Below are 138146 nucleotides of genomic sequence, written 5' to 3'. Positions count from 1 at the left end.
ATCATAAGCCACACATGTGCCATGTTTTATAAAACTGTGCAGAAGAAAAAACTAGCCACAATTGATTATGTCTTTTGTTGGGACAAATTTCCAGAGCTATGAGCAGAAATACATTATCTGGCACTGAATACTTTTCTCCATGAATGGACTCATCTCTTTGCTTAGACCAGGAGTCAGGGTCAGCAAACTATTCTTAAAGAGCCAGATATTCTATGTTATGCAAGTTGAGTGGCACAATCAAGGATAGTATGTATGTACTTACATAACCACCCAACATGTGACCATTTCAAAATGCAAAACCATTCTAAGTTCAGGGCCAGGAAGAAAGGAGACCGTGGCTGCTTCTGAACCACTGACCAGAACTTACTAAGTTTCTGGTCTATAATCTTAATGGTGCTATGTTTAAAATGTTTAGTTTTGATTATAAAATTAACTAATATGTTATTTTGTTTTAATTTTCATGTAGTACTTTTCAAAACCAAATAACAAAATGTAGTCATAATAGTGTTGCCTAAGAGCTTTGGAAAAGACACAAGTGAGTTAACACAGTGTTTAGTACTATGGACGACCATGCTACCCACCTCACAACTTACACACAGCTCCGTCAGCAATCATTATTATTATTATTCTAACTTAACAGTTTTTCCAAATATGTGAATTTCATTGTTTAAACCTGAGCAGAATGAAATGTATTGTGGTTTTGAGGCTTTGTATTTGCTTATGTTTTTGGTTTGGTTTAGAGTTTCTAAGCTGGCCGATCCTGGCACAAATATCTTAACTGAGAAGCAACCCTCTTTTCATCCTCGTCCCCGGATTCACAGAGTTCCTGTTGACAGAATTAAGTATCTTCACTCAAGGATCTTCTCAGTGCACCCTAGGCAGATGATCAAACAAAACACTGGAGTAAGCATCCTATTTCAGATACATGAAAAAAAAATGTGGTTTAATTAATGGAATCATGCTATCATTCCATCAAAAGCTGGGTAGGCAAGGCATAGTGGTATACACCTCTAATCCCAGCACTCAGAAGGCACAGGCTGATGAATCTCTGTGAGTTCAAGGCCAGCCTGGTCTTCATAGTGAGTTCCAGGAACAGCCAAGGCTACACAGAGAAACCCTGTCTCAAAAACTAAAAATAAAAAAGAGCTGAGTTTAGTAATACATGCCTGTAATCCCAGTGCTTGAGAGACTGAAGCAGGAAGATTATGAGCTCATGGCCATCCTTGGCTACCTGTATAGATCCTGTGTCAATCAAATAAGATAAACTATGGGTCTGTCAGGCTTCAGCAATATTACACAGCCTGCTCCAGTTCAAAGGCAGAAGTGTTCTAGGGTTACTATTGCTGTGATGAAATGCCACGAGCAGGGCAACTCTTATAAAAGAAATCATTTAACCGGAGTAGCAGCTGAGAGCTTACATCCTGATCTCTATGCAGGAGGTGGAGCGGAAGGGGGGTGGAGGAAGAGGGAGAGAGGGGCGGCTAGGCCCGGTGTGTGCTTTTGACACAATGCTTCTGATAAGGCCACATTTGTAATCCTGCCTAAGCAATCCGCCAACTGGGAACCAAACATTCAAATATGTGAACCTATGGAGGCCATTCTCATTTAAACCACTGCAAGGGGTAATTAACCCAGTAGAAAAACAGTATCCATGGGCTAGAGAGGTGGCTCAGTGGTTAAGAGCACTGTCTGCTCCTCCAAAGGACCCCCGGGGTTCAATTCCCAGCACCCATATGGCAGCTCACAACTGTCTGTAATGCCAATTCCAAGGGATCTGACACCTTCACATTAATGCACATGAAATAAAATTAAATAAGTTATTAAAAAAAAAAAAAAAAAGAAGAGAAAAAGTATCCAAAACACCCTAGCAGGGGTCAGGCCATTAAGAGATTGAGAGAACTACTTGGCCAGAATACATAATCTTTGTGCTGTAAAGTAGGACATATATTGTACCATGCAGAATTTAAATTTCAAAAAATGTATTTATAATCCCAGCTTGTGGGAGGATGACAGAGAAGGATTCTAAGTTTGAGATTATCCTGGATTTCCTAGAAAAACCTTGTGTAAAAAAAAAAAAAAAGTATATATGTGTGTGTGTGTGTGTGTGTGTGTGTGTGTGTATGTGTGTGTTTTCTTGTGAAATACATGAGAAATCTATGATGTGTTTTTAATATTGGAAATATTTTTTTTTTTTTTAGTTTTTGAAACAGGGTTTCTCTTTGTAGCCCTGGTTGTCCTGGAACTCACTCTGTAGACTGGACTGGCCTGGAACTCACAGAAGTCTGCCTGCCTCTGCCTCCTGAGTGCTGTGGGCTGCCACCACCCAGCTTGAAATACATTTTATAAAGAAATTTTACTTAGCTCTCAATAGTATTGGCATAAGACAAAATTATTATGGGTTAGAGATTGATTTCCTTGTTTCACAATCTTGAGCCACTTGGTAAAGGGGAAGTTCTCATCCATAAAGCTAGGACATGTCCGGGGGTTTTTTGGATCAGCCGTCTATCTCTGAAAATCCTTAGCAAGGCATTGTCTGGTACCATGTGGTCATGGTGTGCATGGTGTGGTCAGGGGAAGGCACCTCCCGTGAGAGGGTTTCTCTCTGGAGCCCTGGCTGTCCTGGAATTCTGTAGACCAGGCTGGTCTTGAACTCACAGAGGTCTACCTGACTCTGTCTCTCGAGTGTGGGGATTAAAGGCGTGCACCACTACTGCCTGGCTCCTGTGAGCTTCATATAAAGCACTTCTATGTCTGCCTTCTGATGGGTTAGAACAGATCTTGGGAAATGATGACGGTACGTGTCCATCACACCAAGGGTAGAAAACTCAAATAACACTTGGTAGAGACCTCCACTGGCTTGTTGGTATTTGTGACCAGGAATGCCAGATTTAAACCTGACCTCGAGGCCTCCTTCCACAAGGGCTCCTAGGCAAAGGGCTGTGTATTTAAGTACTGGAACGTAGGTCTTTCACAGATCCTCAGTCATGCTGCCTCCCAGAGAAGCCACGTGAGCCTTGCAGCACTGACCAGGCGACTTTCCACTCCAAGCCCAGGGTGAGCTCCTTGCGCCCCTGGGCAGATAACTGTATATTGTGATTTTGACTATCATGTCCTTCAGGACATGCTTATGGTTCCCCCTATTTATAAAAATTATCTGAGCAGAAGTGGAACATGTGAGTTAAAGGTTACTTTGAAATTAAGTTATGTTCATCTAGAGAATTTTTGTTTTTTTTGAGATAAGTTTCACTATGGAGGCCTTGGCTGGCCTGGAACTCACTGTGCAAACCAGTCTGGCCTCAAACTCTCAGAGATTCTTCTGCCTCGGCCACCTGACTTCTGGAATTAAAGTTGTGTGTCACCTGCGAGAATTTTTAAAAGATTTATTTACTTTTTATGTGTATAAGTGTTGGCATGTGTGTCTGTGCGCCGAATGTGTACCCAGGGTACATGGAAGTCAGAAGGCGTCGGATCCTCTGGAACTGGAGTTAGATGCTTGTGAGCCACCATGTGGGTGCTGGGAACTGAACTTGGTTCCTCTGGAAGAGCAGACAGTGCTATTAACTAATGAGCCATCTCTGCAGCCACCCAAGAATTTTTTTTTTTAAAGTTGGAACAAATGAAAAATCCACCAGTGGTGCCATTTCTTCTATACTCTTATCAAATTTAAATTCTTACAAGTCTTGAAGGCAGAAAAAAATGTTATCGTTTATATTTGGTGTCTGAAGTTCCTTTGGTTCTACACTCCAGAAGTGTTCCAATGAACACTTCCTCCTCCTGCTGGTTAGCACGATGACATCACAAGGCTTCTTAACCTGAAGCAAATTCTGGACACCGTTGAGAAGTGGGGTGTAAAGTGGAGGACTGTGAGCAGGCAAGAGCAGGGGCCATGTTAGTGCTTCTGGCTTTGCCACTATGTTGAAGCCACGCCTACCTTCTTCTTCCTTAACTGTAGTTCTGTCTTCTCTGCCACTATGTTGATGCCACACCTACCTTCTTCTTCCTTAACTGTAGTTCTGTCTTCTCTGCCAACAATTCTACGCCATGCTCCTGAAAAAGGCCATGTTCTCTTGGCGCAACTGGATACTGGTGTTACTTGTACAGATTGTGTTGCCTCTGGTGATCATCATGTTAAGCCTCACTTTTTTCAACTACAAATTAAAGAGAGTGGAAAACATACCGTTGGAGCTAACTTTAAAAACATACGGGCAGACTATTGTTCCATATTTTGTTTCTGCGAATTCCCACTTAGATCCTTCACTCACAGATAAATTTGCAGAGATGCTTCTGGCTGCAGGACAGATTCCTTTGAATATTCAAGGTAAGTGCCAGGATAAGGGGGCTGAGCTGGAAGTGGGCCTGTCTTTCTTTGCAGGGAAGCTGTGTCTTTCTGGACCACATCATGCCCTCTAAGTCAGACTGAACAACTGGAAGCCTCAGAAAAGTGCCATTTAGACTCTAGATGACAGGAAGTAGATGGCTTCTAGAGATGAGGCCATATGTGTCTCCCTAGAGGTTATGGTGTCCCCATGTCACTGCGGCACACCCTTGAAGGGGATGGTTAGACCCCAGAACCTTCCTCTTCCTTTCCCATATCCTGTCCACAAGGAGTCTAGTTCGTACTTCCCCATCCCCCTTTCATGACACTCCACCACAGGCCCAATGCAACAGGGCTGACTGACCATCAACTGAGCTATTAGCTAAAACAAACCTTTTTTCTTTATAAATTGATTATCTCAGGTATTTGTTACAGTGACAGAAAGCTGGCTTAATATATTATGCTTATAAAGCTTCAGTTTCTTCGTACATCAAATTGGGAGAACCCTGTTGTGTAGTATCTTTGGAACAATTTATCATGAACATATTATATAGTTGGTGTCCAGTCTATAATGTCATTGTTAATTTTTTTAGAAGACTAAAGGTCTTTTTTTTTTTTCAGCTTTAAAGGTTCTAAAAGTATAAGTAGATTGTATACGTAGATTGTATACAGGTAGATTGTAATAGACATATCTCAGCTTTGGAGGATCAGAGGAAGCCCATGGCAAGACCCTGCCACCTGAATAGGAATTGCCTGGTATAAAGGAAAGATAATCAAAGGCATTCCAAACAATACAAGGAACTGCAAGCCTAAGGGACTCTAAGATCATAGGTATAATGAGAATTCGAAAACATGAGACCAAGAGTCTGGATAGTGATTAAATAAAATAGTTTCCTCTTACTTTGTTACCCTGCAACAAAAAAGAAAGTAGAGGTTTATTCTGGCACATGGGCTGAGTTGAGAAGTTCAAGAATGAAGTATCTTCTATTTGCTTCTGAGAAGAGCTTCATGTTGTATGTTGTAACGTGCTGGACAGGAGGAAGGGATTTCATGAAAGAAGAAGCCAAATCCGCTGTCATAATAACTCGGTTACCATAACAAACCACCTCCAAAGAGAATTGACTTGCTCCCACTAGTGCCGCAATAACCCTTACGGATGAAGCATCCCTGCCCACAAAGTCATCCACGTCAAAGTTCTCAGCACCTTTCCGTGCTATTATACTGGGGACTGACTTTGTATATATGGCATCCAAGCCATAACACAGAAAATGACTTCTAAACGAGGCATCATGGCATGTGCTTTTAATCTCAGCACTCATTAGGCAAAGACAGGCCAGTCTCTGTGAGTTTAAAGCCAGCCTGGTCTATACAGTGAGTTCCAGGACAGCCTGGGCTACATAGCAAGACCCCGTCTCAAAAACACATGACTAAAACAAAACATAAAGTGAATATATCCATGTGGCTTTGCCCGGAGGTCAGAGTCACTGCAAGTTGGCAGGCAGGAGTATGCTGTTATTAGGTGTGTCCTTTCACACCACATATGCAGAGACTGTATGTGGGTCGCCTCTTCCCCGGAGGGCTGTTGGCCACCAGCCCACGAGGACAGGAGGAACAGAGGCACGCCACAGGGCTCAGAAGGCTGTGAACACAACGTTATAGCCTCTGGGAACCACTTCAGAAAGATAGCCCAGCTTTGTTTGGGGTAAACAAAGACTTCATGGTGCTTGGGGAGTGGGGGGGGGGGTCACAGGATAGGTGTACATAATTGGTTAAGGCTAGGAAATTTAGTGACAGTTGATTTGCATTTGGAAGCACACACCTATCTTATGAACCGGAACACAATACCTAATTATACTATAGGTGCAGGGAGGGGAGAGCTAGCAGAGAACTATGCCAAAGGCCATCTGTGCCTAAAGACATTCCCCAGATAAGGTCAAGCAGAGAGTCAGAGGCCCTGCTGCAGAAAGGGAATCCACCATCGCGCCGAGCTCAGAAAGGCTATCTAGAAACCTCAAACATCAGGGTCCTCCAACAACTGTATAGAAGGTGAACAGTTTTGTTTGGGACCACATGGTCCCAGAAGACAATGGGGCGAGACCTGGTTGATGTGGTAGGAAGGAAAGAAGTAGCTGGAATCAAAAGGACTTAAGAGATGGAGGTTTGGAAATCAGCTGGAACTCAATAGAGACCAGGGCAGGAAGAAGCCAGCTCTTGGATATGTGTAAGTTAGTGATGGGTACCCCAAAGGAGCAGAAGATGAGGGAGGCCCATGATGAGTGCACTGTGTGCCATTGGACCCGGTGTGATATTTGCTCAGCAATTCTCACTGCCTAGTGTGCCTTTGCCTTCCTTTCTAGAACCTGTTGAGGGCTTCCTACTACAAAAGGCAAAAGAGGCTCCTGAAGACTTTGACAAGCGCTATGTGATGGCAGCTTCATTTGAAGGGGGGAAGAACCACACTACAGTGAAGGCACTGTTCAACAACCAGGCATACCATTCCCCCGGCCTGGCTTTGACCCTGGTGGACAATATTCTCTTCAAGTTGCTTTCTGGTGCCAATGCTTCCATCACCACAACCAACCATCCTCAGCCTCTGACAGCCAAAGAGCAATCAGAGAGTATCTTGTACCAGTATGTGACACTTCCCCCCTCCCAACTCCAGGCTTACATGTCTGTGGGTCTTCTTGCTTTTCCACCTATTTCTTTCTTTGTCTCATTTTAATTTCAAGTGATTGTGTTGGAAGAAGGCTGCTATTCACAGTTGCCCCGTGTTCTGTCTTTTATAGGGGCCCCAAAGGCCACTACCTTGTCATCAACCTTCTCTTTGGGATAGCTTTCCTGACAAGCTCTTTCTCCATCCTGGCAGTCATCGAGAGGAGCATTAAGTCTAAGACCATCCAGTTTTTAAGCGGAGTCAGTGTGGTTGCTTTCTGGCTCTCTGCTCTGCTATGGGATCTCATCTCTTTCCTCATTCCCACTCTGCTGCTAGTGGTGAGTACCGGTGTGATGTAGCTTCCTGCAGACCATGAGCTCCCCTTACAGCCCCGTCTGCAGAACCAGAACCAGCTGGGAAGTTTAACTAGTAGGTAGCTCAGGCCTGACTGGAATGGTGGATGGATAGGAAAGCTCTCTCATCACAAACCCCAGGGGCAAGTTCATTTAGCTTTGATATCTTCCGGCACAGGGTGCCTTGCTCTGGGGGGGTTATGTAGCACCCACAGAGCTGCTGCATCAAGTCAATGAGAGACGGTTTTGGTTTTGGATATTATTCAGAAGTAGATAATCAGAGCACAGGGGTTGAAGTATTTGGTTGTGATTGAATACTCAGGGTTCCCTGAGTATTTTGTGCAGAGTTGGTCATTTCCTGCTTTGTTCTCTCTCTCTCTCTCTGCCTGTGTGTTGGGGAGGAGTGGTTTCTTTCTTTCTTTCTTTCTTTCTTTTTTTTTCTTTCTATTTTTTTTTTGGTTTCTCTGTGTAGCCCTGGCTGTCCTGGACTTACTTTGCAGACCAGGCTGGCCTCGAACTCACAGAGATCCGCTTGCCTCTGCCTCCCTGAGTGCTGGGATTAAAGGCGTGCGCCACCGCGACCAGCTTGCTCTGTGTGTTTAATATGCATCTCTTCATCCTTTATTGTATTGCACTGTTACTGATAATCAGAGTTTGCTCATTAGTTAATGCTTGTGAGGCGTAGTTTACACCTTGCTTTAAACCCTGAGACCATGGGGAAGTGAGCCGGCTCAGTGAGTAATGGTGCTCACTCACAGGCCTTATGCCCTGGGCACAAGATGGCAGGAAGAACCAACTCCAAAGAGCTATCCTCTGTCCACACACACCCCTGGCACACAAGCAGTGCCTCCACTCAGACAAATACATACAATAATTAACGCTGAAATCACTGTATTGTTAGCACTTAGGATGACCTCTTACTGACTTTTTCAAAATTTTCCCTTTCTTAAGTTGGTGTTCCTGTGGTATAAGGAGGAAGCTTTTGCACACCCTGAGAGTGTCCCGGCGGTGATCTCCATAATGATGCTCTATGGCTGGGCTGTCATCCCTCTCATCTACATAGTCAGCTTCTCTTTTAAGACTCCCGGTAGCGCATGTGTTAAGCTTGTGGTAATGCTCACCTTCTTGAGCATCAGCCCCTTTGTGCTTGTCACGGTCACAAGTGATAAAGGTGAGATCACACCTATGTTTTGAATAAAGCACTCTTCTCTCTTGTAGCAGCCACAGCAGTTAACACCCACAAAAATGTGTGTCTGCCAAAGGCCCAAGAGGGAATGTTCTAGCTGCTATGGGCTGAAGGTTTCCAACTGGAGTGTGCCAGATACGTGGATGGACAAACAGTGCAAGCACACTCACTCGGTAGATTATTGCTCAGCTGGAAAAAGGAACAATGTTCAGCTAAAAAAGTTTGCTGTATCCTATGTGAAGTCCATGAACAGACAAAATGAACCCTGGAAACAGAATCAGAAAAAGGATTTGCCTCTGGGTTGGGAGTGTGGGCTAGGAAGAGCTGACCAAAGGGGAATGCAGAGATGTTTGTGAACTGGGCACTAATTTACATGGACTTACGTACTTACTAATCATTGTCCAGCTGTGGTCTAAGAATTTCACTAAAATGCAGTGTTCTTTAATTAAAAAAATAAGTAAATAGTCAGATTGGAGGAAGCATTCTTCTTAAGTAAAAGAAACTAAGATTGAGTCATTAATTTACAGCACACACACTTGAAACTGACAGTTTCATGTTTATGCTCCCGTCTCTGGTCAGGGTTGGACAGAAGGGCTGATAGGCTGCCTCTGCATTCCTCTTTTTATTAGAACTTACTGTATGTGTGTGTGTGTGCACATATGTGGGGTCACATGTCGGAAAGAAGGCATCAGGTCCTCGGCAACTGTGGTGACAAGTGGTTTGTGAGCTATCAGACATTGTTGATGGGAACCAAACTCCAGTCCTCTGTAAAAGCACAAGGTTCTTAATTGCTGACCATCAATCCAGAGCCTTCATTTGTGCCTCCCAACTCCTTCAGATTGACTTTACTTCCCTTCCTCTTTTTCCTTTGTGTTTAAAAGTAATTTTTTATTTGGGGGCTTGGTGAGATGGGACAGCAGCTAAGAACTCTGGCTGCTCTTCAAGAGAACCCAGGTTTTATTTTCAGCACCCACACGGTGGCTCACAGATGTCAGACCCCCTCCAGTCTGAGGGGGTCTAATGCCCTCTTCTAGCCTCCAGGGGCACTGCATACACATGATATACAGACATACATGCAGGCAAAACATTCATATACGTAATTTTTCATCAAGAAAAATTATTTTATGTGTGTCTTTGCCTGAATGACTATATGTACATCACTGACATGCCTGGTGTCCACAGAGGACAGAAAGGATGTCAGATCCCTTGGAACTGGCGTCACAGTGCTGTGAGCTGCCATGTAGGTGCTGGGAACTAACTCGAGATCACCTGTAAAAGCAGCAAGTGCTCTTAACAACCGAGCCAGCTCTCCAGTCCTTCTCCTTACGCTTCACTTGACATTTGATTTACAAGTTCCCTTTTCTTTTATTTGGGGAATTGTCCTCTCACCCAAGGGACCCTTATTGACAGTTTAAGTCTCTATAAACTATGGAGGAAGGGATTGCATACTCTTTGTCTGACTTCAAGATGACACTCCCAGAGCTGGTGATGTGGTAGAATGCTTGATTAGCATGAGTGAGGCCCTAGGTTCAAGACTAGTATGGGGAGGGAGGGGATTGGGGAACAAAACACCTCAGTAACTCCAACACTGGCTCCCACGCCCTGTTCTTTCTGGCTCAGCTAACCTCCAACCCACACTCCTCCACCTTTTCACCTCTGTTCGCTCAGCCCTGCTCCCTCTGATGTTCTCAGACACAGTGTGCTCTTTAGTTTTACCTGCAAGAACAGGGTAATTGAAGTAGAGAGACAGATTCCAGGAACTAACCAAAGTACTCAAATCCTAGAGGTTGGATGAATAGAGGGGAAGTCAGCACAAGCAGTCAGGAAACCATGGTGCTGGTCTGGAGACCTGAGACTGGGATGGTCCAGACTATAGAAGTGAGTCAGGTGAGATGTTGAAGTGTGCACTTTCCCTCATGCAAGTAAATTTGGTGCTTTCTGTTCTCTTCGCAGAGCTTGGCTATGCAAAAATCTCAGACCTCTTGGATCATATATTCCTAATACTTCCCGGACATTGCCTGGGAATGGCTTTTTCCAACTTGTACTACAACTTTGAACTTAGAAAGTTTTGCACTGCTAAGAGCTTGGATGATATTGACTGCAATGATGTTTGTAAGTTCTGTAAATAAAATTTGCTGATAATATTTTATCCTGATATGATTTACGTAATATTATTTGGCCTTTCTTTGTTTTCCCTATGTTTTTGAGACATGATTTCTCTGTGTACCTTGGCTGTCTTGGAACTCGATCTGTAGGCCAGGCTAGCCTAGAACTCAGAGATTCTTCTGCCTCTGCCTCCCAACTGCTGGATTAAAGGCATGTACCACCACCTGGTTTAATTTGGTCTTTTTGAGACAAAGATCTCACTTTGTATCCCTGACTGTTCAGGAATTTACTTTTTATACCAGGCTAGCCTTGAACTTGCAAAGATTTACCTAGTTACAGGTCTGTGCTACCCTGTCAAAATGTAATTCATTGCAACCCTTTTATATGAAGTGACATGGTATTTTCATATAAGCTGTGCATATTAGCACATTCTCTGTCTCTGTCTGTCTTTGTGTGTGTGTGTGTGTGTGTGTGTCGCTTAGGATCTAATACAGAGCCTTGAGCATATTAGACAAGTGTTCTACCACAGAGCTATGCCCTAGTCTGCTAACTCATACTTTAAATTATCTCTAGATTTCTTAAAACACATAATACAGTGTAAATGCTATGTAAATACTAGTTACACTATATTTTAAAATGACAGATAAAACTATAGCTATTTAGTACAGATACAGTTTTTATTTTCTGAAAAATTTTCACATTGTTTGAAGCCAACAATAGGTTCAACGTTGCAGAACCTATGAATACAGAGAGATAACTATACTGTACCATTTATAAGGGACCCAGGAAGACAGTAACACACAGACCAACAGGAGACTAGTTAACAAACTGTTGAACACCTGTACAGTAGAAAATGACACAATTATCAAAATGTTATTTCATCTGTATATTTCATGTGGTCACTGTCTGTTATATATTATTAAATGAAAAAAGTACATTGGAGAAGTTAATACATAATTTTATTCCATTTTCATTTTAAAAGATAGTGTCTGGGCCAATGATATGATTCAGTGGATAAAGGTGTTTGTTGCCAAGCCTGATGACCTAAGTTTGAACCCTTGGACTCACTTGGTAGAAGAAGAGGATGAATTTTCACAAATTGTCTAATCTCCAAATGTGCCCACCCTTTGGGTTTACACACATAAAAAACAAATAAATAAATAAGTGTGATATTAAAAATTAAGGGCTAAGCTAGGCATGGTGGTATACACCTTTGATAGCGGCACTCAGGGAGGCAGAGGCAAGTGGATTGCTGTGAGTTCAAGGCCAGCCTGGTCTACAAAGTAAATCCAGGACAGCCAAGGCTACACAGAGAAACCCTGTCTTGAAAAACAAACAACAACAACAAAAAAAACTAAGGGCTGGAGAGATGGCCTAGCTCAGTAGTAATTTGACTAAAATGCATGATGCCCTGAGTTGGAGCACCTATACTACGTAATCAAAATTAAAAGTATGAAAGAATTATGTACAACACTATGCAATCATTACAATGTTTAAGGAAATGGAAAAGTACTCTCACTGCTTATGTCATTCCCTTTTATTTTTCCCAAATGAGCATATATCTATTGTATAATTTTAAAATACACATCCTTACAAAAATTTAAGACGGATCAGATGAAAAAGAGAACAGAGCCCTTGCCAGTGGGCTTTGTTTGGCGTGATTCTGCAGTGCTGGATGGAACCTCAGGGTCTCCTGAATGCTGACCAAGTGTTTTCCCACTGAGTTGACCCCCAGTCTCCTCCTGAGGTGTTTCTACATGAGTGGTCAGTTCAGCTTCAGGCGGACTGATGATTGAAAGGACAATCAAACATATAAGTATTTTGGGTTTTAGATAAATGTCATATAAACAAGAAAAAAATCTTGTCTTGTTATTAATGTTTTTTTGGGTTTTTTTTGCCACAACATGCTAAGCATACTTTACCACTGAGCTACTTTTTCAAGCTCTCGTATTTTTAATTGACAAACATTATATGTATTTATACACTCAATCTTTTATGGTGTTCCTGTGTATTTTCATGTTATGTGTGTGGGTGTTTTGCCTGCATGTATGTCTGTGTGATCCCCTGAAACTGGAGTCACAGACAGTTGTGAACTGCCGTGTGGGTTCTGAAAATTGAACCAGGGTCCTATGCAGGAGTGACCAGTGCTCTTATCCACTGAGCCATCTCTCCAGGTCCCTTGTTGTTTTTTGAAAATAATGGTTTTTTTTAAAGGAAATTTTATGTCTACTTTATTAATTAATATATGGGGAACAAAAAGAAGAACACAAACTTATAAATTGAAACAGTAATGGTTTGGGTATCATAATTGGACACAAAATAATAATAATATTTGGTCAGTGCAGGAAAAAAATAACAAGGACTTAAATGTTTTCTAAAACCTAAAAAGAAACATGCTAATGAGAATATTTACATTGAACTAAGTAAAAATCCAGGACATAATTTTGATTGTTTACCGCCATCTTCTTAGCATTTAATATAATACATGATATATGGTCTGTAGCCAAGAAATATTTTTGAATGGGTGGTAAGATTATTTCCACTCTGAACTTTTTTCCTAGTTATCTGTTTGACCTGTTTGCTTCCTGTGGCAAATCACAAAGCATAATCTTAGAGCATAAGGAGATTAAACTGTGTAATATAAAACTCTTGGTAAATAGCAGATGGAAATTAGGCTGTCTGAGACATGTAACAGATATATGGAGCTTTTCAAAAATTATAAATTATTAAAAAAAGAATTCATATACTTCCATTTCCCTTCCATAATGACTCATATGAAATTACTAATCAGAAGCTGTCTCTGGCATGAACTCAGTGACAGGCTCTTTGATCACCTCCCTCTGGGGGGGGGGGGTGCAGCCTTGCCAGGCCACAGAGGAAGACAATACAGCCAGTCCTGATGAGACCTGATAGGCTAGGGTCAGATAGAAGGGGAGGAGGACCTCCCCTATCAGTGAACTAGGGGAGGGGCATAGGGGGAGAAGAGAGAAGGGAGGGTGGGATTGGGAGGAGACAAGGGAGGGGACCACAGCTGGGATACAAAGTGAATAAAATGTAATAAATAATAATAATAATTTAAAAATAAAGAAAGAATCTATAAGCTAAGATCAAATCTTATGAAGACACCAATTTTAACATATAAAAATAATGTTTTTATTTTTTGAGAATTTCATAAAATATTTTTATCTTATTCTTTCCCCTCCCCCAGCTCCTTCCAGATCTTTCCCTCTCTCCCCACCTATCTAACTTTAAGTTCTTTCTCTTTAAAACAAACAAACAAAAAACAAGCATAGAGTCCAGATTGTGTTGGCTGATTATTTCTGAGCATGGAGCCTGCCCAGATGTGTAGTTGATATACCCAGTGTTGTTCCATTGAAGAAAACTCATTTTTCTTCTAGAAGTTATCAGTCTCAAATAGCTTCCTGGTTAGGGGTGGAACTTCCTGTCTGCTTCTCCTCCTCTGTGTTGGGATTTTGTCTGCTTGAGCTTGTGCAGGTCTTGTTCGTGCTGTCACAGCCTGTTCCCTGTTGTGTCTGGAAAATGCAGTTTTCTTGACATCATCCACCACCTCTAGCTCTTATGATCTTCTTGCCTCTTCTTTTGCATGGATCACTGAGCATGGAGGAGATGTGTAATGTAAACATTTCATTTAAGGCTGAGTATTCCAAAGCCTTTTTTTTTTTTTTTAATTCTTAAGATTTATTGTCAAGTATATGAGGATTTTGCATGCATGTATATATGCATAGCTCATGTGTGTCCCATGCCCTCAGAGGTCAGAAGAGAACATCAGACTCCCTAAAACTAGAGTTACTGATGATTCTAACTCATTCGATGGGTGCTGGATTCAAACCCAGTTCCTCTGCTAGAGTAGCAAGCATTCTTAACCAGTGAGCCATCTCTCCAGCCCCCCAAAGTCTTTTATGCTATGTAATAGTCTCTGCAGAGACTGTTTCTCTTTGCAAGCATGCAGAGAGTGAGACTCCATGCTAATTATCACCTACTGCAGAAGAACCTTCTCTGATGAGGGTTGAGCAATGCATTGATCTATGTGCATAACAATGTGTCATTAGGAGTCATTTGATTGCTACATTCATTTAGCAGAAGAGTAGTAGTAGGTTTTCTCCTAGGGCTTATGACATCATTTAGTGTCAAGTTTTTGGATGCTCTTTTGTTTGTGTGTTTTTGTTTTGTTGTTTTTTAAGACAAGAGTCTCATATATGTCACAGGATGTCCTTGAACTGCTACACAGTCCAGACTGGGCTCACGTTTATGGCAGTTCTCCCATCTAGGTACTGTGATTGCAGGTGTGACCCACCATGCTCTGCTACTTGCAGTGTTTTTATACAGCATTAGTTGAAGCAAGGAAAAGTACTCTTGCTTACCATTTGCTAGGATGTGGCCATAGCACTGATAACAATGATGTTTCTTTTAGTAATATTTGATACTTATGGGAATTTACTTGCCATATGTATAGATGAGTAATACCTTTGAAAATCCCCAAAGAAAAAATTTTGAAAATAAAAAAGGTGTGCTAACATCTGTTTATTTCATATTAGCAGAAGGATATGTAGTGCAAAAGAACACCTATGCCTGGGAATCTCTCGGCATAGGGAAGTACCTGACAACCCTGGCCATCTTGGGACCTGTGTACATCACCCTGCTTTTCCTCATTGAAGCCAATGCATTTGGCGTCCTGAAATCCAGGCTTTCTGGCTTCCCTGGGAAGAAAAAAACAGTGAGTAAATTGGGGTTAATGTAGTGAGAATTTTGGTTTATTTAAAAAACAGAAATAAGCCAAGGTTACACAGAGAAACCTTGTCATGAAAATAAAAAAAAAAACAACAACAACAAGAAAAAACAAAAACAAACTTCACAGAAATATTATAAGAATATGTTTTTTTGTTTTAATCCCAGTTGCGGGTATACATACGGGACTGCTTCACAGAGCTGGGTATGATTTGCCTCATGCTCTAGCAGAGGCATGATTTTGATGTTTGGAATTCTGGGGACTTATCAGAGGGTATATAACTATGAGAGCCCTGAGAGGTATGGGGGGTGTTGTTGGTCAAGGTTTGTTAAGTAACCATTCACAAAGAAACAACAAGAAGAAATTAGACATCCTGGAGGTGAACATCAAACTTGCCCCAGGGAACTCCGCACCCCTAATCAACAGGAAGTAGTCTAACGATAACATCTTCCCCCTTTCCAACCTCTGGCTTTATTCAGGGATAGCTTTCCTTTTTTTTCTGTCTTTTTTTTTTCTTGATTATCTCATATTAGGGGCTGAAAGGGTGGAAGAAAAGTGGTGGAAAAGGGTGGAAGAAAGAAGAACCTATAACGTATCAAATGCCAGTTACAGGCTAAGTCACATAACCTGTCAAAGCCTGGCTCTAAGCTACCTTCCTGTGTTCTTTAGCTACTTTGATTTTCCAAAACAGAGGCCATTCAGCCATCTGTTTATAATCTCAAGGCAGAGAGGTGACATCCCATTTTTAGGGACCCCAGAGGAGGAGACTCTGACTCAGCCCCTGAGACCCTGGTCCACATACTGGTCACCTGGTGAGGTGTAAGGGCCAGCTCCTCAGCTGAGAAGGAACAAGACCCTGGCTTGCTAGAACAAAATTCACCTTATGAAACACCTCTGCAGTCAACCATGAGCAGACTAGAGAAGGTCTGTCCTGTTAGCTCATGGAGGCCAAGGTCTCAAGAGAAAACTGGAGGAGATAGGCTTTTGTTACATTTTGATATTCCTGGCCTGTAAATTTGTTTTCTTCAAAAGTGATGCTTTGTGATTTGCCTGCCTGCCTGGTCGGGTTTAGATACTTAGACTGCTCCTGAGATTGCAGTGGTACTGTGTACTTGGGCACTGTGCCCAATTGTAGTACCTTCAGTGCGTACCAGAGGCCCCATTCCTTCTGACTCTGCTCAGGCTCTACCTTCTACCTTCAAAAACAGTTGGCATTTCTACCCTTGGTAATGTAGGAAATAATCCTCGATACAACAGAGCATGAAGATGACGATGTATTAGATGAGGAAGAAACCATCAAGTTTTATTTGGATTCATTACTAAAGAAAACGTCACTCATTGTCAAAGGCGTGTCAAAGGTAAAGTTAGACGCTACTTTGCTCTTTTATCTGTTTGTTTGATTTGAGACAGGGCCCTACTATGTGGCTGGCATAGACCTTGATTTCATGATCCTCCTACCTCTGCCTCCTGAACACTCTAGTTGCCAGTATATGCCATGTGTCTTAGGGTTTCTATTGCTGTGAAGAGACACCATGACCACAGCAACTCTTATGAAGAAAAACATTTAATTGGGCCTGGCTTACAGTTTCAGAGGTTCAGTCCATTATCATCATGGCAGGAAACATGGCATTGTGCAGAGAGATGTGGTGCTGAAGAAGAAGCTGAGAGTTCTGCATCTTGATCCACAGGCAGCAGCAGGAGACTGTGTGCCACAATGGGTGTAACTTGAGCGTCGGAGACCACAAAGCCCAGCCCCACAGTGACACGCTAACTCCAACAAGGCCTCACCTATTCCAACAAGGCCATACCTCTAATAGTAGCACTCCTTATGGCCAAGCATTCAAACATATGAGTCTATGGGGGCCAATCCTTTTCACACCCCCACATGCTGCTTGGCTCTTATCATTGGCTTTAAAAAGCCAAGACTACTTTTCTTGTGGACATTATTTACACAGAGTCTGCCTTCTGATGGACTTGTGGCCTGTGTACAGTGGCAGATGGGCTTCCAGGAAGACAGACTTAGTGAGGTTTTTCTGCTTGAGAATGAAGCTCACCTGAGTTCCTTTTTACACCCAGAGACAGAGACTATTATAGCTCTCCAGCCTCTTCTGTAATCACCTGGAGAAGAGAGCCTGAGATAGGAGGGAATGAGAACCATGCTTGCTAAAAAACCCGAGAAAAAAATGGCAGGACATAATTGGCTTGACCTCTCCTGTATCCAACAGCATCTGTGGAGATTCCAAGTGAGATAGGGGCTCTGGAAGCTAAGTGGAGCCTCCCAAGTTTCTCTGAGATTCTTAGGAAGAATTCTGAAAGATTTTTCAAACACTCATGTATTTTGTAGAATCCCCCTCTCCCCCCAAGTTTGTCTGTCATGTTTCCCTTCAGTTTCTGGTGGTTAAGGGAAACAAACAACATCGGAGAGTTTTATGTGCTCAGGGACAAAGAGAAACTTCTTTACTCCAAGAAGTAAGTTCACCGTGGGCAGGGGACGTAGGAAGGAAACTCAGAGGCCTTGTGGAGCAGTCACTGGAAGGAAGGAGGAGGTGGTCTGGGTGATGAGAGGCTGCTGGGTCAGGTGTGCAGCGGCTGCTGACTGCCTTCCTCCTGTCTGCATTTCTGTCCTGTGTCTCTCAGGTATATAATGAGAAGGTGCCCCAGCTGGCTGTGAACAATGTGTCCTTCATGGTCAAAGAGAAAGAATGCTTTGGCATTCTCGGCCTCAACGGAGCTGGGAAGACTTCCATTTTCAGCATGCTGGTAGGGGAGCAGCCGATCACTGCAGGGGATGTCTTTATCAAGGGTTTCAACAACAAGTCTCACCTGGCCAAGGTGGGTGTAGCCTGGAACAGAGCTTGGGGACTGATAACAGGATTCAGGGGCACGAAGCTTGGAACTTGGTCTCTAAAAAGCCCAGGTGTCCATTTCATTTGCAGTCCCCAAATCTAAATATGCATTACAGATGCTTCTCTGCACAGCCGGTCAGAGGCCTAGCTTCTCACACACCACTGTCTGTCAAGTGCCTACAGGAACCAGAAACACAGTGAGCCCCACGGTGTCTCCACCCACCCCCTTTGTCATTACTCCTCCTCCTTCCGTCCTTCCTTAGCCATGAGAGGAATACACATCCGCCTGCCATTCAAGGTACCATCCAAGTAGTCCAGTTGGCAGCCATGGTCCGTGGAGACTCCCACCAAAAACCCCTCAGATCTGTTCTCTTGAACCCATTTCTATGATAGTCTGTATCTTCCTTATTTCTCTGTAGAACTTGGTAGTGCTGGCCTTTTCCAACTTCAAGCCTAAGCCTTCTTTTGCTTATCCTATAGCTTCCCTCTCTCTATCACTAACAATTCTTCCTCATACTTGTTTAGTAATCTTTTGTTTTGTTTCGAGACAGGGTCTCATGATGTAGCCCAGGCTGACCTTTGTGATCCCAAGCATTGGGATTATAGGCACGTGCCAGCATACCTGGCTCCTTGGGGAGATCTTTATCTGTTCCCGGTAGTTGCAGTGTTCCTAAGCGCTGTGCACACATCCCACTGTCCTCATAGTCTGTCCCTGCTAGGTCCCCAGCACCGTCCACTCGCTGATGCTTCCCAAGTAGCCGCATATCCACACCAGTTCTAGCCCCGTGTGTCAAGTTGTAGAACTCAGCTTCCACAATTGTGCAGGCCAATCCCCATGATCTCTTTTATATGTCTATACATACATTGTATATGAAAGTGTACAGTGAGAAGATTTTTGTTTGGTTTGGTTGGTTACTTGTTTGTTTGTTTGTTTTTGAGACAGTGCCTCACTACATAGCCCTGACCAACCATGAACTTAGGCAGTTGCAGATGTCCTTCTGCCTCTGTCTCCTAGTTCTGGGATTTAAAAATATATGCCAGCACACCTGGCAGTGAAAAATGCTTAATATGTTTGTGGTTGAAGCCTAAAAGGAAGGAATACAAAATAATATTTGAAGCTCATAGCTAAAGTTTATCTAACATTGTAAAAGACTATAAAAAGATTATAAATAAATGAATCCCTGCTAACCCTAAACAGGGATGAATAAAAAAGAAATTATCTCTAAGGAACACTGTTACAGTAAAACTTCTGTAAACCAAACATGAAAAAGAAAATCTAGGTAACCCATCAATAAAAGGTGGTTTGCCCAAACAGGAACAATGTTTAGGTTGCAGAAGCAAGAGGCCAGAGAACAACACCAGTGTAGGAAATAGCCCATCATAGAGGGGTGACACATTGCATCTTCAAGAACCAATTCTTCGTTTCATTGTGTCTTTGTAAATTTTTTTTCATTTCTGTTTCGGCCCCGAGTTTGGTTATTTGTTCCAATCTTACTCTAGCTGGGTGTTGTTTGTGCTTGCCTTTTGAACGTGGCATTAAATTGCCAATGTGAGAGCACTTAGTTCCTGATGTAAGCACTGAATATTGCAAATGTTCCTCTCTGCACTGCCTTCACTGTGTTCGGTAGACTAGGGTCTGCTGTGTCTTCACTTTCATTCTATTCTAGGAAGTTTTTAGTTTCCTTCTTGATTTCCTCCTTGACACATTTTCATTTGTATGTGTTGTTTAGTTTCCATAACTGTGTGTTTCTTGCCATTTCTATTGTTGTTGGTGTTCATTCCTTTGTAGCCAAATAAAATGCAAGCTGTCATTTCAATATTCTCATATTTACTGAGTCTCTTTGTGTCCTATTATGTGGTCAGTTTTGGAGAGAGTTTATGGGCTTCTGAGAAGGTAAATGTGTTTGGTTCTTTTTAGTTATGATATTATCTGACTCCAGAGTTTCTCTACTTAGTTTATCCGTATGACCTGTCTGTGGGTGTATGTGCAGTACTGAAATCATCCACCATCACTGCATTAGGGTCTACCTGTAGTTTTAGATTTAATGCTGTTTCTTTATTACCTCTTCTGACTTGTTTTGGTACAAAGTTTTAGTGGCTTTTTTTTTTTTTTGACAGGGTTTCTCTGTGTAGCCCTGGCTATGATGGAGCTTACCCTGTAGACCAGGCTGGTCTCAAACTCAAAGATGCCTCAGCCTCCTGAGTGCTGGGATTAAAGGTGTGTGCCACCAGCCCCTGGCCAGAGATTCTTTTCTGGCCCTGTTTGGTGTTTCTGTAGTCCTCCTGCAGTTTGATAGGTATTTCTTTAATTAGACTTGGGAAATTTTCTTTTATGATTTTGTTGAAATTTTTTCTGTGCCCACAAATCATTTTTATCTGAAAACTTTTAAAATCTTTATCAGACATTCTGCCTATTTTTATAGGCAGAGAAATCTCCAGTAGGCTGAATGAGAAATCTCCCAGTAGGCTCAAGTATTTGAAAGCTTAGTCCCTAATTAGTGGCACTGTCTGAGAAATCTATATAACCTTTAGGAAATACATTCTTCCTGGAAGAAATGCATCTTGGGAGCAGGCTTTGAGAGTTTATAGCCTTCCTCACTTCCAGTTCACTCTCTGCTTGTGTCTGTGGTTGATGTGATTGCTCTGCATCCTGCTCTATCTGTCTGATGCCATTCCTTCCTCACCATTAAGAACATTTCCTCTGGAATCATAAGATGAAATAAACTCTTTCTTCCATGAGTCATTTTTGGTCTTAGTATTCTATCACAGTGACAGAAAGTATCTTTGAGTTGAGTTATGATCTTTTTAAAATTAATCAATATTTATCTTTATGCATGGGGGTTTTGCCTGCATGCATATCTGTGGACCTCATGCATGCCTGGTGCCCAAGGGAGTCAGAAGAGGGCATTGGGTCCCCTAGGACAGAGTTGCAGACAGTTAGAAGTTGTTGTGTGCTATTGGGAATGAAGTCTGGTCCTCAGGAAGAGCAGCCAAGGCTCTCAATCACCAAACCACCTCTGCAACTCCAGGATATGATCTTTTTGAAGAGTCAAGCTGCCTTCCTTTTTCATCTTTCCTGCATTTCTGTGTTGCAAATTGTTCATCTGTCAGTTTGGACATCGCTTCTAGATTTTGGACAGGGGGAGAGGGGTCTTATTGAACAGCCTACACTTGAAGGACGAGTCCTGAGTAATATGAGGCAAAGGGAAAATGATATTTTGGAAGCAGATTCTGGGTCCCCTCCCCCTAACTAGGAAACTTTGGCTGAGACTGTTTTCAGTTTGCTCATTTTCTCCGTGACAACATAGCTTTCCCAGTATCCTTTCACCTCTTTCAAAGATTGCTGAAGCATTTCCTTTATTTCTCTTCAAGATGAAGTCTATTATTCGGACCCTCACTCATAAACTCTCCAAAGTAGAATCTCCACAGAAATCAGTGCTTCTAGCAGGAAAATATATTCCATAGTTGTTGAGTTGTTCGGTGGTCTGCAGAGACAAGTCCAAAAGATCAGACCCTGTGCCCTTGTGGATTTTACTTCTAGGAGCTCTGTCGGGTTCACACAGCAAATAGGAGCAAATCTTTGTTCTCCCCATAGAGAAAAAGAAAAGAAACCTTCTTGAAACATAAGAGAAAAATTCTCTTGTTTTTATTAATATTTTTGAGGTCCTTTTGCCTCTACCTCTCCAATGCCAGGATGACAGCTGTGTGCCACCATACCCAGCTCAGTCTTTATTACTGTTTTTATTTGGTACACAAGTAATTGGTTTCACTGTGAAAAGTATATATATGTATATGTATATCTATACTTTTATTTTTATTGGTTTTTATTTTCTCCCTTGCCCTCTCTCATCCCCTTCTTCCATATAAACAGCCCTTTTTATGGTTTTATCATGTATATTCATCTATTTTTGTTTTGGGTGGGTTGGTTGGTTAGTTTGGTTTGGTTTTTTGAGACAACGTTTCTCTGTGTAGCCTTGGACTAGCTTTGTAGATCAGGCTGTCCTCAAACTCTCAGCGATCTGCCTGCCTCTGCCTCCCTAAGTGCTGTGTTAAAGATGTGCACCACCACGCCCAGCTTATCCCACTACCTTTGAACCCTCCGTTAGCCTCCTTTCTGCCCACTCACAGTGTCCAGTCTTTCACATCACTCCCTCATGGATGTTGGATGATTGATAGATAGCACTGAATAATATGGTAGATTCAAACCCACATATACTAATACCCACAGTGAACAAAAAGAGACTCTGGCTGGATGTGGTGGCACACACTTACAGTCCCAACACTAGGAGGCACAGGCTTAAGATCTCCACAAGTTCTAATCAGTCTGGTCAACAAAGCAAGTTATAGACCAGCCGGGGCTACCAAGTCTCAAAAATAAACAAATAAAAAAACAGCACTGGGGAGATGGCTTAGCTGTTAAGAGTCCTTGCTGCTCTCGGAGAGGACCCCTTTAGCTCCTAGCACCCACATGGAAGCTCACAACCACCTGTAACTCCAGTTCCACTGGAATCAGCTCTTTACCGGCCTTCACAGGCACCTGCATGCATGTGGTACACATACACACACCCAGGCAGAGACGTAGGCAGGAAAAATGTGAATCTAGGTATGGAGAGACGGCTCTGCAGTTGAGAGCACTAGATGTTCTTCCGCAGGACCCAGGTTCATTCCCAGCGCCTCCATGGTGGTTCAGAGACACCTAAAACTCCACTGGCTTCTGCAGGCACCGCACCCATGTGGTGCACAGACATAACGTAGAAGAGTAATAGCAGGTAGTGGTGGTGCACGCCTGTGATCCCAGCACTCAGGAGGCAGAGGCAGGTGGATCTCTGGGAGTTTGAGTCCAGCCTGGTCTACAGAGCAAGTTCCAGGACAGCCTAGGTTACACAGAGAAACCCTGTCTTGAAAAACCAATAAATAAATAAATAACCTCCCCAAACCAAAAAACAAACATTTCAAATTTTAAATAATATAAATAAATATTAAAGAAAAAAACATTTTTAAGGGCTGGAGAGATAGATGGCTCAGTGGTTAAGAGTACTGGCTGCTCTTCCAGAGGTCCTGAGTTCATTTCCCAGCAACCACATAGTGGCTCCCAACCATCTATAATGAGATCTGATGCCCTCTTCTGGCCTGCAGGTGTACATACTGGTAGAACATTGTATACATAATAAATAAATCTTAAAATTTTTTAAATAAATAGATAACAAATTATGTAAATTAAAAGGTTAATTACTTCTTTCAATTAAATGATTAAAGTAATCATAGAAGATAATAAAAATGTTAAGCATTTGAGGGACTCCATACAACTGAAAAAATATCTACAAGAGTATTCATAGAAACATTACTCATAGTAGCCAAAATGGAAACAACCTAAATGTCCATCAACTGACAAATAAGCATGAGAGTTTAGAAAGCAGTACAGTATTTATTAGCCATAAAAGGAAATGGAGCTGTTCTGGTTTCACCTCTGTTGCTGTAATAAATACCCTGACAAAAAGCAGCTTGTGGGAGGAAGTTCCCAGCACGGGCTTGGCCTGGTACTGTGTGTCTGTGGTCGAGCACTCAGGAGGAGGTTCGTGAGTTCAAGACTAATCCGGGTCACATAGTAAATTCCAGGACAGTTTAGACTAAACAATGAGACCTGTCTCCAAACAAGCAAGCACTTAACAAATTAAAAGTAAAAGAAATATTAAGGTAAATTGGGGGCTGGAGTGATGGCTCAGCGGGTAAGAGTACTGTCTGCTCTTCTAGAGGTCCTGAGTTCAATTCCCAGCAACCACATGGTGGCTCACAACCGTCTACACTGGGAACTGATGCCCTCTTCTGGCATGTAGGTATAAATGCAGATAGAGCACTCATAGACGTAAAATAAATAAATAAAACCTTAAAAATATAAATTGGAAAAGGCAGTCCACCCAAGCCTCTATACTTAATTGTGGAATGTCTGACAATCCCATTCATCCAATTGTCTTTCTTCCCGGCAGTTGCCTCAGATCTGCAGACATCTGTCTTCCAGTTCACCTGGAACTGATCCCCTTGGTGTGGGAGGCCTCCGCAGACATTCTTTCTCTTGACAGACACCCGGGTCTGGTGGCTTTATTGGCCTGTCCCCATCACCTCCGTCCCTGGGGCAGCCTCAGCCTCTGTGTGGGATGGAGGAAAGCAACGCTGGTTATTTTTCAAAAATTGTATCACCTGATTTTAACGTCTATGACAGGAGAGTGAACACAGGCACCAATCAGTGTGGCGACCTCTACGTTTATTAACAAAACACAGAGGCAACTCAAATATGCCTAAACATCCCCAACTTATTTATTTTCTAGGGGCAAACTAAGAAAGCTCCCCGGCCTTACCCACCCCTGCTGAACTCTTTGCTATCAAAAGATTCTGGGGGAGGGCAAGTTTTCTGCTGAGTACTATTAGTGAGCCCAGCAAGTTCCAATGCATAATTCTAAACCCATGTTTACACAGACAGCCTTGGTTAAACTCTGTGTGTCGCAAAACAAAACAAAAGGCCTGAATGTGAGAAGCTGGAGTTGACAGCAGTCAGGGAAGTCAAGGGTAGGAGTAATTAGACTGCATTGTATACACATATGGAATTATCAAAGAGCAAATTTAATTAATTTTAAAATAATTTGGAAATATTTTCTGGAAGCCGGGCACAGTGGCGCCTGCCTGTAATCCCAGCACTCAAGAAGCAGAGGCAGGCAGATCTCTGTGAGTTCAAGGCCAGCCTGGTCTACAAAGTGAGTCCAGGATAGCAAAGGCTACACAGAGGAAACCCTGTCTCAAAACAAAACAAAATAAACAAATAAATAAAAAAAAACACCAAACAAACTGAAAGCCATTTTTTTGGGTATGTAGCAGCTAAACTGAGTTAGGAATAGGGCTGTATGTGGCAACACAGGAAGATCTATAGAATGTAACATCCAGCAGCTAGAAGAGCACATTAAACAATGATAAACATGGAATAATGTCATTTGACAAACATCATACACACAGTCTTGTTCTGGGAGAACATGTCTGTGTAGGACCCTGAATTAGCACAGAACCCTGCATACCCATCAGACCCTGCCACTGGCAGGGACTCCAATGACCTTTATGTAAACATTCCATATAGAAAATCTATTTACAGATTACATATATAAAAGAAAATATGTCTAAAGGGGAAACGCTAGGGCCAGTGAGATAGTTCAGTGTGTAAAGGCACTTGCTGCAAAAGCCTGAGTTTCATCTCCAAAACCCATCTGAAGGTGTAAGGAAGCAGGCAGCTCTACAATGTTGTCCTCTGGTCTCCAGTTATGAACCCTGGCATGCACGCACCCATTCCCCCCTCTACACATACACACATTGTATGATAATGACGATGATGATGATAATGATGATGAAGAAAATTTAATTTAAAAAAAAAAAAAGGAAAAATAGTCGGACGCTGTGGTGCACCTCTGTAACCCCAGCACAAGATTTTTCTGACTCTTACAATGGGGGTGGATTGCTTCTGTTTTCAGGATATGTGGGCAGGAGAAGGAAACAAGCCACACTCTTCTTCCTCCATCCTTTAGAAGCCTATTCACCAACAACACCATCAGCAAGGGCTATAACCTAAGATGTAGCTGGCATTTGCTATTTTGTGGGTTCTTCTTTCTTCTACCCTTCTCCACCCGTTTTCTTCCACTCTTTCAAACCCCTAATACTAAATAAAAAAATAATAGCGAGGAAAGGGAGCAACATTCCTGTTAGACTATTTCCTATTGACTAGGGGCATCAAGTTCCTTGGGGTGATTTTGATCTTCACCATCAGGATATCTAATTTCTTCTTGTTGTTTTCTCTTTGTGCACAGCTACTTAACAAACCTCCACAAACAGCAACCAACAATCAACCAGCAACCCACCCCACCTCTGAGGCCCTAGCATTTATGTATACTCTGAAAAGTCCTCAGAATTCCACACATCACACAATTGCAGAAACGATCTCCAGTGACAAAAATCACATCCCTGCTAGAGCACAAGGCAAACCACAGTCACCTGCGATTAAAATGAAAACATAGTCCCATAACACTTCTGCGTTTTCTTAAAGATACCAAAATTACAGAATTCTCACTCCCCAGTCATCCCACTGATGGCTCCCTCATGCTGCATGGCTGTTCCTATAGTAGAGCTGAACTGAGACACAGGCCAAGGCAAAGGGAGAGTCCAGGAACTGCCGAGTTGGAGATATGGGGAAACCACAGACAACGGAGCTTCACTCTGGTGTGTCTTCATCTTGGGCTGTTGTAACTCAGGTGCGGCAGTGGATTGGCTTCTGTCCTGAATTTGATGCCCTGCTGAACTTCATGACAGGAAGAGAGATGCTTGTCATGTATGCCCGTATCCGGGGCATCCCTGAGCGACACATTAAAGCCTGTGTAGACCAGGTCCTTGAGGACTTACTCATGCGCTTGTACGCAGACAAGCTAGTAAAGACGTATAGGTGAGCTCTGGGTATCCCTCACCCTTCCCACCTCCGTTTGCAAGATAATCCCAGTCCTTCTCAGTACCTGGCAGTGCAGGCATGGAAGATCCCTGCCATCCATGCTACTGGAGATGGGGGTGGAGAGAGCTGTCCTCTATCCCAAGACAGAGGCAGGCTTTGTGGCTGAGAACAAATATATGTTATCATGTGAGATTATAACAACGAGGTAGATCTTCGTGTCTGCTGCTTCTTGTCAAGCTTTATATTTTGGGTAGGGTAGGTTTTCATATTAAACCCATAGTTACCTCATCCTGATATGTCTCCCAAAGAGTCTGAGGTAGTTTGTCACTGTTGCCAGCAAACCCTAACTCAGATTAGATTAATCAAAGCAAGCTACTGAGAGCCCAAATTCATAGACTCTCCTCCCCTCAGGTTGTACCCTGTGCCATTGTAGATAGGTGCCTGTCAGTACTCCATCTTTGGAAAGTGAAGAGAGGCCTCTGACTCTGTTTGAATGGATTCAGATAGAGTCCTTGCTCCTCCTCCAATCTGTTGGCTTTAGTCTTAGGCAGCTTTTCATATTTCCTTGCCTATTTTGAGGATCAAACAAATTTATATTTAAAAAGATTAGAATGGAAGCTTGCACCCAGTAAATACTATGTGAGTTTAATGGGAGCTGGAAAGATGGCTCAGCAGTTAAGAGTGCTTACTGCTCTCCCAGAGGAACAAGTTTTAGCTCCCAGCACCCCAGAAAGCAGCTCACAACCACTTGTAACTCCAGTTTCTAGATGCTCTGATACCCTCTGGCCTCTATGAGTACCCCCATGCAGGCACAGACACATACACATAAACTTACAAATAAAATAAGAAAATAAATAAATAAAGCCAGTGTGGTACTGTGCACCTGTAATCCCAGTGCTTCTTGAGAGGCCGTGTTGGGAGGATGGAGAATTCAAGGCCAGCTTGGATTCTGCAGCAAGCATCTTGGGAAAAACAGCTGACTAAAATGGCCCTATACCCTTACTCTCAGATGGTGGTGCTCTGCCCCAGCATTCACAGAGGCTCTTGAATCTCATGACCACATGCTCAACCTGGGCATCTAGGGCTGTTTAGACCCTCAGTGGAAAAACCAAGTCACAGTTCAACCTGAGTGAAGATGGCGAGGTTGTTTTGTGAAGCAGCTCAGAGAAGGGAGGAGCTGGGTGCTGAACAAGTAGACGTCAGCACGGGAGATTACAATTACGTTCTCCATGTTCTCACCTTTGTCCCGTCCACCCCCAGCGGTGGTAACAAGCGCAAGCTGAGCACCGGCATTGCCCTCATCGGAGAGCCAGCAGTCATCTTCCTGGATGAACCATCCACTGGCATGGACCCCGTGGCCCGGCGCCTACTCTGGGACACTGTAGCCCAGGCCCGTGAGTCTGGCAAGGCCATTGTCATCACCTCCCACAGGTAGAGCTTGGCCCTCTGGGTCAGTGGAAGACCCAGAATGGGTGGCTGGGGTGGGGCCAGGTGAGAAGATATGGCAGCACCTAACACAGAGTCTGCCAGGACATTTCCCAGGCTCTGCATGTGGTACACTCAGCGTGGGGGACCAGGAATGTCCCGGTCTGGGCAGATACCCTCCTCTCTGCACAAGCCTTTGACATTGAGGGTGGGCATCAGCCTCCTGTCTCAGGCCTCTACCTTTTCCGCAGTATGGAGGAGTGTGAAGCCTTATGTACCCGGCTGGCCATCATGGTACAGGGCCAGTTCAAGTGCCTGGGCAGCCCGCAACACCTCAAGAACAATTTTGGCAGCGGCTACTCCCTGCAGGCCAAGGTCCAGAAGGAATGGCAACAGGAGGTGCTAAAGAAGTTTAAGGCATTTGTGGATCTGACCTTCCTGGGTGAGTGATGGTGCTGGATGGGGCCCAGGCTCCACCTGCCTGGACCTGTTAGCTGCTACACAAGACTGTCCCTATGGATTCTGTGTGCTCAGGCTGCCCTTTCTATAGCCTCTCAGTCCATCCTTAACAGAAACACTATCTGTTTTGTACAGGCAGCACTTTGGAAGATGAGCACCAAGGCCTGGTTCAATACCATCTGCCTGGCCGAAACCTCAGCTGGTCACAGGTGAGTGCTCCTCGCATTTCAGCCACTCTCTAAAGACAGCATTCACGTGTCCTCAGCTAACACCATGGAAGTATGTGTGTAAAAGTCACAAAGCATAATGTACGAGCTGGGAGGAGCCTCAGAGGTTAGCTCCTCCCATCCCCAGATTTCAGAGAACAGGGAGCAGGCCTAGAGAGGAGCCACATGCCCAGGGTCCCCTAGCAAGCCAGAGATGGAGCTGGAAACCTGCCTTCCCGGCACCATTCCTACCACAAGAGCAGACAGCTGAGTCCCACAGTGTTGACTCCTCTGGAGGTGCGCCGCAGCAGCTGAGACCAGAATTTTGTCACAAGCTCTCAGAGGGCGGCCTTCTCTGCACTTTCCCCGCACCACCTGTCCCTGTGTACGCCACATCACCCAGGGGTGGACTTATCTGCAGCAGCTGGTGTCCCTTTTCTACAGGTGTTTGGCATTATGGAACAAGCCAAGAAGGATTACATGTTGGAAGACTACACCATCAACCAGGTCTCTCTGGAGGACATCTTCCTGAGCTTCACCCGCAGCAAGTTCTCCATTAGAGCAACATTCCAGCAAGGGCAAGCTGTCCTATCCAGCTTATCACCCTCTCATGCCAAGCCTATCGCAGTTCAGCCTCCCATGCCTCCTCCCTCTCCACTTTCCTCAGAGCCTGTCCTTCTGTAATAAAGATCCTAAGCATGTTCAGAGGCCTGTCTCTCTTGAGTGATGATTCTAAATCTCATCAGGCTGACAAGTGAGAGTTACCATCACACCTGCCATGGCTGCAAGGATAGCCCGCAGCCCAGTAAGCTAAAAACAGGGATCACCTCAAATTGCATTCATAGGGTGAAGTGGCACAAGTGGTAAGGAGGCCTGGCACAGAACACGGGTGCATGTCAGTGGAACTGCATGCCTCAGAGTTCCATCAGATGGCAGTGGCTCATCAAGGCTGGCTGTAGGAACTTAGTGAGCTAGGAGAGATCACTACAGGAGAGCACATGGAAGAACTGAGAAGTAGATGCCACATTTGAGTACTCTGGAATTAACATTACTTTGGCCAAGTCAAGCTTTCTGGAGAAAAACCAGAAACTGTGAGATTGGGTGGGGTGTATATTTATTCTCCAACTCCAGCCCATCTCCTAAATGATGTTATAGTTACCCCTTGGGGTGGGGGGAATTATACAGTTATATTGAAGGCCCATTAAAGGAAAGCTATCACCAAGCTGAGTGCAGTGGCACATGCCTATAATCCCAGCACTCAGGAGGCAGAGGTGGGTGTATCTCTGTGAGTTCAAGGCAGGCCTGGCCTACAGAGTGAGTCCGAGGACAGCCGAAGGTTACACAGAGAAACCCTGTCTTGAGAAAGAAAGAAAGAAAAAGAAAGAAAGAAAGAAAGAAAGAGAGAGAAAGAAAGAAAGAGAGAAAGAAAGAAGAGAAAGAAAGAAAGAAAAAAAGAAAAAGAAAAAGAAATTATCTCTGAGTGGAAACATGCCATTGTCTCTGTTATGATATCAAATTACACGTGCTGCTACAGATTTATTGAGCCATGGCGGGGGGGGGGGAGCGTAGAAGAAAGAGACAACACAGAGTAGGGAGGGAAACATTCAGAAAGAACAGGGAGAGAGGAGACTAGAGAGAGATGATGGACGAGGTGGGGGCAGAGTGGGGGTGGGGTGGGGGAGGGGTGGCACAGGCAATGACACAGGACAGAGGTGACAGAATACCCTAAGGGCCCCTAAGGGCAGGCCAGGTGAATTGCCTGCACTACAACATAACGGTCTCCTTCCTAAAGAGTTAATTCTGCCCAGGGCACCGTGGCACAGACCTTCAACCCCAGCCCAGCACTTGGGAGGCAGAGGTAGGCTGATCTTTAAATTTGAGGCCAGCCTGGTCTACAGAGCAAGTTCCAGGACAGCCAGAGCTACACAGAGAAACCCTGTCTCAAAACAAAACAAAAGTTAATTCAATTAGACAAGGGTAGGTCGCCTGTGTTGGGATTCAGACCCGGGACAAGCAGCTGAGGTGCCTATTTAATACACCAAATCGGACCTGGCCTCCAGGTTCTCCCAGCACCCCTCAGTCCCTACTGAACTTTCCAGCCCAGGGCCTGGGCTTCCTCTCCCCGAGAGGCTCTTCACTATGTAATCCAGACATTCTGGCTCTCCCTCCTCTCCCCTCTCTCTCTGTGCTTGAGCTTTCTCTTTCTGCCCTCTGCTTATCTGTCTCCCTCAGCATGATGACTTCCCTGGCCCAGTTCCTTAGGACAGGTGAACCCACCCAAGAGCTGCCCCCAATAAACCCACCTTTATATACTTTGTCTTGAATTGGCCGATTTCATCGGTGGAGAATACCTATCAACCTGACCAAGTTGCAACCACCCAGGCAGGCATGGTGCTAGAGCAGCACCTGAGAGCTTATGTCAGATCCATAACCATAAGGCAGAAAGAGAGGTAACTGGAATGGTGTGTCTTTTGAGACCCCAAAGCCCACCTCCAGTGACACACCTCTTTCAACAAGGCCACACCTCCTAATCCTTACCAAAAAGTTCCACCAAATGGAGACCGAGCTTTCAAACATGAGATTGTGGGGGCCATTCTCATTCAAACCACCATGGGAGGAATAATTATTTCTTTAGTGAGATAACAAACTTTTCTTCCTCAGACTATCAGCCCTCTGTGAAGGGCTTAGAGAATCACAGGCATGCAACTTTGTAAGCTAGCTTGATGTTCTCAATCAGAAAAGTATAACCTTTCCTTTTCCCGTCTCTTTTGTAAGCATGCTTTCCCTAACACTTTGCACCTCCTCACGTTGCCCAAGCCCCACGACTCCACTTTTTGCCCCACAGCTGCTTCCTGTGACGTGGATGCCTGCTTTCTGTAGCTTTCTGTCTTGCCTTCTCCGCCTCCCTCCTCTGGGCAGCTTCAGATGTTTACAGCTCGCCTGCTCTGCAGCTTTTCTCTTAAACTGTAATACAATTGTTTGGGAGCTTCAGAAAGAAGACTTAAGGGAAGCACCGCTGTTCCTCACACACCCCGGACCTGCAGGAACAGCCTGGACCTCAAGAGAAGTGCAGGGTCAAGGGAGATGCCAGCACTCAGAGCACAGAGGCTACAGAGACAAAGAGCCCGCACCCAGCCCTCCTCCGTGCATCACTAAGCAGAGTCTGCAAGAGCCAGGGGATCTGAGACGCTCACCTCTTGATTCAGTGCAGACATGCCAGCAATTCATTTCCTAAGCATACTTTCTTCTGTCTTACAATTATTTAATCTCCGCCGTGGCATATATGTCATGATGTCTTTTCTTTCATTTGTATATGGCTCAGTTAGAATTTGAGATTGTTCTATATGTTTTGTTTTGTTTTTTCCACTCAGCCTCTTTACTATCCTTTTTTTGCCCTAACAGGTTTTCTCTACATAGCCCTGGCTCTCCTGAACTATGTTACCCAGGCTGGCCTCAAATTCACAGGATCTGCCTGCCTCTGCCTCTGGCTCCCTTGACGGCTTTTACGATACTTCTACCCACATCTCCTATACTTTCTTAATTCTATGTCTTTCAGCCTTTTCCTTTCATTGTTTTTACTTTTTAATTGTATATTTCTTTTTTTTTTTAAAGATCTATTTATTTATGTATACAGTGTTCTGCCTGCATGTACTCCTGCATGACAGAAGAGGGCACCTGATCTCATTATAGATGATTGTGAACCACCATGTGGTTGCTGGGAATTGAACTCAGGACCTGAGGAAGAACAGACAGTGCCCTTAACCTCTGAGCCATCTCTCCAGCTCTAATGGTAACTTTCTATAGCTTTAATAGTCCCTACAATCTGTGGACTCTAACAATATTCCAACTTCCCCTCCCAGATACTTTACTAACTCAATTTTTTTTTATCTTTTCAAAATCAACCTAATATCCACCCCCTATCCTCACCCACCACACATCCTTCCTTCTTCTAATCTTACTAAAATACCATCCATACAATCCTAGGTGGTTAATGCTCCAGTCACTATTGAAATCCCAAGGGGCATTGCTGTTAATGAGCTCACTGCGCACTTGCACCGTGCTGGTTTCCTCTGGCTGTGTTTGCGCTCACACTTACTCTTCTGCTCAGAGAATAATGTAGAGATTACACCAGGCACTCCGAGCCACTGGACTAATGAACTGATTTCTTAGTTTCCACCACATCAGAGACTCTGGAACAGGGCAAATGTTTCCAGTGGAGGAGTAGAAGTGATATTTTAAAAAGCAACAAAATAACCCCTGCTGCAGAAACACCAGTGCGGTAGCACACTAAACATGAAGAAACAACAGCAACATAACTCATCTCCAGACTACTAATCCTGCACTAATGGCGTCCAGTAATGGTATTCTTTGAACATATAGTTCAAAGAAATCAAAGAAGACAATAAGCTCACAGAGGTCTAGCAAAATGGTTCAGCGCATAGAAAAGTTACCTGAATTGGATCCATGGATCGAGCCCACATGGTAGAAACATAGAACCAATTCTTGAACGTTACACTCTGGCTTCCATGCGCTATGGTGTGCACACACTTGCCCTCACATACATACGTTGCAATGCACGTACACACATCATCATCATTTTTAAAGAAAGAAAATATGCTCCTGACTGGGAACACAAACAGATTAACGACATAAAGTGGTACACGTTATCAATTAGGAATTCAATAAGAAAAAATACTGAAAAGAATCTGAAATGCTGGGAATAAAAACATAAGTCAAATAAAAAGCTCTCTGAAGAAAATTAACTAAGTAAATGTTAGCTAGTTGTTTTTTTTTTTTTGTTTTTTTTTTTTTTTGTCAACTTGATACAAGCTGGGGTTACCTGGGAAGAGAAACCTCAAATGAAAAAAAATGTCTCCATCAACGTCTGCCTGGTACTTTCTGAATTAGAGGTTGCTGTGGGAGGGCCCACCTGCTGTGGGTCATGTCACCCTAGGCACCGACAGCCCTGGCAGTGTAAGAAAGCAGGCTGAGCAAGCTACGGAGAACAAGCCAAGAGGCAGCATCCACCGTGGTCCCGACTTTAGTTCCTGCTCCAGCTTCCTGCTTGAGCTTCATCCCTGACTTCCTTCATGATGGACTGTAACCCGTAAGGCAAGTAAACAAATCCTTTCCTTCTCAAGTTGCTTTTGGTCATAGTCTTTACCACAGCAATAGAAAGCAAACTCAGATGATACATAATGCCCCCTCCTCTAGAAGCTCTGTGGAAACTCATTCCTACAACAGGTCAAAGAGAGGACAAAATATCTGAACTTGAAAACAAGGTCAGATCCAACAAGATCAAAAATACTAATGATGGTGTGAGTAGGAATTCCAGGATACAATTGTAAAATTGTGAAAAAATTTTACAACAATGAAGGAAGGATAAGAGTCTCATTCTTAGGGCACCGAAAACATTTTCAAAAGGATCATAATAAAATTTCTCAGAGGTACAGAAAGGCATTTAAGACACCAACCCAGCAGGAGCTCCCTACCCAAGCAAAGAACCTCCCTTCATCATATTAAAACAGTAAATACAGTGCAAAGAAAGCATACTGAGAGCAGTAAGATAGAAATACCAAAACACATAAAGGCAAGCCCATCATAGTTTTCATAGTTAACAGCAGACTCACTGCCATACATACTGGAGTTCACTGCATGAAATAAGACTCAGTCTGCAATGTGAATTTTCAGCACAGGAGGCTGGGGACCCAAAGAGCATGCAAGAAATGCTAAGGATCCAGAATGCCTCTGACACTGAGCTTTTATTAGGAATAACTAATATGACAATCATAATACAAAAAAATCATTAAACCATGTTTACAAAGAATAGAATGTTTTGCTTAAAAGATCACCAGGGAGAACAAAGACAAAAAAAAGACAAGGAAGTACGGCTAGAAAAACATGAGGACCTGCAAGTCCACGTGTCTTAAGAAAGAGCACGTTTCCGGACCCTGAGGCAGAAAGTTGTAGAACCTTTGCCTCTGACTTAGTGTGTCAAGGGTCTGAGTGCTCTTAGTCACAGAATGTTTTTCTTTCTCAGGCAAGGCTATTGGCAATGACCTACAACTAAAACTCTAAAACACAGGAAGGCCGGAAAGGATGTATATCAAATTCTGAAAGACATGAACAGATAATCCAGACCCACCTCTGCTCAGCAAAGCGATCTGCCACAGTTGAAGGAAAAACAAAAACTTTCCTTGGTAGAAAATGTGCTAAAGGAATTTATGATCATTAAAGCCATTACAAAGGTATGTGAAGGAATTCTTAGGCTGCAGAGAAAAAAAAATCATAAGGCTGCAAGAAAGAATGAACTGGGGCTGGAAAAATGACTCAGCAGTTAAGAGCCCCTGTTCTTGCAGAAGACCTGGTTTTGGTTCCCATCACCGACATGGTGGCTCACAACTATCCATAATCCAGTTCCAGGGATTTGACTCTCTTCTGATCTCTGAGGGCACCAGGCATACATGTTCAGAGACATACACATAGACCAAGTACTCATACACATGAAAATAAAAGAAAATATTATTAAAAGAAATAAACCATTGCCGGGCATGGTGGCCTGCGCCTTTAATCCCAGCACTCAAGGAGGCAGAGGCAGGGCCAGGGTAGTGGGTGAATTCTATGCTCTTCTTACACTAATTGAAAGCTCATCTTGAACTATCTGGCCTAAACGACATCATAAAGAAAACGGACTTGACAGACTTCTTCAGAACATTCAAGCAGTGCAGAACAGACATTCTTCTCAGCAGCCTTCTCTAAAAGGGGTCACGTACTAAGCAACAAAGCAAGTCTTACCAGATGCAGGAGAGCTGAAACGCTTGTGTTTTCTCTGAGCAAGACTACTACAGTGAAACAAGACTACAACAGAGAGACCCTAAACACACACAGACTCAGGGAGACTAAATGACGCACTACTGTGTGAGTCCTTGACAAAACCAAGAATTTAAAAATTCTTAGAACTGGATGAGGATGGAAACACAACATGTGAAAATTATGTGATACAATGAGAGTAGAGGGAAGTTTATAGCTCTGAGTGCCTGCGTTAAGATACCGGAGAGGGGGCTTAGTGCTTAAGAACACCCTCCTGGTTAAAGCCCCCCCCCGTATCTGGTTCGCCCCCAGCTGAGCGGCTGTTGACAGTTAATGGCTGCTGGGGGAAGAGGGTGTAGCCAGACATGAGAGTAGGAGAGGGGTCTATTGGGAAGAAGGTGCTCCAGGAGGAGCAGGGAGGGAGTTAGGAGTGGAGTGGAGGGGGTAAACCTGTGTATAAACATTTTTAAAGACTCGGTGGTGTGGTGGCTAACACAGCCCCAGTCATTACCCTATCCAATGCTGGTTCTGTGCCTGGAGGTCTGTATGCTCCTTGTCATTTCATTATACTACACAGAGGCTCAGTTTCAAGGACCACGTGTCCTGGACCCACAACAGTAGAAGGTCACAACATGTCCATGTCCTTGACAAGATAGTCAGCAGGGCTGAGGAGACCGCCCCATCTCTTGTCTGACTCCTCCGGCATCAAGTATAGTATCCACTATACTTCCTCCCAGATCCACCATGCCACTGTACCCTGAGGTCCGAGGGGCATAAGGCTGTCTGCTTTCTGCAGAATGACGGGTAGATGCACAGGTGCAGCTAGACCCCTCTGGTAAGGAAGATGAAGCTAGGAACGGGAGAAAATGGGTGACTTTGGACTAGGCCTGGAGCGGGCTCCCCGTGTAATGGCACGCCGAATTCTCAGTCCAACCCTGGACCACTGCTGTGATGATGCTCTCTTTCCAAAGGTGGGAGGGGAGAACCTATTGATACATTTGCTAACGTAAGTCACCGTTTCCAGTACTTAACTGTTGAGATGGGTGGGCAATATTTCTTCTTCTCCCTGTCTCCGGAAATGTCAAGGGTGGACAACTATGTGACTTCCATCACCCTGGGAGGTGGACACCCTTATGGTCTCATTTCTCAGGTCTGTAAACTGAGACCTAGAGATAATTCAGCTTCTCAGTGTTCTATGCCAGGATTAAACTCTGGCAGAATTCCCAGAGCAGGATCCCCAACTAGTAACAGGAGCAATGGTGGCTTCAGAAATCTTGATAGACCTCTTAACTCTCTTCAGAGAGTTAAGGTCTTGACTAAGTGACACAATCACGTTTAGTTTGAGGGTTGAATTTCTAACACCCTCCTAAAAAAAAAAAAACAAAACAAAACAAAAAAACAAACGAAAGAAAAAGTAATGTAGATTCTTGGGCCTTATCTTAGTTATCTTTTTGTTGTGGTGGTAAGACACCATGACCAAGACTATTTATTTATTTATTTTGGTTTTTTGAGACAGGGTTTCTCTGTGTAGCTCTGGCTGTCCTGGACTTGCTTTTTAGACCAGGCTGGCCTCGAGCTCACAGAGATTGTCCTGCCCCTGATTCCCTCAGTGCTGGGATTACAGGTGTGAGCCACCATGACTGGCTCCAAGACAATTTATAAAAGAAAGTGTTTAATTTGGGGCTTAGAGTCCATCTCGGTGGGGAGCAGGCAGCAGGCAGCCATGGTATGGCACAGGAGCAGCAGTTGAACACTGACTGACATCTTCATCCGTAAGCATGAAACAGAGAGAGCAAACTGGGAATGTCAGGAGCTTTTGCAACCTCAAAGCCCACTCCCAGTGACACACCTCCTCCAAGACCCGTCTCCTAACCCTCCCCAGAGAGTTCCACCAACTGGGGGCAAAATAGTCACACATGAGACTTTGGAGGCCATTCTCATTTAAATCACCACAGCTCACGAAAGCTCTGCTGAGTCGGCAGCTAGCGGCCTCTGGATTGGGGCCCAATCAGGCTATGGTGATACTAGCACTGTCTCAGGGGATCAGACACATCCTTGGCTAAGACAGTCGCTGTGGCCATGTTCCCGGAAGGGTGTATCTGTGTACACCTGTCATGTGGAGAATGTCTTCTTTCCCGAGAAGTAGTCTCCCAGAGAGCCTGTCTGTGGAAGTCGCCCTGAATTCAGATGATCTTTCTCAGCCATGCTTACCTTTCTCACACTCCCTTACCCACAACGGCAACACCAGGTTGCCGCATTAGATGGCTTCTTGATCTTTTTTCAGGTGACTGTTCTGTAGAACTCCACAATACTTTTTGGTCCTTCATAATGGGAAACTTCCTGGGCTTTACATCACTTGGTGTTTCCCTCAGCCTCCTCTGTCTCTAATGGGTGAGGTCCTTCGGGGCCCCGCAATGCTTGCCTTCGCATACTTCTCCTCCTATAGCCTGCCATGCTTGAGTCTTTCCTCATCCACCCCCAGGCCTGCAGCTGGTATTTTATTAAGCCAAGAGCAATCCTTGAGGGGCTCTAGCTCTCTCTCTTGCTAAACCATCCAATTCCTAATGCTAGTCCCCAAGGCCTAGTCCCTTATTTGGCCACTGACTCGTTCCTGAGACTGATCACTGAGGTCCAACAATCAAAACACAAGGTCCAGGTATCCAAATTCAGCCTTTTGACTAACCTAATTGAAATACCCAATCGGAATTTACTAACACATCCTAGCTCACTCCAACACAGAACTCCCCTTTTTTCCTTTGGCGGGGTGAGGGAGGGACAGGTTTCTCTTCATAGCCTTGGCTGTCCTGGACTCATTTTGTAGACCAGGCTGGCCTTGAACTCACAGCAGTCCACTTGCCTCTGCCTCATAGAGTGCTGGGATTACAGGTGTGCGCCACTGTGCTTAGTTCCCTTTTTCATTTAGTTATTGATTGATTGGTTGACTGATTTTTCGAGACAGGGTTTCTCTGTGTAGCCCTAGTGGTCGTGGAATTGTGTAGATCAGGCTAGCCCCTGAACTCAGAGGACCATCTACCTCTGCCTCCTGAGTGCTGGGATTGAAGGTGTGCCCTCTTTTTCCCTCTTAAAATTAACACTTACCCAGCTATTTGCTGCAGTTTCTGCCCAGCTCAGATCCAGCCACTTCGCCTCGCTTAATAAAGGATCTTTTTGTGTTTGGTTTGTGCTTGGAAATTGGTGTTTGGGTGTGCGGTCTGTGCCTAATCTGGTACCCCACAGTACACTGGACCCTTTAATCCTCAGCTCCCAAGAGCTGGCTCTTCCTGAGTTCTCTCATCCCTCAAAACTCAGTGGGGAATGGGTATACCTCATACTCTGTAGGTGTAGCCCTTAGTGTAGGTTACCCCTAGGGGTTCAAAATTCACTACAGTGGGACCAGGAGGCAAAGCCATGCCATGATCAGATCTACAGCCAGGAGAACATCTGGTTGGCCAGATGAAGGGGTGCATGACTGTACTCCAGCCTTAAGGGAGCTGAAGCAGGACAGACCTCAAGTTGTAGGTCAGCCTGGGCTACATAGGGTGTTCTAGTTTGCTTTCTATTGCTGTAACAAACAACAACCAAAAGTAATTTATTTGCCTTGCACTTCTAGGTCACACGATCACGGAACAGTGTTTGCTGGCTTGCTCCTTTGCTTGTCCCCTGGCTGGTGCTCAGACAGCTTTCTTTTATAGCCTAGGCCTGCCTGCCATAGGTGCCAACAAGGTAGCGAGAGGCTGAACCCTCTCACCCAATCATCAGTCGCACCAGTCCCTCACCAACATGGCTGCAAACCAGTCTGACCTGGGCAATCCCACAACTCAGTCCCCCTCAGATGCTTCTAAGCAGCTGTCAGGTTGGCAGCTGACACTGGGATCCCCTTAATGAAAACCATCAAAAACTGCCTGGGAATAAATAAGAGAAACTGAGGATACAACGAACAAGGTAGAGTAACCAGGGGGCCAGTGATCTTGTTACAGATTCGGATGTGATTGACAGCGGGCTTGCTCTTTGTTAGATTTCGTTTCGTATTTGTTGTTGTTTGTTTGTTTGTTATGCCTTCCAGGTGCTACTGAAAGCAGGGGCTTCAGCCCCGGGGAAAAGGTAACAAAGTAATAAAGTTCTAAAAGAGAAAGGCAAAAAAGTAACAAAATAAGAAACAGTGCTCCATTCCTGAAAAGAGACAGGAGCCGGGTGAGGATTCCGCAGGTGAATCAGCAGGGAAGGGAGCAGAGCCCAGGTCCTGCCCTGGGGTTCGCTCATATTCTGTGCTGTCACCAGCCATCCCCTCTTTACTTCCGCAGACCGACCAGGGGTCTTGACAGCCAGCTTCCTGCACCGGACAGGTACCCCACCGTGAGCAAGCACGCGGGCTGCTGGAAAAGCACGACGGCTGACCTAAGCTGTGTGGAGAAGAGAAAGCTGGGCCGATTCCCCACCCTCCAGAGACAACTTTTCTTCCCTCGAGGAGGCGGGACAGGACGCTGCTCACTGCCAGGGCACGAGGGAACAGACGGCTCAGCGGAACGTGCTGTGGCTACCTGGCGCGGTGCGAACCCCGAATCGCAGGGAGCCCGTGGTTACAGGTGGCACCGTGGGCACACCCACGGCCGGTTCCCCGAGGGTCCGCGGAGCCCGCGGGGAGGAGCGTGGCCCCGGCTCCGGGCGGGCTTTCAGGGGTAGCCCGCCCGCGCCAGCTGAGTTTGGCCCCGGTCCCCCGCCCAGCGGAGAAGGCGGGTCGGCCCAGGGGTAAGCCAATAGACAGCCAGCGTTTGAATTTGCGTCCTGGTGTACCCAATCCCGGGCGCGCAGAGCCTGCGGGGCGGGAGAGGCTGGTGATCCAGGGGGCGTACCCCCGCGGTCCTACCAGTAGAAGCTCCGGGCGCGTTTGAAAACGGGGCGGGGGTGGGGACGGCGCCTGCGTGTGGCTCTCCGCGCACTTGCCCCAGGCGCGGGCGCGCTCGCCAGCGGTCCAGGGCGGCAGTCCTGTGAGCTCGGCGATGGGGAGCGGCGGCGGTGAGTGGCCGGCGGGAGCCGGGCGGGTGATGGGTCCTGAGGAGCCCCGGCCAGGGGGGGGGGGGCTGGGTCCGGGAGGGCGCGTCGTGGCCCCCGAAGCACGGTGCAGGCGCGGAGACCCCGACCCGCGAGCCGGTCCGCGCGGTTTAAATGCCCGCCCGGCGCCTTCGCCTGTCCCCTTACCCCGGGCGATTGTGGTTATCTGCCCGGCAAACTACGGTTTTATTTATTTCTCCGGGAGGTCGAGAGCGATCCACAAGATCTAGACTGATTTCACGTCCTGTCCGGGCTCTCGCGATCCGCTCGATTCCCCGAGTGTCGCTTCCGCAGCTCCGGTCTGCGGACGCCCCAGGGTCTGTCCCAGGAAAGGTCGCACGACCTGGGGGTACGATTTTACCGGTTAAAGTGGTTCAGCCCTTCCAGTTGTCTGTTCTAGGGCAGGTGAATCCGGAAACTTATAAATATACGTATAAGGTTTGTCAGTTATAGCTCCGGGTATGCATTTGCCTTTTGCAGTCCGTACTCAGGTCAAGAGTTTGGGAGTGGGCAAAATCTAGAGACCTCCTGGTGGAAAGGTTTACCAAGGCCCGGGGAACAGCCGCTTGGCCTCAGTGTGAGGAGGAAGAATGTGTGGAAAGATGGGCACATTTATAGGTTCCTGAAAGAGGTGGCGGGGGGGGGGGGGGGCTTCTGAAATAAAGGAAAAAGTCATCGGCACTGAATGAAGAGTGCATTGGCGAAGCAAACGTTGGAACTCACTGTGGAGAGGGAAGAACGCTTATCTGCAGAGCCGGACAGGGCCCAGTCACTGTGTGTATCTAGATCGGCGGGTCTCAACTTGTAGGTCGGTGGCCTCTCCTTGGGGGGGTCGAATGGTTTTCATAGGGGTCGCATGTCAGACATCTGCATCTCAGATATTCGCATTAAAATTAATTGCAGTAGTAAAATCACAGTTGTGAAGTCGCAGCGAAATAATTTTGTGACTGGGGGTCACCACAGCATGAGGAACTGTGTTAAAGGGTCGAGCGTTAGGAAGGTTGAGAACCGCTGACCCAGATCCTACCTTTAGATCCTTACTATAAGCTGAGTGTAGCAGACCCCTGGGTTTGGGCACTGGGCAGCTCTGGCCGTCTGCCAAGCTGAGACCTTCTTGGGGACTGCCCCACTAATTTGACTTCCCAGTCTATGCTGTTGAAGTTCCTCGGTCCATACTGAACATTATGCTTTTTAGACACACATGCAAATATAAGCAAAGTGAGCTGGGCACGGTGTCTAACACTTAAAATGAAGAGCTTGGGAGGTAGAGGCAGGGGGGACCAGGAGTTCAAGGGCAGCCTCAGCTAAAAGAGTGAATTTGAGACCAGCCTGGGCCACAGAGGACCCCATCTTAAGAAACAAAAAAAGAATCTGGGCAGTGGTGATGCATGCCTTTAATCCCAGCACTCAGGGGGGCCATCCTGGTCTACACAGAAAAACCCTGTCTCACAAAAACCAAAAATGACATCCAAGGGACCTTGTTCTTGTTAACTGGTTATGAGCTAGCCACCACTGCTGAGCCATATCTCGACCCCCAAAATTCAACTCAAGGAAAACATTCATCAGTGTTGGCTGCTTCCCCCCCCCCTTTTTTTGGTTGTCGTGTGGATCCCAGATCAGAAAGTTTCTATGTTATGTGATACTCTGCATGAATATTTGTTGGGTATTGAAGGAGTGGTGCTATCTTAAGTAATTCATATAGCACGCTTTGATTTTAGGGCCTGTCCCTGTGTGAATGGAGCATAATGGCTATTCAATCATCTTTAGACCTTTTCATCTCACCAAGCTTGTGGGTTTTTCTTCTCCTTAAGTGATCCATTGTAGGTGTGCCAAGTGCTTCTGTTATCCCACCAAGAGAAGAGTCAAAAGAAGACCCCGGAACTTAACCATCCTGAGCCTCCCAGAAGATGTGCTCTTCCATATCCTCAAGTGGCTTTCCGTTGGGGACATCCTTGCTGTCCGAGCCGTAAGTCGCCATAGGAAACCACACCAGTCCTGCTCCCCTGGTTAAACTGTAAAGATCCCAGGTTCCTTAAATGTCAGTATAAAACTCTGACTCAAAAGGAAAGCAGAGGAAAGGGGTGGTTTTAAGATTTTTATTTTATTTTCTTTTATGCGTGAGAGCGTTTTGCCCGCATGTCTGTGTGTCTCATGTGCCTGCAGAGGCCAGAAGAGGGTGTCTGATCCCCAGGGACTGGAGTTACAGAAGGTTGTCAGCTGCTTTGTGGGTGCTGGGAATTGAACCCAGGTCCTCTGGATGAACAGCCAGTGCTTTAACCACTGAGATATCTTTCCAGGCCCAAAAGTGGTGTGATTGATTGATTGACTGATCTTGAACTCCTGCTCCTCTAACCTCTGCCTCTGGAGTGTCGGGATTACCAACATGTACTGCTTTCCCTGGGTCTTCTGGGGAAGTGATGGTGTCTCACTCAGCTCAGCATGGTCCAAAAGTGCCTTTGCAGCCAAGGATGACCTTGAACTTGTGGTCCCCCTGCTTCTACCTCGAGTGCTGGGATTACAGGCCTTCAGCATCATGCCTTTTAAACAAGGGTAATAGTATTGATAGGTGTTTGAAGGTGTTTCAGTTACAGGGACTACATACTGAGATTTGACACAGCTCATTGCCATGTTTACCTCAAGAGAGAAAAGCCCCCTTTATGGCAGGAAAACTGTATCTCAAGACCACAGTGGGCTGGAGCGGTGCTGAGCCGCTAAAGAACACTGCTCTTCCCAAGGGACCAGGGTTCAGTTCCCAGCACCCACGTGAGGCTGAGAGCCATCCGTAACTCCAGTTCCAGGGGATCAGGTAGCTCTTCTGGTCTCCTCAGGCACCAGGCATACACATAGGGTACATATACCTTCATGCAGGCAGAAATATCCCCATGCATATAAAATTAAAATTAAAAAAAAGATCATGAACTGGACACAGTGACTCATGCCTGGAACCTCAGCAAAAGAAAGAACCAGCTCCTAAAGTTGTCCCCTGAAGGCTGTGGCACAGGTATTCCATAACTATACACACATACAACGTAACATAACACACACATAAAGGGGAGTAAGGTAGTGCTGATAAGAATTTTTAAGATGCAGAAGTGGAGCTGGGCTGCGCAGGACCTCATACCAGCACTCGGATGAGGACCTCTGCTGCTTTGCGGCTAGCCTAGTCTACGTTACAAGTTCTAGGACAGCCAGGACTACAAAGAGACCTCTGTCTCCAAAAAAAAAAAAAAAAAGACATTTCAGGGTTTTTTTTTGTTTTGATTTTAGAAATTCTGTTTTAAGACAGAATGTATTTATCAATTAAAATGTGTATAATCTCATTTTATGTGTCTGAGTGTTTTGCCTGCACGTACATATTTGTAGCACATACCCGCCTCCTGCCCAGGGTCGGTATCCACTGGGCCCCTCTGGAGCTTGAGTTAGGAATGACGCTGAACCACCATGTAGGTGCCAAGAACTGAACCCCGGTCCTAACCACTGAGCCATCTCTCCTGTCCCTTCATTTGTGGATTTTTAGTTTTATGAATGAAACTGGAGTCAAGGGCAGATTTTAAGAACCAAATATTCTGAGGCTACAATCTCAGGAGATATCAGTTTGTACTTACATCCTGAGGAGTAATGTCAGGGAGGTGCAGGAAGCCTGCGTGCGTGAGAGGTCAGTGACCGTGTTTGTGTTAGAGCAGAGAACTTTGCAGCACAGTCGTGTCGGCAACAGCATGCATGGTGCGTGTTTATGTGTTGTGTGCTCAGATCCAGTCCTGAAGTGAAGTGTTCGCAACATGTCAGAAACAGCTTAGTTCAATTACTTTTAGGTTTTTGCTTGTTCAGAAATCTTTTACTATTGTTTTTTTGCATCCCCGTGTGCAGCTTTGTGACCCACAATTTAAGTTGTGCTGTAGGCAACATAGTGAGACTATCTTTAAAAAAAAAAAAAAGGCAGAATAAAATAAACAAACAAACAAACAAAAAAAAACTCTTTTTAAGAAAAATCCCTCTAACCTGCAATGCCAGAATGAACTTGAGTTATTTTGTAGCCCTAGTTTCACTTTGATTTGTCCTAGAGTATACAGTGAATTGGCTAAAAAAAAAAAAAAAAAAAAAAAAACAGGCAAAGAATCTATTGTATGATTCCTATAGTCATGTTCATTGTTGTCCCAACACACCTGTAGAAGCATAGGGGCCTAAATTCCAACTACAGTGGAAACTGTAGATTTAAAATGTTGACCTGTGTTTTATCTGCCTGGGATTGATTTCCTTCTTTCTTTCTTTCTTTCTTTCTTTCCTTTCTTTCTTTCTTTCTTTCTTTCTTTCTTTCTTTCTTTCTTTCTTTCTTTCTCTCCTTCCTTCCTTCTCTCTCTCTCTCTCTCTCTCTCTCTCTTTCTTTCCCTTTTGGTCAAGACAGGGTTTCTCTGTGTAGCCTTGGCACTCTCTAGACCTGGCTGGATCTGCCTTTCTCTGCTTCCCAAGTGCTGGGATTAAAAGTGTGTAGCACTACATAGCACAAGACAGATTTCTGTCCTGGTTGGCCCCAATCCATTTCTTCAGTTCTTTGCAAAGATGCCCTCTTTTCTCCCCACCCCCACCCATCTTTTCCTCCTTCCCTTGCTCTCTGTCTTCCTTTGACAGAGAAGCTGTGCTCTGCCCTGGCTGGCCCGCCTGCCTCTGCCTGCCTCTGCCTCCTCTGAGTGCTGGGGTGAAAGGTGTACACCACATGCCAGGTTCACCTCTTTCTTAACCTTGTGCGTGTTCTTTCCTCTGGCGCCATTGTTTATCCTCGATCAGAACTAGAGAGAACGTCTTTTCTGGCTTCTGTTCTCTCTACAAAGCAGTCTTATTTTTATATGTAGAAACTCTTGTCTATTTTGTTTCTTACCATGCTGAGATTGGTATGTGTGTCCCTTTCAAGAGCCTCCAGGAGCATGGATGTGGGAAGTCCCTCAGTAACTCACACGTGGCTTTCATGGCTCTGCAGGTACACTCCCATCTCAAGTACCTGGTGGACAACCATGCCAGTGTATGGGCATCTGCCAGCTTCCAAGAGCTGTGGCCTTCTCCGCAGAACCTGAAGCTCTTTGAAAGGTACGCCTGTGCTCTGAGTGACGCTTTGATCTCCTGCCTTCGGTGGCCTTCGGGTGCTGGCTACTGTCCCTGCACCTGATTCGGGACCTGTTTTCCTGTTGCTCTCATCCCCCAAAAGAGACCCCAAACTGGAGAACCCACCTACTGAATCACACTGCTCCCAGCAGGCCCTGTCATTGTCTGTCCTCTGTGCCTGCCCTACTTCCAGAGGGTCCCACTTGGGTTGTGACGATTCCTGATTCACTCAGCTGTGAGTCACCTCCCATGGAAGCTGTATTCAGCTTTCTTTTCCTTTATTCAGAACTGAGTAATTTCAGACCTGTTATATTTTAGTCAACGGATGACTCATCCCTTCACTGTAGTCGTGACCGAGAGGACTAGAGAGAGCAGACCTATAGTCTGTGACCCCCAGTGCCAGTGGCCAGGTCCACTGTCTGAGACTGCTAATGGCTCCAGAGCATGCCCTTGGGCCACGGGGCTGACCTTGAGCCCTCTCTTACCACAACGGAGAAACTAACTCCGCACAGAATTTCCCTCGTGAGCGTTTATTCCCCAGGCCCTTATTCCCTGGGGCTGCTGGGGAAGTCCAAGCACATAACTCCAGTTGCAGGATGCCATGCTTCTGGATAAAACTTACGCCTTTCTTTTTTTGTTTTAAAGATGTACTTATTTTTACGCATGTGTGTGTGAGTGCTTGTATGTGTGTATTTGCACTTCTTGTCTGCAGTGCCCAGAGAAGCCAGAAGAGGAACTGGAGTTAAAGGGAGAACTTGCTGGGCTTTAGTGCAGTCATATTTCTACAAACTTAACACTGTCCAACTTAGATCATTTTTATCAGCCTAAAAAGAAATCTTGTACTATTTAGCAAGCTTTGCCCTGCAACCCCAGAAGCCCTGAGCAGTCCGTTATCTATTTTCTGTCTCTGGATTTGCCAGGTGTAGACATCACAGACTACTTGACCTTCTGCCACTGGCAAACGGTTGTCAGGGTCCATTCACACTGTAGCATGAAATCAATAAACGGTATTTGTTTACATCTCAGTCAGGAAATAAGGATTTCCTCTTCAAGTGCTGTGGTGCCACGGAACCTTATGGTGTAAAGTCATGTGGTGTTTTATGCTCTTGCTGCCTTAGGGCTGCCGAAAAGGGAAATTTTGAAGCTGCTGTGAAGTTGGGGATCGCCTACCTCTACAATGAAGGCTGTAAGTCCCTGTGTGTTGGCACTTGAGATAAGCACAAGCCTTTAGCCCTTCTGTGCTTCAAGCAGTCATTTTTGCTGATGGTTGGCCCTATGTCTGCCCTGGATGCTTGGTCCTAAGAAAGTCACATCTTTTCCTAAGTTGGGTCAGCAAAGGATGACTGAGCAAAGCCTTATAATGGGGGCTACTCAGGCAGATCGGCCTGTCTCTAGGTATCCTCTCTGTTCTTCAATCCTGGGAACACCAAGCCCTATGCATGGACAGAGATAGCTTCTTTCCTTGGCCATCCTATGGAGCTGGAAAAAAAATCATCATGCTTCATGTCGCAGGGGATCAGGGCCCAGGCAGCTATGGCTTCATGTGGCAACAGCTTGCCTAGAGCCTGAATCCTTTGGCCTCAAGGCCAGCTGCTCTTTAAAGGATTCCCGAGGAGTGAGCCTCAGCTGTGCTGTCACAGTCTGCAAAATGTGTAACATTTAGAGTCTAGAATACCATTTCCTGCAATGGAAAGATCTGTCTTGCTAATAGTCCCTGTCCTTCGCCGGCTGGCAGGACTGTTAGGGCTAAGAGAGCCTATGAGCAGCTTGCTCTTCCAGACTGAGAACTGAGACCCTGATCCTACCTTCCTGTCAGCTGGCCATTCCCAGAAGTCATTCGTGTGCCTACACTATGCAAAGTTTATGGTTGTTGGTTTTTTGTTTGTTTCTGATTTTCTTAGGGTAGTGCATGTGTTTTGTCCTGTTTCTCCCACAGTATCTGTGGCTGATGAGGCCTGTGCAGAAGTGAATGGCCTGAAGGCCTCTCGCTTCTTCAGTATGGCTGAGAGATTGAATGTGGGCTCTGAGCCCTTCATCTGGCTCTTCATCCGCCCACCATGGTCAGTGTCGGGAAGCTGCTGCAAGGCCGTGGTCCATGACAGCCTCAGGGCGGAGTGTCAGTTACAAAGAGTAAGTCATGGCAAGGCCCAGCTAGAGTCCCAGAATGGAGGGAAACCTGAGGTAGATTCAAGGTGCTATGTAAAGTCAAGAAGTGAACGTGCACAAAATACAAGATTAGCTCAGCGGTAGGGCTTTCACCCCACATTCTAGAAGCCCTGGGTTCTATCTATGCCTAAAGAGAGGGGGAATGCAGATGGGGGAGAAAATCTTACATCTTAGGGCCTGGGATGAGGACAAAGATCTTGGAGAACATGGTGGTAGCTGGAAACCAAAGATTTAGACAGAATAAAACCGCCATAGCGGAAAACTGAAATCGGGGAGTGGAAGGGAGAGTTCTGTCTGCCGAGAATTACACTTGTCTTTTTTTTTTTTTAAGACTCATAAAGCTTCCATACTTCACTGTTTGGGAAGAGTGCTGAATCTTTTTGAGGTAAGTTCTTCTCTGTGCTTAGACTTTGCCTTGTTTGCCCTTTCAGTGGCTTAGATCCACAGAGTACTTGAAAAGCCACAAAAGGGAGTAGCTGAGGTCAGTACAAAGCCAGCCCTGCCCTGAGGTGGTCTTTGGCTGAGAGATTGGGCTCCACCCACACTGCCTTTGAGAGAGGCACACAGGACCCAGGAAATATGAGCCCAGGATGTGCTGGTCCGTGGCTTGGCTCTCCTGTGGGTGGGCCTGGCAGCATTTTTACCTCTCACAGAGGCTCTTGACAGACAGGCTTTGTGATCTGGGGTCGTTTTGCAGCTTTAGGGTAGGCAGTAGCTTCCAGTGAGCACAACAAAAGGATGTGGAAGAAAAGCCGGGCAGGTGAACACCGAGCCACCAGTTCCACTGCCCATGATGTTTAAGGAGTTTCCTGTGCCATCCGTGCAGGCCTGTGTATCCCGGAGCCGCCCCCGAGCTCACGGAAAAGCAGAGCCCGAGGCCATGCTCCCTGGTGGCTAGTTGACGAGCACCTCATGCTTAGCGGCATCACTTCTGCTCTGATGTGGCTAATCCATGTAACTGCCCTGAGCGTGTCTGCTCAGAGGTGTGGAAGTGGGCGAGGTGGCTGATGGGGCTGTGCTTGGGCTTACTCTAGGATGAAGAGAAGAAGAAGCAGGCTCGTAACCTTTTTGAGGAGGCTGCTCGCCAGGGATGCTTGGCCAGTTCATACCTCCTTTGGGAAAGCGACAGGAAGACGGATGTAAGCACTGCCTAGTCTGGCGTGGGATAGACCATACGGCCGGTTCTTGTGGCTCCGGGTTGAAACTTGGTTAACAAAAGGGAGGATTCTTTCTTAGATGCTGGGTTTCGGGGCTTTGGGTGCTTCTGAGTAGTGAGCTACTATTTAACATCACTCCCGAAAGTCTGCCATTATTGGGGGTAAAGATTGTGGAAGCCGGGGCAGTGGGAGAAGACGGTTAGAGACCTGTGGGGCCGGTTCTGCGTTCCTCTCAGGAGTAAGGGTAACTTTCTCTTGTTGACAGACGTCTGATCCTGGACGATGCCTCCACAGCTTCCGGAAACTCAGGGACTACGCTGCCAAAGGCTGCTGGGAAGCGCAGGTGACGTAAGATCTGGATTCTTTCCTTTCAGCCTTGGGCCAGGACTGCCCAGGCTCTGAACAGAAACTTGGGGAAGCAGTAAGATGAGTCCAGGCCTGGAGCTGAGTCCTTTGGTTTTGTTTTAATTTTATATTTATTTCTCTGTGTGTGCTTGTCTGTATGTGTACCATGTGCATGCAATGCCTGTGGAGGCCAGAAGGGGGCATTGAGTCTCCTGGAACTGGAGTTACAGGCAGTTGTGAACCACCTGATGTAGGTGCTGGGAATTGAACCTGGGTCATCCGTGAGAGCAGAGAGCCATCTCCAGCCCCTGGAGCTCAGTCCTGAGTGTATAAGAGGACCCCAGAAATGCTTTGTGTTCACCCATCTCCACCCTTGTCTATTTATCAGCTAGCCTCTTAACGCTGCTGTCAAAATTCATGTCACTTGCTTTGCAAAGTTGTTCCATTGATCATGCTCATTGTAAGAACAAATGTTAGGCTGCCCAAGAATAAAGGGGTATGTGGAGTTCTTGTTAGTTAGTTAGCTAGTTAGTTAGTTAGTTCTGGCCTTACTCATCCAGCCAGGAAATCAAGAATTTATAACTGCCTTTCAGAAGACCCTGCCCTGCCAGCTGAAGAACTTGCAGGCTAGGCCCTTGGTACCCTCCTGAACAGTAATGAGGGTCAAGGGGGCTGCTTCAGAACAGATCAGCTTGCCACAGAGGGGAAAGCTTATTCTTACGGCCCCACCACATGCATGGTAGAATTCCAACAACTCAAATGCCAGGAAAGAAATCAAAACTCAGCAGATGGTCCAGCCTGACCTTTGTCACAGAACCTTGTGTTCAGGTTTAGAAAGATTGTCAGACATTTACAGAAATTATAGTAGGAAGATGGCTCACTATTTGCCACCCAGCATGATGATCAGAGTTGGCTCTCTAAGACCCACGTGGCTGCTCCAGAAGTTAACCCTCTGATTACCACGTGCACATCATGGCACACGTGCACGTCAGTTAGGGTAACTGTTACCGCGATGAAGCACCATGACCAAATGGGGAGGAAAGGCATTATCTGGCTCATGCTTCCATGTTGTAGTCCATCATTGAAGGAAGTCAGGACAGGAACTCAGACAGGGCAGGAACCTGCAGGCAGGAGCTGATGTGGAAGCCATGGGGGAGTGCTGCTCACTGGCTTGCTCGGCCTGCTTGACCTGCTTTCCCGTAGAACCCAGGACCACCACCCCGGGAATAGCACCACCCACAGTTGCCTGGACCGTCTCCCATCAATCACTGATTATGAAAATGCCCTAGAGCAGCAGTTTTCAACCAGTAGCAAAATTATGGTTATGAAGTAGCAGTGAAAATAATTGTATGGTTGGGGGGGGGGGTCACCACAGCATGAAGAGCTGTATTAAAGGGCCACTGCATTAGGAAGATTGAGAACCACTGCCTACAGCCTGATCTTATGGAAGCAGTTTTTTAATTGAGGTTCCTTTTTCTCTTTAGTGTGTGTCAAGTTGACATAAAACTGTCCAGCACAGATACACACACACACACACACACACACACACACACACATACACACACATATATACACACAATAAATAATAATTGTAATAAATACATTTTAAGAGACTCAGTTTAATCAGAGTAGTAAGATATGTCCAAACAGCTTCAGAGTCTCAGAAAAGCAAGTGTGGGGGCTTAATCCTAGTCCTCAGGAGACTGAGGCAGGAGGCGTCGTCCACAGCTGTTCTGTACACTCGGCAGGTAGCAGACAGAAACACGAAATGGAGAAATATCTACGTCAGATAACTTGAAAAAACTAGTAGTATTTCTAGGCGGAGAAAGAACGATGCGTGTAAAGCGTGCTCAGACCTGCATCTATGCCAAGCTACAGGTACCTAGGAAAATACAGATGGAAGTGGGTAAAATTTGGTGACTGACCATCTGAAGTCTTTGTGGGTGCTAATATTGTCTCCTGCGTGCTGACTCCGGGGCCACCACTGTGCCATTGAGAATGCTCAGTGGGTAAGAGCACTGGTTGCTCCTCAGGCGGACATGGAGAGCATTCATTTCTCATCAGCCACATGGTTACTCAAAGTCATCTCTAACTCCAGTTCCAGGGGACCTGGCACCTCTGGCCTCTGGGGGCACCAGGCATGAACATGATGCAAACACACATGTAGGCAAAACACTGATACACAGACATTTTTTTATTTCATTTAGTTAGTTTAAAAACTAAAAAGGAAAACTGGCTCGGTGAGGCCTCCATCCTAGAGATATTGGCCACGCTGCTGTAGCAGGCTGAGAACCTCAGGCAGGTGGGCGTGTTCTCTGTGTCGCTACCTGCCGAGCCCTCCTGAGCAGGGGAGCCAGCACTCACGCTGCCTTTGTCTTTCCTTGCAGCTGGCTTTGGCCAAGGCCTGTGCAGGGGGAAGCCAGCTTGGCCTAGAAGGGAAAGCCTGCGCTGAAACAGTGTGCCAGCTTTTCCAGGCCTCCCAGGCTGTCAACAAGCAGAAAATTTTCTCTGTGCAGAAGGGGCTCAGTGACACCATGAGGTGAGACCTTCAGAGCTCGTGTTTGATCTGGTGGCAGAGCGATACTACGTCACCTGTCCCAGGGCAACGTGCCATTCCTTTACCAGGTTATTATGATCCGTGTGTGTGTGTGTGTGTGTGAGAGCTGTTTAGAACTTTCATGAAGAAAATAATTCTGCTCCACTTTTAAATTTGCATTTGCTTTTTCCCCTTTCATGTTTGTGGGTGTGTTCATGTGTGTAGGAGTGCACACGCGTTTACATGTATGTGAGACCCAGAGTTGATGTCCATTGCCTTATTCAGTGAGGCAGGTCTCTCAGGCAAGCAGAGCGCACTGCTATGGCTACTCCGGCTACCTGTATTGTTCTGGGATCCCATCTCGGCTTCTGTAGCTGGAATTAACAATTGGTCACCACACACCCTTGGCATTTTCATGGGTTCTGGTGATCCGAAGGCCAATGCTCTCCCTTGCTCAGCAGATACTTAAGCATCTTCCCCACCCCTGCTGCTGGCCTGCCCTGAACTTCTGGGTACCCTGCTTCATCCTTCTGAGTGCTGGGAAGAGAAGTGTGAGCCACTGCAGTCTCCTTTAAAGACACAGAGCATATTAAACTATTCTAAACATCATTCTGAAATGAGGAGATTCATACCTCCAGTTTCTGTAGCCAAAGTACAACCTTTTTTTTTTTTTTTTTTTTTGGCTAGAAGAGGGCCTAGATTTTGAGCTCAGCACCTAGTTCATGACAAATTATCACTAACCTGCAGCCACAACCCCTATAACCTTTTTTTTTACAGCTCTTTTTATAATTATAAGTATAGTTTGTGCCACTCAGTGACTAGAGGCCAGACTTACGGAGCTGCTCTCTGTTCTCCTATCCTGGCCATCCCTTCCCTTAGTAGCTACTGTGATACCTAGCACAACTGCCTTTCTTTTGGACTTCAAACATTAGTGATAACACACTAAATTGCGTAAAATGTTAGAGGTTACCTAGAATTAGAGGGGCACGTGAATAAATTTTTTAAACTTTCATTTGAAATTTCAAGTAAAATTTTGATTTATGATGGAAAACCACTGCTTGGAACATAATATGTGTTCAGGAAATATTTTTTTAAAGATATGGCCCTGAGGTCATGGAGATAGCCTCATTGAGTAATTTGCTTGATGAACAAGAACGAGGACTTGAGTTTGATGCCCAGAACTGGGGCGGGAAGGGTGAGGATGGTAGTACTGAGGAAGTGGCAATGAGAACTCTGAGTTCTGTGCCCAGCCAACCTGGTCTAATTGGGAAGTCCCAGGTACCAGTAAAAGACCCTGTCTCATGTTGACGCGTGCCTTTAATCCCAGCACTCTTGTTAGCCCAATAGTCTGATTTCTAAAAACAGATCACCGGGGCCAGTAAGATGGCTCAGCAGGTGGAGGTGCCTGCTGCCAACCCTGGAAACCCGAGTCCAACTCCCAGGACCCTCATGGTGGAAGGAGAGAAGCGACTCCCAAAAGTTTTTCTCTGTCTTTCGCATACCCGCCATGGCACACGCAGCCACACATACACACCACCCATACCCATAAAACAAACGTAATGATAATTTAAAAAGAGAAACAGAGTGTTGAACCTGTCAGCTTTGTCTGCTTAGGGGAACCCTCTAGTCTATTCACTCCTATCTGCCTTAAACCTCAAACACCTGGCCCTTCTGGGAGAGGAAGACCATGCCCATACCCTTCCCCACCTCAGCGCATCTGCCCCTCCGTCCTTCTACTTCTGAAGATGACCCTATGGGCTGAAATGAAGCCATCCTTCTGTCTCCCAGGAGACCGACCGCGTCATTACCATTTTTCTCTCTTGCTTCCTGTTGACTTACCCCCCTCTGCTTGTTAAGAGAGGCATTAGGGTTAGGGTATCCTCATGACTTTCTCCTGTGATGTCTCCCTTCTGTTGAGAGGGACACTTCTGTCAGCAGCCATCCGGGGTGCTGGATGAGGGAAGTGGGAGGACTTCAGTGCAGAGGCTGCATGGCTCTTGCTGTACAGGGCTTTTCTGGCTCTTTGGTCCTCTGCAGCACATTGTTAGAAGGGCCCAGACAGGAGAGCCTGCCTGGTGGTACAGAGCAGCGGAAACCCTCTTTCTAGTCTTGAGAGCTGTGCTCCATCCCCAGCCCTGCTGTGCAACCCATTCTGTACCCACTGCCTGTTTGCACTAAGGATGAGCTTGGCCAGTGCTTTGGTGTGGCACTGGGGGGCTGGTATGGGCCGGGGCAGAGATGTGGGAACCCACCAGCCTCCCTGGAGTAGCTGTGGGCCTCCCCAGCTCCCTGGGACACGGAGTTGGTAAACTGGTGCCTCCAAGATGATGGGCTCGTTCGCTGCGGCTGAGCAGCAGTCGTGGGCGGGAGTTGAAGGTGTGCACTTGTCCTGGTTCTCACAGGTGGCCCTCTGTCCACAGGTACATTCTAATCGACTGGTTGGTGGAAGTCGCCACGATGAAGGACTTCACGAGCCTGTGTCTCCACCTCACAGTGGAGTGTGTAGACCGGTACTTGCGGAGGAGGCTCGTACCCAGATTCAAGCTCCAGCTTCTGGGCATTGCCTGCATGGTCATCTGTACCAGGTGAGAAGCCCCTTGGCCAAACTGACAGGGCTGCAGTGCTGGTGTGCTCTGACCTGAATCTCATAGGCCGAGTCTTCTGACCCAGCAGCAAACCTGTGTATGATTATATCTTCGGAGCCTAGGACATAGACAAGCAGATGAATAACTGTTGTACAATATGTTAAGCTGGGGGTCACGTGGTGGTACCCATCTTTAATCCCAGCATTTGGGAGTTAGAGGCTGGCATATCGGGAATGTGAAACCTTGCGTCTAACCCCCAGCAGGCTGAGGTGCCCTGGCTTTGCTCTCAGAGCTTCTGTTGCCAACTAGTTACAGGGTCCAATGCAGAGCTGTCCTCAGCCCGTATACATCCTTCTTTTCAGTGTCTGTGGCCTTTGTACCAACAGTTCCTGCCCTGTGCCTCCTGAGCCCTTTGTTAGGCTAAGTGATTCACACTGCAGAGTGCCAAGAGTGAGCAGCAATCCACGCTTGCCAGGAGGATGCTTGTGGGGCCTCAGCCAAGTTTCCTGATAGCACTTGTGGGCAGCAGAGAACAGGGTACCCACTTGTGGTAGGGAGAGTCAGGGTTCCCATGGCCAAACACTGGATGCGAGTACATTTCCTAACAGACCCTAGGCCCTCGCTTCCAGTTGTTTCTCCCTGTAGCTCATTTACACTGTTTATACTTCAGACATAGCTGAGGGTGTCGTTTAGAGCTGAGGGCTTGCATGGCAAGTCTGCGTCTGGATTTGAACTACAGCACATCCAAACAAAAACAAAAAAGCCCTCATCCATAAGGTTGTAAAGAAAATTAGAGAATCAAATTACAGGGTCACTTTTTTAATGAAAATTAGGACATGAGGGCTCCTACGTAGGTATGAGAGAGAGAGCAGACAGAGGCATCTGGAAGAGTCCAGACTGAAAACGGCAAGCAGAACAGACTGCCTTGAGAGGGGAGAGAAAGGGAGAGAGGGAGAGAAAAAGAGAAGAGAGACGGGAAAGGGGAGAAAGAAGCAGACAGGGATCGGCAGGTTGCCAAATTGACTGAGTTTAGTAGGAATCAGAAGCAGGAGGGAGGGAAGCCCTGCCCCTGGGCTGGAGAGGGTTGAGTAGGGGTCGGGCAGGAAGTGCTGAGAAGAGCCACAGGTACTCAGACTTGTCCCATGTTTCTTTGGAACCTGGCTCTTCTGTAGATACTTGGATCTACTCTACAGCCCTGTGTTTCCTACTTGGTGTGTGTCTTGTTTTGATTCACTCTTTGTAGTACCTTTAATGCTGTTTGTTAGTCAGAGGTAGCTGGATCCCTCCTGGAGCCTCCTGTTGTCAACCTAATCCAGAGCAATCCCATCATACCTTCACCTTGAGGCTTCCCCGACGCTCTCTGAGCTGTCGCCCCCTCAGCTCAGGGCCGACCACCCACCTCTACATTCCAGGTTCATCAGCAAAGAGATTCTGACAATCAGAGAGGCTGTGTGGCTCACTGACAACACATACAAGTATGAGGACTTGGTACGGATGATGGGAGAGATCATCTCCGCCCTGGAAGGGAAGATTCGAGTAAGTCGGGGTTTGCTTTTTCCTTTGAACAAAAATGTCTTCCTGTTTGAGGTCACAGGGGAAGTGGTGGGAGCAGCTGCGGCCGTCACACCTTACTGGAGAGAACACCAAGACGCCATGGCCGCAGTGTGTCATTACCTGTCCTGAGACCCTGTGCTTGGCCATCAGCATGGACATGCCTGCCGGACATCCCGGCCAGACCCCCGCCAGGCCATGCCTCAGCGTGATGCAGATGGACGAGACACGATATTTCCCGCCCTCTTCTGTCTAGATCCCTACCGTGGTTGACTATAAGGAGGTCCTGCTGACGCTGGTTCCTGTCGCACCCAGAACCCAGCACCTCTGCAGCTTCCTGTGTGAGCTCTCCCTGCTGCACACCAGCCTGTCCGTCTACGCCCCGGCCCGCCTGGCCTCTGCAGCCCTGCTCCTCGCCAGGCTGATGCATGGGCAGAGTAAGGACAAGCGAGCCTGGGGGTTGTGGGGGGCATAGGGGGAGGTTCTTAGATAGGAGAGGTTGGAAGGGTGGAAGCAAAGCCTTCCCCATTCATCCTGGAGAAGAAAGAGCAGCGGAATGGCGCCTAAAACAGTTTGGGAGCAGGGGTGGGGCGTGGTTCTAGCTGGAGCATAGTTTTCCAAAATTGTGTGTACTTCATATGGAGTCTTCTCAAGGATAGTTTGATTTGGGGTTTTTTGTTTTGTTTATGTGCATATGTATGCACACTCAATGTCATGGTGTGAGTGTGGCCGTCAGAGGCTGAATAACTTGTAGGAGTTGGTTCTCTCCTGCCATGTGGCTTCCAGGAATCGATTCTAGGTTATTAGGCTTCACAACAAGCACCTTTGCCCCCTGAGCCATCTTACTGGCCCTTAGGGGTATTTTAAAGGGACTAAGAAGCCCGAGTCTGGGACTATGTTACAAAACTATCAGAGATGTAGGAATTGTGGGGTGCTGTCACATCCCTGACCTGCTTTTCCTCCCCAGCTCAGCCCTGGACCACTCAGCTGTGGGACCTCACTGGGTTCTCTTACAACGACCTCACGCCCTGTGTCTTGAGCCTTCATAAAAAGTGGTGAGTCCAAGTCAGCGTTTGTAGCCTCTCAGCACTGGAGAGAGCTCAGTTTTGGAATGGTTATGAGTCATGGACAGCCTGAGCCACTGGTCAGAGTTCCATGCTAGCCTAGACTGTGTACCAAGACCCTGTCTTCAGAAAGGAAGACGGTGGGAGTGAATCTGAGATCCTTTCCCCGATGAGACTTGGCCCCCTGCCATCAGACTTTGTGTTTTCATGTGGCAACTGTCGCTCAATTCACAGGTGTTCCTGCAGTGTTTCAGGCCAAAAAGGCTTCCCTGGGATTGATATTTAAGATTGTTGTTATTGATAACCACATTGTATTGTTATTTTCGGAGTGTGCGCACATGTGTGCATGCAGATATCAAAGAAGAGCTTCGTAGAGTCGGTTCTCTCTTTCCCCCCTTTTGTGAGTTTTAGGAATCGAACTCGGCTCGTCAGGCTTTTGCAGCAACCCCAGGTTGGCATTTTAAAATCCTGGGGCTGGACTTATTTCTGTGCTCACACAGAACCTGTCTTCTTGAGGAAGAGGAAGCAGCAGGCAAGGCGTCCCCGCCACCAGCCCTTGCCTGTGCCTGTGTCTGCTGCACCCACACATCTCAGCCTCGACAGTTCACCCACCGTCTGTGCTTCAGACCACACTGCTGGGCCGCCCACGCGCACCCTCACGCTTACTGGGCTCTTTGTTCACCTCACAGGACCCTTTCTGGGTACTTAGAAAAAGGCCGGCATAGGAAAAAACAGTTTTCTCGAATGGGCTCTCAGATACAATATAAAACCACATTTGAGCCTAGGCCTCGTGCCTAGCAACACAAAATGAACTTCATGGTTTTTTTGTTTGTTTTTGTTTTGTCGCATATTGCTTGAGGCATTCTTTTTGTCTTATGGGTCTTTTGTGTTTGTATTGTAGCTCCCAATTTTGTGTTTTTATGGATGGGTTTTGTGTGTGTGAGGAGATTTCAAGTTGTTGGTTTTTTTTTTTCATTTCTGGTTACCTTTTTAATATGCCTGTTTTCTAAAGAAACAGAGGAAGAAGGCTTAGAGTTGGATGATGGGTAGAGAAGTGGGAAGAATCTGGGGGGAAATGGGGGAGGAGAACCCGTGATCAGAATATATTGTACGAATTCTAAAAAAGAAAGAAGACCAGAATACCACAGTCTGTGAGGGGCTTCAGGTAGTGATAGAGTCTATAGAAAAAGGGGTGGGGAGGTGGAGCCGGAGAGATGGCTCGGGGGTTAAGAGCACTGGATGTTCTTCTAAAGGACCTGGGTTCAGTTCCCATCACCCACATGGAGGCTGTAACCATCTGTAGCTCCATTTCCACAGGTCCCCGTGTGGCCTTCTGGCCTCCATGGACACCAGTGGTACCTGTGGTGTACAGACATACCCGCAGGCAAAACACCCATCCACCTAATAGAACAACAAAGAAATCTCTTTAAAGAAAGATGGGAATGAACTGGTACCTGGGTGGGGCCGGGGTCCCCTGAAGCATATCCATGACTGAGGCTGACGACATCCATACAAGATGCTGACAGACATTTGGGCTGTGGAGTGTTGTGGGACACAGGGATGGGTTTGCATGTGCCCATGGCTGCCTCTGCCTTTTCTCAGCTTCACTTGTAGACTCGTTCCTCCCTTCTTGCTTTCTTCCTCGGAGTCCTTTCTCCTCCAGGATGTACACTGTCTGCCTGGTTCTCCATCCTCCAAACCTCTGCCCTCAGGAGCCAGGTAGTTCTGGCTTTCTTTCACTGCTCAGATCCTCTCCCCCAGGAGATTAACCACTTCCAGTAGTCACAGCTAGACCACGGCTTCCAATCCCAGCCCACGCTACCTTGCTCCCATGTCTGAGCTGCTGCCTTCTGACTGAGTGTCCCCCTATAGGTAGTGTTGAATGCGTCTTCATCTCTGTAACCTAGTGGTTTCTGGGCCTGGTGCCCTTTCATTGCATGTGGTCACCTGCCTTGAGATCTGGCCCTCTGTGGTGACTGTGGTCACACCTTGGGCTGCCTCCATCCAGCGTGTTCGTTCTGTTCAGTCCAGAGCCTCCCACTTGGCTTCCGGAGTAAAGTCAGAGCCCTCTAGAATACTCCCAGCATCTCTCTGCCCTCCTACCTCCCTCCTGTGGCAGCATTATGCTTTTGCCTACACTGGTTTTTTTCCTGTGGTGCCCAGACCATAGACTGTCACAGGGTCAGTGTCTCAGCGCTCCACCTTTTCTTGTGCTGATTGTTCCCTGATGCTGGCAACCAGAAGCTGTTGCTAAACATTATTTATCTGAAAGAAGGGTGTGTGTGTCCTGACTGTTGTGGTGCACACTTTAATCCCAGCACTCAGGAGGCAGAGGCAGGTGGATCTCTGAATATGAGGCCAGCCTGGTCTACAGAGCAAGTTCCAGGGTAGCCAGGAATATACAAAGAAACCTTGCCTTGAAAAAAAAAATTGCATAACTTAAAAGGCTTTTGGTATATTCAGAATTGTATATTAGAAGAATTTTAGGACATTTTCTCTACCCCTAAAAGAACCCCCACTCTTTAGCTGTCACTTACTAATTTCCCAGCTTTGGCCCCAGCGTCCATTCATTGCTTTCCATCTGTGGCTTTGCCCATTCTGGACGTTGCACGTGGAGCAATCACGTAGAATGCCACTTTGTGAGTCCGGCTTCTCTCACCGAGCACCCTGGGTCAGGTTCATATTCCAACATGTGTCATGTTTGAGGAGGTTTGACTGTGGATGGGCCTTTGTCTGTTCAGCCGTTTCAACCACCGGCTGCTCTGAGATAAACACTCCTGTTCAAGTTCTTTGTGTATTTGTTTCTCTTTCTCTTGGGAAACTAACCACCCGGGAGCTGCCAGTCTTATCACTGGGACTGGCGTTGAAAGCTTGCTGTCCTCTCCGGTGGGAGTTAGGCTAAACCTGGGCGGGTGAGGTTCACATGTCAGCCTCTGTGTCCATTTGCAGTTTCCATGATGATGCACCCAAAGACTACAGACAAGTCTCCCTGACTGCCGTGAAGCAGCGCTTTGAGGAGAAGTGCTATGAGGAAATCAGCCAGGAGGAGGTATTGTGTCCTCTCTGTCACTTAGCCTCCTGGTGGGTGTGCCTGGCTGGGTTTAGGTAGGGGTCTTCACTCTGGCTTCCCTACAGGTACTGAGCTATGCCGAATTGTGCACCGCATTGGGAGTGAAACAGGAGAGCCCAGAGCCCCCGTCTTTCCCTGGCACAGGGGAGATCCACAGCTTCCTCAGCTCCCCCTCTGGGAGGAGGAGCAAACGGTGAGTCTACCCTGTCTGTGCCTGCAACCGTACACTGCGCGCTCAGGCATGGCAGGCCTGAGCTTCCACCCTGATGCTGTAACTATTTATATGAGCTTCCTAAGGCTTGTGCCAAGGAACACCAGATCCCAGGCTTAACCGGCGGGCTCTGGCCCTTGGCCTGTTCTTGAGTATCAATGTTCTAGCCTTTCTTAGAAGTCACTGTCTGTTCTGTCTGTCTCGCCTTTTTTGTTTGTTTGTTTGGTTGGTTGGTTGGTTGGTGGTTGGTTTTTTGAGACACGGTTTCTCTGTGTAGCCCTGGCTGTCCTGGAACTCTTTGTAGACCAGGCTGGCTTCAAACTCAGAGATCCGTCTGCCTCTGCCTCCTCTGCTAGGATTAAGGGTGTGTGCTGTCGCTGTCGCTGCCGCTGCCGCTGCCACTGCCGCTGCCGCCACCACCACCGCCGCCCCCTGGCCTATCTGTCTTGCTTTATTTCTTCTTGCTTTGAGGGAAAGTGGTCCTGAACACAGAAGATTCTATTCAGGCACTCTCTCTCTCTCTCTCTCTCTCCCTGTGCTAGCTATCCTGGTCCCCTCTCCTCCACAGTGTGGCACAGCTGCTGGTCAGGTTGTAACTTGAGTAGTGTCTTCGTTGCCTGCCTGCCTTGTCTCCTCCTCCCTCTGCTATGTGTAGCACTGTCTGCCCTCACCTCACGTACCAGCACTTTGGCCTTACCTCCTAGAATAAATACCTCTACCTCAGGAACTATGGATCCTGCAAAGCTCAGGTCCCCCCCCTGCCCCGTGCCAGTCCTGCCCTTGTGACTCCTCAGCATCCTGTGTGCCCCTGAGCAACCTTAGGTTGGGCACTGGGTGGCACTGTTAAATGAGCCGTGAGTGGTCTGTGGTGGCTCCCTGGCTTCAGTCCCTGCTCTCTCGGGGTCTCTTGAGAAGGCAGCAGTGTTCCCTTCCTTTCGCTCCTGCTACAGAGGAAGCACCATAGCATCTTCCACTGTTTACATCTTGCTCTGTATTTCGTCCTCTTGACTCTCCAGGAACAGGGTTACCCTTGGGGAAATCTCAGACAGACACATGTACCTGCTTGAGGTGGGGTCGCTGACCCCTCTAAAGGGCCTACCTAATTTCACTGTCCTTCCTGCTCCCCAGAAGGCCCTTCAGAGCCCCTTCAGAAAGGGCAGAGAGCCCTCCAGGGTAACATGGGGTCAGCCACACTCACTGTAGCGTCAGCAGCAGAAAGGCCTGGTGGTTGGTGGCAGCCTCTCCCAGAGGAGACCATGCTATAGCTCTCAATCCCCAACCCCAGTGGACAGGTTTGCTGGCCTCGTGTAAAGACAGACTGCTCTGTGCAGTCGGGCCCAGCACTGTCCCTATTGTGGATGGCGGAGTCTTCCCAGTCAGTTACAGGCGGGTCCGGGGCCCAAGCTGACCAGAGTGAGCCAGGACTCACTCCTGGATTGGGGCCTGGCCCTGCCCAGTTCTTCCTCCTTGAGGGCCCACACCTAGTCTAGCTTCATGGGTGTTTTCCAGCACACAAGGTGAGAGCCGCGGCCATACAGGCATTAAGGCAGACATGGAGGGCCGTGATGGGTCTGCAGGTGCTGCCGTCTGTGACAGGGCCCTCCGGACTCTCCCTACTTTGCAGGAAGCGGGAGAACAGCCTTCAGGAGGACAGGGGCAGCTTTGTCACCACGCCCACCGCAGAGCTCTCGAGTCAGGAGGAGACGCTGCTGGGCAGCCTTCTGGACTGGAGCCTGGACTGCTTCTCCGGCTACGAAGGAGACCAGGAGAGCGAAGGCGAGAAGGAGGGTGACGGTGAGCGGGGGTGTGGCGCGGGGATGCGCCATGTGGGCGGCATGCGCGGGCACTGTTCTGAGGGGAGACACGTGTGAACCTGGCACGCTGGGGTATCCATCTCTGGGCCCCTGTTGGTTGAAGTGCCTCACCAAGTGTGTACAACACCAAGTGTCCCACGCGTGTGCATGTAAACTGCAGGCGGCCCTGCTGTAGCCGGACAGACAGACAGACAGACGTGAGCAAGCTTCTGCTTTTGTCTTGCAATTGCTTGCTTTTGTGTCCATTCAAGTAAACTAGGTGACGAATTTGCTGCCCTTAGAGTTGTCGGGGGCAACCCTCCCAGCTTGAGAGGGGCAAGGTCACACGTGGCCCTTCAGCTAAGCAATAGCCGGGGCCACACAGTCCTGAGCAGGTATAGACTCACCTCTGGGACTTCGGCTGTGCCCTAAAGACCGTCCCCCCAAATTTTTCACAGTCACGGCTCCCAGCGGACTCCTTGATGTCACTGTGGTCTATCTGAACCCAGAACAGCACTGCTGCCAGGAGTCCAGCGACGAGGAGGCCTGGCCAGAGGACAAGGGCCACCAAGCACTGGGCACCCAGGCGCCTCCACCCTCAGCTCCCAGGCCCCTTCTCTGCAGCAGGGCGGGTCCGGGCAAGGACATCACAACCTCAGGATACTCCTCTGTCAGCAGCGCGAGTCCCGGGAGCTCCCTGGATGGCGGCCTGGGGGCCTCTCCCCGATCTACCTCAGTGCTGTCTGTGGGCAGCAACTCAGACACGAAGGCTTGCCACCATCAGGCCAAGAAGTCATGTTTACAGTGTCGCCCCCCAGCCCCCCTGGAGAGCGGTGTCCTCCGGCAACGGGTGAAGCGCCAGAACCTATCCACGCACAGCGACGAGGACACGAACTTGGGCTTCCTGAAGCTCTGAGCGTGTTGGCGTCTGCCGTGGTGAATGTTTACCGAGGGCGGGCTGCTGCTTCACTGGGACACTGCAGATGGGTGCTGTGTAGAGCCCAGAAGGGCGGAAGATCCTGTAGGGGCGTTCAGTGTGAGCTGTCAGAACTTGACGCTCGGGAAAAAGCAGTGGAGCAGCAGCCATGCCACACCTGTGAAGCCCACCCCTCCCTACCCTTCTGTGTCCTGCTGGCTCTGGGAGCATGAGCCTCTGTGGTGGCATTCACAATCCCAGGCCAGGAGTGGTCAGCTTCCTTTGAATACTAGAGGCCCAGGTATCGGAACACAGTTCAAAGCCCTGCTGGCAAGTCTTGTTTTAGACCAGTAGGGAGCTCTCATCTGAGTACAGCACTGTCCCCTCACCCCCTTCAACCTAGGGAGCCTGTGTGTGTCTCCTCCCCATCCCCCACCCCATATCAGTGTTGGCTACAGCCTAATGGGCAGGTGTGAGGCCCTTGAATCTGGGTCTACAGGCCCCCCTCCCTCAGGCACTTTGAGCTTATCTTCAAAATCTGTCCTTTCAGAGTGGTTTGTCTGTGTCCCCTTGTATCCATGTGACTGTCTTTCTGCACTGAATTTCTAGGCCATCCTTTCCCCTTCTTTGTTTCTAGGTTTCTTCCAATGGGAAAAAAATTTTTTTTTTAAATAGAGAGTATTAAATAAAAAAAGATAACAAAGTCCCAATATTACTGAGCTTCAACTGGAAAAAGAATCTAATCAGAGTGGTGGCTCCTCCCTGCTAACCCAGCAGCTAGAAATGTATGGCAAGAGGACCAACAGCTCCAGGTCAGCCTGGGCTGGGTCCCCTGACCTCAGGAAGAGAAAACTGATAACCAGCCCCTTGGTTCTGAGTTTTTCTAGAAGACAGCTATAAACAATCAATTGTAATATCCAAATTAACAAAGATGGAGGAGAGAGAGAAGTCAGAATTGCCTGTTTTGTGGCTGGATTCCCTGGGAAGAAAGCTCATTGGTCCCTTTTCGCTGGCTAGAGACTGCTTTGCAGGACTGTCTGTCTCGTGTGGAAGGCCTTGGGGTTATGAGGCAGCTGTCCTCAACCCCTGGGGAGTCTGCTGAAGCCTGGGCAGATCTGCTGACCCTACGTGTAATTACCCAGAATGCTCTCACATACCCTTGAGCCAAAAGTACAGGAGGAGCAGCGTAAGCTCTGTTCATTTCCTGTGCTATCCTCATGGCAGCTCTTTTTGCTACTGTTAACAGAATTCTGACCACTCTGACTGGGGCACACTGGGGTAAAGGGTCCAGGCATTTGCATTGTGGTCCTATGCCGCTGAGTGTTCACCTGGCCATGTGTGAACCCGTTCCCTCCTCTTTAAGGAATATCTACCTCACAGCCATGTTGTGAGGATTAAATGTGAAGAGACTCATGGTGTGGCTGGTTGCGCATCCTATAACTGCCTCCTACTTCGTCCATTGTTACCGTGGTCAAACTCTCAGTTAACTCCCTGGGGCTGTGGAGATGGTTGCTGGTAAGAATACTTGTTTCTCTTGAAGAAGACCTGGTTTTGTTTCCTAGCATCTATGTGGTGGTTTACAACCACCCTAAATCCCAGTTCCAGGATATCAGATATCTGTGGGCATTCGGTATACTTGTGGCACACATACATACTGGCCACACACAAAATCTCACTACCAGCCTGCACCTGTAGAAGGTGATCCTGGCACACACCTGGGTCCCTCTGATATCTATGAGTCTTAGTCTCCACAAATCTGCCTAGGTCCCAGTCCCTTTCTGCTTCTTGGCTTCACACACCAGGCTCACAACTTTATTATATTCCATGTACATTCACACCTCAACAAGTAGGGTTTATGGTTTGGGCTCTAGAATTAGTTTATTGTCTCCAGTCCTCCTGGGCACTGCTCCTGTCCTCACTTCCAGCTTGAGCCAACCACATTTGTAACCTTAGAAACAAAGCTAAAAGCTGTGGCACACTTCTCTAATTCTAGCACTTAAGAAATGGGAGGGGGCTGGGCAGATGGCTCATTGGTTAGGAGCATTTGCTGGATTCAAATTTCCACACCCATATGGTAGCTTCAACCATCCGAAACTTCAGTTTCAGGAGATCCAGTTCCCTTTTCTGGCCTCCATGAGCACATGCCATGCAAGCTGTGCAGACATAAAAAGTTTTAACTTAAAAAATACTGATGAGATGGGGGCTGGAGACATGGCTCAGAAATTAAGAGCACTGGCTGCTCTTCCAGAGGTCCAGATTTCAATTCCCAGCAACCACATGATGGCTCACAACCATCTCTAATGAGATTTGGCGCCCTCTTCTGGCATGCTGGTAGAACACTATATATATTTATATAATATATTAATATATATAAAAGAAAGAAATGATATTAGCTGGTTGTGGTGCATGCCTTTAAAGGTATGTACTTGGAAGGCAGAGGCAGCTGGATCTCTGAGTTCGAGGCCAGTTGGCCTATAAAGCAAGTCCAGGACTGCCAAGCCTCTGTTAAACAGAGAAACCCTATAAAAACAAACAAAAAAAAAGAGATTGAGGCAGGAAGAAGAGTTCAAGGTCATCCTCAGCTACATAGTGAATTCAAGGCAGTTTAGGCTACATGAGATCCTGCTACACATACAGTCTGCCTTAACTGAAAACAGAATAATGTACTAATATATATATATATGTAACTTATTTTTTAGGAAATGAGCAGCAGAGTGGGGCATGGTAGTGCACACCTTCAATCCCAGCACTCGGAGAGCAGGGGGATCTCTGAGTTCAAGGGCTCTGTTACACAGAGAAACCATCTCAAAAAGAAAAAAAAAGAAAAGAAATGAGCAGCGTTTGGGAGACAGAGGCAGGCAGATGTGTAAATCCAAAGCCAGCCTGGTCTACATAGTGAGTTTCAGACCAGTTAGGACAGCAATGAGAGACAGCCTGTTAATAATAAAAGTGCTCAGGGGTCTTTCCTGAGACTGATACTCCAACCAAGGACCATACATGGAGATAACCTAGAACCCCTGCACAGATGTAGCCCGTGGCAGCTCAGTATCCAAGTGGATTCCATAGTAAGGGGAGCAGGGGCTGTCTCTGACATGATACTCAGTGGCTGGCTCTTTGATCACCTCCCCCTGAGAGGGGAGCAGCCTTGCCAGGCCACAAAGGAAGACAATTGCAGCCAGTCCTGATGAGACCTGATAGGCTAGGGTCAGAGGGAAGGGGAGGAGGACCTCCCCTATCAGTGGACTTGGAGAGGGGACATGGGAGGAAGTATATATGAAGTATTTCATGTATTAAAAGCTTCTTAGAGCTTTATCATAGAATACTGTGCTAATGAGTCTGGGGTGTTGTTCATTTGATAGAGAGCTTGCCTGGCATGCATGGGACCCAGAGTTCTAAAAAAACTAAGTTGGAAGCCATTCTGGGCCTCGTGAGACTGTCACAATTAAAAAAAAAAATGCTAAGGGGGTAATGGTAAAGAAATAGCTTTCAATATGAAACATGGATTGTGCGTGCCTTTGATCTCAGCGCTAGGGAGGCACAAGTAAGTGGATTTATGTTAGTCCTAGGCCAGCCTGGCCTACAACGTGAATTCCTGGACAGCCAGGGCTGTCTTGAAAAAGAAAGAAAAAGAAAAAAGTCAGTGTGAAACATGAAGTGAATAGTTTACCCGATCTGGTAAATCTCTGAGGGCAAAGGCCATTGCTGGGCCTTAGCTGCAGTGTTTGCATGTGGTCTGCCTGCTGTTCCTAACCCCTTCCGGCCAATCTTTGGCCTTCAGCCTCTCCTCCTCCTGTTATCCATCACTCATCTGTCTCTTGCACAACCTGCCAGGGCATAACGCCAGCTTGGCAGGCCCAATCTAGGTTGCACATGCTCCAGACTTCCTGGGCTTCATTGCTCTCAGTTCTGGCACCTTATCTGACTCTCTTTCCCGTGCGTCAGTCCCTTGACCCAGTTCTAACACCGTCTGTCGTCCGTATGCATGACTACTAAGTGACCCTGGAGTCAGCAACACAGCTTACCTCTGCTTTCAAAGTAGGTTAGACACAAATTGCCCTGCCAGAAGAGCATTATCTGGTTATCCAAATCGGAAGTCAATGAGTCTTATCTACCCTGGCGTCGTAGTCAAGATTCCGACGGAGCCTCAGCACCGCCCCGGGGCGGGGTTAGGGCGGGGCCTGCTTGGTGGGGTGGAGCTTGCGGTACAGTCGCTCTAAGGCGGAGGTCTTGAGCGCAGAGAGGAAGATTGGTTAGCCTAGCCGGAAGTGGGCGTCCTTCTGCCCGGAAGGCGCGAGAGTTTGTGGCGGCGACAAAAAATGCTTGGAGCTAAAGCAGGCTACCTACTGCCCACGGACTGCGCGCGCCGGTGGGTCTCGTGCGACAGGAGGGAGTGGGGCGGACGGCGCGGGGCTCCGAGCTCACAGGGTGCTTGTCCTCAGGCTGTTGGCGGAGCTGCAGGGCGCTCTGGACTTCTGCGCTGAACGGCAGCGGCAGTTGGAGCGGAGCCTGCGCGTTTCCAGGCGGCTGCTGCAGGTCTGGTACGCGGACCCTGGGACCTCCTGGCCAGGCCTTCCTTAGACCATCAGGATTATGCAGAGCCACAGGGTCTGGGAGGCCCAGTGCAACTGCACACTTCTAGAGGCTGGTTGCCATTGCTGTTTCCCTCGCTTATCCTGCAGAGTCTGAGGCTGGGGTAGGATCTGTTTGGGCCATGCCGAAACTGCCCTGTCTTTACAGGGAACCAGCCAGGTCCCCATCTCCAGAGGCAGAAACCAAAGAAGAGGACCCAACTCCAGGTAAGCGTCAGCGGGTACTGCCCCTGGCTTTCATCTAGCATACTGCCATCGGGGGGATCCGTGCTGGGGCAGTGAGGAGGAACTCTTGCGTGGGTCTTGACTTTCACAGCATGCACACCGAGTGCTGAAGACCTCAAGGAACTAGAGCTTCTGACACAGGCCCTGGAGAAGGCTGTACGCGTGAGGAAAGGCGTGTCTAAGGCTGGACAAAGAGACAGAACCCCCAGCCTGACATCTAATGCAGCCACTGCCGCTGCCCATTCCCAGGCTCCCAGCCAGGCTGGCAGCCTTGCATCAGGTACAAGATCTACCAAGGACATACAGTGGACCACAGTCCCTGCCAAGGACTACCCTGAGGGCAGACTTCCGCCAAGGGGAGATAGGACCCGTGTGAGAACACAAGCCCAAGCTCCCAGATCTGGACCAGGCCTCAGGAACCAACAGATGACCCCATCGGCTGTTCCTCGTGCCACAGAACCCTTCACACTAAAGGAGAAGGGGTAAGCTTCCCAGGCTCTCACTGCCTTCTCTGTTCAGATCCTGATAGGGCATTGAGCTGGGTGGGAGAGCCCAGGATGCCGCCCCGTAAGTAAGGGTCACGCGCTGAAGCAGGCAGGGAAAAACAGCTGGTTGAAATGATATCCAGTTTGTCCTTCTGGAGCCTGATGAGCCCATGGAGTCTAGATGGACTCTGCAGGGCTTTCTCTCTGGACTAGGCTAGTACCCATGCTATTCCGGCAGCCCCTTTCAAGAAACTTGTCTGAGAATTAGACTGTTAAGGAAGAGGAGGTGAGAAGGTTCACCCGTAATGGGTCCTGACCCAGGATGAAGAATGACAGTCTTAGAGTGAAAAGAAGCTGCTGTGAACATTGGGCCTCTCTCTCACAGGACTCTCCTGCAACTACCTGTGGCCTTCAGGAAGGCAGCTTCCCAGAATTCCCGGTAAGGCTTGAGGTGGGGGCTAAGAGACAGGAAAACATCACTAGCATTGGGATGTGCAAACAAAACCCCTTCCAGCAGGTCTCTCTGCTTTTGCTGTGTCAGGGCCCTGTGCGTGCTTAGAATCTGCTGTTACAGTCAACTCAGGTTAGCAGCTTTGAAAGTTCCCAGATCAACCACACAAATATTTGATTGTAGTTTTCCTTTGTTTTTATGGTGTGTGTGTGTGTGTGTGTGTGTGTGTGTGTGTGTGTGTGTGCCACCAGGAGAGGGTGTCTGGAGTTATAGATGGTTATGAGCTCCCTGAAGTGAGGGCTGAACTCACGCCCTCCACGAGAGTAGCAAGTGCTCCTAACCACTGAGTCTCCGGCCCTCAACCATTCAAGTTTTAAGGGCTGAACATGACATTTGGTCTCCAAATTCCAGACTATAGTCCTTCTGGAATGACAGTAATAGGCCCTGCCTCACAGAGGTACTGTGAGGGTCAAACAAGGTGTCTCCTCTCAGATGTTTGCTTTGTGCCTGGTACAGATCTGTCCTGTCCCCTTGTCTTGGTCAGTACCCCTAGGTTCCCTGAGGCTTCTAGTAACCCCTACTGCCATCTAGCAAAGCCATACGCTGGAGGTGTGCCCCTGCCCATCCCATCCCCTACCTCTTAAGGTGCGCTCTGGTTAGTTAAAATGACCCGGTTCCTCCCGGCGTGCCTTTGTGCCTGTTCCAGCCTGTGGGCCCAGCTCGGCTCTGGACACACCAATGACTCCACGGATGCCGCCAGCGCCGCCAAAACTCAGTTCCTCCACAAACTCCAGATGGCTGTATCCGTACTGACCTGGGAGAGCTGGGGGTTTCTCGCTCTAACCCTGGCGGGTTTGGGAAAGGGCCACCATGGCATGGCAGTGGTATCTCTCCAGACTCATCTTTGGTGAAGGGGAGGGTCTGGTTACAGGACAGTTTCCCTGACTAGTGTGCAGTCAGGTTGTCCCAGCCATAGGCCCGGTGCTGCAGAGGTGAGGGCGCATGCCCAGAGCCTGAGGAAGGCCTGTATGCTGCTGAGACTCCATATGCAGAAGAAACTTTCAACAGGTCAGTGGTCCTGAGTGGAACCTGGGTGGGGGGGAAAAGGCAAGGGGGACAGACAGGGAGCCATCATGGACCCCGCCTGCCCCCGGCAACCCGCGTAGCCCCCACTGACTGGATGCAGGAGTACGGATGCCTGCTCACCCTGGAAGGACTGCAGACCATGGTTGGACAGTGCCTCAGCAGCATCCAGGTGCTGCAAGCAGGTGAGGTTCTAGCCTACCACTGCCTGTGCTGAGGGCTGAACTAGGGTCAAGGCATTTTGAGACAGGGTTTCTCTGTGTAGCCATGGCTATCCTGGAACTTGCTCTGTAGACTAGGCTGGTCTTCAACTGAGAGAACTGCCTGCCTCTGCCCCTCAAGTGCTGGGGTCAAAGGTGTGCAGCACCTGACTTACACTGCTGGGTTGTTCTCAAAGCTCAGCTTTGAGCCAGGCGCGGTGGCGCACACCTGTAATCCCAGCAGTCAGGGAGGAGAGGCAGGCAGGTATCTGTGAGTTTGAGGCCAGCTTGGTCTACAAAGTGAGTCCAGGACAGCTAGGGCTACACAGGAAACCCTGTCTTTAAAAAAAAAGTGCAGCTTTGTATCTCTTAAAGCCAGGGTCAGTTGAGAGTAGGGAAGAGGTGCCTGGAAAATGAAGTACTGACCTGTACTTACTGGCTGTCACCCCGTGAGACTACAAATGTCTATTCTCATAGCTATGACCGAACAACCGCCAGGACCATGCCTTGTGGAGAAGCCCACTCAGGCTTTATCACTTTGTGGAGAAGTGGACTCTTTCTGGTGCCCTGAGCTCCTTATCTACTCTAGCACCAAGGAGCTGCAGACCTTGGCAACCTTGAAGCTTCAGGTGGCCATGCTGGACCAGCAGATCCACCTGGAAAAGGTACTTTCGGAGCAGGAGGTGGGTTCCCGGGAGGTGGTGACATCACTGAGGCTGGCACGTGCCCTCCCGAGGGTCAGTTTCAAGAGAGAATAATCTGGGATGGGCTGTGACGATGAGTGTCTGGCCTCTGTGTGAGCCGCCAGCACATTCTCCAAGCACATTGCATGTCCAGGATGTATAGACTCTCAGGAAGGAAGCTTGGAGGATGGAAGCTTGTCCCAGGGTTGCCCACATGGGTAGCCTGGTCTAGCCACCTAGGATAGGGTATCACTGAGACCTTGGCTGTATCATTTCCCAGGTTCTGATGACTGAACTCCTCCCTCTGATAAACACCCAGGAACCACGAGGACCGCCTTGGCTGGCGCTGTGTCGGGCAGCATACAGTCTTCTCTGTAAAGGAGGCGAGGACTTCCTCACAGTCCTTCGAGATGACCCTGCTGACTAAACAGTCTGGTCAGACTAGCGTCTCTGGGAGAGCCCCCTCTTCTCTGCTGGAGTGTAGTGAACAGGGGTTGAGGGAGATGTTCCTGTTTGGGGGAGCTAAGAGCACAGAGAAACCTGTAACCCACTGGGAAAGCTGGGGGGCCAGGCATACCCACCACCAGTTCCTCTTAGTCAGGGCTCAGCTTTCTACCTTCCTAGGGGAGTCTTCCTTGACCACCTCTGCTTTTTCTCACTGTGGACCTACAGACTAGTATGATACTAGAACTGCTTCAGGAAGTGTATGTATTTAAATTGTATCATAGTAGGGCTTGGCAAGGAGCTTTCTGTATTCTTGTTTCCTTCTTTGTGGTTTTTAAGAATTGTATCAATTAGCTGGAGGGCTGTGGCACAAGCAGGGGAATGGCTGTGAGTTCAAAGCCAGCCTGGTTCCAGGGCTACACAGAGAAACCCTGTCTCAAAACCTAAGTAAGTAAGTAAATGAAGACAGCAAGAGAAAAAGAGAATTGCATCAATTAAGGGGCTTGGTGCATACCTGTAACCCCACTGGAGAGGCTGAGGCAAGAGGATCCCAAGTTTAAGGCCAGCCTGAAACCCTGTCAGTTAAATAAAGGAAAGAACATATTAAGCAAAAATTTTAAAATGTGACTCTTCTGCAAAAGGGAAGGGGAGGAAACAATCATTTGTGCCCTGGCACCCCTGAAGTCTCTTCCCCGTGTGTTCACTATAAAGGCAGAAAACCATAAGCCACATCAGAACAGGCTTGTCTCTGCCCATGGCCACCCCAGCTTCATCCCTTTGCCACCTGGGGTCAGCTTTTGTAGCAGCCTGTGGGGTCTCCCTGTGTCCTGCTGAGCATCTCCCACTGGTGGTGCTGTCATTCCCTAGGCTTCACCCTGTGTCGTTCTTCCAGCGGTAGTCTGGGATGCTGTGGTCAGGGACCCAGAGATCTGAAGTTCCGTTTCTCTCCGGAACAGGTTAGAGCACTTCAGAGCAAGGCGTGCTAGGCAAGACTCCTGGCCTCACCGGGGGAGGTGGAAATGAGTTTTTCGGTGTTACAGTTAAATGAGATTGTCAGTATCAGACAAAGTTTTACACCCTTTGTCTAAGTCGCAGGGAGGTGGGGATTTGGCACAAGCTTGTGAAACACAGGCCTGGAGATACTCAGCCAAGAAGGTCCCATGAGGCTGGAAGGCGGGTCCAGGCCCAGTGGGTGCTCCTACAAAGGTCAGGAGATCAACACAGCTCATGAAGGTCAGGAAGGTGCCAGCCAGAGTTCAGCATCTAATCTCCAGAAAAGAGGGATCCCTTCCTTCCCCAGAATAAAAGTGAATCTCAGGCGGCCATGTTGGAAAGCTGACGGTGTCAGGCAGTACCTTTACCCTGTGAAATCAGGGATTTATAAACCTTAGGCAGTGGGAGGGTTTCAAGGGTGAATTTGATTCCATGGTAGCACAGGGCTACTTCGTTTACATGTAGTGGTGCAGTCCTAGCACAACAGTACTTAATTATTCTACGGGTGGGGGGAAACCTCCAGGTTCAGTTGAAGGTCTTTGCCGAAAACTAAGACCTCCTTAGCGTAGGGAAGAGTATTTCCAGGAATCTCCAGGTGCTTGCTTGAGCAGGGTCAGGCCTGTAATCTTCCCTGACTGCTTTGTGATGCTCCTTACAGACTTTAGGGTTCAGGTAGAGAGGGCACCCCGTTGAGAAAGGAAGTCGCTGTTAATAGACCAAGCTCAGAGGCTATCTGGAAATGTCAGGTTTTGACCTTAGCTAGCAGAGTTCCACAACTCTACATAAGGAATTGTTACTCCCCTAGGAGGACAAGAAAGAGCAGGGGTCAGGTTGTGGTCTCTGCAGTCCTGGTCCTGAGTTTACATCATGGATGGATATGTGTGGAGTGTGTGTATGTGTGTTAAAGATTTATTATTTATACAATGTTCTGCCTGCATGTGTACCTGCTCCCCAGAAGAGGGCACCAGGTCTCACTAATGCTGGGAGCTGAACTCAGGACCTTTGGGAGAACAGCTCTTAACGTCTGAGCCATCTCACTAGCCCCATGCAATATTCTTAAGGACTTTTAGCCTGTTCCCAGAGTTTTAAAAAACTGTTTTCTAGCCAGGCGCAGTGGCACACCCCTGTAATCCCAGCTCTCAGGGAGGCAGAGGCAGGCGGAGCCTACAAAGAAGGTCCAGGACAGCCAAGGCTACACAGAGAAACACTGTCCCAAAAAAACAAACAAACAAACAAACATTTTATTTTGGATGCTGGAGAGATAGTTGAGTAGTTAAGAGCACCCACATTATGGCTCAGAGCTGCCTGTTCCAAAGGGTCCGATGGCCTCTTTTGGTCTTGGCAAGAACCACACAGATGATGAATGTACGTACATGAAGGCAAAATACCCACATGTATAAAATAATTAAATACATGTTGTGTCTATGTGGTTGCCTGTACAGGGATGTGCACGTGTGTCCCTGAGGCCTCAGATCCCCTGGATTGAAGTTCCGGTAGGTTGTGAACTGCCACGTGGATACTGGGGACCAAACCTGGATCCTCTACAAGGGCACCAAATGCTTTTAACTGCTGAGCCGTCTTTCTAGCCCCTGGATTTTTTTTTTAAGACCTTATTTTTAGCTAGTCGTTATGGCCCACACCTTTAATCCCAGTACTCCAGAAACTGAGGCAAGTATATCTCGTGAGTTTAAGGTCAGCCTGGTAGTAGGATACTGTTGAAAGAAAGAAAGTTAGGTTTATTTTTAATTGCATGTATGACAACTGTGTGTGGGTTTCCACAGACTCTGAAAGGACATCAGATCCTCTGGAGCTAGAGTTAAAGGCTGCCAGATGTGCATGCTGGGAGCTGAACTCAACTGGACCCCTCAGAAGATTAGCAAGTGTTCTTTTGTTTGTTTGTTTCTATGTAGCCTTCAGTGGCTTGGAACTCAATATGTAGACCAGGTTGGATCCAGACTCAGAGATCCACCTGTCTCTCCCTCCCAAGCACTGGGATTAAAGCCCTGTACCACCATGCCCCCAAAGCAAGTGTCCTTAACCCCTAAGCCATCTCTTCAGTTCCAGTTACCCAACTTTTTTTTTCTTGTCCTGATGAGACAAGATCTCATTGTGTAGCTCAGACTGGTCTCCAACTCCTGGGCCTCCTGCCTATGCTTCACAAGTGCTGAGATTTTGGGTGTTTTTTAAGAGCACTTATCCTGAGCATTTTTTTCAAGGTAGCTACTGCTGAAGTCTTGTGTAGACAGTTCGGAAGCCTCACCAAACTGGGTAGAGGACACGGACCTTGCAAAGGGAAAACAGCCTCTATCACAAGGGTCACAGGCCCCTTCAGGGGGCCTGACAGGAAGTGAACATGGAGGTAAAACCAGGTCTGTGGAGAGCCTGGTAAAGCCCATAGGTGGGGGGAGTGCACCAGGTAATGGTTAAGCTGCTTGCTCTGGTTACCAGCAGGAGGCCCTCCTTACAAAGAGAAGTCTATAAAGGTCAGTCCCACTGGCACTGTCCGGGTTGGAGGGAGTGAGGCTGAAGTAGACCAAAACACGATGAGCCTCCTTGGACTGAGCAACATCTCTTGGAACAGAACCCACGAATCTTTGAGCCAAGAGAGGAGGCTACCCTAGCCTGTCCAGCATCACCCAGCCACAGGAGAATGCCCCTGACTTGAGCCATCCCTTAGACTAACCAAGCTGTTTTTCAGTCAGTCCCTGCTTCCTGGAGAGCGTGTGCCCACGTGTCCTGATCCAGAGGGAGCCCTTACCCTGCCGACCAGTCATTTCCCACCTCGGGATCCCTTTCTGTAACAGGCTACCCAGAATTATTCCATCGATTGGCTCACTTGGCTTATTATTTTTCCTGCTGCCTCAGTGTCCCACATCGTTGCTCGATCCTAAATCCTAAAAGGGCAGAGCACTGTCCACCGTTGTCCCTGGCAAAGTTCTGGGAGCCCAGTGGTCCTTGACTACATGACCCCCTACCTGGTGGTGTCCAGCGGATGGTTCTAGGTGCCCGAAGCCTGAGAGGTAGCCTGGGTGCAGTTAGGAGGGGTATTTGTGAGGGCGCCATGGAGATAGGGGAAGGACTTTAGACAGTAACCCCCAGCCTGCCCCCCCCCCCCGCCAATGCTTTGCCAAAGCCAGGAGGAGGCAGTGGAACACCCAGGCGTCCTGGTATCGTCACCACGTCTGGGACCAACTGGCTCTGACGTGGCAGACCAGGATGTGACCTAAGGCTGTGGTGGGCACCCTTAGCTTCAACACCCCATCCCCGCACCGGAGCACGGCCTAGTCGGAAACATGAGAACACCAGAGCCCTTATCCGAGCCCACCCTGCCAGGCCTGGCGTTCCCAGAGGCCCCTGGAGCCCTACACGCCCTGTTATTGGCCACCGGCGGTGCAGGGGGCTCCTGGCCGCGCTGCGTCCTGCCCTTCGGCGCTCTGGCTGTGCTGGCTGGTGCAGCTGGCATGGGCATCACCATCTCGCTGTGCGGGCCCTGCCTGGATCTGGCCCAGATCATGTCGCTGGCTGCTTTTGGCGCCGGCCTTGGACTCCTGACCGCCACCTTTCTGTGCTGGCGCGCTCGGCGGCGGCGGCAAGCTGGGCTTGTGGAGCGGCGGGATGCCGGAGAACCCTGAGGGGGGCGGGCCTCCCAGCGAGGTCTGGGCGAGAAAGGGCGATGCATTTCAGTGTTGGTAGGGCATAGAAAACCCCCACCTAAACTGTGTATTTCCAAGTCCTCGTGAAGCGCGGAGGGCTATGAGCCCGTACCCTGCCTCCTCCCTCTCCGCCCTTCCCCCTCACACCCTCCCTCCGCCAACCCGTGCTCTTCAGCTTTTCGTTTTGAACACTATGGGGCGACTGCTGCGGCCGTGCCGGCCTGACTGTGTGTGTGTGAGGGTGGTGGTGGTGGTGTTCCGAAAGGGAAGTGTAGGGAGCACCGCGAGCGTAAGGAGCAGGGTGAGGCGGAGAGGGCCTGCCCCCCTCACCACGTCTGGGCCCCCTGAGGCATAATAGGCACTCAATAAATGTTCGTACAAGGCGAGAACAAGTGGTGGCAAGTGTCTGAATGGGACAGTAGGTCCCGGGCCGGGCAGGGGGTGATTTGAGAGGTCAGCAGCTCCCTGCGGCCTGAAACTGTCACACTCTATCATCCCCTGTCCCCTCAAAGCCAGCTGCTGTTACCCAATTGGGGTGAGTGTTTAGAGCTTGAGCAGTTGCAGGTGTGAGGAAGGGAGGTGGAACCTCTTTGTTAAAGAAAGCGCCTGGAGGGGGTAGGGCACAGTGAGGTGGGAGGCCTGAGAGGCCTCAGTCAGGGGCTGAGACAGGTGGCCGGGTCCACTGAGAGTTATAAGCCTCTCTTAGAGACTAGAGAAAGCTATCCCAGTGCCCAGCACACCATCTGCAAATAGCCCCGGGGCCAGACAGTGTGTGCGGAGGGCAATTCTAGGGAAGAGATATGAAACTCACAGCCTCCTCCCTGAAGAGCTGGTGATGCAATGGCCATTTGAGCCCCTGTCCCCTCCCCATCCCCTAGGACCTCATCAAGGCTGAGCCCCAGACACCAGCTTCCACGCATCAGAATCCATCATGTGTTCTGAGGATCCCAGCAGCCACAGCTCATGGGGAGCTGAACTGGAGACAAAGCTCACTTCACTGTTAGGGTAAAAGGCTGTTCCCAGCCCTATCTCATGGTTGGCTGACAGTCTGTGCTCCCAGCTAGGTTTTTCTCAAGTATAAGCAGCTCTGTTTCTCTCATCCCCCACCAGGGCTCCTCCCATCCCTATGAGGTAAGGGGCAGAGGAAACTAGAATAGTGGTTCTCAACCACAGGGGTCGCCTAAGACCATGGGAAAACATGGATGTTTACACTGAGATTCAGAACAGTAGGAAAATCACAGTTATGAGGTAGCAACAAATATGACTTTATGGTGGGGGTCACCACAACATGAGGAACTATATGAAAGGGCTGCAGCATTAGGACGGTTGAGAACCACCGGTCCAAGAAGGTGGTTGGGAAGGGCTAATTCTGAACTTGACCTGCCCAAGAGCAGAACCAGGAGCCCAAGACTATTTGCTCCAAGGGCACATACTGGTTCACTTTAGCAAGGGGAAAGGTGAGGCTCTGTGGCTGTCCAGACGAGGAGAGAGGCCAGCAGCCCCTCTAGGATGTCTGTTCCAGCGTGTGTGGACAGCAGGCCTGGGGAAATGCCGAGGGTCAGAGAGTCAGTCGTTCCAAAGGCCAACCCAAGTATCCACCAACCTGTCATCCAGTGTCTCCAAGTGCCCGCCTCTGCTGCAGCCTTGGTTTGTCCTGCGGGGGTTCCAGCGTCCTTACTTCACTATTCCTTTCCTGACTGCTGTTTTTTTCTCCTTTTGTTGTCAGGAATGCTCTCAGTCCATAATGGCAGCCCTGAGTACCAGGCATCCCCATATGGCCTTTTACCGTTGCAGTGACCACCAGGTCCAGGGATTCTGACTCTGATTTGTAGCCAGCCCCTCTTCCTGCATCAGACCCCACTCCTTACCTTTCCATAGGGGCCCTCAACAGGGGACCAGACGCTGAACCGAAAGGGGCTGTCCAATAGGCTGTATTCCCTGCCCATTTTCCAAGCTTTCAAGTCCTTCTGGACAACTGGGCCACCATATGATACAACTATACACCGAGACCAAGGAATGCTTTAGATTTAGAGGTTTGGCCGATCCCATTGAGGAACAGGGACCTCATCACTAGCAGACTCCAGGTGCACCCTTGTGGGACTCCTAGCTTAGGGTGACAGCTATGCTGGCTCCTCAAATCCTCCCAGCAACTCCACAAAGCATGGCGAACAATAGGCATTTTGGTTGATGAGGAAACTGAGCAACTCAGGCCACACAGCCAGTACTCCAAACAGCCTGCATTTAGAATCAGACCTGCGTTCTTTCCGCCAGAACACACAACTGCCTTGGGGATACCCTACAAGTACGCCAGCCCCGACTGTGTCCCCCCCCCCATCCTGGGCAACGTCCAAGACTTCAAGCTTCAGACCTGAGGTTGTGCCGCATGATAGGCCTCTGGGAGGAGTGGCCCGGACCCCGGCCCAGCACGTGGCACCACCCCAGGAGCAGCCAAAGCCTGGCTTTGGGCCGAGGACCCTGCTGGGTGGTCCCTCACGGGCTGCGAGGCTGAGCTGCCCCCTCCCGTCAGCGCATTCCTGGCTCTCCAGCCCCTCCCCCGGCCCTCGGGCCTCCCAGCCCCCTCCCGCGTTGGCCCAGCCCGTGTCTGAATCTGCTTCTGATTCTGGCTGTCGGGACAAGGCCCCCTCCCCTCCTTCCTTCCCGGCCCGAGCAGCTCCGCCCCTGGCTAGGACCAGGCTCGCGCCTGCTGAGACCCCCACCTTCTTCTGGCACAGCTCCCTTGCCCTCGCTGCAGCCAGGAGGAGGCGGCAGCTCCGGCGCCCCAGGCCCCGCCCGCCCAGGGCCCTTCCCGGGAGGCCGGGAGACCTGCTCCTCCTGGCCCTCCGTGGGTGAGTGCTGGCGGCCGGCGGCGGGTGGGGCCTCCGCGGGCGGAGGCACCGGGAGCGGGAGCGACGCCTGTCAACGCTCCAGGCCTAGCAGGAGGACTCGCCAACATCCCTGCTGCCGCGCTCGGCCCCGGGCGTGCCGGTGGCTGCTCCCACTTCTGGGCCTGTGCCGGGGGCCGCCCAGGGGCTCTGCTATCTTGGCACTGCAGACCCGGCAGGCACAGTCTCGGACTGGGCTCTCTCTCCTCGAGGGCAGAGCCGTGGGGCGGAAGCTGGCTGGTTGACCCACAGCGGCACGGCCATGCCCACCTGGCCCTGGGGGCTGCTGCTGACCGCGGGCACGCTCTTCGCTGCACTGGGCCCAGGGCTGCCGGCCACCGCCGACCCCTGCTATGACGAGGCGGGTGAGCCCCGCTGCTGTGTTCCCGGCCTAGTGAATGCTGCCCTGGGCCGAGAGGTGCTGGCGTCCAGCACGTGCGGGAGCCCGGCCAATCGCGTCTGCGATTCCTCCGACCCGCAGCGGGCACACTCCGCAGACCTCCTGACCTCCGCTCCGGGCACCGCAAGTCCTCTGTGCTGGCGCTCCGATTTGCTGCAACGGGCACCCTTCAACATAACCCTCACGGTGCCCCTGGGGAAGGCTTTTGAGCTGGTCTTCGTGAGCCTGCGCTTCTGCTCAGCTCCCCCGACCTCCGCGGCCCTGCTTAAGTCGCAGGACCAAGGCCGCAGCTGGGTGCCCCTGGGCTTCTTCTCCTCCAGCTGTGGCCTGGACTATGGCCGTCCGCCCGCTCCTGCTGATGGCCCTGCCGGTCCAGGGCCAGAGGCCCTGTGCTTCCCGGCCCCCCAGGCCCAGCCTGACGGTGGGGGCCTTCTGGCCTTCAGTGTGCAGGATGGCAGCCCGCAGGGCCTGGACCTGGACAACAGCCCCGTGCTGCAAGACTGGGTCACTGCCACCGATATTCGCATAGTACTCACACGGCCTGCCGCACAGGGGGACACCAGGGACGGTGCGGTCACAGCACCCTACTCCTACTCAGCCACTGAGCTCCAGGTGGGAGGTCGATGCAAGTGCAACGGGCACGCCTCACGGTGCCTGCTGGACACCCACGGCCGCCTGACCTGTGACTGCCAGCACGGGACGGAAGGCCCCGATTGCAGCCGCTGCAAGCCCTTCTACTGCGACAGGCCATGGCAGCGGGCTACAGGGCAGGAGGCCCACGCTTGCCTCGGTGAGGCCTTGGAGGGTGGCCTGGGGACTTGTGGCCAGGCAGGGCTGCCCCTGACTGATGCCTCCCTGCAGCTTGCTCCTGCAATGGCCATGCCCGAAGATGCCGCTTCAACATGGAGCTGTACCGACTGTCCGGCCGCCGCAGTGGCGGGGTGTGCCTCAACTGCCGGCACAACACTGCCGGCCGCCACTGCCACTACTGCCGGGAGGGCTTCTACCGCGACCCAGGCCGCACCCTGAGTGACCGCCGCGCTTGCAGAGGTGAGCCTACCGCCCGCATGGCTTCACGCTCTCTACCGCCCCACACTCCTAACTGCGCCCGTTTCTGCCCTCAGCTTGTGACTGCCACCCGGTTGGTGCCGCTGGCAAAACCTGTAACCAGACCACAGGCCAGTGTCCGTGCAAGGATGGGGTCACTGGCCTCACCTGTAACCGCTGCGCGCCGGGCTTCCAGCAGAGCCGGTCTCCTGTGGCACCCTGTGTCAGTGAGTGCCCCCCCCCTGCCCTGTCTCCCTCGCCTAAGCCACCGTCACGTCGGCCGCTGACTGTTGTCTGTCCGTCCCCTGAGCCTACCCCATCATAGACTCTTCCCCCGCACTTCCTTAGAGACCCCTGTCCCTGGACCCACCGAAGAGAGCAGTCCTGTGGAGCCACAGGGTGAGTGGACACCGGAGCCCCAGACTGGTGTGACTTGAGAGAAGGGGGCTGTAGCTAAGGCGGACCAGCACGTGGGTGGGGGGGGACCCTGCTAGCCTCGCTCTTCTCCCCCCCAGACTGTGAGTCACACTGCAGACCTGCGCGTGGCAGCTACCGAATCAGCCTCAAGAAGTTCTGCCGGAAGGACTACGGTAGGCTGCCCCCCCCGGCCTTCCATACCGCCCCCAACCCCTGGCTGTACCTCAAGGCTCATCCTCTCCCCGGCTCTTCCACCGACCGAGCCGTGTCTTCAGCGCCCCTCCCTCTAGCGGGGGGCCGCTTCCCGTCTTCCCCAAGCAGGGTGGGCGCGTTCGTGTTTCTCCACACAGCCCTTCCGGCCCCGCCCCGTCTAACCCGATCGCCCTTTCACGCCTACTCCCCCCCCCCCCCGCAGCGGTGCAGGTGGCGGTGGGCGCGCGCGGCGAGGCTCGCGGCGCGTGGACACGCTTCCCGGTAGCAGTGCTCGCTGTGTTCCGCAGCGGCGAGGAGCGGGCTCGGCGCGGGAGCAGCGCGCTGTGGGTACCGACCCTGGACGCGGCCTGCGGCTGCCCGCGCCTCCTGCCCGGCCGGCGCTACTTGCTGCTGGGAGGGGGGCCCGGGGCTGCGGCTGGGAGCGCGGCGGGCCGGGGAGCCGGGCTCAGCGCGGCCCGGGGGAGCCTCGTGCTGCCTTGGAGGGACGCCTGGACTCGGCGCCTGCGGAGGCTGCAGCGGCGAGAGCGGAGGGGGCGCTGCGGGACCGCCTGAACCTGCCGGCTGGGCGTGGACTGGGCGGGCGCCGCTCTCCTCTCCGCACTGGGCGCGCTCTCGGGCGCACTGGCCTGCGGCAAGTGTCACGTGTATCGCCATCTAACCTCCCCCCAATCCCTGCTTGAAACTTCTTTGGCGACACCCGCCCCCAGGTGTGTGAAGGCCCCCTGAGAGCCACCTGGAGGCTCCTAGGGCAGCCGGCACCCTCAGGGGACCCTGATCTCATCACCCTGGCTGCCCGGGACAAGGGGGTCTATCCTGATCCCTGACATTTCTTAAAAGTCGTGAACCTCCTCACTCCCAGGGGTTGCGAGGATCCCTCTGGGGTTAGAGCACATCCCACCGGCCACTGTGATTCACCCTCTCTCCGACGCTGTGACACATTAGAGTCCTTCCCAAAGCCACTGCTGCTACCACAGACACCCATCCACCGCCGCGGGTGCTGTGGCTCAGACAGCCACCTCTCCGTTTCCAGCCGGGATCTGCAAAGAGTACTGTAGCTCCTCCGTCCAACACCGCGGATCTCGTCGCCATGCCCATTCTGGCCTGCCTCGGCCAGTCGCGTTTCCGTGTCCCCATCCGCAGCTGCATCTCTGCCCGTGGGCCACCTCTTTATTGACCCGCTGTCTCCATCTCTAGGGCCCATCCAGCTGTCGCCCTCTGCCGCGACTCGGCCTCCAGGCACCTTGGCACAGGTCCTGCCCTTAGCTAGGAGCCCTACACTCAACCCGCTCAAGGCTGGACGTCGAGAACAGTTCAGGTCCACGTGTGACCGTGCCAGAGGCGACTCCCACGAGCAGCCATCGGGGTTTCAGATGCCCATGATTCGGCCTTACACGGGGCGCTAGGGTCCCCACCTCTCTCGGCGCGCCCCCGCCCCTGAGCGCGGGAACCGCTGTTTGGCTAGCGCATGCTCCCGACTTGACCGCCACCGGGCGCAAACGCGCATGCTCAGAGCCGGCGGCGCCGAGACGCGGGGCGCTTGGGGTGGGCAGCCCGCAAGCGCGTGCTTGTGGGGCGGGGCCGCCTACGCGCGTGCGCAGAAAGGCCAGCGCGGTCCAGCGAAGAGCTGAAGGGAGCGGTGCGGTGCGGCGCGCCGAGGTGGGTGCCCGGCGGGGGCGTGGCGGCTGGACGCGGGGTGTGGGGGTGTCGCTGTCACTGTGCGCTGACCCAGCGGCGTGAACATACTGAGGGAGGGGATCCGGGCGGTGCGTGGTGTCTTGGTCGCTGCGGGTTGGGGGGCTCCGGAGTCTAGTACTGCGTGCGTGACGCGGGCCCCGGAATCAGACCCCTTTGGGAAGGCCCGGCCTTCTTCGATCGTCGCTGACCCCTCTGGGCTCTGTGTCGTGGGAAAGAACTGCTTCTGTGTCAACCTTCCCTTGGGGCACTTTCCGTCCTTTGCGGAATAGGAAATCCTCTCTCTGTATTCGTTCGAAATTGCAGCAATGGTCACATACCTTTGCCCTCGGAGACCTGCAACTACTCGGCCCCTTCTCTTGCCAAAGATGACACAGCTGCCCACCTGACGCTTAGGTACTTTCCCAGACCGAGAGCTCTGTCCGGCTAGTGTCCCTGACCTGCCTCTGTCACCTGTGCCTTAGCTTGGCCCTGTGCTTCTGGAGTTTTGAATAACATAGCTGGAGGGCAGAGCTAGCATGCACCACCTCGGGTGGGCTACACATGACAGAGTCAGTCTGTCAGGGGTGCTGACAGTCTGACCACGGATCTTCCTTGACAGACCTGGCTCAGTTCAGAAACAGCTGTGCTCTGGCCTTCTTGGATTAGGGCTCGCTGGGCTAGCTTCAAGGGCCAAAGATTGTCTAAACCAACCAGGACTTACGCAGGTACAGGTTGGCTTTTGTGGCAGTTGGGTGGCCGTCTTCCCAAAGTGGGTAGAGGCTCAAAATGGTTTTCCTCGTTTCACCGTGTCCTGGTGGAAGATCAGCAGGTGACTCCCAGGTAATTTATACAACTGTCCCATAACTTGGCGTGTTTTGCCACTTCATCTACTTGGCAGCAATGACTCCGTTCTCATTTTTATGCTCACCCCCCCCCCCCACACACACAATAGGCACCGATCAGTGTTCACTGAATTGTTGTGGAGAAGACTGTGCTCTCGCTGGTGTCAGTTCTGTGTAGCCTAGGTTGTTGTCAAAACCAACCCAGGGACCTTTCACAGTGAGGGGTATGACCCCATTGTGTGCTTTATTTTGAGGATTAATCCTCACCTAATCTCCTCAGTACTCAGATAAAGACTTCACCGGACGTACTGGGTAGTGACAGCTGTATTTAGAGTCTTTTCTTTGTATGGTTTGGCATTCAGTGGGCCGGCTCTCTCTCAAGTGGTTATTGGAGGGAATAAAGGTGGCATTTTCTGAGTGATAGCTGTCAACTAGTGAACTAACAATATAGTGGCTTTCATCTGATTGTGGGTGACCTTTTGGGTTGCAGAAGCAATCTAGTAATCTAGGCAGGGTTTTCATAACAACAGTCAAATTCGCTTCCCCGGGACTGCAAGTTCACCTGCAGCTTACCAACCCTGAGTAACCACACCGGCCAGGACTGTCCGGCAAGTCTCAGTGACCTTGGGCACACAGCATTGCTCCCAGTCCTTATCAGAAACTGAACCAACCTCAGAAGACATATTAAAGTGTGTGCCTGTAGATGATTACTAGTTTAAAGTACACAGGACAATGAAGTGGGTTGTTAAAAAAAAAAAAAAAAGAACAACAGTTAGCTTTTGCCTTATTCAATGTTCTACCTGTTTGAGCATACCTTAAATGGAAGAAAGAAGCCCTCACAAGCAGCCATTTTGGTAACTGTTTGTAGCCATCACCTTGTAAATGGAGATAATATTTTTTAAAGCCCTCAGGCCTTTTACTGAAAACAAGCCTGAATTCATTATCTGGGGATTTTTACTATCCTTTGAGTATGTGGTTATTGCATTCATACTTCAAGAGTGCTTACCCAGTGTATGCAAGAGCCTATATTCAATGCCCAGGATCCAAGGGAGAGGGTGAGGGGAAAATGAGCTGGCTGTGGTGGCATACAATAATAATTTAGGTAGGGAGGCTGAGGCAGGAGGACCAAGTTTTAGGCCAGCTTGGTCTACAGAGCAAGACTCTGTTTCAAAACAACAGAAAGGGCTAGGGAACACAGCTCTATAGTACAATTCTGAGCTGGCATGCACAGGGCCCTAGGCTCAACCCTGGGTACTAAAGAGAAAGAAAGAAAGATGAGTTTGTATGAGGAGGAGCTGAATGTGTGTGCTGTGGACACAGTGTTGAGTGTGAAGCTTCTGGAAGAGTGTGGCTCGTGAGCGACTTGATCAGATGCATGTTTCCTAGAACTGTAAGGGCTACTGTGCCGAGGGTGGGGACAGTTGAGGTACCTCCAGACAATCCTAAGACAGGAGGGCAAGACTAAGATAAGCAGCTGCCAGGGTGGCAAGAGCCAGCATGGAAGAAGGATGATGGATGATGGGAAGCCCAGGGCTACAATGCCTAGAATACAGGAGACAGGCTTGGGGAGGAATAAGGCTTTGAGTTTGGAGAGGTGCCGTTCAGACCATGGGTTAAGTGTCTGCTGGTCTGAAGCCAAAGAGTGTACATGGGGCTCAAGAGTGGGGATCGTTCCTGTGTGGAGTTGGGCTGTACATATAGATTCCTACTGCTGTGCCCGTAAGACACTAAGTAAGGAAGAAGGCTGGTTTGTGGGCTGGAGTGGAGTAAGGGGATGGGCTTTAGAGTTTTGTCATAGAGACCCAGGTTGTCTGTTGAGTAAAGGGATGGGAGATGCTGAGTGTTAAAGGTACAGCCTTCCCCAGCTCCACTGCCTTCGAGGGGCTTGTCCTGTGTGTCCTTTGGGGAAGCTCAAGGTTGAGTGCTGCTTATCTCAGAAGACCCCATTTTCCTCCAAACCACAGGTTGGACCTCCCAGTGTATCCTCACAGTTAGAACTCCAGATTAAAAAAAAAAAAAAGCCACCTCGGAGCTTGCCTTGCCTTCCTTCCAGGCCCCCAGCTTCTGTGGGTTCAGCCTTAGCAAAAGGCAGGGCTCTGGCAGGAACCCAGGGAGCCGAACATGCGGTGTCCACTCCAGTCCTCCACGTTGTGGGGGCCGCACGGATAAGGGAAAACTGAGCTCCTGCCAGCCCAGTCTCAGAGCACTTGTCTCTGGGCTGTGTAAGCTGTAGGGTTCTCTCCTGACTCTTCAGGCTTCCTTTGCAGGTGACAGACTCTCCATAGTAAAGCACACCAAACTGTTTCCTGAAAGTCTGCTGTGCCTGGTTTTTCATTTATTTGTTTGTTTTGTGGTCCTGGGAATTGAACCCAGGACCTTCTGTCTAGTGCTAGGCAAGTAAGTACCACTGAACTCTATCTCCAAACTAGGTTTTGATTTTTTGAAACAGGCTCTCACTGTGTAGCCGAGGCTGGCCTCAAACGCGTGATCCTTCTGAGTCGGCCTTCTGCTTGCTGGGATTACAGGTTTGTGGCTCGTCTGCCGGCTTGTTACAGTTTTTTTAATTGGGTTCTACACATTGTCAGAGACTCTGGTGTTTGTTTACTGATAGGTGAGTTTATTATGAATAAAAACTGGTTTACTGTTCTAAATGTAATTCATTGTCTGGTCTCAGCAAAGGCTGCCCTTCCCTTCATCCCATCAGCCTTGCCTTGAGTCACTCTGTTCCCGTTCTCTAGTTACCTTTCATCCTTCCCTGCAGAGCCCCTTTCAGCACTCCTGTCTTGGAAGCTTATGGACTCTTAGAAGGGACATACTCCTGACCGGAAGTCTCTGTCTTCCTGGCCTCTTCTAGCTTTGCTCCCAGCACAGCACACAAGGACACTGTCCTTTGTCAGCAGCTCAGTAAATCTAGGCCTTTAGGCTTCTTGGAGCCTGTGAGCTGGGCTATAAATGTTTTTTGTTTTACCCATTGGTGGGTGAATATATGTGGATGTGAGTTCCTGTGTGTGAGGCCAGAGGTTGTTGACACTTGATGTCTCATTCAGTTGCTCTCCACCTTATCTTTTGAGATAGTCTCTCTCGGGGGATCTGGGGCTTGCCAGTTCAGCTAGACTAGCCACCCTGAGCACCACTGACCGTCCGGTCTCTACCTCCCCAGTGTTGGTATTGTAGGTCTGTACTGCCACATCCAGCCTTTTATGTGGATTCTGGGGGATTGAGCACCACATCCTCGTGCCTCTATAATAAGCTTTACCAACTGAGTCATCTCTCCACCCTTAGACTGTCTTTTGATCTGAACCATAAAGGTACTCACTGGCCTATGCCCTCATTCCACACAGTACCTACACTCAGAAGGAGCCCTGTGCTTAGTGGCTTTGTCCTTTGCTCATGCTTTCTGTGCTACACTGCCTGGGGCTAATGCTTCTTCACCCTTCAAGACCCAGCTGAAGCAGTCACAGACTGCAGGAAGCCTTTTCTGAGCCCTGTTTCCTTGTGGGCAGAGGCAGTCACACCCTGAGCTTTCCAGTCACAGTGCCTGTACCTTGGAATGGCTTGGTCAGTGTCTTCCTGATCAGGGCTTCCTGAGAGCTAAGGCAGTGCCTCACATCTTTGTCGTCTAGCACTTGGGCACCTTGGCATGCAGGAAGCATGTCTTGAATGCTTATTAAAATGACTAAGCCTTCATGACTCCCAGGCAGCTCTCTTACTTGGTCTGAAGATGTTTGCTGAGAACCTGCTATGTACCTAAGCCTTGCAAGGCACACCTATCTCGGACACCTAACTTAGAACTCTGGTCTGTTGAAATTCTAGTGCTGCTGACATTTTGGCTGAATTCTTTTCCTCAGATTCTCATTCTGTATGTGCTTGGATTGGGGGAGGGGGGTGTCTTTTTGTGAACTGCTGTGGGAAGAGCCCCATGCAGGTCCAGCCCCTGCCTGTGGGTGGGAAAGGGATGTCTAGAATGGTTAGGCAGGCTTGGGTCTCAGAATCCCACATGTGCTCTTAGACATCTCTAGGAAGACCAGCACTTGAACTTCCAGCCAGCAAGCAGTCCAGCTGGCCTGTGGTGCTGTGACTCACACCTCATTACTGGTAACATCCCTTTTGTACCTGGCACGTGCCTGCCATTGTGTGCCACCAGCAAAAGGCCCCCTATCAAGTTCCTTGTAACCGGCTTCTCTGGGAGTCAGCTGTGAGTGCCAGTCACATTAGCACTTGAGAAATTCCTAAGCAGTGCTTCAAGGGCTGAGGCAGCATATACCTTGCCTTCTGGAGTCACTGCAAAGGACAGGCGTGTTAAGGCTTTCTACTGTTATTCAGCCTTCAAAACTAACTTGGGCCCACTCTGCCTCTTTGCTTCTCTGGTTTCTTCCTTCCCAGGCACACGGTGTAATGTGACATTTGGGTTAGGGAGTTACAATCTAGTAGAAGAGGGGCATATTAGCAAATCACTACAATACCTTGGTGTGGTGAAGGGGGTGGAAACAGACTTGGATAAGGAGGCACTGGCCTGGAAGGTCACTGGAGGGACCTTGAAGGAGACTTGATTGGAATGAGCTAAGAAAGGAAGTGGACGGGGAGGGGGGGGAGACTCAGTGGTTAAGAACAGCAGCTGCTCTTCCGAAGGATCTGGGTTCAATTTCCAGCACCTACATGGCAGCTCACAACTATCATGTAACTACATAAAATAAATAAATCATTTTTTAAAAAGAAAAGAAAAGAAAGGAAGAGACAGCTATGTCCTGGCTCTCCGTCTTTGTGTCCCTTTACAAGAGACATGCCTTCTAATTATACCATGGGGACGACAGTTTGCACTGTGTGACCGTGCTCCTGAGGTCACCGTGGGAGGGCCTAGAAGGGTGGTGGACAGGAAGCATCTCAGGTAAGAGGTTGTACAAGACAAGCCCTGAGCCTGGCAAAGGTGCCAGGATCTGAGCTGAGCTGCAGTGGAACCATGGAGCATGAAGGTCATGAGGTGTGCAGGGATGCCTAGGAAGCAGCTGCAGGAAGGGACTAGAGATCACATGCTCAGGCTAAGAAAAAGCCAGACATCTACGGCAGTGACAGTGAGGAGCCAGAGTTGGGGGAGAGCTGGAGCCGTGAGCAGGCATCCAAAGAACAGCAGGGAATGACATCAGCTGTGAGTGCCTTAGAGAGATAAAGGCCTGAGGTATCTGTTATGTATAGCCACTGGGTGGTGGTGCAGTCAGATGCAGCCTGCTCTCGCCAGCTGTTTGATCTAAAGAAATGTAAAAGAAGAGGCAGGGCTAGAGTAGGGCCTCAGTGAGGGTCCAGGGACTAAAACTCTCAGGAAGTGAGGTTAGAACCTTGGAGGGGGCCTGTACTTGGGTCCATGGCACTAAGTGGGGATGCAGAAAAGGGCTGGGCCAGAGAGGAAAGGCAGCTCCTGCCTTTCTCAGAGAAGGGGGTGGTGAAGCTATGAGCCAATGCCTGGGAGCAGGAGAGGTGCTGGAGGCGAGCCGAGAAGGCCTGCCAGGCAGCACCCAGAGCCCAGCATGCAGAGCTCAGCAGCCCAGAGCCCGGCGAGCAGATGGTTTGATTTCTCCCCCATCTTCAGCTCTGATGTAGGTGTAGAGAAGCGTGCTTCAGCCTGGCCTCCTCCTGCCTGGCTGCTGAGACAAGAGGACAAGACAGGTGGAAGCTGAGATTTAGTGTGACTGGTGTGACACTCAGCTGCAAAGGAGCAAACTGATGGGCTGGCAAGTGGGGACCAGTGCTCCACGGTAGGCATGCTCTGTATGCTAAGGCCTTAAGAAAGAGGGCTAGGGGCTGGAGGGATGGCTCAGAGGTTAAGAGCACTGTCTGCCCTTCCAGAGGTCCTGAGTTCAGTTCCCAGCAACCACATGGTGGCTCACAACCATCTATAATGAGCTCTGGTGCCCTCTTCTGGCGTGCAGGTATACATGCAGACAGAACACTGTATATATAATAAATAAATAAATAAGTAGATAGAACACTGTATACATAATAAATAAATTACATAGATAGATAGATAGATAGATAGATAGATAGATAGATAGATAAGAGGGCTACGCCTGGCATAAGGGTACGCATCTTTAATCCCAGAACTAAAGAAACAGGGACAGACAGGTCTCTTTAAGTTTGAAGCTAGCTGGTTTGCATGTGATTTGCAGGCCTGCATAGTCGGAAACTGTCTGGGGGAGAGGAGACGCAGACAGATACTGTTTACAGGTATTTGACCACTGGGTGGAATGGGGTTGGATGACCCTGGAATACATATATGCAAAGGTTTTTAATGTGGTTGGGGCAGGGGGAATCAGGGAGCCAGAAGTAGAGCCACTCACCCTACCCCTCTAGTGATAGCAGCACAGAGGACAAGGCCAAGGGCTGGAGGCAGGTGCTCAGAGAACCTGGTAAAAGGAGGTGGGAGTGATGCCTGCAGAAAGTGGAGTGTGCGGTGGTGATGGGGTACCATTGGCTAGTTCAGGAACAAGAAGAAAGAGAAAGACGGTCCTGGGGGGAGGAGACTAAGAAGGGATGGGGTTGAACAGCCAAAAGACCAGTGACTCTAGACAGAGCGATCCTTGGAGGCTAGGTCTCCAAGGGAATATTCTGGAAATATGTCCATGTGGGGCCTCTCCTCCATGACATTCTGCATGTGAAGGCCTAGGGTGGCCCAGGTGGACAAGACTTCTAACAGTGATTCCGATGGCTGCTGCTTCTGTATCCACTTTCTTGTCAAAACACAGATCTCTTGAGAGTGAAAGCGGGTGCTTCCTCTTCTCAATGTCCTGGCGGCATCTGTTCCTAACAGACACTCAGTAGACAAGGGCCTTTGTGATGGGCCTCCCACTCTCAGGGGAAGTTAGGGCTTTAGAGTCTGCTGAACACAGCAGGCTTTTCTTACTGTTCTGTGTGTTCTCGTCCTGTCCATGGAATGCCTCCTTACCCTACCCTTTAATTGGAGTCCCCTCCAAGAAGGGTTCTACCACCCTCTCTAAGTGTGTCCTGACTATCAATGTGTCTACAAATCCACTTTCTGCCAGTACTATCAAGTGTCTTGTTTCTGTATCTGCTATACCCAACTAGGCACTAGAGACCTGGAAGACGTTTGAGAGAAAGTTCTGGAAAGACTGGATGGACTAGCTAGTGGCCCCTTTCTTTCAGGGTTTGTTCTGTGCTGCCCTGTGCTAGGGCTGAGGTGTAAGGAGAGGGTAGGAATCCAGTGCCCAGGATCCTTGACAACATCCTGAGGCCGTGTATATCTCTGGAGTGTCCAGCAGGTTCTTAGAGGATGGGCACATCCTTGGAGATACATCTCTGGTGGGTGTGAGGAAAGTTGGTGTACCAAGAGGGTGTAATTGTCACTTGATTGTTAGTTGTTGCCTCTGTTCTTGTCTTTGCTGTTCATGCCCTGTTCCAGCTCTGCTTTTAGGCTCAGCACACCTGCCCTGTCCCCTCCAGCTGTCTGATGTGTTCTTCTATCCCTCTTCTCCTCCCTGTCTCAGAACTATACCTTTGGATTAGCCCCCCCCCACTTCTCCCAATACCCCCCCCCAGCTGCCATCCCAGATGCTCTTTCAGGTTTCCTACCTGCTGGCATCTCTCCTGACTCAGCCACTAAATAACCCTCCCACACCACTCACCTCAGGGCCAGCTGCTCAGGATGTATTGGCACTTTGAGCATCTTATCAGACAATAAACCATCACTGTCATAATAGTCATGGTGTGTCTTCCCCATCCCGAGACAGCATATCTGTGGCCCCCTCCTGGCCCTACAGGGATGGTCAGTGCCAAGCGGATGTTGAGGTCTGGCTGCGTTCTTCAGTGGTCTGCATCCTGCACCCCCTCCCCACTGGTGGGCTCTTTTCATGAGCAAGCATAGGCATGCTTTGAATTATACTAGGGTGGCCAGCATGAGAGGAATGTGTGTTTGTCTATCACATGGAAATGCCCACAGTGCCTCACTGCCCCCTTCTGTTGTCCAGTGTTATCTTTGATGCCTGCTGGGCATCAGGTTTCCCATATGCTCAGGGCCCAGTCTCAACTCTACATTCTTTATTCCTGTCTGGTGTCCCACTCCTGGTCTCCAGGAAAGCATGTGGGAATTGCTAAGACTGGAGAGGAAAAGCTGAGCCCTGCCTCACGTGCAGCATGGTGACTAAGGTTCAGTCAGGCAGGAACCTGGGTCATAGTCAGCTTGCTCCTGTGGCTGGAGGAAGCATTGTCAGGCTAAGTTAGCTGGACAGGGGTGTAGCACTCCCTTAGGACAGTGTGTCTTTGTCCGGTGGTTCTGTGTGGGTGTGTGTGCCTTCCCTGTGCCATCAGCATCGTAGGAAACCCACGAGTCTGCTGCACTCAACCCCTAAGCTGTCTCTGGGGACCACTCCATCTGGACTTTCCATGGCCTGCCCTCTAGCCCTTCTCCTCACCTTCTCAGCTAGATCAGACCTCCCCTGTTTCTCCCTGGCTCCTCCAGGACCAACATCAGGGTAGTTTTCTACTCTTAGGTCTGGGATGTCATGTGTTAACCTCTCCCGTTTCTCATTTCACACCAGTTCCTCTGTACTGCCCACCAAAGACTCCCCCAACTTAATGATGTCTCCCACACCTTTCTTCCTGCAATGCTATCCCTCCATACTCTGTCTTCACCCACCCCACCCCACCACCCAGCTTCCCATCTTCATAGACTCGAAGTAACACCACTGTGTGCATTTATGGTTGTGAGTCTTTTCTGGAATCCCCTGTACTCTGTTTTATCCCCAGAGCCCAGCCTGGGGCAGGCAGAAAGGGGAACTCACTGAAAGTTGGTGGAATGAATAAAAATTTGAAGCCAAGGGGCTATTGTTGTTGTTATTGGCTCCCCCATTGCCTGTGACAAGGGCAGGTATCTAGGAAGGGAGGACCCGAGTGCAGGTGTGTTACAGTGTAATCCTCAGGGCACAGTATGTCTGTCACATGATAAGGAGCTTGTTTTCAAATCTACCTGTTCGGGAAAAGAGGTGAGAAGTGCAGTCAGTCTCGTGACTAATGCAGTGTTTTGCGACAGCCTGGTGGTATTAAGAAGGGACCTGACCTTGCTGAGGAAGGAGCTAGGGCAGAGCTGACTGTGAAGCGGCCTGTACCTCCAGGAGGGCAGTGACAGTGTGGAAGGCTCACAGGCTTTAGAATATCAGCAGACTGGGTGGTCCTCTGGTGCAGGGGTCTCTTCAGTACCCCTCCGTCTCCAAAGTAGAGTAAGTCCTGTGCCATCGGCCTATTCTTATGAGTGAATATGGCGGATTATGAAGCCACACCTTTGGCAGCCAGCCTCTGTGGCTGAAGACGGGTGATGTGGGCCTCTAATGTAGAGGCATCAACCACTTGGTCCAGAGCATCTCTTGTCACTATCCAGGATGAAGCTCATTTTTTTCTCATGCTCACTCTTTTTCCTTTCCACCTGCCTTAGTTACTTTTATTCTGTTGTGATAAAACGCCAAGATCAGGGCAACTTATAGGAGAAAGAATTTATTGGGGCTTATTTTCAGGTGAATTTATGACCATCATGGTGGGGAGCGTGACAGCGCAGCTGGCAGACATGGTGCTGGAGCAGTAGCAGAGAGCTTACATGTGATCCACAAGCATGAAGGAGGGACAGACAGACAGCAGTAGCAAGAGAGCTAGCCAACTGGGAATAGTGGGGGCTTTTGAAACTTCAAAGCCTGTTCCCAGTAACACACCTACTCCAACAAAACCACACCTCCTACTCCTTCCCAAACAGTTCTACCAGCTAGGGACCAAGTATTCAAACATGAGCCTATGGAGACTGTTCTTATTCAAACCACGACCCCACCCTACCTCCCGGCCAAAGATCTGCAGGAATGCCACTCATGCCACAACAGTCAAGCCAGGGTTGATGAGAATGCTTTCCTTTCAGCCCAGTCCTGGCCACCTTTCTTTTCTGTGGACAAAGAGCACAACAAAGACCTTACTACAGATGAAAGTCGTTGACTTCTGAGTTTTCCTGGGGCATCTGTGGTAGAAATGTCTTACAGGAATGCCCCTCCTCAGAGAATACTGTGATTGAGCTCTACATTGAGCTCATCATCTATGGCTCCCCAGATCCTTTGGTCTTACCCTTGGCAAACCCAGGGCACTGGGTTTGTAGACAGAGGACATATTCCTATGACAGGTCAAAAGCATCACCTGGAAAATGTCACCCAATCCAGCAACATAACATAACATTTTGGGGAACTAGAAAGCATTTCTTTCCACATGTCTTTTTGTTTTCTTTAAACTACATACTTCTCATCTTCAGTTACTTGAACTTTCTCTCTCTCTCTCTCAGTTTTTTGAGACAGGGTTTCTCTGTGTAACCCTGGCTGTCCTGGAACTCACTCTGTAGATCAGGCTGGCCTGGAACTCTGCCTTCCCAGTGTTCGGTTTAAAGGTGTGTGCCACCACCACCCAGCCACGTTGAACTTTCAAATAGTCACCATGCTAAAGAAAAGTCTGTAAACGTTAGGGGGAGGCTTGTAAAGTGGGGAAATTAGCAGCCTAGGGCAGGGAGAGGAAGTAAGGCTGCTGAAAGTGGCAGGTGCAGGGGCCCTGCCACCAGAACTCAAGCTCTGGCCTCATGGCCTGTGGGAGAACTGCACCTCTCTTCAGGAATGGCCTCTGGGATATTCCTCCCGGAGGTTCCTGCGTATTGAGTACCAGGCCTAACACTGAGTGCAGCCTCGAAAGAAAACTGCGGAAGATACCCGAGCTGTCCTGGCCGGTCTGCTGATGCAGTGCTTTCTTTAAGCAGTCTTACTTTAGCCCTCACAGCAGAAACCTCCATACATAGATCACGCCCCTCCCCATCTCCCACTGTTCTTAGCATAAAGCCCTGGCACCTTCTGTGTGTGCCTGTGCTGGCCCCCTGCTCCTAGTGTTGGCTGTACATTCTGGCCACACATTTTCTCTTTGGAGCTTGCCCTCTCGGGCTCTTGGTGCCTCCCTTCTCGTATAACACTCCCGACAGCCGCGTCAGTTTCATTACTCCGGCTCAGACGTTATCTCTTGGGAGCTGCTCACACTGTGGACCCTCGGTGAAGTAGCAATCATCCTGCAGACCCGCTCCGTGGAGTCCCTTCTGTCTGCAACTACCACCAGCTAGTACTCTGTGGGTCTAACAGGTGCCAGGTGGCATTTTTCCTGCTCTCATGGACTTGCTGGTGAGGCGCCATGCTGAGGGCACAAGATACAGAATGCTTCCCATTCCAAAGACCTGTGGGAGAGGAAGCCAGCCAAAGGCACCCCTGGGAGAACCAGCTCTTCCCTGGAGAACTTGAGGGTGCAGAGAGGGGCTTGGGGACAATGCAGTGTTTGTGATGACAAATTCCAACCCTCGGGCTGGGGGAGAGTGCCTTCGCAAGGTGCTGCTCAGTGTGGCAGCACCGGCGCACCGGCGCAGGGTCTGCGCTGCTGTGTGCTGTCATCCCAACGGCATCCTCGCCGGCAAGTCCAGAGACCGTGCTCTCCTCGGAGGTGTTTGAGAACCAGTGTCTCTGAGGGTAGGTGTTGGTTATTATGGCCGCTTTCAACAAAGCTCCTGCCATGTGGAGGTGTGAGGCCTGGCCCAAGAAGCAAAGGATGGACCTTGAAGACAAGCCTGTCTGACTGGCTGGCCTCAGCACCTGCTTGCCCCTCTCTCCTTGACCGGCCACACAGTGTCTGCTCCAGGCACCACTGTCAAGAGCTGGAAGTCTGACGAGTAAGAACCTTCATTGCCTGTGGGAACAGCTTTGATTTGTAAGTTTGTGTGACAGCCCAAGCCAGCGGAGAAGGGTCACTTCAGCCAGCAGGAGAACTTGGGTCCGATCTCTAGCACTGAAAAGAAAAAGTGAAAAAGAGCTGCAAATGATAACACACACACACACCCGAAATCCCAGCATTCAGGAAGGGGAAGCAGGAGAAGTTCAAGGTCATCCTTGTCTACATGGGGAACATAGGAAGTTCCAGGCCAGCTTGGTGTACATGAGAACCTGTCTCAAAAAGGAAAGAATGAGGCCAAGCACAGTGGTGCACACTTTAAGCGCAGCACTCAGGAGGCAGAGACAGGCAGATCTCTGAATTTGAGGCCAGCCTGGTCTACAAAATGGGTTTAGGCCTACCAGGGTTACACAGAGAGGCCTTGTCTCAAAACAAAACAAAAAAGGAAAGGAAAGGAATAAATGAATGAATGAATGAATGAACAATTTAATTCTCCAAAGTGTGGGTATAAAAGCCTGGTTTATTTTGTTTTTGATGAATTTCCCGCCTTCCTTTCTAACTTCGTTTCAATGACCAATGTATAAAAGATGTCACTCAGTTGTAATATGTGTGTAAATTTTTTGTTTTGTTTTTGTTTTTATTTTTGAGTCAGGGTTTATCTGTGTAGCCTTGGTTGTCCTGGACTCGCTTTGTAGACCAGGCTGGCCTCAAACTCAAGTCAATCCAACTGCCTCTGCCTCCCAGAGTGCTGGGATCACAGGTATGTGCCACCAGGCCTGGCTATGTGTGTGAAAATATAAGAAACAGTTATGAAGGCTATTTACCAAAGCAACAGTGGTAGATATCTTTCAGCTGAAGGGAGCTTGGACTAGAGTGATGATATGAACAGTACTCTCAGGTTTTGTTCTGTAGTTTGGTCTTATCTGATACTTTATGATTATACATTTTTTTCCTCCCCAGAAAAAGGGTTTCTCTGTTTAGTCCTGGCTGTCCTGAACTCACTCTGTAGACCAGGCTAGCCTTGAACTCAGAGATCCACCTGCCTCTGCCTCCCAAGTGCTGGGATTAGAAGTGTGCACTACCACGGCCCAAGTTACATTTTTTTTAATTGATTTAGTTTTTATTTTATGTGTATGAGTGTTTTCCCTGCATGTATATCTGCAACCCTATGTGCTCATGGCTTCATATCCCCTGGAACTGGAGTCACAGATGGCTATGAGCCTCCACATGGGTGCTGGGAATCAAACCCTCGGTCCTCTAAAAGAGCAGCCAGTGCTCCCAACCTCTGAGCCATCTCTCCAGCCCAATGATGCATTCTTTTATCAAATGATTTAAAGTGTCCTAACCCAGCATTTAAAGACCTTTAAATTTTATTTTATTTTATTTTATGTGTATGAATGTTTTGCCTGCATATATATAAGCATACCTTTTGCCCTAAGAGGTCAGAAGAGGGTGTCAGATCCTCTGGAATTACAAGGCAGCTGAGCCCATTTTATAGACGCCTGGAGGAAGGAAGCCTTTTGTGTCTAGCCCCAGCAACATCACGGTTCCTTTTGAGTCGGATGTGAGGGGAGATCATTGGGTCCCATTGCCACAGTGTCCCTCTGGTTCCAGCACACCCCCTGGACCTCCTGCTGTAGGAGGTGGCAATTTGTGTCTGTTTCTTCCTGAAGGAGTTTTTTGAACAGTACCTCCATCACTTTTGCAGTTTCAGTTTAATGTTCAACCTGGAGCAGGTTGGCGTGTTCTGCTAAGTTCCTGTTCTATTTATAAATGTTTTTATTTTGCTCAGGGGGAATAGGTCCTTGTCACCCAGACAGAATGGACCTGCGGTGGCTCTTTAAGGTTTTTCACCCCGGAGTCAAGCTCTAAAGATGACTCAGATGTGGGAAATTGTACAGTGTGGCCCGGGCATGGCTGAGGGGAGGCAGGCAAGTAGGCTTCCTGCTTTTAGAGAAATGCAAGAGGGACCCCCATACCTGCCCTAAGGAAGCACGGGTACCGATCAGGCATCAGGACTGGTCCTGCTATAAGCAAAGCTTTCCCACTGGGACAGTAGTTAATTTAATATGATTAGAATGCTTGCATCAATTTTGAGTTTTGTTTGTAGTGCCAGATATTAAACTCAAGGCCTTAGTCATGGTTAAGTACTATACCACTACAATTTCAGCCCCAGAAAACTTTGTTTTAATTAATGTTTAATATGAGGAAGCCCCCATGAGAACTTATCAATGGGGGAGGGGGAGTTGAAGAGATAGCTCAGCAGTTAAGAGCTCTTCCAGAGGTCCTGAGTTCAATTCCCAGCAACCACATGGTGGCTCACAACCATCTCTACTGGGATCTGATGCCCCTTTCCGGCACACAAGTGTACATGGAGATAGAGCACTCATCTACATCAAATAAATAAAAATCTTTGAAAAAAAAATTACCAGTGGGGCTGAAGAGACAGCTTAGCAACTAAGAGTGCTTGCTGCTTATGCAGAGGGTGTGGTTTCTGTCCCAGCGCCCACCTGTTTGCTGAGGGCTGGCTGTAACTCCTGTTCCAGGGGATCCAATGTCTTTTCTGACCTCCAGTGGCACTACAGACTTGTGATCCTCCTTCATACATGCAGGCAAACACTCATACACAAAAAATCAAGTCTTTTTGTTGTTATTGTTTTTGAGACAGTGTCTCACTGTGTAGCTCTGGCTGTCCTGGAACTCTCTATGTACATTAGGCTGGCCTTAAACTCACAGAGATCTGTCTGCCTCTGCCTCCCAAATGCTGGGATTAAAGGCATGTGCCACTATACCTGGCCCTTCTGAAGTGGAAGGAAATTCTGGACCCAGGGTGTAACGGTGCACAGCTGTAATTTCACAACCCAGGAGGCTATTGCAGGATGATCACAGCTTCATAGTGCTACATAGTAAGGTTTCAATTAAAGAAAAAAGGGCAGGGAGGTCACCTGTAGGGCTAGGGGAAGACGGGAGAAGAGTTCCACTCTGGGAGATGGAACAGTTCTGAAGACAGCGGCAATGGTACTGACACTGTATTTGCATTTTTTGTCTGCATATATATCTGTGTACCACGTATGTGCCTGTTGCCTATGGAGGCCAGAAGTGAGGGGTCAGATCCCCTGGGACTGGAGTTACAGATGGTTGTGAACTACCATGTGGGTGCTAGGCACTGAATCCTGCTCCTCTGGAAGAGCAGCCAGTGCTCTTAACCACTGAGACATCTCTCCAGCCCTGAAGTGTCGTAAAAGTGGCTAAATTGAGGAGATGGTTCACCAGAGCCCGTGTGAAGCTGGGCTCAGAAGCATGCTTTTGTTTTTCAAGACAGGGTTTCTCTGTGTAGCCTTGGCTGTCCTGGACTTACTTTGTAGACCAGGGTAGCCTCGAACTCTGCCTCCCCAAGTGCTGGGATTACGGGTGTGTAGCACCGCACCTGGCTAGAAGCATGCATCTTTAATTCCACCCCTAATTGCAGCAGTTTGGGGGGGGGAGGGGAAGGTGGAAGACAGGAGAATTCCGTACGCTCACAGAGGCCCTGTCTCTTAGGGAGTGGAAAGCAAGGACCAACACTCAAGGTTGTCTCCTGGTCACACAGGTGTACTGTGTGACATAAACTCACACACAGGGATTTTTAAAAATGGCTAAAACCTTGTTTTGCGTATATTTTACCACACAGAGAAGCATAAAAGCATGGTGTTTTCTTACATGGCCCCACATGTTAGGATTTACGTTATAATTCTTCTGCTGATCATGGTGGTGCACACTTTTAGTCCTAGCACTCAAGAGGTAGCAGCAGGCAGATCTTTGAGTTCAAGGCCACCTGGTCTACAAAGTAAGTTTCGGGACAGCCAGGGCTACACAGAGAAACCCTGTTTTTAATTTATTTATTTAATTATATATGTATTGGTGTGAGGGTGTCAGATCCCTTGGAACTGGAGTTACAGACAGTTGTGAGGTGCCATGTGGGTGTCGGGAACTGAATCTGGGTCCTTTGGAAGAGCAGAGAGTGTCCTTAACCACTGAGGCATCTCTCCAGCCCGAGAAACTCTGCCTTAAAAAAATAAATAAAATAAAATTCTTTTAACTCAGTAGCATTTTATTTTTGTTTGTTTTCTAGTTGAATTTTCTAGATGCAAGAGAAATCAGAGCTGTGTGGATATTTACCAAAACTCACTGAAGCGCCCCCTGTGACGTTGTTGGACAGTTCTACCATCCAGATCAGAAAGGTCAGACCAGTGTTTGTGAGCAAATATTGGCCTTGTGTGCCCAGGGCAGCAGCCTTTGGTGGATGCTTTACAACCCAAATCAGCAGGCTGTTATAGGTCATTGTGCATGGTCCCTTAGTGTATCTCACCCTCACCTTTCCCCTCCACTGCCCTCTTCTCATCTTCTCTCCTCTCTCCCTTTTCTCTCTTCCTCTCCCTTCCTCTCTCTTTTGTTTTCTTGCTGGAGGCCAAGCCTAAGGCCTCAAACATACTAGACAGGTGTTCTACAACTGAGTTCCATTCCAGCCCTTGCTTTTGTTTTTGTTTGTTTGTTTGTTTTTGAGACAGGGTTTTTCTGTGTAGCCTTGGCTGTCCTGGAACTCACTCTGTAGAACAGATTCTGCCTCTGCCTCTTTCTGCCCCTGCCCCTGCCCCCGCCCTTGCCTGAGTGCTGGGATTATAGGCATGCACCACCACTGCCTGGCTGCTTTTTTTTTTTTTAATGTTATGTGTATGAGTGTTTTGCCTGCACATATATATTTGCACCACATGCATGCCTTTTTTAAGATTTATTTTTATAATAACTTAATTTTTGAAGTTATAATGTAATGACATCATTTACCCCTTCCTTTTCCTCCAAGCCTTCTCATGTCACACCCTCCACTCCTCACAACTTCATGCGTTTTTTTAGTTAATTGTTGTTACACACGTGTGCACGTCCACACATTCCTAAATATATAGTTGTAACCTGTTCAGTTAATATAATGTTACTTGTATGTTCATGATTTCAGGACTGACCACTTGGCATTAAATATCCAACTCAGGGACTCTCAAATAGGGAAAACTGTCCGTCTCACTCTTAGCTTTCCTTGGTTGCCTGTCCTTTGTCTAAGGCTAAAATTGATCTTTGTTTGTTTGTTTAGAAGAGGCTCACTGTATAGCCCTGTCTGGCTAAGAATTCACTGTAGTAAACCAGGCTGGCCTTGAACTCACAAAGAATCTCTGTCTGCCAAGCACCATGACTAAAGGCATGCAACACCATTCCCTATAAAATTTGTTTGTCTGTTTGGAGTTTTTTTTGTTGTTGTTATTTATTTATTTATTTATTTTGATTTTTTTTTTTTTTTTTTTTTTTTTTTAAGCAGAGTTCCTGTGTGTAACAGAACTGGCTGTCCTGGAACTTGCTTTGTAGACCAGATTGGCCTCAAACTCAGAGATCTGCCAGCCTCAGAGATTAAGGGTGTGTACTATCATACCTGGCTATTTTTATTTATTATTTAATGTGTTTTATTTTATGTGCAAGATTGTTTGACCTGCATGTATATATGTGTTTCATGTACGTGCCTAGTGCCAACAGAGGTTAGAAGAGGGCATCAGATCCCCTGAAACTGGGGTTATGGATGGTTGTGAGCCACCATGTGGGTCCTGGAAACCTCTTCAGAAGCAGCAAGTGCTCTCAACACCTGAACTTTCTCCCCAGCCCCATATTTTTTTGTTATTTTTAAATTGTGCGTCTATGTGTATCTGTTCTTGGGTAGTGTCCGTGAGTGCAGATGCCTGAGGTGTCCAGAAGAGAGCATCAGACCCCTGCATCTGGGGGTACAGGCTGCTATGAGTCTCCTGACATGTGGGCTGGGAGCTGAACTCAAGATTCTCTGCAAAAGCGATGCACGCTCTTTAACTGCTGAGTCATCTCTGCAGACTGTCAGTCTATCTGTTTTTGAGGTAGGGTCTCACTATACAACTCAGGCTTGAACTTCCTGTGTAACCCAGGCAGGTACTGAACTCATGATCCTCCTGTTTGCCCTCCTCCTCAGCTCTGGTATTTCAGGCATGCGTGCTCTGGCCTGTTGTGCACACCCACTTGGTTTACGTGTGCCTGAGTCACAGCGCTGCCATGCAGTGAGATGGTATCATTTCCCCCAAGCCTTCCAGCCGTACTTTACTTGGAGCCAGAAATGTCTGGTTCTGAAATTGTGGCATCTTCCACGTGTTCCTCAACACTTGTAATACAGAATCACACCCCAGGCCCTATTTCTTACCCTATTAGCGGCTTCCTCTGGAATGAACTGTCTGGAGCTTAGCTTTTAAGATGGCAGTTAGAGGAAGACAAGAGCTGCCTGTAGAACGTCTTCCATGGGACCGGAATGTAGTGCAGTGATCAGTCCTGGCCTAGTATCCCACCTATGGTGAAGCTAAGCATGAGCGTCCTCAGCACAGCTGGTCAGAGCTTGACGGACACCTCAGGCTGAGAGGAAGTATTGTCCAGCAGGCTCCTCTTGACCTTTGTTTCTATTTAGGTAGCCTCTAAACTACGGTGGCCTACACGGATCTCCTCAAGTAGAAAGCTGTTTGTAGCAAGATCAGACTTTTTTTTTTTAACCTTTTACAGGATATATATATATATATATATTTAAGCCAGAAAGATGGCTCAGTGCTTAAGAGCACTGGCTGCTTTTCCAGAGGACTTGGGTTCAGTTCTCAGCACCATGGTATCTCACAACTGTTTGTAACTCCAGTCCCAGGAGATCTGACATCCTCTTTCAGCTTCTGAGGGCACCAGGCACACAATGGCACACAGATACATATTTAGGCAAAACACCCATACAAGTAAGTAAAATTAATTTTAAATGTTTTTGGTTTTTGTTTGTTGTTTGTTTGCTTTTTGTTTTTCAAGACAGGGTTTCTCTGTGTAGCCTTGGCTGTCCTGGAATCGCTTTGTAAACTGTTCTTGAACTCACAGCTATGTGCTGCCTCTGCCTTAATTGCAGATGTTTTTTTTGTTTTGTTTTGTTTTTTTTAAGATTTATCATGGGAGCTAGAGAGATGGCTCAGACGTTAAAAGCACTGGCTTCTCTTCCAGAGGTCATGAGTTCAATTCCCAGCAGCGACATGATGTTTCACAACCATCTATAATGAAATCTGGCTCCCTCTTCTGTTGTGCAGTGTACTTGCAGACAACATTGAATACATAATAGATAGATAGATAGATAGATAGATAGATAGATAGATAGATAGATAGATAGATAGATAAAACAAGCTTTTAAAAAGATTTATCATTGGGCATGGTGGCACATGCCTTTAATGTCAATACTCAGGAGGTAGAGGCAGGCAGCTCTCTGTGAGTTTAAGGGCAGCCTGGTCTACAGAGTGAGTTCTAAGTCAGCCTGGGCTACACACAGAGAGGCTGTCTGAAAAAAGAAAAGAAGCTGAAGAAGACGATGATGAAGAAGCAGAAGATTTATGTTGTTACTTTATGTGTGAGTGTTTGTCTGCATTGCTTATGTGCAGCACATGTGTGCTGTGCCCGCAGAGGCCAGAAGAGGATGTTAGATCATTTGGAACTGGAGTTACAGGCAGTTTTAAAATGCCCCAAGTGGTTTCTGAGAATTTTACTCAGGTGGTCCTCTGGAAAGAGTAGTAAGCACTCTTAACCACCCAGCCAATTCTCTGGCCCACGGAGTTATGGTTTTAAAGCATTACTGGGAATCTGTCCCTAGTTTTTCATTGCTTAGAACCCATGGCCTGTCTGGTAACACATGGACCATGTGAAAAGTTGTTCTCCGAAGTTAGTGATGACTTCTTAGAGCAATTATTTATCTTCCTAGTCCTGTTTAGAAAAATAAAGACAAAATCAAGTCCTTTAAAATGTGAACTTTCAGTGAATGCACTAAAATTGTTTTCAATCCTACAGGGTGTGTGGGATGACAGACTGGTTAACAGAAAACCCCCAGAGACGGGGCTGCAGGATTTAGCTGTTCTTAACTCCCTCCTGGCAGCCTAGGACCTGCCTCCTGGGCACATCAGGCACCATGGACTCCCCAGGGTACAATTGCTTTGTGGACAGGGACAAGATGGAAGCGTCCATCCGGGACCTGGGGCCAAAGGAGCTGAATTGCACTGAACTACAGGAGCTGAAACAGCTGGCACGTCAGGGCTACTGGGCTCAGAGCCACGCCCTGCGGGGGAAAGTGTACCAGCGCCTGATCCGGGACATCCCCTGCCGCACGGTCACACCTGACGCCAGCGTGTACAGCGACATCGTGGGCAAGATTGTGGGCAAGCACAGCAGCCGTAGCCTGCCCTTGCCTGAGTTTGTGGACAACACTCAGGTGCCCACGTACTGCTTGAACACACGGGGAGAGGGCGCTGTGCGCAAGATCCTCCTGTGCATTGCCAACCAGTTCCCCGACATCTCCTTCTGCCCTGCCCTGCCTGCTGTGGTGGCCCTGCTCCTACACTACAGCATTGATGAGGCAGAGTGTTTCGAAAAGGCCTGCCGCATCCTAGCCTGCAATGACCCCAGCAAGAAGCTTATCGACCAGAGCTTCCTGGCCTTCGAGTCTTCCTGCATGACATTTGGGGACCTGGTGAACAAGTATTGCCAGGCAGCCCACAAACTGATGGTGGCCGTGTCAGAGGACGTCCTGCAGGTCTACTCTGATTGGCAGAGATGGCTGTTTGGGGAACTGCCCCTCAACTACTTTGCCCGTGTTTTTGATGTCTTCCTTGTAGAAGGCTATAAGGTGTTGTACAGAGTTGCTCTGGCCATCCTCAAGTTCTTCCACAAGGTGAGAGCAGGACAGCCCCTGGAGTCAGACAATGTAAAGCAAGACATCCGCATGTTTGTCAAGGACATTGCCAAGACAGTGTCTCCTGAGAAACTACTAGAGAAGGCCTTTGCCATACGCCTATTTTCCCGCAAGGAGATCCAGCTCTTGCAGATGGCCAATGAGAAAGCACTGAAGCAGAAAGGCATTACTGTCAAGCAGAAGAGGTAGGTGGACCCAGGATCATGTCCATGTGTGCTCATGCCTCTGTGTGTGTGTGTGTGTGTGTGTGTGTGCACGCACATGTATGTGTATGTGTGTTTGTCTGTGTGTGTTGTGTATGCGTGTGTGTGCCTGTGCTGTGAACATATTGCATCTGTAGAGCAGGAAGCTTTAGAGGAATATATCCTTGAGATCTGAGCATGAGCTTGTCCTGCCAGCCATTGGTCTGCTTCTAGCCTCTGTCTGTTCACCTGCCATGTGGATACAAAGACACTAGAAAGCAGGAAGGGCTTTGTAGTTATGGCCTTAACCAGACAAGAAAGCTAAATGCTACCCGGGGGGTCAGAGGGTTCAGCAGTTGCCAGCCTAGCCTCCTAGGCTCTGCCCTTTCAGCTCCAAGCTTCATGGCTGATGTTGTTTTGAATGCTGATTATGGTCTCCCTATTTCTGGAAAGCAAGGTTGGGAAGAGTCATAGTGTTTGACACCGGACACAGTAGGCTGCTGTAGGCATGGCTGTTGGCATGGAGTTCGCTTTCTCCTGGGCCCAAAGGAAGGCATATCTGGGGATTGGTACCCACCACTAACCTCGCCTTGTCTGTTTTATTTTTCTTCTTCTCCGTGTCCGTTGCTTCCTCCTGTTTCTCAGTGTCTCACTTTCTAAAAGGTAGGTCTGAAACCACACTTCCATGCTTGCCTTCTCTGCCCTGCCTTTCTTCCAGCCAGCTCTGGCTTGGCTGCTTGCTGTCTCCCAAGACCTGAGTGGCTCTCGTGGGCTGGCTTCTGCTTGCTGCTTTAGCCTGATTGATGCAGGCACTAGCTGTCTGTCTGTCTGTCTGTCCATCCATCTTTCTGCCTCAGTTGTGCAATCTGCTGGTGCTTGGCTGGCTCTGCAGCCTTGTCTTGCTGGAGGCTTACTTCATTTATCCTGGTTTCTTAAAGAAAAGGGTTTTTGTCCTCTGTATCTCCAGGCTGGGCACTCTCCCATGTATCAGGGGGGAGGTGGGGCTTCCAGGAATAATTTCACCCCATTTCCCAGTGGCACCTAGAACCAGGCTGCAGACCTGGCTGACTAGGTGAGATATCCTTTCCAGGCTTACCAAAATGGAGCTCTGGGGCCACAGGGTAAGGGTGGAGTCAGGCTGGACTCTGGTCACTGTGGGCTCTGACCCCTCCTCGCTTTTCCCAGGCAGTTTGTGCACTTGGCTGTCCATGCAGAGAACTTCCGCTCGGAGATTGTCAGCGTGAAGGAGATGAGAGACATTTGGTCCTGGATCCCTGAGCGTTTTGCCCTCTGTCAACCCCTCCTGCTCTTCTCCTCACTGCAGCATGGGTATAGCCTGACCAGGTGAGGTGCCCCCAACACTTAGAGAGTCACAGCCTCCACCCCACTTGCAAGACATGATAGGGTAGCTGGAAAGAAGACTTTGAACCTGGGACCCTGGTAATGTCCTGCCTCATCCTGTGAGGCCTGAGAATCAGAGCCTTTTCCCAGGCTTAACGTCATTCCCAAGCCGTGTAAACTTTAGAAGTCATTGCTGTGTGCACCACAGCTGAGAGCTCTGTAGGCGTCGTAAAGATACCGAAGTTCCCATCTCGGGAGCTCAGAACTGTCAGGAGACAGTCACTTGGACAGCTGGCCCTGGCCTCCCTGCTACCCTCACCCACTGTGTTCATCACAAGCCTGACCAGGTACCCCTCTGTGGGGCTCTGTCTGTGTAAGCCCCTGGTATGCTAGTGGGGGCACACCGCCCTCCAAGCTAGCTCAGGTTTTATTAGTACTCAAGTCTCCAATGATAGTTTACCAACTGTGGACCACCCCCACCCCAAGGCCCTGCCTGCAACCACACAAGCATTTTGGCTTGGTTAAGAGTCACTTCTCCCAGCCCCCAGGGACCTGAGCACCATGGTGGCAAGCCTTACCTTCCTCACATGTCCAGGGCTGAGCTTTCCTGTTTCTCTGGTTCCTGCTTCCCTGTAGCTTCCGGCACTCAGCTTTGCCTGAGGGGGAATGCACTGTGAATCTTCACCTTTGTCACGCCAGGGCAGCCTGGCCTGGCCAAAATGACACTGCAAGGTTCTTAGCCACTGTAGACAGAGGTGGTGGGAAAGGAGCATAGGCCTTAGGCCTCTCTATCCTAGACCTTGGGACTGACGGTTGGCAGTGATAACAGGAGGTGCCAGGGACGGCATGCAGGGTGTCACATGTGGTCTCTGCCCCCAGGTTCTATTTCCAGTGTGAAGGACACGAGCCCACCCTCCTACTCATCAAGACCACACAAAAGGAGGTGAGGAGCCTGGTTTGCTGAGCTGGTGCCAAGACCCGAATGTAGATGTGGTCCCTGCATGGAGCTTATTCTGACGCTTGAGAGGCACAGGGGAAGACAAAAATGACCCAGAGGGTCCTCTTCCCTAAACTCAGCCCTCTCCCACACCCTTTTTGCCTTCAGTGGTGGGAGGATTCAATATACAGCACCCTAAGCCGGGGCGTGGTCACTCAGCATAGCTGAACAGGGGTCGCTCCTGAGGGCAGAAGGCACAGCCTCACCCAGCTTTCTCCCTAGGTTTGTGGGGCTTACCTGTCCACAGACTGGAGCGAGAGGAATAAGTTTGGAGGCAAGCTGGGATTCTTCGGGACTGGAGAATGCTTTGTTTTTAGGGTGAGTTGGGCTGGTGTGGGAGTCCTCTGGCCACTCCCTCCTTCCTCAGCTCTTCCCATCTCTTCAGACGTTTGAGCACTTCAGTCTACTGGGCCAGGGTATTGTCTGACCCCGGCTGCTGCAGAGGCTGCCTGGAGGGGCTTACAAGTCACCGCACCATGTGCCTGGCAACCCTGCACAGGAGCCTTGTTTTATTCTCATTGTAGCAAACATCCTAAAACATGCCCTTGGTTACTTCTGGGTGTTGCTGGTTAGACTGTGAGTATCCCAAGAGCTAGCAGGACCTCATCTGCTAATATGATATGCCATTGCCACAGTCCCTCCCTCAGGGACTGGCCCAGAGCAGTCATGGGATGGAGATGGGCTGTGGCCTTGGAGCATGAAGGCCCAGTGAGGTGCCACATGCCAGTGACTCTGACTGTCACCCATTCGTCCCCAGCTGCAGCCGGAGGTACAGCGTTACGAGTGGGTGGTCATCAAGCACCCAGAGTTGACCAAGCCAACATCCTTCAAGTCCTCAGAGTCTGCAGCCAGCCCTTCTCTCCTCAGCCACTCTGTCTCTTCCGACCCTGCTGATCGGCTCTCACCTTTTCTGGCCGCCCGGCACTTCAACCTGCCCTCCAAGACTGAGTCCATGTTCATGGCTGGGGGCAATGACTGCCTCATCATTGGTGGGCACTTGGTCCCTTCACTTCAGTCTGGGTCCTACCTGTACTGGGAGGGGGCCATGGAGGATTGTGGGTAGCTGAAGGCCCTGTGCCCAGTCCTTGTTGACTGGTGGGAATAGACACCTCAATTAAGCAAAGGGAAAGGAGATAGGTTGTTGGGGGTAGACCAGACATGAAAGATGGGAGCCGTGGGCTAGCAGGCAAGCATCAGCCAGGGAGCCAGGCCCAGATGGTTTTGGAGAAACCCCCTGTAAGTCTGAGGGCTCTCTTTACTGAGATAGCTATTTAACAGAGCCTTCAAGGACAGGGGTGATGGGGTATCTAGGGATGGGGTGGTTGTTGGAGCAGAAAGACATCTGTTCACCTGCACATCCCACAGGGGGAGGAGGTGGCCAAGCACTGTACATTGATGGGGATCTGAACCGAGGCCGCACCGGACACTGCGACACTTTCAACAACCAGCCCCTCTGCTCTGAGAACTTCCTCATCGCAGCTGTGGAGGCTTGGGGCTTCCAAGACCCTGACACCCAGTGACCGGCCTGCGTTGATGGTGACTGAGCCACATTGAGGGGTGATGGGACAGAGGCCCAGCTGCCTCTTCAGGGATCAGGGAATGAATGAGACACCACCTCCAGGAAGTGGGCAGGTTTGCCTCCCAGGGCTACATTTCCCCGCCCTGAGCTTCTGCCTCTTGTAGGGAAAGGGCAAATGAATCTTCTTGCCAAATGTGGTTCTGTGGTGCCCCCTGCTGGTGCTTTGACTCTGCAGCTCCTCAGACCTCTGACCCTCTGAGGTTCACCTGGGCTACATTTGCTGCTACAGGATAGGATTGGGGATTGGGGCAGGATTTGTGGGGAGCTCTGCAGCTCCCCTTATTCTAGAAGGGATGAGGGCTGGAGAGCTGTTTTTTTTTTTTTTTGTCTTTGTGTTTTTGCAGAGCCTGAAGCTCTTGCTGCACCTCACTGCAAGTCCATACCTGAAGGTGGCCTCTGGAGAGACTTTCTTTGACCAGCTTGAGCAGTCAGCTCCATTCCCAGGGTTCTCCTCAGAGATGACTGGACTCAGTGAGGCTTTTGCCTCCTTGAACTCGTGTAGTTTTGGTGACTTCTGTGTTTCCTTCCCTTGTCACTGTAGTGACTGCGGCCCAGGGTCACCCCGACCCTAGCATGGCATGCTTGTCTCAGTCCTGCCTTCCGCCTTCTCCTCAGGCCCTCTGCTTCCCTAGACCTCCTCACACAGCACCTGATAAACCGATGTGACCTGATCCCTCTGCTGTCACTATGGCTGGCTACGTGCTGTGTTTTCTGTGTGCTACCCCTTCTCCCATTATGGCTTTCAGGTCTCTGGATGTCTGTGCTTCCCGAGGCCTGTACTGGCCTGGTACACAGTAGATGACAAGGGAAGCACTCCCTCTGAGAACTATAGCAAACTCCATGCCCCCTGCCCTCCCTCCCATCCTGTGACCTCCCTCAGCTGGTCCTGAGGGTCTAGGTAACACAGAGGAAGAGAGAAGAAGCAGTGGCCCAATGGCTGTGCTGGGGCCATAGATGTCTGGGTGATAAAAACAGGTGCCTGGTTCTCACATGACTGTCTGGCGTGCCTCAGAGTCAGCATGTGTCACACCAGTGCTTCTTTCCATGCTGATACTCGCTTTTGCTGTGGGAGGCTCCATGTTCCATGTATTCATGTCAGCTCTCAGCAGGGTCACAGTGGCACAAGAGGCAGGGCTGGAAGGAGCCCCGTGCAACTTTGGGCCACCTGGCAACGCCGCCTAGAACTATGGACTCTGCACAATGGACCAGTTCTCCCACCACGCTGGCTTCCAGGATGGGTTGGCTTGGGTCTTCAGAGGGGAGAGGTCCTGGGAGGCGCTGCTGCTCTCCTCCACAGAATGTTGTGAGCCTTGCCACCCATCTCCTCTGAGCCCACTGCCCAGGCCTACACCTCCAACTTTGGTGTTCATTTAACCCCATCTTGGTTTTTGTTACTGTTGTTTGTGAAAAGATCTTACTAGGGAGCCTAACTGGCCTGGAACTCCCTATGCAGCCCAGGCTCGCCTGGAAATTGCTATGTAGCCTAGGTTGGCCTTAAAAATCATGATCTGCCTGAGCCTCCTAAGTGCTGGGCTTATAGACATTAGGCCCAGCTCAGCACTTCCTGTTGCACTAACTCCAGGGCCCTGAGTTTGGTCTCCAGCCGGAAGGCCCCCAGGACTTTTCCAGGCTGTGCACCATGACGCCCACGCAAGCATTGCCGCTGGAACTCAGAAGCCTCTCAGAAGCGGTGAAGTTAAGTGGGCAGTATGTCCAGGGCCCTGCAAGGTCCCTGACTGGGTAGTGTGTTTTTATTTTGTGTGGCCCCCACTGGGCCTTCCTAGGGGTCTAGTCCAAGAAGACTGATCGATGTGTACCCATAATTACATCCTAAGCAAAGTTCCTAGCTGTTTGCCCACAACTTACTCAGTTCTTTAAATTTAATGTCCTCTTTTTTCTGACTTTTCTACCAAAAGGTGTGTGTCATTTTCTTTATATTTTTATTCTCATCACTGTTCTTATCTGATACTAAGTGTTTCCACTTAGTATTTATTTTATTAATGTTTTCTATTATTTATTAGCTTTTGATGTTAAAAACAAGCCAAAATTTGATGGCATTGTATAAGAAGTTATATTTTAGCAGCATTTAAACATTTGTTTTTAAAACAAATACCGAGCCTAATTTAAGCCAGTTCATTAAACTAAATAAGTTAACTTCAATCATATGCCTTTGGGACCTCAGAAAATCAGTTTATGCTTTGGTTTTGGTTTGTGACAAGTGTCAGTGTCATGTAGCTTGGTCTATCCTTGAACTAACTGTGTAGCTGAAGCTGCCCCACGTGTGTGCCACCATGCTTGGTCATAATCAATTTATTCTTAAAATGATTTATGATACAACATTAGGTGTTTTGTTTTTTTTGTTTTTTTTTCAAGACATGGTTTCTCTGTGTATCCCTGGCTGTCCTAAATTCATTGTGTAGACCAGGCTGGCCTCAAACTCAGCAAGATCCATCTCCCTCTGCCTCCCAAGTGCTGGGATTGAAGGTGTGCACACCACTGCCTGGTCTGATTTCTCTATTTTAATTATTGGACTGAAATTACTATTTTAATTATTTCTATTTTTGTAAGCTGCTTGCTTTTACTTCTCCAACTTTTCAGAGCATTTTGTTTTAGAGACTTCTGGATTTCTGATTTTCAAATGTCTCTTACCCATCTCCTGAGCTCCTAGAGCTCTTCTGACCTCTGTAAATATTTTATATTTGATAATTTAGGGTTTGCACCCATTTTCTTGAGATGCTGAGGACTGAACCTAAGACCTTATACACACTAGGCAAGTTCTCCACACTGAGCCATTTTCTCAGCCTTGTATTTATATATTGAATTGATTTTCAGTTTACACCAGAATTGCTGAGGCTGAAGTTTCCATCGACCCTCATTTACTTGACCTCTATAAACACCCAGACAATTGGTGTAGTGACATACCTTCAATCTCAGAACTCAGAAGGTTGAGGTGGGTGGATCTCGGTACATTTAAGGCCAGCTTGTTATATGTAGTAGATTCCATACCAGCCAGGGCTACATAATGAGACCTTGTCTTTAAAAATATGGCAGGGTTGGAGGTGGGGGTGTTTGGTGAGAAGGTCAGCATCCATATGGTGGCTCACAACCATCTATAACTCCAGTTCCTGGGGGTCTAGGCCCTTTCCTGGCCTCTTTGGGCACTGTATTAATGGAGTACAGACATAAACACAGGCAAAACACTCATGCACATAAAATAAAAATGAATGAATTATTGTGGGTGCAGAGCCCCTGATTGGACCACAGGCCTTGCTTTTCCTCTAGACAGGAATACATGTGGTTTGTGTAGTTACCTGCTTTCTCACATTTTTCACTAGTCTAGAAAGTTGTCAAACTTAAAAGACTTGTACTGGTTTTTTGTTTTGTTTTTAAGCCACCATTTGGGTTGTAATCCTCTATAGAACTACCTTGAAGGTGGCCAGATCGTCAGTAGCTCTCCTCAGGTTTATGTGGCAGAGTTACTATGTCAAGCATGAATGCCGAGCAGTCCTTATGGTTCTTTCCCCACAGTGTTTACATCAGGCCAGAAAGCATGCAAAATAAAAGATAACTTTTGTGTTTAGATTCTTACCTGGGTCTGCTGTGTGTCTATAATCCCAGCACATGGATGATGGTGGCAGAAAGAGCATGTCATCCTTAGCTACAGACCAAGTTCAAGGCTTAGCTTGACAGGCCCTGTCTCAGGAAAGAAAAAGAAAAAGAAGAAAAGGAGCTCTTTATGACTTCCCTCGTTGCATCACTTTCTGATTGTGCTGCTAGCTCGTGTTAGATGCAGTGTTGCATGGCACAGTACTACAGACAAAATGGTTGTTGCTTGTAGGCTAGGTCATTTTATTGCATGGGATTTGTCAACACTATTTAGGACTAAGGAAACAGTCCGTGGACACATGGACCAGTGACATGGCAAGAACCAAACAAACAAAAGATTCCCCTATAGACTGGTATCCACTAGTTTGCCACTTGGCTGCTCTACAGTAGCTGCCTGGCCTTGTTTTCCTGTGTGAAGAGACCAGAGCACCTCTGCTTTGTATTACACCACAGCGTTGGCCATGTGGTCAACAGCTTATAAGCCAAACTGGAGAGAAGGCTCACCAGTTAAGGCACTGGCTGGTAGTCGTGCGTCCTGGTGCACACCTTTAGTACCAGCCCTCAGGAGTCAGAGGCTGGAAGATCTCTGAGTTCAGAGGCCAGCCTGGTCTACAGAGTGAGTTCCAGGACAGCCAGGGCTACACAGAGAAACCCTGTCTTGGGGTGTGGGTGGGATAGCACTATCTGCTCTTCTGGAGGATTGGGGTTCAAATCCGAACACACTTAAATTGTGTTTCACAACCATCTGTCACTCCAGTTCCAGGGGATCCTGACACCCTCTTCTGGCCTCTTTGGGTACCGCATGCAATTGGTGCACAGACATACATGCAGACAAAACAATATAAAATAAAAATAAAGGTTTTTAAAAAAAAGTTTGTAAGCTGAAGACGGAAGGGGAAGAAGTTCCAAGCCTAATTTTACCTTTCAGATGTTGTCATTATGGGCTCTGACAAATGGTCACCAATTAGGTGTCATGGTGTATACCGTAATCTTGGCACTCAGGAGGCCAAGGCAGGAAGATTGCAAGCATGAGGCTACTGGGACTAACTGAGTTTCAGCTGCCTGAGCCTACATAGTGAGACCTTATCTTAACAACAGGAAACAGTGTGGTCCCTCCCTGACCCTGTGGAGCATCTCAAGGAAGATGACAAACAGACTCCTGCTTACACAGTGTGGATTTGCAGCAAAATACAACTTTGTGATGTGAAAATAAGTGATTTGGTGATGTTTGGTTAGTGTTCCTATGACTCCTAAATAAAATTAATAACTGATGAAGAGGCATCTTTGTACGTATGTGCCATGAGAGTACAGGATGGGAAGCTCTAGCACCTTCTAGGGTGAACTGTCCATCTCTTGAGAAAGGGTATAGACTAAGGGGCCATTGTCCTCTTCAAGCCCATCATGGCATGACAGGGAGACCCCACAGAGAGGAGTATGCACCCTGCTGCGTTTGCCACGGCCAGCCATGGTAACCTACTTCCTGACCTTGCTTTCTGCCTTTTGGTTCTTGCGGTTTGTCATTCAGAGTACATGAAGAATGGAGAGGAGCCACTGTCAGGAATCTTTGTCAGATGTCTCCAGTACTCTTGGTTCTCATGAAACATAAAACTCAATGTCAAAGGCAAACACACATTTCTCATTCAAAAGGAGATTTTTACTTGGACATTTGCATAAGTTAACATCTTTCCTAATACCGTACACCTTTTTTTTTTTTTTTTTAATGTCTTGAAGTACTGAGGATTTTATTTGGGCGCTTGCACACAGCACTTGAGTTATAGATCAGATTTTTTTTCTCTTTTTTTTTTTTTTTTTGTGTGTGTGTGTGTGTGTGTGCTTGAGACAGAGTGTCCTAAGGTACCGAGGATGTCCCTCAACCAACTCTGTAGCCCAGACAGGCCTTGACCTTGTGTTCTTCTTTCTCATTCTCCCAAGTAGGTGAGATTACAGGCTTGTGCCACCAGGCCAGCAGAATATTTTTCCTTTGAACCCTGCACAGATGCCCACTCACCTGTCTAGTTCCTCTCTGTGAGGCTCTGGGCACTGTTTCTGCTCTGTGCCTGCAGCACATCTAGGGTCCTGCTTGCTTCTTCATGAAATAGTGGCTGCCCACTTCTTTCCTGGTTCTCTTCCCCAGACTAGCCTGTGATTGGCTTCTTTGCTGCTCTTCTGTATCCCAAGGATGCCGGGAGGCCTGGCCCAGCTTGAGAAGTCCTTGTCTATTAGGGCAGCAGGGGCTTGACCCTAGGACTATCCCAACATAGCTACTGTGAGCTCTGGTTTTCTGCAGTTCCTCACGTGGATACAGAACTTACTGCCTATGGTTTTTACCACCACACAACCCCCTTCCTGGAAGACAGGGCTCTCTGTTGTGAAGCTTTATAGCTTCTAAACAAAACAAAACAATGGGCTGGAGAGATGGCTCAGTGGTTAAGAGCGCTGGCTGTTCTTCCAGAGGTCCTGAGTTCAATGCCCAGCAACCACATGGTGGCTCTCAACCATCTATACTGGAATCTGCTGCCCTCTTCTGGCATATATGGGTGTATATGCAGATAGAGCACTCATACTTTAAATAAATAAAATCTTAAAAAACAAAACAAAACAAAAAACTCTGCTGCTCTTCTGTCATCCAGACAGACTGTCCGTCTAGGGCAGGAGGGCTGAATATTGCAGAATAAACCGTTGCTGCAGTGCTGGTGTGGTACAGGGCTGTCGCCAAGGTTTGTCCTGCACTCCCAGCATTCCCTAAAAGACCTCTTTCCTCTGTTAGTGCTCAGGACCTTCCTGTGATTGGCATCAAGACACGGACAGACACCAGAACCACACCTGTAAGTTCAGGAGTTGGGAGTTAGAGACCAGAGGACCAGGAGTTCAAGGCCAGCCTACGCTAGGCTACATTACACCCACTCACCCCTACCCTCACACTTCCCTCCCCACCCCCCCCCCCCACAACTGAATGGTATCTTTTTTGTTTTGTTTTTTTCTGGTTTTGGTTTTTCAAGACAGGGTTTCTCTATGTAGCCCTGGCTGTCCTGAACTCACTCTGTAGACCAAGCTGCCTCTGCCTCCCAAACTCTGGGATTAGAGGGGTGAGCCACTACACCTCGTGACCTTTTTATTTTTTCAGACTTAATGTAGAGATCCTCTTTTTCTAGGGCCTCAGGAGGGAGCCGAAGTATTCCTTTCTTGTCACGCGGGCTTCTAGCAACCCCAGTTTTGGCTTAGTTTTGGAGATTTGTTCCGGGACATGTTTGCTCCCGGACATGTTTGCTCCCAGCTCATCTTTGCTTTCTAGATACTCAATGTGTTCCCACCAGCAAGTGGGGAGACATAGGGTCAAAGGCAGATGGCGGAGGGTTAGCTAACACCTAACAACCAGCTTCCAGAGCCCAGCTTCCAGTAAAGGAACAGTCCTATGAGGCCTCACACTGCCTCCTGATGGCAGAACTGCCTGTCTGCCTGCCTGTTCATCTTCAGAGAGATAACCAATCAGGCCCCTTGCTCCAACTTTTATCAGGCCCCTTGCTCCAACTTTTAAGTAAGGAATTTTTGCTAGAAGCCAGATGTTTCTGTCTCAGAAACCGTTCTAGCTGCCTGCCTTGTAAATATGTATCTTTTCTCTGTGGTCTGATATGTAGAAACACCCTTGCTATTTAAACTGTGTCAAGGAGCCCAAGCAACAAGTGACGGATTGTGTTTGTAGGACTTTATTTCTTTATTAGTTTTTCTCAGTATGTAGCTTTGGCTGCCCCAGAACTTGCTATGTAGATTAGGCTGGCCTCAGATCTTTTTGTCTCTGCCTCCTGAGTACTGGGGTTAAAGGAGTGTGCCGCCATGGGCAGCAGGGTTTTTTGTTTGTTTGGTTGGTTGGTTGGTTGTTTTTTTTTTTTGTTTTTTTTTTTTCAGACAAGGTTTCTCTGTAGCCCTGGCTGTCCTGGAACTCAGTACACCAGACTGGCCTTGGACTCACGTGTCTCTGCCTCCCTCCCTGAGTGCTGAGATTAATGGTAGCGCCACCATGCTGGTTTGCAACACCAGCAGGAGTTATTTTGCTGTTTGTTTGTTTGTTTGTTTTTAAATCTATGTGGGTGTTTACCTGTATGTAGTCTAGTGTAACATGAGGCCAGAGGATAGTGTTGGAGTCCCTAGAATTGGCATTACAGACAGCTGTAAGCCATCATGTGGATTCTGGGAATAGAGCCCAGGTCTTTGTTTGTTTGTTTGTTTTCTCTGCTCCTTATTCCATAAGGTATTTATTTCTGGTGCTGATAATTAAATCCAAGACCCCATACACTGTAAACACACACTCTGCCATCAAGCTATACCACCCCAGTGGCCAGTTTTCTTTAATGTTTTTAGATAAGATCTTTCTTATCTAAAAATACTTTCAAAATAGTGCAGTTATCCATGCTATTTTTATGTTTCCAACAGCCATGTCTGGGCCATACATGGGTTCTGTCTCACCAGAGTAAGAGAACAAGGTGCCATTGCTGTATAGTCTTGTCTGTCCTTGTCCTTGTGTTCTCTCCTCCCACCCCCATGCCTTCGTGATGGTTTGGAAGGAGGCTGCTGGCAAGGCTCTTCCTGGGACACACAGTTCTTGATGTTCCTGAAAGGCTGCTGCTTCTCCCTCCCCCTCCTCTCCCTTCCCTTCCTTCCCCTCATACTCCCCATCTTCCTATTTTTTCTCTTCACTTCCTTTCTCCCCACTCCATCCTGCCCCTTTGTTGTTGTTTTGAGACAGTACTGTGTAATCCAGGCTCACCTTGAGGTTACATGCTTTCTGCCTTAGAGTCCTAACTGCTGAGTTGTCAGCTGTACACTTCCAAACTTAGCCTTCCCTTCTTTAAAACGGCTTCCCTAGGGTAAGTTAATGTTTCCAGTTAAAGGTTGTTTGGGACGTTTTGTTTGTTTTTGTTTTCAAAACAGGGTTTCTCTGTGTAGCCCTGGCTGCCCTGGACTCACTCTGTAGACCAGGCTGGCCTTGAATTTACAGAGATCCGCCTGCCTCTGCTTCCTGAGTGCTGGGATCACAGGTGTGCGCCACAGCACACCTATAATGTGTGCTGGGATGTTTTCTTGGTGTCTTTACTCTCTCTGTCCCCTTTTGTAGGATCTTTGGAAAATGCAATTGACTGTCTAAGAATCCCACCTTCTACCTTCCGTCTCTATTCCTCTCCTCATGGCTCTCAACATGCATTTCCAAATCCCCTCCCTCTCAGAGTCTGGAAATCCCCACTGACAGTGACAAGACCAGAACTCATGACCTGTGATTTCATGCCAAGGAGGAAGTGACAGTGAGAGAGAAGGCAGGGATGCCTTTCCTAGAGTCCACTCTAAGTAAGGGCTCTGCACAGTGCCTGGAAGATCCAGATGGGAGGTATGAGACAGGATGAAGTGAGAGACAGTGGCTGAACTAGTTGTTCGGCTCTAACCCAGGCCTTAGACCAGAATTGTAATTCCATCACTTGCTAGCTGGTGACCAAAGAAGGGCCTGGTCTTCCTAGATTTGTTTCACTGTCTGCTGAATAGAGTAAGTGTGGCAATAGCCTACAGTGCCTCAGCACAGGGCCTGACACATAGGTGCTCCGCTGTGACACAGTAATCGGCTGGACCTGGACACCCTACTGGGGGTCTGGGAAAAAAAACAGTCTAACAACCTTCAATGAAAGTAAGAATAGGAGCTGGGTGCGGTGGTGCACCCCTGTGATCCCAGCACTCGGGGAGGCAGAGGCAGGCGGATCTCTGTGAGTTTGAGACCAGTCTGGTCTACAATGTGAGTCCAGGACAGCCAAAGCTACACAGAGAAACCCTGTCTTGAAAAACAAAACAACAACAACAACAAAAGAAATTAAGAATAGGGTTTGAGGAGGACACTTAGAAGAAGGGAAGAAGAAACATGGAGGGATGTAGGAAGGGCTTCCTGTAGGAAAATGGCTTCTGAGTAATAAGTAAGGAGCAAGGGAAATTGATGCTGATGGAATTGGGGCCTAATGATAGGAGACAGCATAGGGGGAGCACACCAAGAAAGGTCTAGCATATGATTAAGCGCCAAAGAACTGTGAGATATTAAGAAGTGCTGATTAGAAAAAAAAAAAAAAAAAAAGCAAGGGCTAGAGCAATGGCTCAGTGGTTAGGAGTACTTACTGCTCTTGCAGAGGATCTGGGTTTAATTCCCAGCACCTACATGGCATTCCAGGGAACCTGACAGCCTGTCCCAATTTCCTCAGGCACTAGGCACACAGGAAAAAGAATGGGGAGAGGGAGAAGCATTGGAGACAGCAGTACAGAGACCCAGTCAGCATAGCTAGTGTCCCTGCGTAGAAGAGAAGTAACAGTTGGTGTGACTTTGGCAAGGACAGGAGCTGGAGAGGGAAGGGGTAAAGAGGTGGAGTCACAGTGAGGATTCTTCTCAAAAATCAGAATGGAGCAGGAGGTGGAGGAAGCACAGTAACTGTTCTCTGTAGCCTCCTCTCAGAACCAAGACAGACATGGGCTCTTCCATGGGGAACTGTAAAGAGTGGTAGACCCCCAGCACTCAGGGAGGCAGAGGCAGGTGGATCTCTGTGAGTTCGAGGCCACCCTGGTCTACAGAACAAGTTCCAGGACAGCCAAGGCTACACAGAAAAGAAAAAAAAAAAATGGTAGACCCAGTTCAGCCAAGGAGAGAAGGGAGCACAAGGAGTTTGCTGTTGTGAAAAGAATGTAGCAAGATGGGAAGGTATCTCCGTTGCCTGCATGGAGAAGTTGAGGTATTAGCACACAGACCACTTGGAAAGCCTCTGATTTTGGGATGTGAGCTTGAGGCTCACGGGATGTCTAGGCCAGGTAGCAGCTGCTCAGGGATACTGCAAAGGAAAATAGTTGATAGGTGGAGAGAAGACACGTAAAGGGGTTGTAGGCTATAAGGGTACCAGCAGGGCAGAGGCAGCCTCAGCCACCTGCCAACCATAGGTAGGGAAACCAGTTCTCCATCACCGGTCCAGAAAGGAAGCCCTGAAGGTATGGGCCTTGCAAGGGTATTGGAAGGACAAGCAGATCTTCCTGAGACTTTCAGAAATCTGGAGTAACTTTCAGAGGTGTCAATGCTGATGGGTCAACAAGTAAGGCGGAACATGCCTTTAACCCCAGCACTCAAGAGGTAGACAGGGCTGGTCTACATGGCAAGTTCCAGGTTAGCCAGACCTTCACAGCGAGATCCTGTCTCAAAAAAAAAAAAAAAAAAAAGAAAAGAAAAGAAAAAAGACCCCCCCCACCAAAAACCAAACAACCAACCCCCCCAAAAAAAACTAGTCATGCCTACATCTTGATGGGCAGACGCCCCTCAACTGTTGTCGGGCCCCTACGCCCCGCCTCCTGGAATCAATGGGAAAGAAGGTGGATCTTGATCTGCAGGTATAGAATGGAAGGGACTAGAGAACACCTAAGGTTGTTGCACTTTATAAGGCCCGGCGGGGTGGGGCGTGGCATTCCTGGGGACTAGTGGAGGGAGCGAAACCCCGCACTACGGATTTCCGCTGTTATAGGGCTCTGTAACGCTGCTAGGTGCCACTACTTTAACCCAGCTCTCAGGGCAAAAACCGAGAACCTGAGCTCCTATGCAGCGGGGCTGCCTGCGGGTCTCCAGCTCGGAACGCAGGGAAAACGAACGCCGGTACTCGAGCACCTGCGGGCGCCGCGCAGCCGCAGAGAAGGCGGGTTCTCACAGGCTCCGCCCTGTATGCTAATATGAGCGCTACGGCCCCGCCCCGGGGACCGGTGAGCCCAACGCGATAGGGTCCGGAAAGACGTTGGCGCGGAGCAGCAGACCAGGGAAGACCCCGGCCAGGCTAAGCGTTGGGACGCGGGCCCAGCAGGCTGGTGGCAGGGCCCAGACCCTGCCCAAGCGCTGCCGGCGAGCCTGGAGCCTCGCTCCCCTGCCGGCGCAAAGTGGTACAGTCCGCAGGGGCGGAGCCCGGATCATGTGACGCGAGCGCGGCCGCCATCTTGCTCTGCGGTGCTGGTATTTAGAGCGCAGCGCCTGACTGGCGGGGTCGCCTTCGCGCATCCGCCGCCTCGAGGATCCTCGCTTCCCCCGGTCGCTCGCTCTCCCGCCGTCCTAACCCGGCCGCCGCCCGCTGAGCTTGCCTTCTCCCCGCTTGCAGACATGGCTGACATCAAGAACAGCCCCGAATACGCTTCGTTTTTCGCTGTCGTAGGCGCCTCGTGCGCCATGGTCTTCAGCGGTGAGCATCGCAGCAGGAGGAGCAGGGGGTGCCGAAGCGGTGCGGAACTCTAGCCCGCTGCTCACCGGGGCCTGTGCGTGACGTCACTCTGACGTCATCCCCACCTATGTGGGTGTCGGGCCTTACGGGCGCGAGTGGGGGTCAGCCCCACGGCGGCGGGGACAGTTGCATCTGTGGAGCACAGGGCTCGATCAGGGTGCGGGTCCGGTCACCCTGACTGTCGTGCCTCGTTTGTGCGGGGGTGGGGCGGCGGTGTGACTGCCATCTTAGCCCCGGGAAGTAGGAACGAAGGTGGGGTGGGGGCGCCGGGGGAGGCGGCGCGCGATCCTGCGCCCGCTCCTGCGCCTGCCCCGCATCCCGCATTCTGCGGGCAGGTGTGACATCACGTCTTGAAAGGCGCCAGTCCGTAGGCGTCAGCGGGCTCGGGGCGGGAGTCCCTGGCCTCTTGGCCAGAGGGAGACCGTGTCCCCGCTAAGGTCCACCAGCCCTGCTTTCATGGCGGCCGGGGGTCAGGTGGGTCTGCACCCTGGGTGAGGCAGGTGTTTCCGGTTGAGGCTTGTCTCGGTTTCCCAATAGTTCTGTCATCGGTGTGGGTTGGTTGGGAAAACTGGGCTGAGGGGTTGGTCCTGGGAACCTGCAAGGACTCAGGTTAGAGCCTATGGAAGTGGGTTTGGATTAGGTAGGAGCACTTGAGTGGATGGTTGCCGAGGGTCTGTGCTTTGAGGTGGGGGAGAGGGTGGCGGTAGAGAGCCAGCATTTACAAGATTAAGTCTTTGATCCTCAGTCCTGGACCTAATGAATGGATGAGTGAATGAATGACCTTCCTCTTCTAGGGGGGTGAGGGGCTGGAACTGGGAAATGCCTCCTTGCTCAGAGAAGGAAAAGCCTGGCAAGGTTCTTGATGGCATCTTGCTCTTGAAGTTGAGCCTTGACAGTTCTACGGTGTCAAATTTAGTGAAAATTGGCCTTCCTGGGAGAAAAGCCTTTGGGCCAGACCCAAGAATGAGGGATTGAGGGAGGTAAGTCTCAGCCCCCAGGGACTGGTCTGGCCTGGTCTGGGCCTCCTCTGGAAGGTCTGGTCTCTGCCTTAAATGACCTCGCCCTGCCCCACCCTACCTGGCAGATGGAGAGGCTGGCCCTCTGTTCAGGTACGTGGTGAGTTTGAACTCCAAACAGTGTCTGTTGACTGTAAACACCTTTGGGGTGCAGATTGGGGTGGGGGATTGTCTGTCTTGGTGACCTCCCCATGCCTGGGCCTGTTATGTGCTGCTGAGAGAACCCTTCTGTTCCCACACCATCGAGTAAGGGATCATTTGTGGTGGGAGATGTGGTCTAGACTTCTTTGCTCCCAGACCACACCTGTTCTCCCCACACTTAGGGCTCCTTAGAGAAGGCTGCCAAGCATTTTCTTCTGCTCCTTCACCCCAGAATATGCCCATAGGTTCCCCTATTTTGGTCACCTGTGATTACTTTTTGTGGTTATTCATAGATTAATTAACTTATAATAAATTAACTTATGCACAAATTCAGCAAATTTTTCTTGCATTCTTACTGTGTCCCAAATAGTGGGGCAATGTCAGTGAACAAGCAATACGCCTAACCATGTGGAACTCCTGTTTTGTCTGTCATGATGGCTCCTGCAACTCCAAATTTGTCCAGAGTTCTTTTTCTGCACCTAGCTTCTCGAACCTCTTCTATCAAGACCCTACATGTGCCCAGCCTGGCCAACAGGTGTCTCTGCACTATTGAAAGTTGGATATTGCTGATCTAGGCTTATTCCTGCCTGGCCCTACCTTCTGGGGATTGAAATCTACATGCTCTCAGGCCCATTCCTTCACACTGGCTTCTCACAGTCCTTTGGGGGCTAGCCTCTTACTTGGCCAGTTGAATCACCTGACTTCATTTTTCCTTCTAAGCATGCTATTCTGTAGCATGTTTTTGTCCTGGCATTACCTAAAGAACCCTAGCCCTTGGTGTTGCTGCTGAGAGGACGCCAGGCTTTAACTCCCTTGGACCTACTTTTTGGTTTTTTTGGTTTTTTTTTTTTTTTGTTTGTTTGTTTGTTTGAGACAGGGCTTCTCTAAGTAGCCCTGGCTGTCCTGGCACTAGCTCTGTAGATCAGGCTGACCTTGAACTCAGAGATCCACCTGTGTCTGTCTCCCTAGTGCTGGGATCAAAGGTGTGTGCCACCACAGCCTGGCTAACCAAGTTTTAAGACCATTTTTTCTTTAAATGAGGTTTGCACACATCTTTGAGGCCTCCATTCCCTGCTTCATATTTTAGCTTCCCTTTTTTTCTTATGACAAATATCCTGTTGGTTCTTTCTTCATCATGTTCTCCATGAAACTGCCAGTTGCTTTTTTTCTGTATTTTCTGTGACTTCCTCCCTGAATTTGCTTGATTTCCTGGAAGTGCCTCCAGACCCTGCTCTCTGCCCCATTGCTTTGGCATTGTCAGCAGGTCTCCCTTCTGCAGCCTGTCAGGCATAGCTTTCTGGATACCTGCTACTGTCTGAGGCTAGGCTAATTTTTTTCTCCTCTTGTCCTGGTTCCTGATGGTGTCCCTGTTTTTCATCATCTATCTTCTTGCCACCCATCCTTCAGCCCCATAATCTACCTACTGTGTTAGGGGACAGACCCGACTTGCTCTTTTCCTTTTTTGGAGTCACACCTTTCTGGGGTGCAGAGTTGATTGTGTTCCATCCTCACCCTCACAGTACCACATGGCAACCTATATTCTCTGTGTTCAGTAGCATGTCCTTAGGCGTGTGAGCCCATGGAACACTCACTTTTTGCACTAACTGATATGGCTGAGCATGAACTTGCCTTCCAATAGGAGCATAAGAAATTCACTGACCAGAGTTGTTCCAGGAAATACCTCTTGAAGTGGACCCTGGGCTTGAAGTTGGGCAGTGTCTGGGCGTCTAAGGGTGCTGTAGAAGAGACAAGTGATCTACCTAGTCCCTGCTCTTCCAGTTGAGCTCATCTAGCACTGTCTTGCTTGTTATCTGAATATGCTGTCAAGAATCTTGCTGTTTGCCTTCTTTTCCTCTTCTCTGCTGCTTACCTTATCACTTCCACTCCGAATTTCCATGGTCCGTAATCCTTTTTCAGACTCTCCTCCCCTTGGCGTAGCTCCCCTACTTCCTCTTCTCTTTTCCTGTTCTCTCTCCTTGCTGGATATGTTGCTGTGTTGGGTCACTGTCCTGTCTGCTTGCTGTTCCCTGAGCTCTGAGAAATCAGAGAGCCCTCTGACCTTTGCCTTACTCAGTTCTGGGCACACAGTAGGCATATTTTGTGGTCCAGTGAGATCAATGAATTTTTTAGAGGAGTTGTTGGGGCTTTTACCTCTGGCCCCTGTTTTATGTTATACACCATGGCCCCCAGAATGACCATGGCATTGGTGCCCTGGGCAGATCGCTCTGGAGCCTGTCACCTATATAAGTAGCTAAAAGTTCTTATAGGGTCTGGAGGACAAGTGGCAGAAATGAGAAAGAATTAGAGTTCAGGATCTGAAGACCGAGAGGGAAACAAAAGTCCTGAAAGGAAGGCAGCATCTCCTGGGAGGTTGGATGAGGAAACAACATCAGAGAAGGCAGGTAACCCTGTTTTCCTGCCTTGGAAGGCTTGAAGGCCTCCTTGCAGGCAGGGAATGACCAACACAGGACTGGCCTCCAGGCAACTGAGAGGTAGTCGTTTATGCTGGGAGTGCCTGGAGCTCAGGCTGTGAGGCAGGGGTGCCCAGAGTCTCAAGCAAGGCTTTCCTTGGCCCAGCTGCCTCTTTCCCATGTGACTGTTTTGCCAGAGGTCACAAGCTAGGAAAGGGGAACGCTGGAGAACAAAGTCCGGTTTCAGAGCAAAGCAGGGGCCCCTGGTGACCACAAGAAGTACACAGCAGAAGTGGACGAGGAGGTTGGGGTTATTGGCTCTGCTAGTGGAAAGAGCAGTAGCTGTAGTGATGGCTAGACTCTCAGGGGTCTCCTGCCTGGCTGCAAGCCTTCAGTTCCTCTGCTGGGTGCTAACTCAGGGAGCAGTATGCAGAAAGCTCCCTAGGCACCTTCCCTGCTGCTCTGGGCTCACTTCATCTCTCCTTCCACAGCCATGGGAGCTGCCTATGGCACAGCCAAGAGTGGCACTGGTATCGCAGCTATGTCAGTCATGAGGCCAGAGCTGATCATGAAGTCCATCATCCCAGTGGTTATGGCTGGGATCATCGCCATCTACGGCCTGGTGGTGGCAGTACTTATCGCCAACTCTCTGACTGATGGCATCACCCTCTACAGGTGAGTGCAGGGCCTGTCCCGCCAGGTGAAGTGCATCATTTTCCTGTGGACAGATTGCTGACAGCCTGTGTCTCTTCTCCCCCCAGGAGTTTTCTTCAGCTGGGTGCTGGCCTGAGTGTGGGGCTGAGTGGCCTGGCTGCTGGCTTTGCCATTGGCATCGTGGGGGATGCTGGTGTTCGGGGCACTGCCCAACAACCACGACTGTTCGTGGGCATGATCCTGATCCTCATCTTCGCGGAGGTGCTTGGCCTCTACGGTCTCATCGTGGCCCTAATCCTCTCCACAAAGTAGTCCTTCTCCACCACCAGTCACAGGATAGGATGTAAAGACCACCCCTCCTCATTCCAGAACGAACAGCCTGACACACATGCACGGGCAGCTGCCCCTCAGTAGTTGGTCTTGTAAATGCGCAGTGTCCTAGTGCCCATTGTCTGTTGCCCCCGCCTGGTCCCTGCTGCCCCGTGCTGTGGACATCTGGGCCCACTCATCTCCCATTCAGGCCCCTGACCACAGTGAGGATGTCAGCCTCTGGCTACCCCACCCATCGCCCTAGAGTGCTCTGTGTATAAGGATGAATTAGAGTTGTCATTTTTCTCTTCACTGGATGTTTATTTATAAAAGATTTGACCTATTCATGCGTCTGTGGAGCAGCCCTGTCTCCCAACTATATAGTAATCATTAGTAGAGTGTTACCTTGTGGGGTTCCTGTTGCTGAGACTCTGTGGTTGGAGCCACCCTCCCCCCAGCCCTGGACAGCCAGGGTGCAGGGCAGAGTGCTACTGCTCGACCGGGCTGGCTCCCAGCTGTGTCCAATAAAAGTTCTCGGATGTGACTGGCTTGTGTTTTAGTGCTTCTGTGGGCGGAGTGGGCCGGCCTGGTTGGCCTGCATCACAGGGTTGCGGTCACGTGGGCCCGACAGCCACGTGATCTCCCCTCAGTTGAAAGTCACGTGGTGCGGACTGGCCCTGTTTCCGATTACCGCTGCTCCGGACTCGACCGGCTGTTTCCCTGCGTTCCTCGCCCCTCACGATGCCTAGCGGGCGGTGCCCAGCGGGGGGCCCGGTGCTCCAGTTCACCAACTGCCGCATCCTGCGCGGCGGCACGCTGCTCAGGTCTGGGCTGCATGGTGCAGGGTTGGGCTGGGTGTAGGACTGGTGACAACCGCAGGGATGGGGCTAGTGGAGGGTCTCAGCCCTGAGAGCGACAGGGCTCGGCCGGGTATGGGGACCCAGGAAAGTGGAGGGCAGGACTGTCCTGGGTGTGTGGCTGGGACTAAGAAGAGTGGGTGCAGGGACAAGCTGGGTGAGAGCGAGAACTAGGTGTTGGCTCCAGGGCTTAGTGGTGATCCAACTGCCGACTGCTCTGTCCTCAGGGAGGATCTGTGGGTGCGCGGGGGCCGAATCCTGGACCCAGAGAAGCTGTTTTTTGAAGAGAGGCGTGTGGCTGATGAGCAGCGGGACTGCGGAGGCCGCATCCTGGCACCCGGCTTTATCGATGTTCAGATGAACGGTGCGGCCTGGCTTGGGCCAGGGAACCCAGGGGAGGAGCTCTGAGCACTGTGCTACCCCCTTGTTTTCTGTGGCCACAGGTGGATTTGGTGTTGACTTCTCCAGGGCTACGGAGGACGTGGGTTCTGGGGTCGCCCTAGTGGCCCGGAGGATCCTGTCCCACGGTGTCACCTCCTTCTGCCCCACCCTGGTTACTTCCCCACCAGAGGTTTATCACAAGGTGAGGTCAGGCTGCTCTATGCCTGAGCAAAGGGGCCCACCCCCCAGGGGCAGGAACATTTCCTTCACCCGAATCTGGGCTCCCTCCACGTGGGTGTGAGGGAATCCTCCTCTCTCTTGTTCAGTTGGGTCCTGCCAGGTCTCTGCAACTGCCAATGCAGTTGTGCCCACATTTTTTGTCACCATTCTCATCTGCCACACCCACCCAACACCCTGTAGGCAGCCTCTGGGCTGCCTGAACTAAGGTTGCCTGGAATTCTGCCACAGCCATTGTCTCTAGGCAGGCTCTTCCTGCTCTCCTGCCTGTGTTCTGTGACTCACGTGAAAAAGCCTTTCAGAGAGAGCTGCTTCCCTCAGCTTCCACCCTCCAGCTAGAGGGAGCTCTGTTGTCTTTGTGCCGATTTTCACGTGAAAGCTTCCCCACAGGTTTCCCAGGTTAACTCTAGCTTGCTTAGGTTGCTGTCTTCGGCAGTTGCAAGTAGTTTGCAGGGTTACCCCATAGTCCTGAGCTCTTGCTTTAAAACGTGGTACTCTCTTATGGGATGCAACTGGGCTGTTAACTATACTTGAATGAATTTTTTCTGTTCCTGATGTCAGTTGTCACAGCCAGTTTTTCTCCTGGTCCAGGGTCCATTACATGAGCAGGGAGTGTGTGATTGCTCATGCTTTCCTTTCTGGGTAGGCAGACACAGAATCAGAGTAGGGAGCTATGAGTGTGGACTGTGCCCTTGTTTCACAGGCTTCGCTCTGGCCTCTTGACTTGCGACCCTTGGAAGGCCTGACGCAACTGTACTCACTTCTGAGCCTCAATTTTATTAAACCTAGAGGGAGAGCAGTCAGTGGGTGCTTGACACAGGTTACACTTTCCTTGAATGTCAACTAGGGATGTCTTCTGGAAGTTTCCCACAGCCCTCCCACCCCACGGCCAACAGTGCAACCTGTTGTCCTACTGCAGATAAGGACTTGGTTCTCTCAGCTGATCTCTGGCAAGACCCAGAGTCACCTTTCAAGGGGATGGGTATCGGGATGTACCCCCTTCTCTACAACAGTCCTTTCCTATCACTTAAGCTGCTTCTCTGCCCCCGGGCACATTCCAGCAGCTGCCCGTGTCCCCTCTCCTCCCAGGCTGTCCCAGGAAGAAAGGCCTTGCTCTCCTTTGAGCCCTGCTCCCATGCTCCTTCACCACCGAGCTTTCCTCCTGCGGCAGGTTTGACTGGCATGGCCCAAGGCCGTGGCTCTCCTTCAGGAAGAGGAGTGGCTAATATTCCTAAGGTTTTCTTTCTGGCACCCCACTGTAGTCCATATCTACCTCATAGACTCTTATAAAACACTTAGAATGAAGGTGTCAGGAGACAGGAAGGAAGTGATGTCAGAGACTCTGGGCAGTTTTGAGTATAAAAGCATAATACCCTGCTGTATAGAAACCAGGAGACCCTAACCTCAAACCCCTTCCCCTAGGATGTCCCCTAACTTCCTCCAGGGCCCCTTCTTACTGAGGGCCTTGTCCACTTGTCCAGGTGTCTTCATCAAAGGCTGGTTTATTGAAACTACCTACTCTTTTTCTGGGTTTACTCTTCTAGCTATGCTTCAAGAGGACAGATCTGATGGCATTGTTTTCTGCTTCAAATCTGTTAGCTGGTGAGGTACCTCAAGGACAGATGTCTGCCACCCTGCCCATCCCTGCATTCATCTAATTCCCTTCCCCTCCTGCTATCCCGTTGTCTCTGCTGTGTACTCTTACTTTGCCTTTCAAAGGGCTCTTCTAGAAAATAGTTCATGTATATGTGTGTATATACTCCATGGTATCTGAGTGGAAGTCAGTCAGGCTTGTGGGAATCAGTGGTCTCTTTCCATCATGAACATCCTGGGAATTGAACTCAGGGCATCAGGTGGCTTGGTGGCAAAGTGCCTTTACCCACTGAGCCAATATACCTGCTTTTGGTTTTTTTGTTTGTTTGTTTTTTAATGTAGCCCAGATTGGTTTTTGTGGTTGAGGCTGGTCTTGACCTGTCGTTCAGCCCACCACATACTGTGATGCCTGGCTCTTTTGCTTGGTTTTTAAGCTGCTAGGTGACCAGCAGGTGGTGGATGCAGCTGCTGCTGCTTTGAAGATTTGTCATTTTTAATTATGTGTAGGTATGTATGTCTTCTGCTGTGAGTGTGCAGGTACTCAGGGCTTCCTAGTCCTCCGCTGCAAAGTAGTACATGCTCCTAAGCACTGAGCCGATTCTCTAGCCCTGCCTTTATTCTCTTTTGTTTTGTTTGTTTGTTTTTTAGAACAGGTTCTCTTTGAGTTGTCCTGGTTGTCCTGGAACTCACTATGTAGACCAGGCTGGCCTCTGCCTGCTGAGTGCTGGGATTAAAGGCGTGTGCCAATTAGCTGTGTCTGTGTTCTCCTGGGTTAGAGGTATAGGTGAGAATATTTGGGGCTGGAAAACAGCTAAGAACACTTTTATTGGAGAGGACTAGGCTTGGTTCTAACACCCACATCATGTGGCTCATGGCTGCCTGTAATTCCAGTTCCAGGGGATTTGCCACTCCTTTCTGGCCACTGCAGCTGTCAGGCAGGCATGTGGCTTACAGACACATACAGACACTCATAAAATAAACATGGTAGTGTTGCTGAGGTTTGAGCCCAGAGCTTTGTCCATGCTAAGTGAGGTACTTTACCAGTGAGATACATCTCCAAGCCCCAAACTCCTGGGATCTCCCAGTTGCATTTTACCCTTTTTGTTTGGTTAGAGGGTTTTGCTATCTTGTATATGGATCTAAGCTCCAGGGCTCAAGAGATCACCTGAATAGAATCTTTCTTTGTCCCTAGACCTTATATGTCAGGGTGTCATGCCATGGGGATGAGGTGTTTATCAATTTCACTGCCTGCTGGACATAGTGGGAAGTTCAGTGAAGCTGTTCGAACTTCTGTTGAATTGTTTGAACTGTTTTCCTGTTTCACTGTCACTCTATGGGAGCCCATGTACAGTAGGACTTTCTTAGATCTATTCTCATTTTTTCTCACCTTTCTCCTTGGCACCACTTTCTAGAGATTTCCTCAGCTCCATATTGGAGTTTATCCTGTGAGATTCTTATATGCCTTTGAGTTTTGGAGAGCTCATGTTGCGCTCTGACATCCTGTTCTGGCTTCATGGATTTAAGGCCTCTTGTTGCCAGAGCATGTCAGTGTTGGCTCTTCCCCGTGTCCTCTCTTGCTTCTTCTCTCTACTGGCCTGGTCATCTTGTTGGCATTCCTTCCTCTGATCCTTGGGAAACTCAGTGTGGGCTCTGTTTAATGGCTGGTATTAGCAGGCCACTAGGAACACTTAGCCCTTTGGAGGAGCTTTTTGGGCAACCCTAGTTGTGCTTCCAAGGTCCTGTCTCTGGGCCTTGTGAGGTCCCCTGGGAAGAGGATCTGGTTTTGTTCAGAGGGAGCTGTTATTAGCGTCTGGAGAACATATACTTCTCAATATTTGTATCCCATTTCACTCACCTCTACTGAGGCCTCCCCAACCATTTCTCATGGTCCCAGGTTCTGTGAGGTCTGAGTTTCCTCAGTCCTCTCCAACTGAAATGTGTCCAGAGTCCACCTCTCTGTGTCCCTGATCCTGGCTTGCCCTTCTCTCATTCTTTGTCCTCAGATTTAAGTATAGATTTGGTTTTCTATAATTTGAGATAGGTTATCATGTACCCTAGGCTGGCCTTGAACGTCTTACATAGCTGAGGCTTGCCTGTGCTTGGGATTGTAGGCAAGCACTACCATGCCCAGCTTAAGGGTCTTAAAAGCCCCTTCCTTTTATTGAGGGGGTGATTCCAAGAAAGGATGTCACTGTTTTGCCTGGATTCCATAGCTGACAGGTCTGGGAATCACCATTCACCTTTCCTGCTCAAGAGCTGAAGGCTCTGGAGGGAGGGTTATGGCTATACTGGGTCATCTCCAAGACCAAGTAAGTGTTGCTCACCTTTTTCTAGGGCTGTGATCTTCCTGATCAGAATGGGCTGGGCTATCTCGCTGAGCTCTCTCCCAGCCTGCCCTGAGTACCACAGCCTTTAGCCCTCTGCTTCTGCCCTGCCTCCCCCGCCTCCCCAGCCCCTGCTTCCTTGTCCTGCAGCTTAGGGAGGCCACAGTTATTTTTTTTTACAAGGGTTTGGCCACTATATCCTAGCTGTTTGGCAGAAGCCACTTTGAAAGCCAGAGCAGGTTAGAGCAGCCCTTGGTGCCTGCACTTATGCTTCTATGGCCTGGGAATGCTCCATCTCCTGGTCCTCAGGGTAGGTTATCCTATATTCCCTGTTGTCATTTCTTCTTGCACCTGACCACTGGGGGGTCCTTCAGCCATCTTCCAGCACCTGTTAGGGAAGGACAGTAGGGGCAGGCCTGGTCAGGGTCTTAATCTCTGACCTAAGGATCTGACCTTGGTTGGGCTGTGGCCTCTGGGTGCTGGGCTGTGGGGCAGGGCCTTAACAGCTGTTTTTCCCCCAGGTCCTTCCTCAGATCTCTGTGAAAAGTGGAGGTCCCCATGGAGCAGGGGTCCTTGGTGAGTGGATGCCCAGTTGGGAAGGAAGGACAGGTTTGAGGGACTGGGGTGGGGCTGCTAGGTGGGAATGCCTGCTAGGTTCACCCTTGTCCTTTCTCCCAGGGGTGCACTTAGAGGGCCCATTCATCAGCCGGGAGAAGCGGGGTGCACACCCTGAGGCCTACCTCCGCTCTTTTGGAGCCAATGCTTTTCATGATGTGCTGGCCACATATGGATCCCTGGACAATGTTCGAATTGTGACGCTTGCCCCTGAACTAGACCGGAGCCGTGAAGTGATACAGGCACTGACAGCGCAAGGCATCTGTGTATCACTAGGTGAGAGGCCGCTTGTCCCGGTTGCCTGCTCGAGATCCTCTGCTGCTGCAGACGCTAATCTCAGGTCCTCTCTGCAGGGCATTCAGTGGCTGACCTGCAGGCTGCAGAAGTAGCAGTGCAGAGTGGGGCCACCTTCATCACCCACCTCTTCAATGCCATGTTGCCTGTGAGTGCCACCCCTACTTCTGGGTAAGAGAGGACTCGGTGGTCACCACTGTTACTCAGTTATTCCCTTCTGTCCTGCTCAGTTCCATCACCGTGACCCAGGCATAGTAGGGCTGCTGACCAGTGACCAGCTGCCCCCAGGCCACTGCATCTTCTACGGGATGATTGCTGATGGCATACACACTAACCCTGCAGCTCTGCGTATTGCTCACCGAGCCCATCCCCAGGGCGAGTAGCTGGGAAGGGTAGGGCAGATAGGATAACAGCTGGCCAGGTCCTGAGCTGCCTCCTCCCCCAGGACTGGTGCTGGTTACCGATGCTGTCCCTGCCCTGGGCTTGGGCAATGGCCGCCATACACTAGGACAGCAGGAGGTGGAGGTAGATGGGCTAATAGCCTACATTGCAGGTGAGACTCTTGGCTTCTCCCTGGAGTGGGGCCAGAATTTGGGTTTGCCCTGTTTGTCCACTGGGCTTCCCGGCCCACAACAGCTCCCTTCCCCCAATCCTGTCCTCTCTGTTCTCAAGGAACCAAGACACTGAGTGGCAGCATAGCCCCCATGGATGTCTGCATCCGGCACTTTCTGCAGGCTACAGGTCAGTGGGCTGGTGTTCCTGGGTGTCTAAGGGTATAGGCTATATATGGGGAAAGCAAGAAGGGAGGTAGGATAATTAGAGTTCTGTGCTGACATCCTATAAGTACTTGGAAACTGGGAGGTGAGGAGGCGTGACTTCTGGCAGATGGAAATGACCATGGGCACTCCCAAATAGAGCTCAGGCTATGGAAGAACGGTGAGCAGCCAGTCACTGGAGTCAGGGTGATGAGTGGTGTGAAGCTGGGACCTCATGGAGGAGCAGGGTCACATTGCTTACAGACAGGCCAAGTCCTAGGCCTGTGGGATAGGGGGAATCTGTAGGGGGGCAGTATTGGTGGGGTGGAGTAAAAGTAGCTTTCTAGGGCTTGGAGCAGCTTCTGCAGGGACTCCCCAAATCTCTGGCAGCTCAAGGCTGAGTGCCATTCTGAATGTAGGCAATGTCAGGGTCCTGTTTAGAAAAAATAGACTGGGGATGGCCTGGGACAAAGGAGATAGTTGTATCCTGGCAAGAAGTGATAGAGGAAAGTGAATGTGGCCACTGGGCCTCAGGTTAGGCTCAGAGTTCAGGGTCCCATTTGGCAGCTGGATTGGTGGCACGGTGGGCCCAGGTATGGCTTTTTATGCTAGAAGTAGGTAGGAGGGTCTAACCATACAATACTGAACACCCCTAACGCCCCACATCTAGTCTGTTGGAAGGACAGGTTCTCTGCCAGCTGGGATGATGAGTGGGCTGGAAAAGAGGAGGTGAGCAGTGTCTCCCACAGCTAGGGGAGTGAGGGACCTTCCTAAGCTGCTGCCGAGGCCTGGGCCTTTCCCAGACTCAGTCATTAAAAGCTGAAGGCCAACACCGCTCCTGGGAAGGGCTGTGGATGCTCACCACAGTGTGTTCTGAACAGGCTGTAGTGTGGAGTCGGCTCTGGAAGCTGCAGCCCTCCACCCCGCCCAGCTGCTGGGGCTGGAGAAGACCAAGGGAAGCCTGGACTTTGGTGCTGATGCAGGTGAGCCCCTGTGTAGGGGTGAGTAAAGGCTCGAGGGGGTGGGCCTGTCTATCCCTGCTCCTCGGGGGCCGTTTCCCCCACAGACTCTTACCTGTATTTGCTATGGAGGTCAGGGGACAGCTCACTACAGTTTGTTCTCTCTTCCACCACATGAGTCCTACGGTTCAGACAAAGTCAGGCTTGTAGGCAAGTGCCTTTACCCACTCGGCCCTCTCCTTGCTGGCCCTTATGTGAGTTGTTTTGTTTTTGAGACCAGGTCTTACTGTGTAGCCCTGGCTGGCATGTCGACTACATGAGCCTCAAGTTCATGGTGATCCTCCTACTTCAGCCTCCTGAGTTCTAGGATCACAGACATGTGCCACCATGCTGGCTCTTGGCCTGGCTTTCTGGCAGCTGAGATTAAGCCATGTGAGGGTTACAGAGGTCACTTGTCCCCAACTGTGCTGGGTTGATACTCTTGCTTTCAGCCCCCCTACCAGTCCAAATCATGTTCTTGGGCCTCAGTTTTCCCATTAGGCTAGGTTGTAAGGGATGACTCCACAGTTGGGGTTATAGGTGGCCCTACCCTGTCTCCATTCACCCTCTGCTTCTGCTGCAGACTTTGTGGTGCTCGACGACAGCCTCCATGTCCAGGCCACTTACATCTCGGGTGAACTGGTGTGGCAGGCAGAGGAAGCTGGGCCGTGACTGGGGGTCTTGGCTGGAAAGGACACTTGGCTCCTGCTGGACACTGACAGGCCCGGCAGTCCAGGGAGCTGGTCTCCAGGGAGCAAGCTGGGAGCCCTGCCCTGGGTTTAATGCAGAACCTCAATCACCACTCCTGGAGGGCAGCGGCGTGGATAAATACAGACAGCAGGACTTGCCTTGTTTGTGTTGTGCTTGGAGTTATGCTTATGTTCAGCAGGTCTGTTGGTGTTTCCACTGTTGCCCTGGGACCTTTTTGGATGGGGTTTAGCTTGGATGCTATGTGGGGCCTTCTCTGTAGGTATCTGTTTTGAGGGCTGGAAGTGAATTGGGGGGGTGTTTGGAGGGAAGCCACTGGGTGAGGCCAGAGACAGTAATCATGGATGGCTGACCCGGAGTTAGATGGGCAGAATGGAGGCCATAGCTCTAGGCTCTCTGATGCAACATTCAGGAGTGTGTTTATGCTGGCTTTGGGGCCTAGGGTGACCCAGCAGTGAATGCAGGAATGTGTGCCTTAAGGGCCTCCAATTTGGGCCTAGGACTCCACCCAAGGCTCCCTGACCTGCCAGACCTGCCTAGCACCTTCTTGGATAACCCAAAGTTCTATTCCCTGTGGTATCTTCTTTCAGAGACCCCAATGGCTTTTTTAAGCCCTCCTTCATTCCCATGTTTGGTGGCTGGAGCATACCCTGCCTGGTGCTGATGGGCAGCTCTGGGACTTGTGGCTGTGTCTGCCCTGTTAGCACCACCTGGGCAGGGTATACAAAAGTACCCTAAGCCTGACTTCCTCCCACTTGGGGATTGTGGTTTATCAGGCTCCCTGGAAACTTCACTATACAAGCTTTGGGGATTCTTTTGACTCTAAGGATGGCTGTGATGTGGGAGTATATGCTAGAGGTTGGAGGTCAGGTCTGGGAATGCTTTATACCTTGGTGTGGGAGGTTACAAACAAACAGATGTCACTTCTATATAGGGTCCCATTGAAGGAACTGTTTTCAGGCCAAAGTTTGAAAAAATATTTTAAAAAAGGAAGAAAGAAAGTAAAAACTAGGCAGACAACATAAAACACTCTTAGGCCTCCTACTGTTTGAGAGCAACAGCCTGGGGTGAATAGCAGGGTCATATATGGACCAGCCACAGCCCATTTGTCACTTGGTACACTGTCAGCGCAAGAAAGCCAGCATGATGGCAGCCTGGATGGGAGAGAGGTAAGGAAGGAGACCTGCCGCGTAGACACACCCTTCCACATGACTGACCAGCTCTTGGAGTGGGCCAAGCACAAAGGAAGGGAGAGCATGAGTCACGTGGGGCCGGTCCTCAGGATGCACCAGCCTGTGGAAACGTGCTGCTGCTGGAGGGCCGCACTCCAAGCTCTTCATGAACGTTGACTCATCCCACCCATCTCCCAGCAATCCAAGATAGGCCTACCTGTCTGTCACCTCCATTTCTCAGAGGAGGGAAACAGGCACCGAGTCCTGCAGACCAGGACTCAGTCTGGAGGCCAGAGGTGCGGTTCAGTAGTAGGAGCTTGCCTTAACACACACAAGGTCCTGGGTTCCATTCCTAGTCCCAAACTGGCTCTGACCTGCCCAGATCCAGTTTTACTTGATTTTTGCTGCTGCTTTGGGTAGACAATCAGATGAGTGAATTGTGTGTTGTAGGGCTACCCAGAAAAGATGGGAACTAGCACTGAGAGGGCTTTGAGGTAAAAGAGACTGCAACGGAGGACAGAGGCAAGCAGGTTTGCGTGTTGGTGGAATACAGCTAGGGGATGGCTCCGAAACTGCTGTAGGAACTTGGATTATTTTTATTAAAACAACAACAACAAAGACAGGGCTGGAGAGATAGCTCATTCTTTAAGAGCACTTACTGTTCCTCCAGAGAACCTGTGTTCAAGTGCCAGCACCCATGTCAGCTGGTCTGCAACCACTTGAGACGCAAGCTTCAGGGGATCTGACGCTTCTGGCCTGTGAGGATTACTGCACATCCCTGTACACAGACATGCAAACATACATAGAAATAGTAAAAAAAAAAAAAAGGGGGGGGGTTCTGGAGAGATGGCTCAGAGGTTAAGAGCACTGGCTGCTCTTGCAGAGGTCCTGAGATCAATTCCCAGCAACCACATGGTGGCTCACAACCATCTGTAATGGAATTTGATGTCCTCTTCTGGTGTGCATGAAAAAAAGAGACACTCATGTAAATAAATCTTTTAAAAAAGGAAGGAAGTAGTAAAAAGAAATCTTTAAAAAGTATAAAGTTGTCCAGCATAGTATTGTGTTATCTGTAATTCTCTGGATGGTAGAGGCAGGAAGACTAGGAATTCAAGGGTCACCTCAGCTATATATCAAGTTGGAGGCCAGCCTAGGCTGGAAAGTCTCAGCAGACTGGGGAGGGTCTCAGGTAGCTGAGGCTAGTCTCCAGGTTTATGTGTAGTTGAGGAGAAAGTGGTCCTTTCCCCACCTTCTGAGGGCTGGGTTTCCAGGAGTGCACCACACAGCCTCTGTCTTTGGTGCTGGACTGTGAGTCCTTGTTCATGATAAGCAAGCACTCTCAACTGAGCCATGTCCCCAGACTCCAAATTTACGAGTTCAGCCACTTAAAATTATTTTTTAGCATGCCTTTAATCTCAGCACTTGGGAGGTGGAGGCAGGTGGACTTCTGAGTTCGAGGCCAGGCTAGTCTACATAACAAGTTCCAGGACAGCCAGGGCTATGTAGAGAGACCTTGTCTCGAAAACGTTGTTCATTTATGTGCAGTCAGGTGCCCAAGCAGGCCAGAAGAGAATGTCAGATCCCCTGCCGCTAGAGTTACAGGGAGTGGGTGCTGGGAACTGAACTCGGGTCCTCTTGACCATTGAGCCATCTCTCTGCTTCCTTAACCACTGAAAAGGTTTATCTTTATATAGAAGTGTGTATAGGCATGCACACATGCGTGCGTGTGCCAGTGGAGGCTGGAAGTATGGGCATCTCTTGGGAGCTGTAGTTACAGGCAGTTGAGAGCCGCCTGGTGTGGACGCTGCGAAGTGAACTCTGGTCCTTTATTCGGAGCCAGTTCTACAACCCACCCCAACCACGATTCATTCATTCATTTGTTTAGGTTTTATTTTGCATACATAGGTGTTTTGCTTGCATTCATGCCTGTGCATCATTCAGGTACTGCGGTGCCTTGGAAGGTATTGGATCCCGCCCCCGCCCAGGAACTGAAGTTACAGATGGCTGTTAGCTGCCATTTGGGTTCTGGGAATTGAACCAGGGTCCTCTGGAAGAGCAGCCAGTGCTCTTAACCACGGAGCCGTCTCCAGCTCTACTGTTAGCAGTCTTAAGTGTATAGTTCACTCTTAAGTGTCTAATCACCCATCACCTCCCGAACTATTACTTTCCAGACATACCCTGTCATTGGCATTAGTCCTCTACTCCGACCACACTGCGCCCTGTTGACGGCGCAGAGCTGGAGGGCTATTATTCACAGAAAGGTGTGCTGATTACTTCAGCCTGGGGCTTCTGGGCCACCAGTGCCTCTCCAGCTGCAGGTGATAGTGGTGCCACATTAGGCCTGCCTGTGGTGTGGGTGTGGACTCTGGGACAGCCGCTCCCTGAGTTTAGCTGAGTCACGGTAGTGGCAGGTTACGGAACATGCTGGAAAGCAGAGCAGTGCTCCTGAGACACCTAGAGGCGGCGGCCAGTTATATACCCAGTGTGCCAGAGAGGCAAACGCTTGGGTGCTGTGGAGAGCACGGGTGCCATCTGGAGGCCGGCGCTGGACAGCAGCCTGTGGGGGCTCCCGTGAACTCGGGTTCGAATCCCGAGTCAGACGACTCAATCGGGTCGTTTGTCCTCCAGGGTCAAGGCAAAATGTTCACAAGGCCAACTGATGATTCGTCAGGAGGGGTCCAGGTCTTCTGAGAGAATACCCCCGGCTTGGAGTCAGGTGTGACCGCAGCAACTTTAGCCACTCTGACAGGCGCCCACCACCGAGGGGCGCTTTTGCAAGACCCAAAACTCTGTTCAAACTCGGAGCTGTAGGACACACGCAAAAACCCTTGGACCCAGCTAAAAATACGAATGTAGGCTGAGTCCTCACGCAGAGTAGTTTAGCACGTACGCAGCACCAAACAGAGCAATGCCCGCTGCACCACTGAATCCTCCCCTTCCCTTCAGGACCCTTTGGCCTGCCCTCTGGGGTGCTCACGTGGCGTTTGTAAGGAGTGCAGTGAAGGGCTCCAGGCAGACCTGCCTTTCCCCAGGGTTAGCAGCCAGGGTGCCACGCTTGTTTTCCTGCGCCAGATTGCAGTTTGCTTTTAGTGCTGTTTGGCCATTCTGTTGCGAAACGGAAACTAAGTGGAGGGTTCTCTAGGTGGTACCCTTGTCTGAACAGAGGTCTACAGCCTGCCGCTGGAGCAGTCCGCCTTTCAGCCCCACACCGGCTTTCCGACCTCTCGGCTATGGCTGCGGGAGTGTGTGTGTGCGTGTTGGGGGAACGTTGGCCAGACAAAGTTTTATTTAGCACAGCCTAGCCTCAACTTTGCTGTATGGTTTTGAACTCGTATCCTCCTGCTTCTGCCTCACAAGTATTGGGTTTAAAGACACAGGCTACCACACCAGTTGCGGCTTCATCTTGATGCAGTCAGGAGAAAGCAGACCATAGGTCCGGGACACTTCTGGGCTCCTAATTCCAAAACATCATGAGGCAATATTTGGAGGTAATTTGGTTTTTTTTAAAGAGTTATTATTTATACAGTATTTTGCCTGCATGTATGCCTGCATGCCAGAAAAGGGCACCATTATAGATGGTTATGAGCCACCATGTGGTTGCTGGGAATCGAACTCAGGACCTCTGGAAGAACAGCCAGTGCTCTTAACCTCAGAGCCATCTCTCCAGCCCCTGGAGGTAATTTGTTACACAGCAGAAAGTATTTAAGAGCGCAGAAGAGGCATACTGGTTAAAGTTTCTAGCCTCTGAACCCTTTCCTCACTCATACCATGAGGACTGGTGAAAAGAGTGAAACACTAGGAGCATG

At 49.3% G+C, this 138146-nt stretch overlaps 7 protein-coding genes and 1 long non-coding RNA gene across 20 annotated transcripts in view; 7 read left to right on the top strand and 1 right to left on the bottom strand.

Annotated features, from left to right (window-relative positions):
• LOC129674689 (ATP-binding cassette sub-family A member 17-like) overlaps positions 1-29476 on the top strand; it is a 75456-nt gene extending 45980 nt beyond the window's left edge. For 6 of the 8 annotated variants that reach the window (XM_055604831.1, XM_055604829.1, XM_055604830.1 and 3 more), the window contains 14 exons: positions 741-903; positions 4012-4318; positions 6673-6946; positions 7102-7306; positions 8273-8492; positions 10461-10619; positions 15170-15348; positions 16596-16718; positions 17998-18192; positions 26489-26676; positions 27940-28110; positions 28356-28546; positions 28699-28772; positions 29214-29476. In XM_055604831.1, coding sequence (XP_055460806.1) covers positions 741-903; positions 4012-4318; positions 6673-6946; positions 7102-7306; positions 8273-8492; positions 10461-10619; positions 15170-15348; positions 16596-16718; positions 17998-18192; positions 26489-26676; positions 27940-28110; positions 28356-28546; positions 28699-28772; positions 29214-29453 — 2689 coding nt within the window. In that variant the 3' untranslated portion in view covers positions 29454-29476. Of the gene's footprint in view, positions 1-740; positions 904-4011; positions 4319-6672; positions 6947-7101; positions 7307-8272; positions 8493-10460; positions 10620-15169; positions 15349-16595; positions 16719-17997; positions 18193-26047; positions 26426-26488; positions 26677-27939; positions 28111-28355; positions 28547-28698; positions 28773-29213 lie in introns of those variants that run through there. The other 2 variants (XM_055604836.1, XM_055604834.1) reach the window with 2 other exon arrangements.
• An 11056-nt stretch (positions 29477-40532) lies between these two features.
• Positions 40533-63826, top strand: Ccnf (cyclin F). The gene is made up of 17 exons (XM_055604852.1): positions 40533-40592; positions 42440-42594; positions 45601-45707; positions 46841-46908; positions 47659-47852; positions 48220-48273; positions 48923-49027; positions 49311-49388; positions 51778-51929; positions 54347-54511; positions 55924-56047; positions 56319-56499; positions 57030-57117; positions 60076-60175; positions 60262-60389; positions 62032-62201; positions 62659-63826. The coding sequence occupies exons 1-17, from the start codon at positions 40577-40579 to the stop codon at positions 63114-63116; spliced, it is 2343 nt and encodes a 780-aa protein (XP_055460827.1). The 5' UTR covers positions 40533-40576; the 3' UTR covers positions 63117-63826.
• A 3551-nt stretch (positions 63827-67377) lies between these two features.
• Positions 67378-71890, top strand: Tedc2 (tubulin epsilon and delta complex 2). 2 transcript variants are annotated; one of them, XM_055604379.1, is made up of 10 exons: positions 67378-67482; positions 67556-67654; positions 67854-67912; positions 68022-68412; positions 68801-68854; positions 69573-69666; positions 69823-69934; positions 70033-70134; positions 70627-70814; positions 71113-71890. In XM_055604379.1, the coding sequence occupies exons 1-10, from the start codon at positions 67433-67435 to the stop codon at positions 71257-71259; spliced, it is 1296 nt and encodes a 431-aa protein (XP_055460354.1). In that variant the 5' UTR covers positions 67378-67432; the 3' UTR covers positions 71260-71890. The 2 variants fall into 2 exon arrangements, with proteins under 2 accessions (XP_055460354.1, XP_055460355.1); XM_055604380.1 differs by lacking the exon at positions 70033-70134.
• A 6862-nt stretch (positions 71891-78752) lies between these two features.
• Positions 78753-81433, top strand: Ntn3 (netrin 3). Its single transcript, XM_055604388.1, has 6 exons — positions 78753-79994; positions 80066-80254; positions 80329-80478; positions 80600-80650; positions 80767-80994; positions 81084-81433. Exons 1-6 carry the CDS (start codon positions 79067-79069, stop codon positions 81431-81433), a joined length of 1896 nt encoding a protein of 631 aa, XP_055460363.1. The 5' UTR covers positions 78753-79066.
• Positions 81434-82474: 1041 nt separating this feature from the next.
• Positions 82475-112889, top strand: Tbc1d24 (TBC1 domain family member 24). 5 transcript variants are annotated; one of them, XM_055604548.1, is made up of 11 exons: positions 82475-82537; positions 99230-99338; positions 100463-100557; positions 103012-104094; positions 104737-104754; positions 105277-105435; positions 106312-106375; positions 106652-106747; positions 107187-107418; positions 107795-107965; positions 108353-112889. In XM_055604548.1, exons 4-10 carry the CDS (start codon positions 103130-103132, stop codon positions 107947-107949), a joined length of 1689 nt encoding a protein of 562 aa, XP_055460523.1. In that variant the 5' UTR covers positions 82475-82537; positions 99230-99338; positions 100463-100557; positions 103012-103129; the 3' UTR covers positions 107950-107965; positions 108353-112889. The 5 variants fall into 5 exon arrangements, with proteins under 5 accessions (XP_055460523.1, XP_055460522.1, XP_055460524.1 ...); XM_055604547.1 differs by having other exon boundaries at positions 107795-112889; XM_055604549.1 differs by lacking the exon at positions 100463-100557 and having other exon boundaries at positions 107795-112889.
• A 6690-nt stretch (positions 112890-119579) lies between these two features.
• Atp6v0c (ATPase H+ transporting V0 subunit c) lies at positions 119580-124950 on the top strand. Its single transcript, XM_055604641.1, has 3 exons — positions 119580-119836; positions 123935-124118; positions 124205-124950. Exons 1-3 carry the CDS (start codon positions 119758-119760, stop codon positions 124407-124409), a joined length of 468 nt encoding a protein of 155 aa, XP_055460616.1. The 5' UTR covers positions 119580-119757; the 3' UTR covers positions 124410-124950.
• Positions 124951-125086: 136 nt separating this feature from the next.
• Positions 125087-133308, top strand: Amdhd2 (amidohydrolase domain containing 2). Its single transcript, XM_055604841.1, has 11 exons — positions 125087-125230; positions 125491-125627; positions 125707-125846; positions 130320-130374; positions 130477-130689; positions 130767-130855; positions 130938-131082; positions 131153-131260; positions 131380-131448; positions 132344-132445; positions 133044-133308. Exons 1-11 carry the CDS (start codon positions 125148-125150, stop codon positions 133130-133132), a joined length of 1230 nt encoding a protein of 409 aa, XP_055460816.1. The 5' UTR covers positions 125087-125147; the 3' UTR covers positions 133133-133308.
• A 2923-nt stretch (positions 133309-136231) lies between these two features.
• LOC129674584 (uncharacterized) overlaps positions 136232-138146 on the bottom strand; it is a 10814-nt gene continuing 8899 nt past the window's right edge. Inside the window, exon 3 of the long non-coding RNA XR_008719812.1 lies at positions 136232-137794. This is a non-coding gene — a long non-coding RNA (uncharacterized LOC129674584). The remainder of the gene's footprint in view (positions 137795-138146) is intronic.

Source organism: Psammomys obesus, unplaced genomic scaffold (genome assembly GCF_907164565.1).
Source record: "Psammomys obesus unplaced genomic scaffold, mPsaObe1.curated_primary_1811, whole genome shotgun sequence".
NCBI classification, from domain to species: domain Eukaryota; kingdom Metazoa; phylum Chordata; class Mammalia; order Rodentia; family Muridae; genus Psammomys; species Psammomys obesus.
This window is presented reverse-complemented; position numbering and strand designations above follow the sequence as displayed.

Excerpts from the sequence above, each read along its gene's own strand:
- Atp6v0c (XM_055604641.1), top strand. The coding sequence starts at position 119,758 with ATGGCTGACATCAAGAACAGCCCCGAATACGCTTCGTTTTTCGCTGTC. Across the intron at positions 119,837-123,934 it reads GTGCGCCATGGTCTTCAGCG|CCATGGGAGCTGCCTATGGC; the intron begins GTGAGCATCGCA and ends CTCCTTCCACAG. Across the intron at positions 124,119-124,204 it reads GATGGCATCACCCTCTACAG|GAGTTTTCTTCAGCTGGGTG; the intron begins GTGAGTGCAGGG and ends TTCTCCCCCCAG.
- Tedc2 (XM_055604379.1), top strand. The coding sequence starts at position 67,433 with ATGCTTGGAGCTAAAGCAGGCTACCTACTGCCCACGGACTGCGCGCGC. Across the intron at positions 67,483-67,555 it reads CCCACGGACTGCGCGCGCCG|GCTGTTGGCGGAGCTGCAGG; the intron begins GTGGGTCTCGTG and ends GCTTGTCCTCAG. Across the intron at positions 67,655-67,853 it reads AGGCGGCTGCTGCAGGTCTG|GGAACCAGCCAGGTCCCCAT; the intron begins GTACGCGGACCC and ends CTGTCTTTACAG.
- Tbc1d24 (XM_055604549.1), top strand. The coding sequence starts at position 103,130 with ATGGACTCCCCAGGGTACAATTGCTTTGTGGACAGGGACAAGATGGAA. Across the intron at positions 105,436-106,311 it reads CATGGGTATAGCCTGACCAG|GTTCTATTTCCAGTGTGAAG; the intron begins GTGAGGTGCCCC and ends CTCTGCCCCCAG. Across the intron at positions 106,748-107,186 it reads GAGAATGCTTTGTTTTTAGG|CTGCAGCCGGAGGTACAGCG; the intron begins GTGAGTTGGGCT and ends ATTCGTCCCCAG.
- Ccnf (XM_055604852.1), top strand. Across the intron at positions 60,176-60,261 it reads AGGAAATCAGCCAGGAGGAG|GTACTGAGCTATGCCGAATT; the intron begins GTATTGTGTCCT and ends GCTTCCCTACAG. Across the intron at positions 60,390-62,031 it reads TCTGGGAGGAGGAGCAAACG|GAAGCGGGAGAACAGCCTTC; the intron begins GTGAGTCTACCC and ends CCTACTTTGCAG.
- Ntn3 (XM_055604388.1), top strand. The coding sequence starts at position 79,067 with ATGCCCACCTGGCCCTGGGGGCTGCTGCTGACCGCGGGCACGCTCTTC. Across the intron at positions 80,651-80,766 it reads CAGTCCTGTGGAGCCACAGG|ACTGTGAGTCACACTGCAGA; the intron begins GTGAGTGGACAC and ends TCTCCCCCCCAG. Across the intron at positions 80,995-81,083 it reads GTCTTCCCCAAGCAGGGTGG|CGGTGCAGGTGGCGGTGGGC; the intron begins GCGCGTTCGTGT and ends CCCCCCCCGCAG.
- Amdhd2 (XM_055604841.1), top strand. The coding sequence starts at position 125,148 with ATGCCTAGCGGGCGGTGCCCAGCGGGGGGCCCGGTGCTCCAGTTCACC. Across the intron at positions 131,261-131,379 it reads GCTAATAGCCTACATTGCAG|GAACCAAGACACTGAGTGGC; the intron begins GTGAGACTCTTG and ends TCTGTTCTCAAG. Across the intron at positions 132,446-133,043 it reads GGACTTTGGTGCTGATGCAG|ACTTTGTGGTGCTCGACGAC; the intron begins GTGAGCCCCTGT and ends CTTCTGCTGCAG.